The sequence below is a fragment of the Poeciliopsis prolifica genome, unplaced genomic scaffold, assembly GCF_027474105.1.
Source record: "Poeciliopsis prolifica strain line A6 unplaced genomic scaffold, Auburn_PproV2 SCAFFOLD050, whole genome shotgun sequence".
In the NCBI taxonomy this organism is placed as follows: Eukaryota; Metazoa; Chordata; class Actinopteri; order Cyprinodontiformes; family Poeciliidae; genus Poeciliopsis; species Poeciliopsis prolifica.
Window position 1 is genome coordinate 338495 of NW_026562425.1, and position 106968 is coordinate 445462.

The 106968-nt window shown below is 36.7% G+C and overlaps 6 protein-coding genes across 8 annotated transcripts; 1 reads left to right on the top strand and 5 right to left on the bottom strand.

Moving 5' to 3' along the window:
• Positions 1 to 267: 267 nt before the first annotated feature.
• LOC129378046 (vang-like protein 2) lies at positions 268 to 23640 on the bottom strand. Its single transcript, XM_055058297.1, has 8 exons — positions 23506 to 23640; positions 10282 to 10626; positions 8693 to 8816; positions 6985 to 7592; positions 6367 to 6500; positions 6082 to 6217; positions 3650 to 3893; positions 268 to 3125 (listed from the first exon to the last, which is right to left on the bottom strand). The coding sequence occupies exons 2-8, from the start codon at positions 10350 to 10352 to the stop codon at positions 2865 to 2867; spliced, it is 1578 nt and encodes a 525-aa protein (XP_054914272.1). The 5' UTR covers positions 10353 to 10626; positions 23506 to 23640; the 3' UTR covers positions 268 to 2864.
• A 2093-nt stretch (positions 23641 to 25733) lies between these two features.
• ncstn (nicastrin) lies at positions 25734 to 40419 on the bottom strand. 3 transcript variants are annotated; one of them, XM_055058366.1, is made up of 17 exons: positions 40321 to 40419; positions 38788 to 38889; positions 38234 to 38357; positions 36769 to 36890; positions 36211 to 36356; positions 35102 to 35240; positions 34771 to 34883; positions 33863 to 34015; positions 33666 to 33770; positions 32784 to 32861; positions 31651 to 31820; positions 31448 to 31550; positions 31097 to 31195; positions 30517 to 30604; positions 29429 to 29586; positions 28988 to 29200; positions 25734 to 26750 (listed from the first exon to the last, which is right to left on the bottom strand). In XM_055058366.1, the coding sequence occupies exons 1-17, from the start codon at positions 40376 to 40378 to the stop codon at positions 26628 to 26630; spliced, it is 2094 nt and encodes a 697-aa protein (XP_054914341.1). In that variant the 5' UTR covers positions 40379 to 40419; the 3' UTR covers positions 25734 to 26627. The 3 variants fall into 3 exon arrangements, with proteins under 3 accessions (XP_054914341.1, XP_054914340.1, XP_054914338.1); XM_055058365.1 differs by having other exon boundaries at positions 35096 to 35240; XM_055058363.1 differs by having other exon boundaries at positions 35087 to 35240.
• Positions 40420 to 40802: 383 nt separating this feature from the next.
• copa (COPI coat complex subunit alpha) lies at positions 40803 to 58364 on the bottom strand. Its single transcript, XM_055058277.1, has 30 exons — positions 58167 to 58364; positions 56765 to 56878; positions 56617 to 56690; positions 56405 to 56485; positions 55629 to 55705; positions 55378 to 55487; positions 53104 to 53213; positions 52205 to 52304; positions 50885 to 51103; positions 50650 to 50800; positions 50493 to 50559; positions 50333 to 50408; positions 50120 to 50202; positions 49382 to 49607; positions 49156 to 49294; positions 48353 to 48515; positions 47744 to 47890; positions 47469 to 47658; positions 47284 to 47379; positions 46123 to 46211; positions 45870 to 45993; positions 44997 to 45086; positions 44798 to 44901; positions 44096 to 44242; positions 43784 to 43924; positions 43496 to 43678; positions 42340 to 42450; positions 42077 to 42238; positions 41790 to 41984; positions 40803 to 41131 (listed from the first exon to the last, which is right to left on the bottom strand). Exons 1-30 carry the CDS (start codon positions 58204 to 58206, stop codon positions 41072 to 41074), a joined length of 3669 nt encoding a protein of 1222 aa, XP_054914252.1. The 5' UTR covers positions 58207 to 58364; the 3' UTR covers positions 40803 to 41071.
• A 1402-nt stretch (positions 58365 to 59766) lies between these two features.
• On the bottom strand, positions 59767 to 65660 carry pex19 (peroxisomal biogenesis factor 19). The gene is made up of 8 exons (XM_055058395.1): positions 65551 to 65660; positions 64194 to 64282; positions 63676 to 63838; positions 62603 to 62688; positions 62356 to 62529; positions 62102 to 62272; positions 61438 to 61482; positions 59767 to 61055 (listed from the first exon to the last, which is right to left on the bottom strand). The coding sequence occupies exons 1-8, from the start codon at positions 65612 to 65614 to the stop codon at positions 60969 to 60971; spliced, it is 879 nt and encodes a 292-aa protein (XP_054914370.1). The 5' UTR covers positions 65615 to 65660; the 3' UTR covers positions 59767 to 60968.
• Positions 65661 to 67389: 1729 nt separating this feature from the next.
• On the top strand, positions 67390 to 73371 carry LOC129378077 (myeloid-associated differentiation marker homolog). The gene is made up of 2 exons (XM_055058355.1): positions 67390 to 67458; positions 71014 to 73371. Exon 2 carries the CDS (start codon positions 71083 to 71085, stop codon positions 71962 to 71964), a length of 882 nt encoding a protein of 293 aa, XP_054914330.1. The 5' UTR covers positions 67390 to 67458; positions 71014 to 71082; the 3' UTR covers positions 71965 to 73371.
• A 6141-nt stretch (positions 73372 to 79512) lies between these two features.
• nfatc4 (nuclear factor of activated T cells 4) lies at positions 79513 to 94379 on the bottom strand. Its single transcript, XM_055058398.1, has 12 exons — positions 94230 to 94379; positions 92571 to 93098; positions 91362 to 91537; positions 90213 to 90375; positions 89191 to 89291; positions 88192 to 88293; positions 86981 to 87168; positions 86755 to 86895; positions 85988 to 86043; positions 83912 to 84038; positions 80853 to 81509; positions 79513 to 79778 (listed from the first exon to the last, which is right to left on the bottom strand). The coding sequence occupies exons 1-12, from the start codon at positions 94308 to 94310 to the stop codon at positions 79717 to 79719; spliced, it is 2382 nt and encodes a 793-aa protein (XP_054914373.1). The 5' UTR covers positions 94311 to 94379; the 3' UTR covers positions 79513 to 79716.
• Between the last annotated feature and the right edge of the window lie 12589 nt (positions 94380 to 106968).

Here is a 106968-nt window from a genome sequence, read left to right on the forward strand (position 1 = left end):
TTTTAAGTGAAAATAAACCAAAATCAGTTGCATTTTTAAACAAAACGATGATACCTGCATGGAAGCTTTGTTATTTTTTAACGGTTCTTACCCTCAGCCTGCAGTACAGGACAGTCAGAATGATGCCGTACAGGATCAGAACCCCATCCAGGATGTAACACACGTTCATGTCTCCAGCTGCTTCTACACACACAAGCATCACCAGCGAATAAACAAACTCCAGATTCAATAAAGACGGATCAACAGAGGACTGGAACGTACCGGAGAAGGAGGCGAAGGAACCGCTTTGTTCGCTCCCTTCGTCAGAGAAACGTCGACGCGTCTGAAGAGCCTCGACAGAGCGACTGAGAACAGGAAGTGAAGGGCTCTCTGTCCGTTTTGAAGCTACGAAACCACACGCCTACCACATCAGCCATCTTCCCTTCTCAGAAGTTCCTCTTAAAAGTCTTTTTTCAAGAAGCCCTCTGTCTCTCTTTAAGGAGAAATTCCTGTCAGGAAACATTTTCAGCTTCGAAAACAGCTGACAAGACAGGATTTATTAGGAATAGGTGGTTTAATAATAGAAACAATGTCTAAAACACTTTACAAGCTACTGTTACCAAAGGAGAAAACACAAATCTACATTTTTTTTCTTTACAAGTTTTTTTTTCCAATTTAAGTAAAAACATTTAAGAAAATTGCATCATCATAACTTAGGCACCTTAAAATGATACAAAAGTTAATTTTTCAAAATAAAAAAGTGGAGCCTGAAATAACTCTGCGCATGCTTTCCTTAGAGAATAAAAAAAGAAATCAGGACTGTTCATGTGAAACGTCTTGAGTTTATATGAGAGGAGCTGAAAAAGGCAGTCGGGCTGCAGATCCTCCAGGTTCCATTAAAGCGGCACAAGGCGAGGCGGTGGCCAGAGCAGTTACAATCGCTCGTCCGGTTTGGGACACTTATCCGTTTTTACATCAAATACAAAAACCGTGTGGTTGCAGACGTATACAAGCATCTCGAGCAGAACCGGTTTCACCCTAAATAAGAGTCTCCTGTAACCGGTACAAGACACAATGAGTAGTTTACAATTTAAGCTTTTTGCTACCAGGTGAAAAAGTGACAGTTTTGAAAAAGTAAAAAAGCAAAATTATTGTTACCCGTTTAAAATATGCAATTCAAACTGTTAATGTTTGAGTTTATGCATCCTCATCTCGACGGTCATTTAACGCTTTAAAAAAAATGCTAAAAAAAGAACAACATTTTCTTAAAAGCTTGATTTTAGCATATATTAACACTAAAATCTGTCCAATTATGAATTCCTTTAGAAAAGCTGCATGATTCTCAGAAGTAACGCACCTGATTTAGATTTTCCTTTACGTTTAACTCTAAATTCATGTTGAACTGTTGAGAAAAACAGCTTTTTATATTTCATGCAAGGACAGTATGCATGAAATATATGCAGAGCTGCAGGCACAGACATCAAGGCCCCTCCTGGTTCATGCAGGTACTGACCACTAAACCAAACCATTAACGTGAACAAAAAGTATTTAGTTGTTGAATTCTAAACATTTTCTTCGTTTTTTGCGGCTCAGGTTGGAATCAGGGAGTCTGCAGCCAAATATTGTTGCACAGCTGAAGCACAACAGAGAGGAATGCTAATTTTATGCTTATGTTATTTTTAATAATAAAATCAGCTGGAAAACAAACAAGTTCGGTTAATCTTTTTCTAAATCAATCTGTTTTGATTCAAATGGCCCAAAATGAGCTCATAAAGGCTGAAAACAGTCAATTCAATTAATTTAAATTACTTACATTTAGAATGATGTGATTAAAAACGGCAGTGAGTCAAAGGTTTCTGTTTATTTTGGGTGAGTTTCACCTACTGCATCCTACAGCCAGGAATAGTTATGTTTAGTCGTTTAGTTATGTGCTAAACGACTAAACAGCTTTTAGTCGTTTAGCACATTTTGTGCATAGAACGAATGGATTTGGTATTTCCAGTTGATCTTTTGGACCACCGTCAGACTCATGCATCATAATAAGCTGCAAAATTAGGACGAACATTTTTTACACTGCAAAAACACAAAATATCACCGAGTATTTTGGTTTAGTTTCTAGTGCAAATATGTTAATACGCCTGAAATAAGACAAAAATAACATACATGTAACTTTTCGACAAGATTGAGGAGCTTGTTTTAGGTCAATAATTATTTAATATTGATGCAAAAATACGAGATCAACTGGCAGATTATTTCATTGGAAAAATCTATTGTTATGAATAAAATAATATCAATATTAAGAAATTATTTACTTAAAACAAGATTGTAAAAGTTACTTGTACGCCAGTTTTGTCTTATTTTATGTTTACACTGGAAACTAGTCCAAAAATACTTGGTAATATTTTGTGTTTTTGCAGTGCATCATGGGGGAAAAAAAAGCTGCATTATGTATATCTGCTCTTCTTTCCATAAAAACCATCAACTCGCAGCACAAATTGCTACATTCTGCAGGTTAAAACAGTAAAAGCCCCTCTGTCTCATATAAAAGCAGGTCCATGCGCTATCGGAGAAAACATCACCAGAGTGACTGACAGGAAGTGACATAATCTCCTCCTTCCTCTTGCGTTCGTGTGTTGTTCCTCTGTGGTTCAGTGGTTAAAGAGAAATAAACCTTTTAGAGAAAAAACAGCGGCGGCGAAAAGGCCTCTGTTCGTTTTTTTTTAAAACAATCATTGAGCCGATCACAGTTTGATGATAAAGAAGAAAAAGTAAACGCTGCATTCCTCCTTCTGATTGGTTTCTGTCGCAGACAAGGGAGAGAGAAGGCTGACTGCTGATTGGATAATGAAGCGTGTCCGTGTCACGTCCAGGAGGAGCGGCCCCGCTCACACCGACGTCTCCGACTGAAGCCGCATCACGAACTTGTGGCTCTTCGGGTCGATGAACTCCTCACCGAGCCGCAGGAAGGGAAGCGGCGTTACCGTGATGACAAGAGAGAAGTCCAGGCGCCGCAGGGAGAAGACCAGCCCCTGCCGGAGGCCCGAGGTGACGGGCTCCTCGCTCACCAGAGTCCACTGGCGCCCTCTGCCGCTCTGCTGCTGGTACTGCATGGTGGGGCCGGGGGTGAGGTATCGCTCCAAAAAGGCCTGACAAACAAAACGAGACAGAAAAATTAATAAATTAATCCTTTCGCACAAATTTACCTTCCATCATAAAAGTATGAAACACAAACATTCACAGCAGGAAGGATAAAAACAAGAAAAGAGCAAGAAATTAAAATAATGAAGGGAAAAAAGCATGAAAAAATAAGGGAGGAATAAAAATAGGAAGAATACAGAACAACAGAAGGGAAGAAGAAAGAATATGAGGATGGAAAAAGGAAAAATAGAGACATGTGAATCAAAAAAGCAAGCAAGGAAAACAAGAGAAAGGAGGAATAAAAGATGCAGCGAACAAAGTAAAGAAGGGAAAGAGAAGGAAGGAAAAATTGAAAAATAAAGGAAGGAAAGAAAAGAATGAAAAATAAAAAAGAAATGAAGAAAGAAAAGAAAATCAGACCCAAAGAAAGACGGAAGAAACAGAATTTTTTTTCTACTTAGACGTAGAAAATATACCAATATAGTCGGTGAGACACATCCACCCGTTCGCGTTGGAAAGGCCTTGTTCTCACCTTGGGCGTCATGTTGTGAGTGATGCAGAACTGCAGGTGCGTGAGGATGCTCTCCATGCTGTGGAAGGCCTGCTGCCGCGTCGTCCTCAGGTACTTCTGCATGGCGCGCGCCATGGGGGCGAAGATGGCCTGCGCCGCCTCCCGGGGGTCCATCACCTCCCTGGGGTGCTTGGGAGACGCCGCCGCCTCGTCCTCGTGGAGCCGCTTGATGTGCGTGAACGCCTCCTCTACCGCCACGACCAGCCTGGACGGGTAACCATGACAAAGACCGAACACGGGCACAATTAGGCCGGTCGCAATAAATTATTCTAAATTAATAAATCACAATAATTTTGATTAGCATTATTTATCGTTTTTCTCTTTGTATGAAAAACTGGGTCTCAAGTTGCACAAACGTCATAATTCATTCCATTTTGTTCTTTTTTTAAATTTATTTTTAATATTTAAAATGTCTTAAATGTTCATTAGAATGCATTGATCTTTGAGAATAATGTGTTTTTGCATTATTACGACTCATATATCAAAACAATCATATTATTTATTGCAATAACTTCTGGGACAATTTATCTTCCAGCAAAACTTGTTATTATGACCTAGAAATAATTACAGTTAATTGCAGCTGAATGGTTTCTTATGCATGTCAAACTCAAGGTTCATCACAGCTTTTTAAGACACTTGTGTGTTTATGTATTATTGCATCAGTCAAATTAAAGCAATTTTTACCTGTTTACTGCGATATTACATCAATCTGTTTGTTTTTAATTCAGTGGATAATTGTGTTTATTCCAAGTTTCCACAAAAATAGTCACAAATATTGAGCTCAAGTGACTTCTAACTCTCACCTGCAGGTGGCAGTATTTCTTCTAACTTATTTTATCTGAAATTAAGAGTCTATAAATCCATATATATATATATATATATATATATATATATATATATATATATATATATATATATATATATATATATATATATATATATATATATATATATATATATATATATATATATATATGGATTTCTAGGCAAATATTATAAGCTGAAATATTGCATAATTTCTGGCAAATATTAAATTAATACCACAGAATCTGTGAGTTTGATTGGGAAAAAATCATAAAAGGAATCCCAAAATCCTGGAGGGATCCATCAGTGTGGAAAGATGTTTGGTGCTATTTAATCTAAAGAAGTACTTATTGAATGTCATTAAAATCTTAACAGTTTATTGATGGGTTTATCAATACACAATCAGGAAAACGTGTTTGTGACTGGCTCGCCAGAGATAAGATTTTTTTAGAATCCTGTAATTAGAGCTTCAGATGTGTTGGACTTTCTACCAGTTTTGCACATATAGAAACAGTTTTTTTCCCCCTTTGCTATTTGCTGAAAAGCTCGAGCTCAGGATGGAGAGCATCTGTGAACACCAGTCATCAATTATTGCCACAGCTCTGCAGCTGGATTTACGTCTGAACTGTTCATTCGGGTCTAAGACATTCTGCAGTAGCTCTGGCTTCATGTTTACAGTTGCTGCAGGGACTGGAAACAGATTTTTATTGTTATTTTGCCCGTATGTGACCTGTATCTCTGCAGCTCTGCTAGAGTCGCTATGGATCTGTTGGCTGCTTCTCTTGATTGCTGATCACAAATATCCTGTAACAAACCTCTGAGGTGCTCATTGTTACTGAAACTAAATTATTTCCTAGCTGACTTACAAAGGAAATTTGTTGCACTAAAGCTTATATTCCAGCAAAAGGTGCTGAATGCAAACCTACACAACACTTTCTTTTTCTTTCTCTTAGTAATCATCCACTCCTTTGTGTTACTCTAAAACAAAGAATTAAATTAAGCAACCAATCTATAAGGTTTTTGTGACAAAGTGTGAAAAATTCAAGGGTTATAAAGACTTTCTCAAGACACTATGTCTACAAATTAAGCCATTTATATTATTTGTTTTTAGTTGCATTTGTTAGTGTTTCTACACCTTCCAGTGAGATAATTTATATACTAGAAATGAAAGAATCAAGTTATGAAAAGCTACCCAGTTCATCTAAGGTTAGCAAAACTGAAACTATGTTCCTCTGAATGCCTCGGCTCTGAGTAAACAGAATGAACTCGTCATTCTGGACCGTTAGGACAGAAGCCAGCACGGCTTCTCCAAGCGGCAGGCTGCCAGTTAATCAAGCTTTTCTCCAAAAGCAGAGCCTGGCTCGGAAAACTGTCTGATTTTTACAGCAGCCGCAACAACCAGGACATGTGGGAACAGGACAACCATGACTCATTTAAATGAAGGCTTAACTCAGATTGTTGGAGTTTACATGATGGAAAGGCCTTAATGATATCCACAGCAGCCTCGTCACTACATGCCCGTTCACTTTGAACCGGAGCAGATTGCGGTTCTGTTCTCAGGTTTTACGCCGTTTCTTGCCGTGTCTAACCTGGCCTTGCGTTTGCGGATCCTGCGCTCCATCTCGGCCTCCTCGTAGTAATACTCGTTGTGGGAATTGTCCCTCCTCCTGGCAGCCGCTGCGATCATGGCGCGCGATTGGCCCGTCGAGTTATTGGTGGTGCTTTCTGCAAGACGACACACGCAGAGGGAGGGTTTAGAGGTTTGCACGACAGGTTTTCATCTGGTGTTAATACTCAAAGTGAGAACAAAGGGGGAACAATGTCGTGTGTGGGAGAATCACAAGCAGGCTGAGGTGAGAGTGATAATCACTCACCATCCAGGGAGTAAACCTTGAATCCGGTCATCTTCTTAGACAGGATGGACTTGGGAAGGTTGACCACAGCAGGGTTGTAGACGGAGAAGTCGTTGTAATACCGGTCCAGTACCCAGACGGCCGCTCGCTGGATGCTGCAAACAGATCAGAGGACAAAACCACTCAAACATTTACAGAAATGCTTGTGCATCCTTTCATGACAAAGAAAAATACTTTAATTACAGCCCATTCCAAAGAAACATGAAGATAAAACGTCATCATCAGGATCAGAGCGGTGGAGGCTTCTCCTCTGGGGTAGGAAACGGTAGAAAAATAAACCAACTGAGGCTCAAAATACTTCCTGGAACATTAAAATACATTTAGACTAAAACTGTAGTGCAAACTCAAGCTTGATATTCTTGTGAGTTTCAGAGTATGTTTTAAGCTTTTAGTAAAAAAAAAAAAATCTGCTGGGTAGACAAAACTTTTATTTCATAAACAAAAGTCAGGGGGAAAAAAACATCTTCCACGTCTTTCCCAAGATAGTTTATGACACAAAACTGTCTAAGAAAAATCACTCAGCCCTCACTCTTCAGAGCTAGTCGTATAGTGAACGTGTTTCCAGGATCGGTCGCTCACCTGAGATGACCCACGTTGTAAAACTTGCTGGCTCCATCCGTGCTGCGGACCACCTTAAGGCAAAAAGCCGGCTGCAGGTGTCGAACCTCGAGCAGCACCAGAGCCAGGTACTGGATGAAGAGCAGGGCGTCCACCAGCGAGGCGGCGTACTCCACGATGCCCCTGTAGTCCCTCTCTCTGGGCTCCAGCACCCGCACGCCGTAGAAGAGCCAGTAGGACGCCACGAACAGGAACACCAGCACCATCAGCAGGCAGCGGAAGACAAAGAACCGCGGCAGCGTGGCTCTGGGCGGGCGGAGGAACAGCGCCCAGGAGGAGATGAGCAGGACTAGGAGCTTGAAGGCGAGCGAGACGTACAGGCCTTCGCAGGGCGTCCCGCAGGGCTCCAGGGCGTCCCGCCACAGGACCTGAGGGAGGATGAGGAAGGCCAGCGGCGTGATGAGAGCGAAGAAGCTCAGACAGCCTCCGAGCGCCGGGCCAATGAAGCGCTTGCACTCCAGCGGCGTCGACTCCTCCAGATCTTTGGTGACGCGGGTGAGGTCCTCGTTTGAGATGCTGTGCTCGGAGGTTCCAGTGACGACAGTGGTGGTCTCTCCCCAGTTGTCATCCTGCAGGGAACGGGATCAGACATTTTTTAGAGTTATCATGCAGCTAGAAACTGCTGATCAGGCCTGGAATTAGACCTGCACTTTCAAAGACACATAAAGATGGTTACAAAGTCGGCCTTCCATCACCTGAAGAACATTTGCAGGATTAAAAGACTTAGAGAAACTGAATACATATCAAGTGTTGAACCATCTTTCCTCATCTTTTATTTTTAGTTGCATTAATTATTACAGCAGTGTCTTCATAGACTTTAAAATACCTGTGTTAGTTCATAAATCACTGAATACTGGGCACCAAAATACATTAAAGATGCTGTTGTTTCATCAATTTTCCAGACTGGCTCTGCTGTGCATCTACAGAACCAGAACATGGAGAATTATTTCACTTTTTATGCTGTTCTAGAAACTTACAAAACAAAACAAAAACACTGAATTCTTTAAAACAAGACGCCAATGTTGGACACTGTTTTAAAGAGGTCATATCGCGCAAAATCACCTTTTTTGGGAGCATCTAAGAGTGCAGAAAAGTTGAATTGTGTCTTTCTGGTGATGCGTAGATATACATTATTACGTGTTTTGTTTGAAGAACTGCTCAAATAAATTAATATTTAGGGATTCTTCAAGACTTCTTCCTTATTTTTAATCAAAGAGGAAGAAAAAATGAAGCCTCCTTTTATGTCTATCCAGAAACAAACATCCCCCTCCTTCACCTTTAAACTCAAAGTCATTCATCTTCTGCATTTAGAGGCTCTGTTGGGCAAATGTCAACACCTGCTTCTTCCCTGCTGACAGCGACTGAAACCAAATGAGCGACTGCTCCAACAAAACACAATCAGCCGCTGATGGAGTTCAAGATCCCACTCTTGAGGCCCGCTCTGCTGAGGCCCGCTCCACCGAAACCCGTCAACAAGTCTTTGTTATGAAGGCAGACAGCTGTGATCACTGCTTCACTCAGACTGCAGCGTCGCTCTCCGCTCGCCCACAACTGTGTTTACACTCGAATAAACATCTATCCAGGCTGGGAATATATGATTAATCTGCATGGATAACTCCTGAGATTAAACATGTAGAGATTTAAAAACAGAAAGGTCGGTGAGGCTGACCCTGTCTTCTCCCCGGGTCGACTCTGCGTCCAGCAGCGGCTCTCCGGGCGTCTGGATGGTGACTGATTTGTCGCCACGGCTGCTGCTGTCTCTGCTTTTGGAGCGGTGCCGCTCCCTCCGGTCCCTGAAGCCCAAAACACAAACATTGACAGAGAAACTCAGCGCTCAGCAATGTGGCTTCCCCTCTTTTTGTGTCTCAAATGCATCACAATCTCAGAGCCAGAAAAGGAAAACAGACAATGATTTGAAACAGTTGTTACACATAAACATTAAGTTTGAAATTAGATGCCAAACATTTTCTGTTTTTGTTTGATTCGGTGTAAAAATAATCTTCAGCTTTTGTTTTTCATATCTTCTTCTGATGGCTTCAACATCCTTATTTTGATAGCAAATACATCAACTTTATGTAAAAATATCTACTCAACATGCCGTCCATTTATTATTCAGAGGGGTGGAGTTATTTTCCAGGCACATAATTATTCAATTGCCTTGTTCATCATTCATTGGGATACATTTATCATCATAATAACAATTTTGATTTATAGTTATTATTAAAAAAAACTTATAGTCAGGATTGATAGTTTTACTATTGTTTGTTCCATGAAACCATCAATAAATGCCAATAAATATGAAATTACCGTTACTGTGTTCAGTTAAATGATACAAATCGCACGTCTTTATGTGACTGCTGAACTAAAAAAGCCTTTTATAGATGTGTTTTGTTTTTCAAGAGAATTATTTGTGTTTGTGGAAATTTAAAAACTGTGACACAGTCACAGTCGTACATTTACCTAAAAAAAAAAACTACAATAAATAGTTATTATCATCACTTGGTTCATGTCATCCACTCCTAAAACTGAATATACAGCTCTGGAAAAAATTTATAAACCACTGCAAAATGACCAGTTGCTCTGATTTTACTCTTTATAGGTTTATGTTTGAGTAAAATGAACATTGTTCTTTTATTCTATGAACTACTGACAACATGCCTCCGAAATTCCAAGCAGAAATGTTTTTGTTTGCAGAAAATGAGAAATGGTCAAAATAATCAAAATTATTAAAAAAAACGATGCAGAGCTTTCAAACCTCAGGTAATGCAAATAAAACAAGTTCATATTAATTTAGAAACAACACTGATGTTTTAACCCAGGAAGAGTTCAGAGATCAGCATTTAGTGGCATGACCAGGACGTTCTCAGTGGGTTCAGTGAAGTGGGCTCTTAGTTTTTTCCACAGCTGTGTATCCAGTGTTGAACTATCTTCACTCATCTTTAAATTGCAGCATTTTGTGTAAAAAGCTGTTTTTCTGTTTTGTTTTTTGGGGTTTTTTTGTACTGTGAGGCCTTTAAATTTATGTCGTTTTGTAAAAATGAGAATAAAAACATTAGTAAAAAAGTTACTTTGATTTCTGATCCAAATTTATGTAATTGGTGCCAAGCAAATATTTGATTTATATTTGTATCAAAACACCTCAAATACGGATCGTTTTATACGAATTACAAATGAACCAAGTTGCTCATTTTCAGATTATTTTCATAAATTTGACAAGAAACACTCTTTTTGTTTTGACGTTTGAGGCCTTGCGCCCACCTGTGCTTTCGGGAGCTTCGAGAGTGAGACGACTTGTAAGAGTAACCCGAGTACTGCGACTCGTTGTCCATGTCTCGGGTCGGCGGTGAGCGGGCTGTACGAGCCCCGCCTCCTCCCCCCGCGCTGCGCCGCTCGCCGGCGCCTCCCAGCTGGCTCTTGCGCTCGGAGATGGACTTGGTGGAGAGAGCCAGAGGCAGCTTGAGCAGATCAACCTTGCTCCTGAGGGAATCTATCTTGGAGGCTGATGAAGATGGGGGACGAAGAAGAGGGGAGGCGGGAAAAGGGACCGGGAGAGGATGATGGGTAGGAGAATCACAGCGGGGGGAAAGATGATGTGGATCAGATCTGAAAACAAGAAAAATGGATCAAATCTTTTTATTACTTGAATCTTGTGATTTTAAATGAACATTTAACAAAAACCAGATGCAACAAACAAAGAAACGACCACTTTCTAATTTCCACTGAACTTCCTGCCTTCGTTGTAATTTATGCTGACAGTTTGTTTTCTATCGGCTCCACAAAGCCGTTTACAATCATGCTAGATTAAAATCAGTGTTCATGTGAAAAATGAAAAAAATAAAGAGTTTCAAACTGTAACAGCCTACAAAATCCAGAGTCTCAGTTTGCACATTTCAAATTCTTTAGCTTGCAGCACAATTCTGGGATTCTTTTTCCCACAATATTAATACACAAGTAGAAAAAGAAACAGGAGAAAATAGACTTAGGTGGACGCCCTAAGAAACAAAAGAGAAACAAGAAACAGTTAAAACCAAAAAGCATCAAATAATTTTGCTGACCTGTTAAGTATAGGAGTTAAATAAGTAACAGGTTGTAAAACAAATGGAGCATTAAACAGTAACTGTAATTTTCTATTTACTAACTCAAAGCAAACAATGACATATGAGGGGAAAAAAACGCAGCAAATACTGGAGGAAAAATTCTCCCAATAATTATTGCATTAAGTGATAATGTTCATATGAGAATATTTTCAAGTAATATATTGCTTATGGCGTAATGACGCAAGACTAATACATTTGTAAAGCAATCAATCAAGCTTATTTATACAACACCTTTCAGCAGGAAGGCAATTCAAAATCCTTTAAGTTCCAAAAACGCACAAAGTTACAGAAGACACTCCATAGTCAACAACTGAGAAAACTATTAAACATTACAATTTTCCACTCAGAATGCAATGTAAATGTTTAAAATATTCTAAATAAAACACTGTAACACAAAGTAAAAAATAAAACCCCACTTATATCCAAAACCATAAATAAAGTGGATTATGATGCTTCTATAAACAAAACTTCCTTTTAAAAAGTATCATCAGAACAGAAATGTTCAATCTCTTTTCAATTTCTCATGAAATAATAAATTAATTAATTCCATTTAATTCGCAACAGATTTCAAGAAAATGAGTAATTTTAAATATGCATCTGCGGTGAAATGACCCTTGGGTCTGCGTTTTTATACCCGCAGTGGGAATCAGAGGTCTCACCCCGCAGACGGAGCCCTGTGTCCTCCATGGACGCTTACACCCATTAACCCCCTGAACCCAGGTTCTGGTTTCTCCCTTCCCGCTCAGATCGCGTCCTCCAGGCCTCTGCTGAGGTTAATCATTACACCACTGTATCTCCCCTCCAAGACGTCGGCTCCAGCCACTGCTGGCCGCGGCACAATGGCAGCCATATTGGATTACGGTGTTTGCACTAAACTTGTTTGCCCTCACTCCGGCTCGCATTCCCTCCCTCGCGCCCTGGACCCCGGGGAAACGGGGCCTCTCTCCGCTGCCATGGGGATGAAACAGGGTGCGCAGATGAAGACGGTTGCCGTGGAGACCTGACCTCACGCCGGCCTCTGTCCGCCTGTTCTTCACACTGGAGGAAGGTCACCAGAATAAAAGCGGAGGCATGACGGATGTCGGCCTGTCAGACTGTGGTTAATTGAGAAAGCGGAAGGCGTGGCTTTGACTGGCCGACAAACGGATGGATCACACAAGTAGTTCTGGTCCGGTTCTGGTCCGGTTTCTTTGTGCAAATTCCACGGTTTGCACATTTTTGTACCTCCATTTGGGTCTAAAATGTTTCAAAACAAAAGTTAATGTAAAAAAAAAAAAAAAAAAAAAAAAACGTGTTTTAATTTTTGGTGATAAGTTAATATTTTTTTGGTGTCTGGAAAATGAGCTGTTTCAAAAACCTACAGAATGTAATGTCACAAACTTGCAGGCACTGTACGATACTTAGCAACCCCAGCAAAGTTCTACCCATTACTTAGCAACCCAAACCCAGCTCTTGTACTTTTGGTTAACTGGTTTTACCACTGTATGCACTGTACAATGGCTGCTGGAACAGACAAGAGTTTTGTTGTGGCCTTACCATCTAGAAACCACTTGCTGAATTCTTGTTGGTTGTGCAGGGGGCTCTACTTCTGCTTTTCAAAGATGTACAGTTGCAAAATCGCACATCTGTTTGCAGCCTTTTTCGTGTGGGAGTGTAAACGTTGAGTTGGTGGCATTTACACTCCAAATAAAGCAGCAATTTATTGAGATTTGACGTGACAGAGGCCCAAAAACTGCTCGAAATAGGCAGAACTGAGCAGACTAAAATCTGGAATGATTTTGAGCAAAAAAAATGTCATAAAATGTTTAGTACAGATTCTTCCTAACTTGTTCAATGAAGCATAACAGGTCACCCTTAAAATCCAGTTTCTGGCCATCCAAATAACTTACAGATCCATCAGTGGGATTCTTTTAGGTTTCCAAGTCTTCAATTAAAGGGGGCAGATTCCCCAAACTCGTCAAAAAACTACTGATGAAGCACCTACATCATCCAGTCCTACTCTGCATACTCCAGTAAAGGGTTAACTGATTATCAAATTAGTTGGCAATTAATCAGTTAAGCCATATGTATCTCCCACAAGTCTGAACTGAATATTTTAATCCCAATTAATAAATTGATTGGCCTGTGATAATCTGATCCATCTCGCACAACAAATCCTGGTTCTCCTTTCCATCAGTCTTTAAAATCCACTTCTCTGCCAACCAAATGACAAAACCTTCTGTGGGATTCCTTTAGGTTTCCCAGTCTTCCATTAAAGGGGGCAGATTCCCTCATCCGAGACTGGAATCCTTCTCCAGGCCGGAGACGGTTCTGAAACCCTGCAGCTCCAAGCAAAACCTCACCACCATGTTTGTTCCAAACCGCAAAACTCAAATGACTAACAGCCTGCTCCTCGAATGTAATGACCAGCTTTTATCTCCAATAATCGCCGAGGAAGGAGCGGAGTCGTGTTGTGCTTTTAAAGGAGATTAGCGGCAAAGAATGTGAACACAATACATCCTGAACCGCATGAGAGCTGCTCTCTGATCGCCACAATATGAGACGGTGTTCTGACTTTTGGATTACGTCAAATATGACGTAACACACAAAAAAACTTAATAAAAGAAAACAAAGACTCAACACTGCTTTGCTTTGAATCACTGTAGTGCAGTTAAAGATTTCCATCATTGCTAAAACTTGCATTTCAGTTTCACTGAGAAAACATAAATATGTTGATTCTTGGAGAAAACTCAGAGAAACCACATAATTTACACACTTATCAAGTTTTTTTTCCTAGTTTGAAGTGCAAATATCTTATTACACTTGAAATAAAGAAGAACTAACTCATAATTTTTTTATATTGATTTAAAAAAGTACTAGTTTCACTTTTTCCATGTTGTAGGTAAAATAATCTGCTAGTAAAACTAGTATTTGATGAATCAATATTAAGAAATAATTTACTTAAAACAAGCACCTGTATCTTTTTGAAAAGTTACATGAAAGTTACTTTAGTCTTATTTTAGATGTACTAAGATATGTGGACAAAAAGTTGACTAAAAATACTTTTTTAAGTGTTGTAAATTATGTTGTTTCTCAGGGATTAATGGGTTTTCTCCAAGAATCAACATATTTATGTTTTATCTGAGAAATCTTCAATGATCCTACCGTGATTTAAGAAAAGATTATGTGAGAACAAATTAAATGTAAACAGCGTTTTAATTAAAGGGAAGATCAGATGGAAGGTTTTCTTCTAGCGGCTGAAATAGCCTCCATGTCTGGGATCCCTGTTTATCTGGCAGGCTGGTGAAAATAATAATTAGGCAATAACTGCAAAATGTGCAGCTGTGATTCAAAGCAGGTAAATATGAAGATGCAACACCTGTGTTATTCCAGCAGCATATTTACCTGTAAACATCTGAAATTCCTGCATTAAACAGCTAAAGGTAGATAACTCTTGTGTCTAATGGGAAACTATTTCAATGTCAAGACAATATTTTTTATTTGGTTTTGGTTTTTTATGATTGCATCCAAAAAACACGTCATCTTTATTTTCTGGCATCACTGATGCAAGAAAACACATCAGCCAATTACTGATGTTTGATCTGTAAGACACCATAAGATAAAATCTCCAAATCCACATTTGCAACTGGCCTTAATTATATTACGAATACTTATAATTTAGTTACAGATGCCCTGACATTAAGCAGAAACCCAGTTTCATAGAAGAGCTAACGACCTGACATCCAACACAAAGAAGACTTATGAGTCAGCATGGATAAGAAAAATAAATAACCAATCAAATGCAACAGCTCACAATATTCTACAAATAGCATTGAAGCGCATTCATGTCATGATAAACTTCACTGGATGATAAAATGTCCCAGTAATGATTGCAATAAACGATATTATATCACTAGAATAATAAAGGCATAAAAGCAAAAATTTAATAAACTTTAATTTCCAACAAATATTAAAACACTGGAACCAGAAAACACATAAAATATCCTAAATAGTTTTTTTCTAAAAACAAGCAAAACAACAAACAAAATGGATTATGCACTCTTAACAAAACAAAACTGTTCTTCAAAACACATTAGTCATTAGTCTCAGACAGGTAGAAATACCAGTTAAGACTTTAAAAAAAAAAAAATACATACATACAAGTGCAAACTAACCAGCTGCTTTGTGATGGGTGTCAAAAGTTTGCAGCGTTTTTCAAAATGACGGGTTTTGAATGATACAAAAAAGGCTCTTTAAAGATTGTCGTCCAAGTGGAAATTATCACATTCATTTCAATTTACCGTGTGATTAACTGATTCATTATTTATTAAAGCAGAAATGACTGCTTTTTCCATTATAAACAAGATTTTGAAAAACATCCTAATATCTTAATCAACAAGTTCAAACAACAATACTTCTAACCTGAAACCGACAACTTGGCACATTTGTTAGGCTTCGTTAAGAAAGCAGGCCTTTAATGTTCCACTTTGGGGTTTTTTGTTAAATCTGATTTATTATCATTTTTGATGTGGCCGTTCACACTTCCAAACATATCTGTGCTTCCAAATATGCGACTTGTGAACTACAGACGACCTGAACGTGACCCGCATGCGCAGAAGAGGGCGCAGTAACCACATAGCCATAAAAATGAAGAAGAGCTGCTCAGTGTTTGCGGAAGTAGACGTGGACGCTTCACGGTGGAGCATATCTTTCTATTTTGAAGTTATTGTTCAACCGTAGCAGTGGCAGATTTCAAAATGGAAATACAACGTAATATTGATAAGAAAAAAAAATCAATAATAATGAAACAATAACTAAAATAGCAATAAGGGGATTCATATACATCGGTGGGCAATTTCATTAATATTTCAGTTCGGTGTTCATACGATTAAAGGATTTCAAATATGACTGGAATTCAGATAATAAAATGTTAAAAACTGGGGACGATCTCAGCGATCTTTGTTTTTCTTCAATCAGGTCGCAGAATAGTGACGTTTGTCGAGCATCAATGACGTTCAGGTCGGATTACTGCGACCTGGCTGTACAGACTCAGGTCACATTTAAGATTTGCATCAGAATTAGAACCACTCATTCAAGTGGCCTGTGACGCGTTAAAAAAATGACCCGATCTGTGTTGTTCATACTGTCATGAAAAGATCAAACACGAGTCGCATTAAGGCAATAAAAAAACCCTATTTGTGTCGCTTTGGGGTGTAGTGTCATGCATGGAGCTGGTCTGATGTATGTTAGCGCTGTTTTTTTAAGAGAAATAAACTCCACTTCCTGTAAAGGTTGCGTCACAACATCCACATTTGACCCGCTGTTCACTTTAACGAGCCACAGATGCTACAGAAAGCTCAGCAGAGAGGGGTCCGTCTTTGTAACCGGAGCCCGTCTCCAGCTTACACGCTCTCCAAAGTAACAAAGGCAGCACTAAACAAAAGAAACTGGTTTGAAGAAACAAAAAGAGCAAAGCATTACGCTATTTGTGTCGGAAATGTTGAAAGGGCTGTAAATTCGGGCAGCTTAAAGTAAACAGCCACTTGGTCTTAAATAAGCCGAGTTCACCTGTTTATGCTGAGTTCACCTGTCTGCCACCTTTCTGGAAGCCTGTAAGTGAGAATATGACACAGCACTTGATCTACAAAAGGTGTGGTCCACTGCTGGGAAGTATAAGGTTTCCTATTCATCCGTCCTTTGGCCCAGTTAAAGGAACTCACTGGAAATCCTCTATTAGGGTCCATTCACACCAGACCTGTTTAGTCCGCTTTAATAGACTATTAAAGCGGACTATCTTATTAATTTTCCTAATAAAATCGATTAGTTTGGGAAAGGAGTGAATGGATAAAACCCTGATGCAGAACACAACAGGTGGCTTGTCTGATTCCTAATGCAAGTATCTTAGTTTTGTCTTACAATAAGACAAAACTTGCTTGCAAGTAACTTTTCAGCAAGATGTAGGACAATTCTTTCAGGTGAATATTTTCTTAATATTGATAAAAAGTACTGGTTCCACTGGCAGATTATTCAATTCATACAAATAAAAAAATCTGCCAGTGGAAATTGTAGTTTTTAAAAATTGATATTAAGGAATTGTTTACCTAAAACGAACCCATATAACATGTTGAAAAGTTACTTTAAATATATGCATGTCTTATATGTGCAGAGATATTTGCACTAGAAACTAGTTAAAAGTACTTAGTAAGATTTTGAGCCTTCCTATGATAATAGCCGTACTCATTTTTTGTTTTGGCTAAATCATCTTTTGGCAATGAAGATAACTTTTGGCAAAAGAAAAGAAAAAAATGCTTGGGCCGTTATTTTAGGATGGCGACTCTATGGCTCCAAATGGACCATCGCGCAGTGCATTCTGGGTAAATACAGCAAACAAAGTCTAGCAGGAGAAATGTCACAAAACACAAAAAAGATCTACAACCGCTGAAATCTGACACTACTTCATTTTTGTTTATATTTTGTGACGTGTAAACAAAAGTTTTTGCGTCGTTTCCTTCAGTGCTACGGTGAACAGCGCCCCCTCAGGTAAGGAGAAGAACAGGTTTTAAAGGGTTTTGTTCATCTGACACGTGAAAATGTAACAAATGTTGCAATTTTGATCCCCAGTTGAAACAAGTCCACCTGACTATCAGGTGTGAAAACAACTTTACACTTAAAGCTCCAACATCAAGACAAGTTCACACTCTCAGCCCACAGGCTGGTCTGAATGCACCAGTATGTCCAGTGAAACAGAAAACTTCCTTCTGCATGTTCATTTTCCTCTTTCCACACAAAGTTTCCCATCTCTTCACCAAACAGAGGTTTACGTTTGCAGTTCAAATGAGTTTTTCTGCTGTGTGAAAATCCAGAGCGGATTCACTGCAGGGATCTGTGTGTGTGGTCCACAGGCGGCTTCCGGCCTGCTTGGTGACACGGCTGAGAAGCTTTATAGCTCAGACCAAAGGGTTTGCGTACAGTGTAAACAGAGGAGCGCAACGGTCTCTCAAAACAAATCTCAATATAAAAAACACAGAACCTCATCAAAATGTCCCCTTAACTTACATTCCAGTTTCAGTCCGAAAGTAGCAGCCGAGGCACGAAATCTGACAACAAATCCAAACGGTACAGATAGCAGAGGAACAATTAACTGCATCAAAAAAAAAAACATGGGGTAAATACTCACTGCTTCAAACCAGCAATTTACTAATTATAATGTTTCCACAGCTGAATGAAGCCCTAGTAACCACACTGCAAAAACTCACAATCTTACCAAGTATCTTTGGTCCAGTTTCTAGTGAGAATATCTTAGTACACTTCAAATAAGACAAAAATAACTTACAAGTAACTTTTCAGCAAGACAAAGGAGATTATCTTAAGTAAATAATTCCTTAATATTGATTTTTTTAAAGTCCAAGTTCCAGTGGCAGATTAGAAAAATGTTATAAGTGAAATAATTTGACACTGGAACTAGAACTATTTTTAATCAATCTTAATGAAAATATTGACTTAAATCAAGAGAAACTTTCATCTTGCTCTAAAGTTATTTGTTAAGCTGGCCAAAAGAAGTTGCACCAAGGATTTCCTGGTAGGAAAAACAAAACAAAAAAATTTATGTTTTATCGCATCATTTTATGGTACTACCTTGATAACGATCGAGGCGACAATAAGGACTATTGATTAGGTAAATGTTCAGCTGTGACTGCATGACACAAATACAGCTCTTGAAAAACATTCCCATTTGTAATACGTTTCTTTGGGACTAAACTGCAAAGTGTAACTGCACATTCACTTTGATATTGTCGATGAACTCATTGAATGAACGGTTCTGGATCAGCTGCAATTGTCTGATTTTTTTTTTTAGGCAGTGAAATCACTGATGCAATAATCAATGCGACTAAAGCTAAATGCATGCGAGTTTCTCTAGATGTCTCTGTGACATTAGTCTTTTAACCCAGGAAATATTCTGCAGGTGATAGAAGGCCAACTTTGTAACTGTCTTTATGCAACTGAAGGTTCAGGTCTGAGTCCATTAATAAAATAGAAAAGAGTAAAACCAACAATCCCCACAGATTTATCAAGACTATAAATCAAAGGTTTCTAAGAAATTTATCATGATAAATGATCAACTATACGATAAATAATCACCACTAATCAGAAGTAGAGATTTAATGGACATTATTATTACCATGTCTGATGTCAAAAGAGAAAAGCTGCAAGATTTTGAATAAAAACACCCTAGAAAACATTTTAAAAAAACTAAATGCATCACTCAGCACTTGTTGCATTCCATTTAAACAGATGCATTTTTTTACAGCCTCATTTGTCCCCAAAAGCAAGAAGAAATGAACCCGTCATGAAAACGCTGGGAGCTGCTGGCATGGGGACAGCAGCTGTCAGGGAGGAACATCTCTGAAATGACCGGCTCCGCTCGGCAGCCAACTGTGAAAATAAGCGTGTACACACACCCAGGCTCCATCAGAGGAAGAGCTCATCACACACACACACGCACACACACACACACACACACACACACACACACACACACACACACACACACACACACACACACACAGATTATTGACCACCACCCACGCTCGGCTGGGACAACACCAGTGAAAACTGGGCAACTGCTGCTGTCAGCTTTAAAGCTTTTGGATTTAGAAAACTTCAGCAGGTGTTTGCCGGTGACTAAACCCGTCAATAAATCAATAAATCGCATGATAAATTAAAATGACAGCCATCGTTTCCATTAAAGAGTCGCTTGGTTTTAATTTTGTTGAAAAGCTGGAATTTTGAGAAACAGGCATTTGAAATCCAGAACAAAAGGGTTTAGTTTGCACCTCCTGCCCCTTTTGCCCGTTTCCCGCTTTAAGCTGAATGATTATTTTTTGAAATGCGATTTCAAGAGTTGCCAAGACTTCACAATGCATTTTAATTACTATAGTTATGTTTATTTTGGGTATTTAAAATGTTTCCCAGTTCCAGTGTCAGATGTTTTAATGGTGTGAACCAATACTTTGTACGGTACTATTGTGATAATGATAAAAATTATGATAAAATATATATATATTTGCTCTTTTTTAGGTAATTCATGGCATCACACACATAAATGCTGCTCTTGAAAATCGTTCCCATTTAAAATAAGTTTCCTGAAGTCGCCACTTTACTGAAAGAAATGTTATTTATACCATTAATCTGCATGTAGAAACTTCATTTGATCACATTTTCTAATTTACTGATACTGTTGTGGAGAAAACGGTGCAGCAAATAGTAAAAAAAAACAGTTTTTAGGATTAATGGGAATTTATCATGACAACAATAAATCATGTATTATCATATGAAAGCTTTTACTATAAATGATAAACAACACAACAAATTATCACACCTATTAGAAATGAAAGTTGTTTTGATATTTAAGAAAATCTACTTGCATTAATATGTAGTTGAAAATGGTTCCAATATGACAATATTATAATTCATCACAACAATTTCTGGGCCAATTTATCATCCAGCAAAACTCCTGCAGTGAGATTTATTCTGCATTGGTGTCTCGTTTAAAAAGTTCCCCCCATGGATTTATCTACAAGTCCCAGTAATTTGTAGATACAATTACTGGGATTTTACCTATAAAAATTACTGCACAGAGAGAGACAGGAAGTGGCTCAGAGAGACAGGAAGTGGCTCACAGAGAGGAGATGGATGTGGTTCAGGGGAATCTCAAACACCACTGACTGATTGATCTCATCCGATGGACGCATCAGGTTTGCTCCAGATGATGGTGGAAGTGAATTAGAAGTGCAATAAAAAGGATTGATCACTTTAAAACTTTTTTCCAGACAAAACTTTGTATACCGTGTAGTTCATTTGCATTTATTTCCCTTTACTCTGACGCTTCTAAATAAAATCAAGTGCAACCAAATATCTGTGGAAGACACATAATTTAACAGTGTTATTATTTAATCTGAGAATGAATAAAATTCTCAGATTTTATTATAAGTGTGTTTACACGCTTATAATAGCGTGTGTACACGCTATTATAATAATTGTAATTATTAAAATAGACAACAATTATAATAATTGTCTGCATTGTCATGCAGACAATTATTTTAGTAGTCAATTAATCAATTCTGACAATCAATTTGCTCAACAAAATTTCAGTTAACCACTTAAATCTTTTCATACAATATTAGAAATGCATAAAAATACGCAAAAAATAAATTCCTTTTTTTAACAAGAAAATAATCATGTTATTGCGTAAAATGCAAAACCACAGCATTCCTTTTGTAAATGCGTGACTGTTTTTTTGTTTTTTAGATCAAGTGATTAGTAATTGTAAAATGTGCTTTAAAGGGACTTTTTTTTAAGAATTTGAACCAGGTGAAGCTAACAGAGGAGTCCTGGGTTGAACATATTTACAGGTAAAGTTTTTTTGTTGATCCTAAATTCAAAATGTATACCGCTATATTTTTGTACAAGTTTGGTTTAATTGCTGCTCTGACTGTGGTGTTCTTTCAACAAAATGACATTTTTGAGAGCGCATACTTCAGTTAATCTATTACTGAATTAGTTGACTAGTATTTCAATAATCAATTAGTCACGATTAATCTCATTAATCGTTTCAGTAGAGACAGCAAATATGATGAGGAAGACGCTCTCAGACTATAAGATTTTTCATTTTGTTTTTGCAAATATATATAAAGTGAAAATCGCACATTTCCGCTGTGAAACACGTTGGTGGCAGCATTATGCAGTGGGGATCCTTTTCTTCAACTGGGGAAGGTCAGAGGTCAAACTTTCACAACTTTTAATCCGATTTAGACGATTTATGAAGAACAAATAAAAAAGACTTGCAGCTGTTTTCACAGTGACAGACGATTGTAGGAGGTTCTGACTCAGATGGGCTGAATCCAAATGTGAGGCACATTTATTTTTTTCCATTTTTAGTAAAAATGTCAAATAAAAATGTTGACTAAGTGAAGGTCCCACTTCATAGCTACTCAGTGCTGAGCTGACAAATAAAAACCCAGAAGAATACATTGAAGTTCCTAGTTGTAATGTGACAAAATATGTAGAAAATTAAAGGCAAATATCTTTTTAGAAAGGCATTGTACTACAATAATTTACCACATATTTCCTAATTAAGTGAAACATATTTACCTCTGACAATGTAGACTCATAAAAATATATTTGTTGTTGAATACAGGAATAAAATAAGTGCCAGTAATGATGATGAGCTCAATTTTCTGCCTTAAAAAAACAGCTTATCTGTTTTCCGTTAGACAACAAGGTTGCAGATGAATCTCAACAGGATTTGGCTTCAGATCTTCATCTTCCAGAGTAAATCAGGATTCCTTGGATTTTGGAAAACAAATGTAAATATAAATATCTTGTTTTAAAAATGTATTTCAAATCGTAAATTAGTTTATTTTTATTTATGCATGCAACATCTTTATCTTTCAAAAATTCCAAGTTCATATTGCTCAGTTGGAGTTACGGTTCTGTACTGCTATTTTTCTGCACCTCTGCAGGTGCAATAAGCAATTAATCAATTAATCGGATGATAAATAAAAACAAGCTCAATAATCTGTACTTATCGTTTTTTGTAATTCATTTTATTTGTTGTTCTGTTTACGATCCTTTCCACTTGGACAATTTTTTTTACCATTGAAAACGCATCATTTTGAAAAATGCTGCAAACATTTGATATTCAGAAGAAGTTGGTTAGTTTGTTCTTTTACTTATTTAAATTTTTACAAAAGTCCTAATTGGCAGTTTTTTCTGTTTTCCCCTATCTGAGACGAAAGATCCCCAATGTGTTTTTTTTTCCTTCCACTCAACTTTCCATGAATATCTTTGGGTACAGTTCTCAGGTTAAGCTGCAGAAGAAGATGGAATATGTTTGTTTGGCTATTTGTGGCAGGTGGGCAAGAAATTTTTATGTGTTTCGAAGGACAGTTTTGTTTAGTTGCGAGTTCATAATCCATTTTATTTGTTGTTTCGGCTGCTTTGCTTATTTACTTTGGATATTTAAAATATATTCCAGTTCCAGGGTTAAATGTTCATCTGAATTTAAAGCTTATTGATCTTTGATAATGTGTTCTTGCATTGTTACGTCATTACCATCATACTACTTGAAAATGAAATCAAGACAACAACAATATCGTTTATCGCAATGACTTCTGGGGCAATTTATCGTCCAGGCCAATATTCAACCAATACTGATACAGATGATATTTGATCGATTAGCCTTCATTGAAGCTGGGCCTGTCTCTCTTCAGCAGCAAAATCATCTCGTTTCGGTTTGAATTTCAGACCCATGATGACAAAAAAGAGACAAGAGAAGAAGAAGAGGGTTTCTGGAGGTATTTAAGCCGCATCATTCATTCAGCACATGCACAAAGGGAGAACTTACTGGGAACCAGCAGCAGCATTTAGACCAGTATCAAGAGTTGTGGCCGCTATAAATCGCGGGACAATGGGAGGTTCTTTCAGGCCCCTGGATCCAGAAACCTCCGGTCCGTTTCTCTCCGGAGTCCAGGGACGGGACGCCCTCCTGAAATGAATGGGCGCACCGGAGGAAAATTCAAACCCTTCGGCCTACAACCGGAGCGGACGCGCTGGTTCCCTCCAGGCGCATCTTGGTTTCTGATCCCAGGAAACCCGAACTCGCGTCTGCCGGGACCAGAACCAGAACCAGCACCGCGGAGCGAGAGCAACAATCGGGGGGCCGAGGAGGGACCTGAACTTCCCTGCGGTTCGGGAGGAAGAAAAGGGGAAGAAAAGGCGACCATCGCGTCTGCAGACTATTGTTTGTGGGGGTGAAACCGGAGATCCACAATCCTCCCCGATTCTCCCTCCGTGGAAACACCGAACACAACCCCACACCCACGGAACCTCCTCACACATTTTCCACAGCAAAAAAACAAAACAAAACAAAAAAAACACCAACCAAAAAACAAATACTACTTACTTATTCCAGGTCGTCCATTCAGGTATTTTCCCCCCTCACTTTCCACTTTCTCTCTCCCACTCAGCCGAAGCTCCGTGGGGCCCCGCCTCCTCTCCGGATTGGCCCCACCTCTGGTTCCCCCCCAGGGGACAAACTGGGTCCAGGAAACGATGAGGCTCCACCGCGACGCGTTAAATTCCTCATTTGAAAGGAATGCGTAGTGTGACGTCACAAGACACAATTAATATCTGCGTAAATGAGCCACTTTCTTCAACGCAACATATGAAGTTATATTGGCCAGATATTATTTTGTATCCATAAAAATCTTTATTTATCCCAATATTTGTAAAACAAACATTTTAAAAATCGGAAAATAGTGGCTTCAAAGCTTTAGCATCATTTGTGTGTTTTTCTCAACTTTTTTGTAAATTAATTTTTTGTAATAAAAATATTTAGAAAATATTGCAGATTGTTTTAATTTCCTGTATTAGGCATAAAATATTTTTCTTAAGTGAATTTTAATAAAGATTTTTAGCTTAAAAGAAAGACATTTATTTTAACTTCTTTCTAAATTGTATTTTCTATTATTTACTTAAAATCTTCATAAAATATTGAAAATATTTTTTCCAACTTTAAAAAATATATAATTACAACAGGACATTGTGATCCAACTGTAATGAAGCTTTTGTACATCAGCCAGAAAATACATAGTTTTCATTTATTTACATATTCACACTAATCAATTATATGTTTGGTAGTTTCTAAATATAAGAGCAGCTGCATTTATTTATTTATTAGTTTAATAATTTTTATGCAATATGTTCCAGACCCAAGCCTAAGTAAACATGCTGTGCTTTCTTCACTGACCAAAAGAATCTCATTACTGTTTAATATGAATTTTAAAATGTTGACTGGCATTAACAATTTTTTATTTATGTAACGTATTGTTCTTTATATAAGAACAAAGTATTGCAATCATCAGTGAACTGCAACATTTATTTATGCAAGCGGGTCAAACTTGAATTTTGATTTTGACACAAAGTTTCCCGTTAACATGCTGTAATTTAGACACACTGTGTAGTTTAATGTCAGAAATTTTAAATAATCTGACTAGAAGTGGAAATGTGAAGTAGGGAGCCAATCAAGATAAAATATCCTCCACAAAAATGAGTGAAAATCAACAGAAAACCTTCGATCCAGATCAGACCTGACAGTTTGTAACAAAATATTACGACTCTCTGCAGAGGAAAAGGTTTGAAAAAAAAAAAATGTGCAAGGAAGTTGGAAAAACGATGATCCACGCATCAAAAGTGAATTATTGAATCATTAGCCAAGCCGAGCAGCGTTGTGTCGTCATAGCAGAACATCAACACTGCCGCCTTGTTCTCGCAAAATATTAATCCTATTAAAACAAGCAAGCGTCGCCAAAAGCTGCAAACTAACGAGCCGCTTTGGATGTGGCCACGGGAATCCTGTGTCCACATAAAGTTATAAAGGAAGCTGGAAAACTTGCAAGTTGTAATGAAACGACACGGATCCAAACCAGTTTTTATGGGTTATGTGGTAAAACAGAAGCCACAGTATTATTACTGCAGTTTATAAAGCTCTACTATCGGCGTAAAGGATTTGTTTCAAGTAGCTGCGACATATCAGACATTAAAAGCACATGCAAAGCATTGGAATAATAATAATAAAAAAGAAGCAAATGTTTATTTATTTATCTTCAAGATCTCACAATGCATGTTTTATTCCAGCCATTTCCTCTACAAAATGGTCAAGAATCTCCAAAAAGTTATTCTAAGATTGTTGGAAAAAAAAAAAAAAGGAATTCAAGGGAGTGCAGAGCAAAAGTACCAGGAACATTTTCAGTATTAAAACTCAAAATTTTCAGATTTTTTCCAGCTGGATCAAGATCGTCTCCCCTTCAAATGTTAAAAGAAATAAAACACTACACGCACATGTCGTGGCATCAACAGTATAAATGTCCTAACATCATCCTTTCTAGGTCAGTTTAAAGCATAAATTTGATTTTTACTCACCGATCATCGGCTCGAAAAGTGGTTTTTGAATCATTACAGATGATAATTTAACTACATTTACACAAAAGACGGCTGCAGTATTGCACATACCATCGCAATCCCCAAAGTTCACACACAAACTCAAAATTACTCTAAATCAATCAGGCAGCTTCTCACACGCTCACTGTTTAGTGCCGGTCCCGTGACACAGTAAACAAAAACATTTCTCGACATTAAAAAGGTGAAAAGCCCAAAAAAAAAAAAATCCAGAGAAATATAAACATCTTGTCCGCTGACAGGGCGCCGCTGGTGCCTGACCAGTGTTTCCTGTTCCTGAAGAGTCCAGATCCATTCGGTCCACTCCGGTCCTGACGTCAAGCCTCACCTGAGCGAGTCCATGAACACGGAGTCAGAACCGGCGCCCCGCGTTCAGCCGAGGCGAAGCCGTCTGTGTACCTTCGCTTGCTGAGCTTTAAAGTCTGCGTGGGACAGAAGTAGTACTAGCGGTTATTGTAGTAGCAGGAGGAGAAGTGTAGTGGTGGCGGGCCGGAGACGAGTCCCTGCGGATCAGTAGGTGGCGCTGGTGGGCTCCCTCCCCGAGCTGAAGAGGATGTCGGCCTTGGAGCTCATGATGTAGGTCAGCAGGAGGGAGGAGAGCAGCACGCCGATTCCCACGCCGAGCGTCAGCATCTGCAGGAGAAAGAGCTCAAGTTCAAGGGTCAGAATGCATAAGTCTGAACAGGAAGTGATCCACGCCATTTTGGTAGGCAAGAACCATGGCTTTGAGACCAACATAAAGAAAACATATTGACACTCTTCCCCAAAGTGCAAGAGAAAGATATATCAACAAAATGGCTGCTGTCAGGATTAAACCATATGAGACAGAGAATGAAAACATGTCTGACGATGTCAACAATCTGCCATAATGTAGCTCAATGCCTACTGAACAGGAAGAGTGTTTACACCATGGAGGAGCTTCGACTCCATGTTTCATCAGATTTGTAAAGGAACTACGAATCCTTCATGTGAATAACAAGCTTCTGGTGACTGGCAGAGTAAGTACATGTGGTAAAACACACGTAGGCTACACGTCCATCTTTGCTACCACATAATAGCTACATTAGCTAAGCTAATGTTGCTCGTTCTAGAGTAAGTTCTTCAGTGAAAACCACTGTTATTTAGATAACTTGTATAGTTTATGTCATCAAACATTATACAACTGCTTTGGATAAATAAAAGAGGCATATTAAAGTCACTAATAGATTAGAAGAAAGTCTGGCTGCTTGGATGAAAAATATAAGCAATAAAAATTGAAGCTGTTTGGATTCGATCATCCTATTACTGTCATTTTACATAAATATGTCACCGTTCTCTTGCCCTCTGTATGACTTAAATCGACTCAACTCTAATTGTTTTCAGTCGAAGCTAAAGACTAAGGCTAACCATGAGCAGGGTAACCGTTTTCTGCTCTCTGCTCTGAGGGGAAAAAGTTTGGATTCATTAAATTTAACCGACACGTTGTGCAAGGAGTCCCTATTTAAAATTCCTCCTGAAGTGAGGAGGTGATAGCAGATGAGGGGCCCTGATTTAGTTCGACCCGATGCTGCGGTGAGCATGCAGGGACTTGAAACGCCTTCAAGAAATACGATCCGTCTCTGTCACATCTGGACAGATTTATGTTTATTTCATGGAGCTGCGTTATCGCTGGCAGTTCAGGTATGTTCTGCTGCAAAACGTCAAGACTCAGACAGAAAATGTCTGGAGTTTCAGGTGGTTCTGACAGATTCCTGAATGAAAAGACGATATAAAACAGACTCATACATCCAGAATTCCTACAAAAACCTCTACTGCAAAATTTCAGATGTGTATTTCTAGATTTTCTAGAACTTTCAGAGTAGAAAACATTAGATGAGTTTCATCTGTTTGCTCCAGAAAACTATTCTCTATGTTAGGAGTGTTGGACTTAAAAATTAGGCTAAAATTTAAAAACAGAAACATCTCTTTTCTGGATTTCTTGGATAAGTATTGATTTATCTCTGCACAGTAAAGTTCAAGCATTTTCAAGGTAAGTTTTCAAACTTTTCCACTTCCATATTTTGGAGATAAAAACAAAAAAATGAGTTAAAAAAAGAAAGTTTCAAATCACTATTGTATTACATAATTTATTACTGTTATTTATATGTTTGTGGAAGTATTTTACATTCTACAGCAGGGGCAAAAAAAACTAAAATAAAACAAATTTTCAAATATTAGGTTGTGTGTTTCACACAACCTATTAACTCAAAAATGCAACATTAATCAAAAAAAACAACAACAACAACAAAAAACACTTTGCATAAAATATAAGCCGATATTTATTTCTGTTAATTGACAGATCTATTAGGATTGATACATTTTCAAACATAAAATGTTCCCACATTTAGAAAACACAAATAATTTTGATAATTCTAATTGACCTAAAACAAGAAGTTTTTTTATTACTAATATTACTTTTTTATTATCATCACTATTTTTATTTGAAGTAGTACTATTGCTATGTTTCTTATCAGTACTTAACGACTTTCATGCATTTATTTATTTTTCTCAATATTATGTTTTTTTCTTTTTTTCTTCCTTTCTCATTCATAAACCAAACCAACAAAACCAATTGATTGAAATCTTTGGACTCCTAATTATTTACATTTTGTTTGATTTCATTTAGTCAATTACAGTCAATTTCAGATTTTTTGTAAATTTATGTACATTTTTCATCAGCAATGCAATCAAAGACTTTTAATTTTCCCCCTCTTTTTCCAAGCAGTCCATATTATGAATAAATGTCTGCAATGGACTGTTTATGGATTTCTTTCTGCACATTCTTTGTTTTCATCTGATTGGTTTACATCACAATAAATAAGTAAATTTTTAAAAATCAATAACTGATTTACCTCCAGGTCGTGGCTGGCCACCAGGAATATGCGTCCTTTGATTTCCTTCCACCTGGACTCTGTCCATGTCGAATACTCGCTGGTGGTGTAGTTCTCCAGCGCGAAGGCCGGGGATATGGCTCTGGACCATTGCACCGTGGAGCGGACGCAGAATCCGTCCCGCTCCGTACTGTTAGGGGGCGCTGCGCCCTGAACCCAGAAGTAGGTGTACAACTGAGGGAAGAAGAAGAGCAAGAAGAAGTTTGGAGGAGGTAAACAAATGCGCTATTATGCTCATTTAATTGGAAAAAAACCAACAAAATTACATTAAATTGTTATTCCTAAGAACTACACGTTTTTCTTTCTTGTCATTCAAATTTTACTCCAACCTTTAAATTTGATTTCTGCTAAATTATCAGAATTAAGTAAACGTTTGGTCATGAAAGCAACTGCTAATCTCACATGCTTGGTCTCCTTGTTGTCTTCGCTCTCTTTCTTGCAGTTTTCCTGCGTCACGTTGATGGCGGTCCCAGTCAGGTTCGCCAACAGGTACTTGACGAGAATAGTCGGTAAGCTGGCCTGCTGCTCCACACTGATGTAGAAGTTCACCGTGTTGTTGTCTGACAGAAAAGTGTGTTTTAAAGTACTTTTACACAGTGGCTTGGAAAATGACTCATTAACCCCTGAATTTGCACTTTTCCTCACGTTGCAACCCAAAAAGTTAATTATTTACTAATTTGGTGACTTTTAAAGGAAAAGGGCTGCACTGGATTTTATTCAGAATTTATTTGAATCTCATTGTGCACAAATAAAGAACAACAAAATTAAAATCTCAGAGAGTTTGTTAATCTTTTCTTTCCTTTTTCTTAATTTCTTATTAGTCCTCATCTTCATCTGGTTGCAGAGTTGGGCAGCAGCTAGTCACATTTTTACTTTACTTGAGTTATTTCACTAAGAAGTATCTCTGCTCTTACTTGAGTAGAATTTCAGGATTTTCTACCCACTGAATAAAAAACAAAATTTCACCAGACACGGACTGAAAGGGAAACTTTAGTTTTTCTTAAAGTTTTTAAAGTTTTTTTATTGAAAGAAATTTATTTGGAAACATTTTCATTGCCTGACTTTGTCCTCTTGTTACTTATATGAATTATTATCATTTTCATTCTTAAAATACCAACATTTCCACTTAACTGAATATTTTTGGTCCGTCTGATGATGTAATTCTTAAATATTAAATGATTGATAATTTGTTCAGTTACTCAACACTTTTTACTAAACATTATTTTCTCTTATTTGAGTTCATGTGTTCACAAATAAATTGAAACGACTGAATTAACAAATGTGCCATTGTGATTGCTTAATAAAACTGCATATCATCAGGGTTTATGGCTGCAATGTTATTCCATAAAGTTTGCACTACTTTGGTGGTTATGATGAGACAAAATGGGGAAATGATCCCGGGATATGATTTCTTTGTCAGGGACTTTGTTCAAGAAGAGAAAACACATTTATTTTTTGTTTTAGAAAAAACAAAAACAAAGCTAACTTACTGAGGTGAACAATGTCCTTTAGGCTTATGATCTCTTGGGTCCAGGAGTTATTCGACGATATGAGGAAGCTGTACAGCATTCGGCTCACCTGAGACAAAACAAAAACGTTTCTGATAAATGAGAATATCTAATATAAATTTATATCAACAAAACACACAATCAATCAAACAAAAAATAAGTAAATATAAAACAAACATAGAATTTAAAATATGGTGTGCCTTATTTTCATCAGGACTGTAATTCATGATTTGTAGAGTTGAAATGCAAAGCATAGCAATTCTGGCCTTCAATATGTAGAAATAATCACAAAATTAGACTTAGACTTAAAAAAGTTATGTTCAACTTGTTAGAACTAGACAAAATGCATTTAATCCACAATTAATAAGTCAACTTTCAATGGCAACCTAGTTTTTGTTTTAGATGCATCTTGTTCTTATTTTCTGTAATGACGTTAAACTATGAAACTTTTCATGTGGATAAAATAAACAGTAAATGTGGGTATAAACGGTATAAATGAATGAATTTACCTTGTACTACAGTATTGAGTATTTCAAGACATTAACGCAGTTCACAGTCTTACCATGAGTTCGTCCGCATTGATACTGTTGATCTGCGTTTTCTCTCCTCCGGCCTGGAGAAACAAAACTCGAGCCACCATGGTCGCCACTTCAGCCAGAGACTGAGAAGAAACCGAAACTAAGATTACAGACGCAGCTCAGCTGATATGAATGGATGAGCAGTTAGTGGATGGAAAATGAATAAATGATTGAATGAAAAAAAAAAAAAAAACTTTTTGTTTCTGGATGGGAGTTCAGTGAATATCATAAATATTGAATATAGTCTATTAATATTGATCACAGGTTTATCGTTATTGATTTCATGTCCAACTTGAATGTTTTATTTAACTACAGTGAATCATAAATATTCTGACCTTTGCTGTGTCCGTGACGTGGTTCAGCTGCTCCTCTGGCGTCAGGTTTGGGGGGTACAAGACGTTCAAACTGTCTGCGTTGTCAAACATGCTCTGGAAGTACCTGCGCGCAGACACAAATCAGCATCCAACACCTCTAAATCCAGCAGCAGCGACATCCCAATGCGCCAAAAAGAGAGTTCTCTAAATGAAAGTTGCAATACTTGTTGGAGAAACTGGAGTTGTAGTCCTCAATAACGACGCCGGGGAACGGCCGGGCTCGCAGGAACCTCTGGAAGGACGAAGGAGGCAGCGGCTGGGTGACGCCGGGTTCCTTCACAGAGACGTTTAAACCTGCAGCGGCTGACTTCAGGTTGGTGATCAGGTTCTTCACCTGAAGAGGATCAACAAAGAGGAACCCAACTGTGATCTGTACATCTACATATTTGCTTACAGTAACACTTTATTTGAAGAGCAAAGACTGAAAAGACACCTGTTATGAAATGAAGGAATGTTCATAAGTGTTTATAACTGTTGTCATTAAATCCCATTCGGTAAATAATTACTTTTACTGCAAAGTTGTACTAAACGTTGCAATAAAAGTCCATTAAATGTGTCAACTTTGTATTGCTCTGTAAATAATAACACTTTTAATGCAAAGTTCCATTAAAATGTGCATGAAAACTCCATTAAAAGTGTCAGTATTTACCAAATCACACTTCATTACTGCCACAATAAGCATTTATAAAGACTCCTTCATGTTAATAGCAGGTGTTATGTCATGTCAGTCTTATGCAAACTCCTTCAAATAAAGTGTTACCTTCTAAAGCAGGGCTGTCTAAACTTTTTGTCACATGGGCTAAAATCGTTGTTTATTATAAAATATTGTTTATTGTTTTTAGAAAAGATTTGTTATACATATTAGATTCAAAACATAAAAAAGAATTTAGCATTTTAAGAAAGGCATTTAGTTTTTATAATCTTTTAAGGTCAATTTAACACATGTATTATTGGTTATAACAAGAGTGTGAAAATGCAGCATGAAAGTAACCTCTGTGAAACAACAGAGCTGCTGCAGACTGACTCACCGGATGAATCTTAACTCGTCAATAACAATAAATATTAAGTCTCTGAGTTTCCCTTCTGATGTCAGAAAGAATCTCTGGTTCCTATAATGGAGCCAATTAGGAGCCAAGACAAGAAAAACTAAAGAAAATATGAAAATAAAGTCATAATAATACCCAAATAAAGCTGTAATGTAAGTCAACCAAAGCTTTTTTTCTCTTTAAAAAAAAGAAAGAAAATGTGTGTAATTTTATTTGGCGTATGTAAACTTCTGGTTTTATGCAGAACAAACCTCTTCCTGAACACTGCTGTTCCTCATAGAGACCGGATCTGTGTGGAGCCAGAGGTTGGAGCTGGAATGCAATCCCACCTGGAAAACACGATTAAATATAATTAATCACTGCAGATATATTCATTTCACTTTCTTTATATACCATACAAAGAAAAATAAAGCCACTCAAGTGATATAAAATAAAATTGTTCTGTTATTTAGCACAGTGTGCAGAATAGACAGGAGATTATTGCAAGAAAAAAAAAGGATTAATTTTGCTATCAGAATAATACAGTTTGCACAAAAGCATGTGCTGTGATTCTTAAAAATCTAAAACCCTCACAGCTGCATGATAAAACTAAACATATTTCCAATATTTAAAAATTATATCTGAATGCAAATATTTTTATTCTACATAAGTAAAATATTTGGGCCAATATTGGCTGGGATTCTCTTGCAAAAAAGATTTTTAAACTTAATTGGATTTTCTGATGACATAAAGATTAATAATAATACCAATAATAATAATAAATACATTTTGCATTCAAGATAAAAACCTTTGTCTATCAACAGGTTTTAGCCAAAACTCCTCAAGTCTCAGTTCAGATTTACTAAAGGAATGCTCAGTTATTGTATCTTATACAATAAAATTGTCATTTTCTTACTTAAAAAGGAATTAAATTATTTATTTGCATCTTTTAAAGTGTTTCTAAAATTGAATAAAAAGGCTTAAATGGAAAGTTCCATTTTTTTTTCCGATTAATTGATTAATTGTCACAATGACTGAACCATATCACCCGGCACTAACCACCAATATTGATCTTTTGGAGTTCAAACAAAACATGCAAACTTAGAAACTGGTTTAATTTTCTTCACAACTTTTAAAGAAAGACAAAAACGGACCTGTCCAATCTCCAGCACCGAGTGAACGTTGTCCAGGTCTATCGGGAACTGATTTTTCTCCATATCGTAAACCATTTTCGAACTGCCGATGTAGTCAAACGTTTCCTGAGTTTAAAGTAAAAATGACGGTTTAAGTGACCAAACATGCAGAAAATAAACCGGACTTGGTGTTTGTTAAAAACGGGGAGTGAACAAACCCCGTGGAAGAAAGTGTATAAGATGGTTCGGTCCAGCTGAGCGTCCTGCGTGGCGTTTCGTAGAGCGTGAGCAGCCGCCAGCAGGGTGACGAGGCCCGAGGCCGCGCTCTCCGCCCCGGGGCCGATCTCAGAGAAAAAGGACCTGCTGTCGAGCTGCAGACAAGAAAGAAAACAAAAATCAAGTGATTCGTTTTTTTGTTCTCAAACTTTTCAGTTAATATTAGGCTATAAACTCCTTCATGAAATGATCAAAAATGGAGAAAATTTTCTTGATACGAGGAAAACATAAATGCTTCTGTCTTACATAAATGTGTAGTTCACAATTAAGTGACAAAAAAAGTACACACAACATGATTAGATGCTGAAAAAATTATTTTTAAGTATTATCAGTTGCATTCTGGGAAATGTAGGACAAATGTAGAACTTTGACTAGATTGAATCTTAAAAGAATAAATATTTCTTTTAAGAAGATAATTTCTCATCAGTGCAGACAGATATTGCGTCTGGGATACCTCAAGATTCAATCTTATTTGTTTAAATTACCTTTAATTCAATTTTTTATTTCATTTTTTGTTTTGCTACTGCAATGAAATCCTTTTTGTTTAATTGTTTCACATTTTTATCATTTAAAGCACTTTTATTTGTCTTCCTTTTGAAATGCGCTACAGAAATAAATCTACCTTGCCTTTGCTGTAACGCAAGGTTCAGTCACGAATTCCTTCATTTATTCTTTAATTTTCCCTTTTGGAACAAAATAGGAGAAAAATATACAGAAAAGAAGCTGGATCAAGAGTATTTAGTAGCTTAAGCTTGTAGTCATGTGACAGCAGCTGCTTCCTTCACATGACAATCAGCAGGCAGCTTCAGAGAAAGTAAAAGTCTTTGCTTAAACGCTGACAGACACTCACCCTGGCTGATACGATGATCACACTCTCATTTGCCTTGTGCCCGTTTTGTGAGACGTTCAAAGGTTTACTGGGGGCCCAAATATTGTAATCACTTAAAGGATCACACACCATGTCTATCAGGAGAAGCGAGCAAAATAATAGATTAGAAAGTAATAATCACCAATAAAAGCAAGTTTAAGAAATACTTTCACCATATCACAGCATTTAGGATGAACAGATAATCCAGGAAGTTCCCAATAAAGTTCAAAACAACCACATATCGGTACTGGAAGAGTACTCAGGTTATTGTTTTGACTTTGCAATGCTGTGAGATTACCGGGCTGACCATTACTCATGCTAAAGCTGATGCTGTTTCTCCTCATGCAGGTGGGTGTGTTGGTGACGGCGGACATGTGGGAGGAAAGCTGCATGGCGCAGAGAGGGTACTGAGGGTCGCTGCCATTCACAGGACGGTTGTGATCCATGTAGCACTGAGAACGGAGAGAAGCGAGCACATTCACTAAACTGTGGGTTTGTGTCCAAAGAAGTAGACAGAAAAGACCATTTCGTTGTAGTTTCTCACACAGAAGGGAAATACGACACAAATACGACTTTTTCACAGCAATCTGGACGACATTTTTACCCAGAAAAATTTTTTAATCAAGGTACTTCCATATATGGTGCTAAATCTGCAGTCGAAATGGTCACATTTCATCCCACTTTTACATCACTGACGTGAGACATGCGTTATAATTCTGCACCAGAAGAAGCCAGTTTTATAAATCTGGACGGAAACAATGGATGGAAATTATTGTAATCAAAATTGTGAAAGAAGTCTGTGTCGCTGAAGTGCATCAGATTATTATCCCACCACTCCTGATTCAGCATTTAAACAGATTTCTCTACAGAAGCTTTAAAAACATTTAGTTCCTAGTATAAATATACGGTTGAAATAAGACAAAACTAATTTAGAGGTAATTTTTCAGCTTCATTTAAGTAAATAATTCCATAATATTGATGAAAAATGTCTTGTTCCATTGGCAGTTCTTTTCACTTATAACTAATATTTTTTCCATCAATATTAAGGGATTACTGACTTGAAACAAGCTCTAATTTTTGCTGAAAAGTTATTCCTAAGTCATTTTTGTCTTATTTCAAGCATGCTAAAATGTTTGCACAAGAAACTAGATCAAAACTATTTGGATTTTGTTGTTTTTCACAAACAATTTGCTGCTGAGCAACATCTTTGTCTTTCCTTTATGCTAAAAATTGACTTTCTCCCAATTCCTAAAACCAGCCAATAGAAAAACATCTTCACATCAATTTCATGTGTTTCTAAATGTTAATAATCGCTCATGTCACAAAACGGTGAAAAATATTAAAGGTCAAAGTAATTTTTTTCAGCAACATTAGAATAGCTATGAACTGAATAAAAACGAAGCTATTAGTCGGAGTCTTTACCTGCCGTATGAGCTGTGTGTCATTGTCGTCTTTCATAGAGAAGATGGGAAAGTCAAACTCCTCGTAGGATAAACCATTGCCGAAGGGATTCCACTTCGTGGTGTTGCAGTGGGCCAGACCTGGACCGTAGTTCTCTGAGTACACACCTGAGGGGAGAGCGGGAAAAGGGACTAAAAATCATCCAGATTATCCTAAATGTGTCTCCGACTGGTGAGCTTTTGGTTAAAACATGTTTGTTTTCATTCAGTGGGGAGAAAATCCAGAAATTTTATTCAAGTAAGAGTATATATACTTTATAATAAAATTACTCAAATGAAAAGTAAAAAGCACAGCGTGGTAAAAGTACTCCTAAAAGTACAGTAAATATGACTAATTACTACACAACTCTGCAAAAATGTCTTAACCTTAAGTTACATGAAGGAAAGTATTGGAACTCCAACTTTTCTGACCTTTAGCAACAAAAAACAAAATGATCCCAAGACTTCGACCTAAAGTATTCGGTTTTACTCATATTGACGCTTTGCCCTTTCTCTTTCCAGGGCAACAGGTCTGACCCACCCGTGTTCTCGTTGGGGCAGCGAGTGTGAGGGGAGAAGCCACCCGGTGGGTTGGCGCTGGGCTCCACCACTGCGACGCCGGCCACCCTGCTGGAGCCGTTCTTCAGCTTCATCATGACGGGTCTGACGGACGACAATTCACACAATTTAGGAACTAAGTTACATGTACAGGGTGTGTCTCGTTCATTTCGTATTCCTAAAAACATGTTTGGAAATGTTTTTCATTGCAAAGTTGACTAACTAACTTCACTAAAATTTGTTCTGGAGTAGAACTACAGGATGTTTTGGGTGTATTTAGTATAAAACTGAATTAACGCAGCAAACATGGTTGATAAAAGATGAATACTTTGTGTTTTACCATTCACATTTACACTTTTGTTTTTTTTAGTATACGTAAGATTATTTTGGAAACACTTTATTTGAAGGGGTGTGCATAAGACTGACATGACGCTGTCATACACATGAAGGAGTTTTCATGAATGTCTATTAAAGTTATTTGGTAAATAATGACACTTAATTTACTTTTAATGCCAGATTGAATGCTAATGAATGTTTATTCATTGTACAACAGTTTAAAATGTTGGAAACACAGATGCAAAACATAAAACTGTTTAAAATTGATTTACTTGTTTTAATTTCTCCTTTATTGCAATTAATTTTAACCAGAATCTTAAGGTGACACATTTTGGAGTAAATGCCTAACACTAGAAAGTGTTAAAACTGACAAAGTAGTTAATGTTTGTTATTTTATCAGTGTTAACCATTCCATCCCACAGTGTTTATTTAACTCTGTTAAAAGAATTAACTCTGATCCAGTGTTAAAAACTTAACTACTTTGAAAATGTTAATTTAACTGTGAAGAGTGTGGGCTTTATAAACCTTTAAATAGTGTTAACATAATTCTGTGGGAGTTAAATCAACACTGGGCTTTTTGGTGTGTCATGAATATCTAACACTGGAAGACAGTTTAAATATCCAAAATAAATAAATAAATAAAACAGAAACAAAAAAATAAAATGAATTATGGAGTCTTTGTAAACATTATCCTTTAGAAAAAAGGACTAATTGAGACCAAAACACCAAACTGAAGATTTTTATCATCCAGGTTTGTAGAAAAGAGAGAAAAGCAATAAATCTTGCAGATGGAAACTATTGATCTTGTTTTAATTTATTATACAATTAACTGATTTATTTTATCACTTTTAATGTAACTTTGCATTGAAAGTAGTCATGTCACTTCATGACAAAAGTCATAAACATTCATGAAGACTCTTCATGTTTATGACTGTGTCACATCAGTTTCTTTCATAAATGTTTTTAAAGCTTCAACCTTGAGCGGGAAAACAAAGTTTGCACTATTTTGTAATAAATGTAGTTTTAATAATGAATCATTTTCATACACAGACAAATATTCTACATTTTTCGAAAGTTCTGACCTCTGGCGATGGGTCACTGGCTAACCGTACCTGGTAAAGAGTGAAGACTCCATGATGACCATGTAAGGAGGATTGTGTCCACTACGAAGCACAAAGTCCAGGTTTTCTTCTGACTCGAGTACATGGAGCACTCCAACATCGCCTGACAAAGATGCTAAACGGACAGAACTAAATGTTAGTAACAGCAATAAAACAAAAACACAACAATAAATATCCTGAAAACCAACTTTGTCTTCAATTCCATCAAAGAATTTACTATAAAAATTAATAAAATGCATTGATTCTGGGGATGTTTTTGTCACAGAAAGAACAGTGACATTGCAGGAATGAGTGTTTTACTATGACCTTTAACCTTTACAGTGCTCTTTCTATCCACAACACAGTCATTGGTATCAAAGAGCAAAAACCATAAAGAAAATGAAGTAGTAGTGATTACCTCCATAATTGCTGGCACACATCATAAGGATGTGGGCAAAATACTTAAAATAAACTGCAACAACTTTATGTGGTGAAGAAATAAAAAGCTGCATATATTTTGAATGTCAGAAGCAGCTAAAGCCACATATACGTGTCGCTATACTCACACTGACAGCCTATTTGATGGGTTGAATTAAGAAGTCGCACACATGGCACAGTGTAGTTGAGCTTGACGTAAATTTTGTTTTCCACTGAATTACAACTGATACCTGCAAAGAGAAAAATCACAAAGTGACCATCAGAAAGCCCTGAAATTAAGATTCAATTCAGAAATGTATATTATACTATATCTCTATTAATAACAAGGTGCATTCATTCAGCAGACGTAAAACTGCGCAATACTGTCCATACCTCAGATAAAAGTTTAAGCAAAGTAAAAAAAAATTTTAGGAGGCATTAAAATGACTTTTGCACAAAAATTATTATTTTTTAAAATTATTTTACATCTTCTAAATTGAAAATATAACAGTAGTACATTCTGAAAAAAATGAATAAATACCTCGTTCAAAAAGCTATGAAAGTGATGTCTCTATTTTAAAATAAAAACGGGGAAAATACAGTGAGCTTAGCTTGATATCGTGGAAGTGAATCTCAACTCTGCGGAAAATCACGAGCAGTCACGCTAATGCCAAGTCACTACGACGCCGAAGTTGGCTTCTGATTCGGCGCTTCACTAGAGGGTTTTTCTGTCTTTAAACTGTTTATGTTCAATATATATATATCAAACCTAAACTGAATTATTTCAAATTGCATATACCCGTTTAAAAATAATTCCAAATAGTCTTTTTTTTCTAGGAATACCAAGAAGAAAAACCTGCATTTATAATTTAAAAAATATATATGCAAGATTTTGTTTACAATGCAGAAACTTTCTGCGAAAAAAAATCTTTTTAAAATAATTTAATTATAGTCGCAATATCGGATGTTTTTTTTTTTACATTTTCATCTGTTTATGTTAATCATGACAAGAATACATGTTTTAAGTGACATGTATTCAGTACAATTCACATTTTACAAATGAAAGTACTTTATTTAAGATTGAAACTTTACAAACTGTGTTTAAGTGAATGTTTTTGTTCTGTACAGAATAAATATTCAGTGAATAGACTAGCCTCGATTAGGCCCTTTTGAGTTTCCATAAACAGATTAAAAATGTTTCCCAGCTCACAATCAGTACGCCATTCGCTGGAATGTGATTATTTACTGCAGAATTACATAAATCAGGTATAAATCCTGTAGGTAATTTAGGATTTTGAGTTAGAGCCACATGAAAGATGGTTCTGATTTATTAAAAATGGTCCTTGCCGGTGTGCAAAAACAAAAGCGAACTTCAGCGTTGATTCCGATTGATTTAAAAGTCATCTCTGACCTTTGACAAGACAAAATACGGTCATTTTTCAGTCTTATGTGAACGCAAATTTACTAAAATTACCCCCATCCCAGAACGCATTTCCTAAACTTGCATAAAACGAAGATTTAAAAGACAAACATTGCAGCTGTTGCTATGGCTAACTAGCCTAGCGTCCAGCTAGCTACGGCACAAGGAAATCTAGCAAGCTAATCTAATAAAAGACAAACATACTTCGACTAATGCTAGACATAAAACGCCACAATCTCGGCAGTATAAAAATGTAACTTACCAGCGATAAACAGACATAACGCTAAATATACAATCCATTTGTTCGACAACAAATCCATCTTCCTGGTTTGAAAGGCAGAAAAACACAACAGGAAGTGAAAATCTGGGAAACACCCGGGTTCCGGTTTTTTGGTTCCGCTTTCCTTAAACGTCGTTACGTCGCTGCCATCTTGAAGGTGGCACTGGAGTGCGTATTAATGTCTGTAAGGAACCATAGGAAGTACTGCAACGGATTCTTTTATCAGAATTTGTTCCGGAAAACTTAAAAATAAACCGAACAACATCAAATGTATTTATTTACTTGTTTTTTAAAATTTGGAAACTTGGGTTTTATAATCTCTCACAAAAATGAGTAACCCCAGTTCAATTGACATCCTCAATGTTGCTGATGAATCCAGATCTACATTCAGGAAATACAAACCTAAGGTAGAGCTGTTTTATGTACCACGGTTTCACCACAAAAACCAAAACACAACAGAAACATGCCAAACAATGCAGTTTTTATTAGTTTCAGGTATTTTATTATAGTTTCAGATGCAAGGACCAGTGCCACACACTGTGAATTATTAATTTTGTGCTCAGACAAAATTAACAGTGACATTTCTATACGCTTAAAGAGAAGAGAAGACAAGGAAAAGCAGTTTTTATATTCATTTCAAAGTCATGGAGTAAAGATACAAGACTAAAGCGGTTAGCATTTATTCAGCTAGTAGATGGTACGTTGGATTTGTTTCTCTGAACATTTTCTCTTCTTAGCGGAACTGGAGTGGGCTCACACGCAGACCGATCACATCCTTGCCAATCTCCGTCACCTGGAATTTTAAATTATATGTTAGAAGACAAAAGAAAACAGCAAGGAATGCAACTTCCTTCCATGGGTTAATTATTTTTCCTGTACTGCAGATAAAAATTAAGCAACTGTATGGAACCTTGTCAACACTTAAATTCCGTTATATATTTTACTAATTCACATTTAATGAAATGAAAACCAAATTTACTAAAAAAAAATGGAAAAGAGTAACTATTGAGACCCATTTATGTGAAGTTTATACTAATCAATTTGTGGTTTCTTTGACCCAATTTGTGGCTTCTTTGCCATTTTACTTTTGGTCAACAATTGTGATTGCACAACTTTAGTTTCAAATTTTAAATGTTTGCTTTGAAAAATAATACAAGCAGAAGACATTTTGTTTCAAATAGCCATTTTTAAAAGTGGCTTGTGCATTTTACAATCTTGATGTTTCTGCTGATAAAAGAACTATCACAACCTTGCTGATTGGCATTTTCCCACAGGGTTTAACATAAGCTAGGAGACATTAATTAACCCAGACTTTTAGCTTTAAAATTGTTTTAACAATAGAAAACAAAACAGCTGTAATGGTAAAACTTTTGATATTTTTCCATGGCAACTTTGTTTTTCTATAGCTAGTTTGGTTATTTGCCAACAAATATATAATCCTCTCTCTTTACCTCAGTGACCCTGCAGATCTGGCCTTTGTATGGAGGACAGTAGCAGGCTCCAGACAGGGGGCACTTCTCAACGGGACGCCCTCGGTAGAGAGGAACAAAGGAGGCAGCGCACAGATCAAACGGATTGTGAGGGTCGTAGTTCAGCTGGTGGGTGTCAGACAGAGTCTTCTCACAAGCCGCCAGGATTTTACGGGTCTAAATCACAGGAGAGAGAAGTGATCACTGAATGAGTACAAGTTATTTATGAAAACATGATGACCTAAAAAACAGAAAGAATCAGTGACAACCTGCTGTGCAACATCTGGCTTCGGGCCGAGCTCCAGGAGGCGGCGTGCAAATCCTGCGGCTGTTTTAAAGTTGCGGAGTTTAAAGAAGAGATTCAGAGCTGTGCGCAGCACCAGAACCATGTGGACCGGCTGCAGATTGCAGTGGGTAAAATATGCAGCCATCTGCAGGAAAACACAGAAACAGTTAAAAAAAAACAAAAAAAAAACATTTCTGAATATTTAGAAGAAAAAAAAACAATCAGGTATAATCACAACATCCTTACCTCACAAATCCTCTTCTGTTGATCCAAAGTTTCTTTAGGCAACTTCTTCCTCTCGACCTCCATGGTCAGACCCACAATGTACTCTCTGCATATCGTGATGAGCTGCTGAGCCTAAAACACAAAGTCATACATTTTTAAAAATAAATAGATGGAAATGTAACCATGCATTTATTTATAGATGGGGAGAGGTCAGACACTGTAAAATTCAAGGACTTTTCAAGCATTTTCAAGGTAAGTTTTCAAACTTTGCCAGCACCATACTGTAATGGTGAGCGACGTGGACTTAACGTTTGATCACAGTATTTTGTGGAATAATTATAACAACAATAAAAGTGACAAAAAGAAGTAAGTATTAGTCAGCAATATGGCTGCAACTGCGTCACAGCAATTATAGTCCCACAAACACAAATTCTGCTACTTTAGGAAATTAGTATGATTTATATGATTAATTTTAAAATAGTTACTGGATTCAATCATGACTTCAAATTTATTGATATTGTCATTGACAGTGGAGAAAATAGCTTTTTCATATGTCTGTATAATATTTATTGCTATCAATATTTTTGCAGTAATAATCTCCATTCTGCAACAAGGACAAGGTAAAGTAAAATCTAACAAAATCTTATGTTTGAAACGTCTCTTTTATGCACACCTGGTCTCAGTGCTAAACAATAACTGAACAAAAAATAAATAAATCCTCTTATTTCCATAACTTTAACAAATAAAATGTAAGATTATCAATAGGCAACTGAACCATTAGGAATAATAAATATTAATTACTGCTCAAATTAAATGGTGAAACTCAATACACAAATACAGTTACAAATACATTTCTAGAAATATTTGCCAAGTTTTCAAGCATTAAGAAAACAAACAATTTTGATTATTCTAACTGATCTAAAACAAGAAAAGTTTAGTCTGATTTATCTTCAGAGGGTGACAAAGAATATTTGTGTCTTTTTATTTAATTGGAAAAAATCTGGTTTAATTGCAAATATCGTTTTACATCTATAGGCTTTTAATAAAATGTTAAATTGCACTTAACTACAAAACTGCAGATTGAAAATAAAGCCCTTTCCAAACCTTGAAAACACCTAGTTGAAATTCAAGCATGTCCAAGGATTCCCAGCACCCGTATAAGAATTGACTGGCTCACCTCTGCAATCTCCTGCTTGTTATCGACCACCAGCAGAGGAACGGAAAGCAAGATGGCTCTGAAGCGGTCGACGGCGTCCTCGAATCTCCCAGACGTGGTCAGCTGGTAGCACTGCTGGAGGCGAGAGATCAGGTCGGAGAGGCGCAGCCCCACAGCAGGCAGTCCCTGCTTCGCCCCACAGTCCTACAGAAAGACACCTGGGTTAGCAGGAAGAACCGGAATCTACAGCGGAATCTACAGCGGAATCTACAGGGGACTGCTGAAATGTATGATAGCCAGAAGACGCACCTTCCAGTTCCTCTGAGGGTGACCGCGCAGACAAGGTAGAGACGGCAGCCCCAGGTAAGAGGTTCGGCCTCTAGAAAGAGTCTGCATGAACAGCGACTTGTAGGGAGCAAAGTTCACAACTCCAACCTGGTCATGGAGCAGCTGTGAAAAGAAAAGAGAGGCCAATCCAATATTAATATTTCTATCAGTCCCGATATTGAAACCATTTTTTACATCATGACTAGTTTAGCGAGAATTATTGCAAAATAGAGAGTGCATGTTAGGATTTGCTGCACATTAAGCTAGCAGGAGGACAGAAAAATGCAAACGTACTCTCATAGCGGTTTCAAAGGATCCCGCCAGGATGTGGTCGACTGGAAGCTGTGAGTTGTTGCACCACATTTGCGTTGGACTCATGCCCTTGGTTGGCGGCACGAAGAATCCATCTTCTGTAGACCCTCCTGCTCCCAAAGGAACGTCCTGATGGTTGGAAGTGAAATTCAATGTTACTTTTTATTAAAATGGGTCAAAACAGAAACAAAACAGCATCTTTACTGATCAGGCCTGGAACAATTAATCAAATTAATTGTGATTAATCAATTACTGAAGTAACAGTCAAATAACTTAGCAAATTGATTAAACATTAACTGAAGTATACAGAATTTTAAAATGGCCATTTGATGTAAGAACCTCAAACTCAGATCAGCAATTAAGCTAGAAATGTCAAAAAAAATGTCAAAAAAAAAAATAAAAAAATTTTTCATCTAAAGTGGAAAAACTTTCTTTGTCTGTAAAAATGTTCTACTCATTTGAGCTTTTCAAAGATGTGTCTAAATGAAAAATCTGGAGAATGTGCTGATATTTTTCATCAGAATAATTGCTAGAATAACATTACTAAATTAATTGTTAGTTTCAACCCTAGTATTGATAAAAAGACGTAGAATTTCATCTTTGAAAGTTTAGAAAAAAAAACATTTAAAACATTTTATTATTTTTGTCTTGCTTCCAATTATCCAATTATATTTCTTCTCTCACCAGCTCTGGAGGAAGTTCCACTTCTTCATCAATATCCCAGCCTCCTCCTTCCTCTTTCCCCAATCCCTCATCTCCTAATCCATCCTGCGCATCAATGAAGCCATCTGGAAAAAAAAGGGAAAATATACTTTGTAAATATAGAGAAACAACAGACTTAAATCATCTAAAAGAAGCTTTAGAGAAACAGTTTCTGATTTACCTTCATCCATGGTGAGCTCGGCATCGTCTCCCCAGCCCTCGCCTCCAGCTGCCTCCATGTCCAAATCCGCAGCCATCTGAACTGCTTTACCTGCAACAAAAACATCACTGGATTCATATTTGCATGATTAACTGTGAGAGGTTTCATTAATTTACACACTCAATATTAAGAACATCACTGTACTATTTACTTTGGTACAGATTTGTCCAGCAGTTTTATTAAAACGGAGAGGTTTTATAGATTTTAGCTACAAAAAATGAAAATAAAACTTTTTTGTTCTTAATTCAAGAAGAAAAAGAAAAAACGCATGAGTAAAATTTTTTTTTATCTTCTGATTAAGATTTGTATGCAGTGCAGGAACTGCTTATAAAGTGCCTCGACTAATATTTTTAGCTCGATGCATCAGAGTCAGTTCAGAGTTATGTAGACAGTACAACTACCATTGTTGCCCTGGCAGCAAAATCTACCCGAGCTGTTGATTTCTGTAGTTCATCCAAAGTTACCACAGATATATTTTTCTTCTGATACGTTTCCGCCCTTTTAAAATTGATGATTGTTGTGTTTTGGTAGGTTTGGAAGGACTTTCCATTTTAATCTACAGTATTGAACAAGACCTTTCAAAGTTTGAGATTTGGCTTTATAAGCTAATCCTTCTTTAAAACTTCCCCACAACTTCCTCCCTGACCTGTCTGCATAGTCCCTTGATCTTCATGTTGTTGTTTGTTCAATAATATTTCTCTTTGTGTTGATGCATCACATAAAATCTCAGTAAGGGTGTGGTTGTAATGCAACAAAATGTGAAAAAGTCTCAGGGTCACTGATTCTTTTCCTGAACGCAGCGTATCTAGAGAATAAAATCTATGAATAACTCACCCTTTGCTGCAATGGCTCCCTCAAAGAAGCCCTTGGATACGGTGAGCAGGGGCCAGTTGGTGTCCAGGGGGTTGATGGGAGGCGGCGGCTGCAGCAGCTGTGCATTAGGGTCGACCTCTGGCACCTGCATGGCACAAAATCAACCATCAACTTTCTTACTAATCTAGAAATTTTCTCATTTGAAATAAAGTTTTTCAAACAAATAGTGTAAAGTTGAAAGTTTTAAGATAAAGATCATGCTTTGCCAACTCACTGTCTCCTTTTCTGGGTCAAAGGTCTCCTTTAGTGCCTCAGCCTCTTCATCCAGCCCATGAGTGGCGGCAGTGAGGTAAGCCAGAGACTCTGCAAACAGTGATTAAAGAGGCAAAAAACATTACATTTAAAAACTTTTTGTTGTTAAAATTAAAAATAAAGAACTTCAGAAGAAAAGAGTGTGATTTTTTTTTATTCTAAAACCGTCGACCATTTTTATTGGTGCTAATTATCTGCAAGGCAAAAATTAAACTATTGTGCATCTTTAAAATTATGTTGTTTAACATGTTTGCTTTACATCAAAACTAACTATTAAGTTAGTAAACTAAAAGAAATGTATTTTTTTTAGATTTTGAGTGTAACCAACTATAAATGCAAATAAACTATAGTTTTATAGATAAATTGTATTCAACCAATCAAACTGTATCAATGGATATAAAAAATAATATTGTTTTTAAGGAAATAGCAAACTTTTACAAAAGCTTTGAATTAACCATCTGATGTTTAATGTTTTTCTTTGTGTTCCAGACTTTGGAAACTATTTCTTTAAAACATGATAAAATTTTACTTACTAACTGAAAAACATCAGGTTGTAATAAGATGATAAGACATTAATATAAATATTTGGAAAATATATTTACTGCTGTGGTATTTGCAAAATAAAGTTTGAAACCAATCGGTTTAACAGATTATTATTGTAATAAAATATTTTATTATATTACACACCCAAATAAAAATGTTTCCAAAATTTAACAGATTTGACTAATGTTTAGGGAAATACTTATTTTAGGTACAAATTACAAACCAAACTAAAACATTAATCTGTTTTTTATATTTTCGCTGCAAAAAGTGGAACAAAGCACAGCTGCAGTTAACACTACATGCCAGTTAAGTTAATTAAACAGAAAAGTAAAATAGTGAGTTGTCTGTATCTCCATCTAGAAAAACAACACAAGTAGACAAAAACTAATTTATTATAATTAAACCTGACAATTTAGTTTAAATCAAGTATATGTAGGTTAATCTGAGGTTCTTAAAATATGAGTCACTTTCTAGATGAGAATAGAAATAAATTGGAGGAATAACATGTAAAACTATGAGCAAATATTTGCACAAAAGGGCCGAGTTCATGTTTAAAACTCAATGAAAGAAATGAACTCACTCTGTCCGCAGTTCTTTAGGATTCGGACTCTCTCACTGACGTCCCCCAGATACAGGGCCGCCTGGTAGTGACCGCTCATGTCCTTTCTGATCTCAGCTGCACATAAATCAGCAGACATGTTAGAAAATTAATCACATTTTAACAACATTTCTAGGCAGCTGAGCAGCAAACTTCTTAGTACTCACCGATCTTCATCATCTTGCGCAGCTTGGCCAGATTACCAGTGATGAGGTAGAGGAAGGTGAGCTTGTCGAAGTTCTTGGTCCTCTGGTAGCACATCTCAACAACCTGGTGGTGTCCCTGCAGCAGCGCCGCCTCGCCCAGACGCTCCCAGCAGCTGCGCTCATCCAGGGCCTTGGCTGCCTCCAGCGCCACCTGAAATTACACCAGGAGGAAAATGATTTATGCTTCATCTTCTCTAGAAACTCCTGAACTTTTGCCCAATGAAGACTTTTTTCACCTCGATATTTCCGCATTCCAGAGCAAGGCTGAAACGAGTCTTCTCGTCTTTCACAAAGTGGAGCGCCACCTCAGGGTAGCCCTTTTTCTGAAGGTAGGCAATGATCGACTGACCCACCAGTTTGGCGTTTCGCACCATGTGGAGCACCTAAAAGAACAGCAGTAAAGGGAACAGAAGTCAATTCATGGATGTGCCAAAACTTTCACCTGCTGAACAGAAACAAAACTGAAGTTACCATCTTTGGACCTAAAGAGGAACAATCTAGAATCGACACATTGCTTCAGTTATTGCAACTGGAACAAACTTCCAGAAAACAGTCAAAACACAGAGTTCCTTTATAGCTGCTTTTGAACCACAATAATCAGATATGACCAACATATCTGATGTCTATTGATCATTTTAACGATGGCACTTGACAAAATGTAAAGTCTTATTGGTTTTCACAATTGTTGTTGAGCTTATAAGGTCTTATGCTTTCATGATGCAAAGCACTTTGATCTGCTTTGTTGCTGAAAAGTGATATGCAAATGAACCTGATAGAAATAATCAGGGAAAGTAATTAGAAATAAAACAACTCAAAGCAAAACTTTAAACAAAAAAAAGACAAACCTCATCATATTTCCGATTGACCAGAGCCAATTTGAAGCGGTACTCAGTCGGGTCGATGGTGAGAACGCGAGGTCTGCATTCCCTGTCCAGACAGTACACACTGTTGCCTCTGACCCGGGTCACGTAGATGGGCAGGTCCAGGGTCCGGATGATGCCATGATCACTACAAAAACATTAAACCGTAATGTTACCGTCCTGATACATTTGCAGATCAATATATGTTGGTCCTAAAACATTTTTTTTTCTTCATGTCACTTTTCTTTTGAGCTTGCACCTTATACTGTCCAGTATCTTAAGAGTCCAGGAAACGCCTACCTTTTCAAATGTAACTACAAGATTTCACTGTCAATTAATGGCAAATATTTCTCCAAAAGACAGGTTTTAAATTTGAAACCTGAAAGATAACACTGTGTATGAGGAAGTTATTGAAAATAGACCACGATGTCCAGAAATAAAAACATTTCAATCAACTTTTTTTTTTAAAAAACTGCATAGAAACCCTGATATTCTCCCAGAAGAGTTTAAGAAGCTATAATTTACACCTTGGGTTCATTTCACAAATTGTATGCAAATTTAAAATAGATTAAACACCTAAATTACAATTTAATGTGCTTCTGTGTATATCCTTAGCCAATGCAATATAATTAAATTGTAACGGAACAAGCATTTTATCAGCCAAATCTGCCCATGACAGGCAAAAAAAGGAAAACTTTTCAACCTTACTGAATAAAATGTGCTTCCAGAGGTAAAATACTCACTCAACTTTAGAAAACCTAAAAAATAAATTTTAAAAAATCCCTCACCCTGAAGTGAGGGCGTATTTGATGTGGTTGGAGGTGGTATAAATGAAGACGCCGCTCTCATCCCAGGCTCCGCTCTTCACTCTGATGTTCTCATGAATGTTGCAGAGACTCTCCAGCTTACGGTTGCAGATCATAATAGCTAAGAGATTTTCAGAAAATAAAACAAAATGGCTTTGATCTCAGCAATAAAAACTCAGAGGGATTAGAGGATGCTTCAGATATTCACCATGTTTCGCCAGCAGAGCCACGTGGGAAGTGTCAGAGCTCCACACCACATACTTGACCTTGGCGATTTTGACCGTGGCCAGAGATCGCTTCTGCTGCACATCGAACAGCGTGACGCTGTCGGCGTCGCGCAGCAGCAGCGAGCCAGTTCCTGCGTAGAAGATTTCCTCACAGCTTGGCACCTGGACCTTCTTCACTATTTCATTTTTCAGGTTTTTAATCAGAAGCTGCAGGAAAGACACAAATAATCTGATTAAAACAATCACTTAAGACACAAAGATAAGCACTTTTTAAATCAAAAATACATAATTATTTCTTCACTAAAATGGGAAACATAATTTCAAAAACCAAGTATTTTAACTTCGCATAGAGCATTACAAAAACATTTACTACAAGGGTCATAAAACTAGGCTGAATATGAAGTTTATTTCTTAAACATGTATCTGTTTCAGTTATAGCTGTTACAGTAATTTTTTTATGGAAACAGATGTTTAAATTATGCACAACTGCAAGACAGCTAAACTGGAAATGCTAACTAATCAAGATAAAGATTAGGTATTAATAATAAAAGTGTCAATTTCACTATTCAGCAGGATTATACTGCTTATTTATGCAAGTTATAGAACTAAACAAAACACAAAAATAAACATTTGACAAAATTTTTCCAAAACACTGTCTTGAAATTTTGGCAAACTTTTAATTTTGGCTTTATTTTTCTACATTTTTCAACAGGACTCACAGAGTGCATCCGATCAAGGACCGCAAATCGGTTTCTTGCCACCCACACCGCAGTCAGGCCAGATGATCGTTTTCCCTCTGGTGCTGCAAATAAAAATACAAAATGTTCACATTAATTACAAAATTAGAACAAGGAAATGAATGAAAATTATTTCCTTAGAAACATTATTTAGTTTTTGCCACAAGGGGGCATAATATTGAATATTTCCTTTACCATCAGGGTTCTGGGAGTCGCTTTCTTTGGGAATTGAGTAGAGGTCGTATGTACTGTTCTCCAGGTTGGTCGCTCTCTAAAGAAAATGATAATCATGAAGCAAAAATACAAAAAAACAATTGTGCTGACCAAGAAGGCGTTCTCAGAGAGAGATACGTACCGTACAGAGCAGGACGGCGTTCTCAGCAGGATTGTACGACATGCTGAACACCGGAAACTTAGAACCACTGGGAAGAGGAAAAACAAATCTGTTATTTAATATCTGCCTGAACTTCCTTAAAAACTGCACTGGGAAGATTTAAAGTAAAATGGCCGACCTGCGGAGCTGCATGACGGCAGTGTCCTTGCTGCTGTTGAAGTCCAGCTGGCGGAGGAAGCGATCTTTGACGTAGTACAGCATGTTGCCATGCACAGCGTAAGCAGGACGTTCCCGTTCCAGCTTGAAGACGATCATACCGCTGTCATGACCTGAAGTAAATGAGTCACACATTAAAAAGAAAGAAACAACTTTAAATTTAATGAGTCCGGACACAAGTTGCAGTCACTGCCTACCAGCTGCAAACAGGTTAAGGTTTGGGTGGGCTCCCAGCACCCAGAAGCGATCGTGATCACGGCGAAAGGTCTGAACTCCGGTCCTCTTGGACATGTCCCACACCCGGATGCTCTTGTCCTCCGAGTTGGACAGGATGAGCTCCTGGCGCGGATGGAAGACGGCGCAGGAAACGTTGTTGTAGTGGCCGCGGCACGTATCGAGTTCCCACGCCTTGGACTCTGAGCGGAAGACAAAAAAGAGGGAAAGATTTTATTTCTAGGAGTACTCTCAATGTAAACAAAGCTGGATGGTTGGTTGAAAAACTAAAAAACAAACATAAAAAAAGCTATTTTTGCAGATGTTTTTCTGATACTTCATAGTCGAAGTTTTTTTTGTCTATTTGCAGAAGGTTCAGTGTATTACCTTGACAAAACATCTTCCAGGGATGACTGGAAATTGAGGCTGGACGATAAATTAACTTTATCCATTAATCAAATTTTTGGGTTTTGGAGATTTAATTTAATTTTAAATCTGGATTTTTTCTTTTCTCACCAATACTCTTGTTAGGTTTCCATAATTCAGAGTGATATCAGCACTTCCAGGCCGGCCATCTTGTTTAACCAGCCTGTTTTTACAGCTTCTTTTTATTGGACTTTGAATTCAGCTCAACTCCAAGGTGGAATAATAAGAAATGGGGCCAGACTTTGATTTTGTTTCTTTTAACTACAAGAATAAAATTGTACACTAGAATCAAAATACAGGACAATTACGTCATAGTGTTACCAGGATTAAATCATATTAGGAGGATGAAGTTTTGTAAATACCTACGCAAAAACATTTTAAAATAAGGAATGTTGAGCATTTTGTGAGTTTTATAGATAAGAAAATACTTTCTTTTAAAATATTAGCAATGTATTATTACAAGTAGGAACTTGAAATTGTGTAAACAATTGTCTATTTTGAAGAAAGAACTACGTCACATCAGAGCACAATATCAAAAATGTCTCCTTCTGACAAAATTTATTCTGTTATTCTGTTAATATTATGAGTTTAAGCTCATAATTAAAAAACATTTTCATAGCCCATCCCCGATTCTTTGTCCTACAACTCACTGAAGGGATACTGCTTTATGAAAATATTTTCTGTCATTTGTAATTTCTTGGAAAAAAAAGAGAGAAAAAAATGAATTAATTGGATTTGGAATGAAAAAAAAATCTGAGATTTTGTTTTTAAGCCATATCACCCGGTCCTAACATGCACTGATTTTTTTATACTTTCTCACAAATCTCATGCAATTAAGTTTAAGTGGTTGTGTAGCAGACGTTGTATAAATGGCTCACCGTTCATTCTCCAGATCTTGACCTGCCTGTCATCGGCTCCAGACACAATGAGCGGCATGGTGGGATGGAAAGCAGCCCAGTTGACTCCACGGTCGTGTCCCTGCACACAGAAACACAAATCACATTTTCCTCATATAGGAGAATCAGAAAAACACTAAACTGCACAAACTTAAGATATTTCTCTACTTTCAAGGGGTCTGAACTAACACTACACTGACTTAATCCTTTAATGAACAGTTCTTGATCTGATACTCTTTTCTTGTTTGTGAACTTAATTTTAACATTTGTTTCAACACTTTGGACCCCAGAAATGGCTACAAAAATTATCTAGAGGAGTTAAGATAAAACTGACATGTCTTGTTTTTTAACAGAATTGCATTATTTGTGGTTTCTATCTAAGCAACAAAAGCACTAAAATTATTATTTTTTTAAATAGACAAATACACAAGTTGGATTGCGAAAAATTTTATTTTCCTTTGTGACCAATAAAGTTTTTCTGAATTTAATTTGAATAAAAGACAAAAGATGTAATTTAAATACATTTAATTCTGAGTTTTATCTTTTAGACTGTGGAAAAAGAAACAAAATCTGCTACCTTTTTCCTATTCTCTAATACTTCCCTATAAATACAACTACGAGATAAGAAAAAATTAAACTACATACTTTTCATGGCTACAAAGAATAAGAAACTACAAAAATGTTGCACCAGATAACGAAACCAAATTAAACTTTTCAGAAAATCTTAAGAAATTAAGTTACTAAAAGTAAAAAACACTTTTAAAAAGCAGGAGATATTTAGCTCTGTATAGTAAAAGTCATTGCAATACTTAAATTTTACATTTTTCGAATTTGTTACACATTAATCCGACTTTCACCAGTGGGTGAAAGTTGCTGCGTACCTCCAGGACGTGCTTCACAACCGCATCAGAGGCACCAAACAGGTCAACCCCGGTGATACCGCGCACGTCCGTCTCCACGGCGCCCGGAGACAGGTTCTTCTTCCTCAAACCTGGAACCATCATTCAGAGCATCGCGTGCAAAGAAGGAAACGCCATTTTCACGTTAACCACAGCACAATCACAGTACATGGGAGGAAGGGAGACAAACGCGCTAAATGAAAATGATAAAACGACAACAAGATAATAAAAAAGCAAACTGTTGGACTACTGAACACACACACAGGGTTGAAACGCACCAACACAACCATACCACCAACAAAACTACTGATTGGGTTATTAATCTGTGATTTGATTGGACAGCATCACAAAGATTGTATTACTGATTTCAGCCCGTTAACACAACGTGGTGAACAGGTAGCTCAACAGTCTTGATAGAGGAAGGAATGGCAGTAGGAACCAATGTGCAGGTGTGGATGTTTCCTGGGAAGAGCATGGGAGGAGGATGACCGAGTGTGTGCACTAGGCTGAATGAGGTGGTGGGTGGGTGGGCAAGACGTGCTCTGATTGATTTTAATGCCAGAATGGGAGGATGATAGTTGGTCGGGCAGAAAGGCACATGCATGTTTCAGTCTGGGTTTTTCAGCCCCATGCAGGGTTGTTAGATATTGAGATCAAAAACACAAAGTCTTGCAAAGTATTTGTTCTCTATTTTCAAATTCTTGAAATAAGACAAAACTTATAAAGTAACTTTCAGCAATATACAAAAACTTGTTTTAAGTCAATAATCCGTCAACACAGATTTTAAAAAAGTAAACCTAAAATATATATCATGATGAGGATGTGATCAATACCAATAAATAAAATATCTGAAAGAATATTCATGAATATTCACACAGCATTCTGGGAGAAGTAGGCAGAGGAAAGGCTTTATGTGCTCAACCACCAAACTATCTTAGCAGCGAAGATAGTTTGGTGAAATCAACTAATTCACCCGCTCTTTGGTTACCTAGCAACTCCCTTGCTCTTTGGTTACCTAGCAACTCCCTCATTCTTTGGTTACCTAGCAACTCACTCATTCTGTAGTTACCTAGCAACAATCTCCCCAGTAACTGCGGTTTAAGGTTCCATCTTAACTGCTCAAAAATAAAAAACCAACGGCGTGGGGTGGATTAAACAGGATAGGTCACACCACGAGGTTGGTAATATTTCAGATATTTAAAACTAATCAATAATTATCTATGTCAACAATTATTGACAGATTGATATGAAATGCCTATGATAGGTTTTTCAGCCACATTCAATGGCCACTTATAACATGGATTTGTTAAAATTGTAATTATTGACTTAAAACAAGTCCCTATATCTCGCTGAAAAGTCCGTTTACTGATTAAAGTTATCCTCATTTCAGGTGTACTATGATATTTACACCACAAAATAGGCAAAAAAGATTTTGTGTTTTTGTAGTCAAGTTATTGTTATGCATTAGTAGTAATGGTAACATTGTAAAATTATACATTTAGACAAGAAGAGGAGATAATTATGCAAGTTTCTTTGGCATGTAATGGGAATATTTATGTATTATTTAAAGAAATTAGATAGTTTAATAGTAGTCGTAGCTGAAAATGAACTCATAGCGGTTTATGCTGGTGCAACATGAACTATCAGTGAGATGAGTTTGGATGCAAAGTGAATCTTCCTTAAAGCTAAATCTGGCGGCACATTCTGCTTCTGCTGCAACATCATGCAGTTTGTAGCTCAGAAACAAAACACATGAATGCAGTGATGCCAAGTACACACATACATGAAAGAATAAGACTCCAAGGTGTAAGGGTCACAGATTCACATCTTTACATGTTTAGAAATCAAAGATGAGAGTCAAGAGCTTCTTCGGTTAGTGCACACACAGGAAACGAGAACAAAGTTAAACATTAAAAGTCTGAGAAGCATGCAAAGCCACAGAAACACTTCTCGAAACTGATGTTTGTTGAAATTATTTTTACGTCACAAAGTCACTACTTCAAAAGTACTGCACAAATCAAGGTCAAAGACAATCTTTTATTCACAATTTAAAAAAAACAATTTTAGATTGGAATCAAATATAGTTTTCTTTTCTCTGTGCTGAAAGGAGAAGTGTTTCTGTTGAAAGTCCACGAGAAAGAAAGCACTCAGGACTTGACAGTCATCCTGATCCTGCCTTCTTTCTCCTTCATTGAGCCCCACATCCCCGAAACCCGGCCCACTGCCCACTCTGCTCCACTCCTCCCAAACTCTCACCGGAGATATCCCACACTCGCACTGTCTGGTCCAGACTGGCGGACACCACCAAGTCTTCTGATGGGTGGAACTGGGCGCACATCACATAGTGGTTGTGTCCCGTCAGGACGCTGATGGAAACAGAGAGCAGAAAAATCATTACATTTGTTTAGTTTTTATGAAATTGCAAGTTTTCTAAATATTTTAGGTCAAAGTCTAAGTTCTTTTCAGGACCACTGAAACCACATGGGATTGTGTACAAGTTTGCTTACCATACACAGGTCCTCGACTGCCAGTTCCAGATGCGGATGGTCTGATCATCTGAGGCACTCAGAATCCATGGATATTCCTGCGAGTAACGTTCATAATTCGCGCAAAAAGACTATATGAACCTCAAAATCACAAACCCAACAGTTTCATTGTCAAACAGCCTCACTATTTTTTGTTACTACTTTAGGTCTTATAAATGTCTATGTTGTTTTTATGTGACAATCAGGTCTGAGTATTTTAGAAATTTTACTTTTTCTGCTTCAGTGTCATAATTATATGACAAAGTATCAGGGCCAAGCTAATAAACATAAATAATGAAAAAATGTCAATATTGTGAGAAAATAACCACATTAGAATTGAGTTGAAATCATATGAGGAAAAAGGTCATAAGAGAAAATATTTAGAGTAAAACAAAATTAAGTCAACAGGAATGCCATTTTATTGGATTTAGGCAATGAAGTGTTTATTTTCTTAATTAAAAGAGGAATTTCATTGTTTGCATCTTTTAATGCATTTCTAAATTATAATGTTGTACCCACAAGGCTTGGTGATTAAATGACAAATCTACAGAATGTGCCAATTTTTACGTAATCGTTCGTTGCAGACTTAGTATTTTCTTTTGCCCTTAAAGTACAGTCTGTTATTATTACTTTAATTTGTGTGTACATCTACATAATATAACTGTGTCATAACTTAATTTACCCCCCGAGGGACAAATTTTTTTTATTTCTACTCTACGTTAAGAATAAGAATGTGTTAAACATGTGGAACAACTCACATGGTGAAAGAACGTAGTTCTGATGTAGTCCAGATGTCCCAAAAGGGTAAAGAGACAGCGCCTTAGCTTGTAGTTCCACACCTGGTTGAGCAAATATCATGTTAAAGATATCCAGAGATGACAGCACAATAAAAGATTCAAACATTGCTTAAATCATGTGTTTCAGGTTCAAATGTGTATTGCTGCTCATATAAAACAGAAGCAGTGATCACCTTGATTTTGTAGTCATCTCCTCCAGACACAAAAAGAGGCTGCTGCTTGTGGAAATCAATTCCTCTGACAGGACCTGTAGGAAACATAAAATGTGGTATGGAAAACGATGCAAAACTTCAACAAGACATTTAAAAATAGCTAATTTACCATCGTGTTCATCAAATTTGTCGATCAGTGTGCACATCCGATAGTCCCACAGCTGGATGACACCATTGTGCAAACTTGCAAGAACCCATGGCCTTTTTGGATGAAAACTCAGACCTGAAATACAAACACATTTTCAACTATAACCAGGACTCCATGAACAATCTGGATAGTAACATTAGCAGGCACGTGCAGAGAGCGGGGCACAGGGGGCTTGAGCCCCTGCCCCTTTTACCTTTGATGCCCCAAGTGTCCTTTTTGTTTTTCAAAAAACAAAACGTTTTTAATTATTATTATTTTTAATCTGTGCATCAGAAGGCCTGCTTGTGCTCCTCAGCAATAATAATTGCTGAGGAGATATATATATATTTTATTTATTTATTTTTTTATTTTTTTTTTTTAATAAGCAGGACTACAAGCATTTGTAGTCCTGCTTAAATGCTTTTGTGGTGAGCATTTTACTAGCAGGACAAAATTATTCCTGAAATAAAAATGGGTTTATAATTTTTATAGTTCATGTACTGAACAGGGAGCGCACAAAAATCAGACCTCTTGCTACAATGAGCTAATGGTCTGTATTATGAGTGTTTTATAAGCCTGACAGCCAATGATTAATTAAGAAGAACCAAATTCACTGTGAGGTCAGGAAGCCAGAAATATTAAACAATCATTGAAGCTTTACATTTGGAGTACTTTCAATAGGAACAATAACATCAGACATCATAAACACTGTAAAACGGCAAACCCTACGAAGCATTTTGTGTAGTTTCTAGTGTAAACATCTTAGTACCCTTGAAATAAGACAAAACGAATTTACAAGTAGCTTTTCAGCAAGATGTTTTAAGTAAAAATTCTTGAATACTGAAATAAAGCCCTACTTCCATTGGCAGATAAGATACTTTTCCAATGTTATGAGTAAAACAATCTGACATTGGATCTAGAACTTTTTAATCTATATTAATTAGATTAAAACGAGCTCTTGCATGTTTCAGAAAAGTTACTTACAAGTGGGACTGGACATTTATCGTATCAATCATTTATTATGATGAATTTCTCATCAGAATAAGAATTTTGATTTATAGACAGCATGATAAATTCCAATTAATGATGTTTAAAACCCCTCACAGCTGACAGTAAGGTAATACCGATCACTATTCTTTATGTTACTGGTGTCTCAAAGAAGCGTATTGAATGGTATAACATAGATGTGCAAGTCACGTCATTTTAACATTAAACCAGATATTAAATATAAGTCAATGGCAACAATTTCCAACATATACAAAACTAAAACAACAAATACTTTATTTCTTAACCGTTACACATTATGGAATGAATAGTTGGTTCTGTTAGCATCGATGCTAGCTGGAGCTAGCATCGATGCTAACAGCTATTAGCAAACTCTTACCTTTCACACGCGCAGACTTGGTTTCAAATTTTGTTAGCATTGTCGATGCTCAAATCTCCAGGACAAATTATTAAAAACTATCCTTAAATCGTATCAATCCTAACAAAAGGACCCACTCCAATGTTGCAGAAAGGTTTCAGACGGCCTGGTCGCCTTCGCCCATTTAGCCGAGTCCTGTTTTCCTGACACGTAGTCGCTTCTGACTTCCGACGCAAATTTGACGCAGAAAGCTCCACGGCAGAGGCGCATAGACATACAACACATAGAACGGCAATGACAAGCGTCTGTGAGCACAACGGCTAAAATTCAGTCATGACAACTCTGGAAGATCTGTTTCTGTACAGATTTACAGCGACGATCATAATTATAAAACTTTTGGAAAGAACTGCATATGGTTGGCCAGAATAGCTATGTTACTTAAATGAGAGTATCTTTACTTTAATATTACTTGAGCCGAAGTAAAAGTAATAATAAAAAATAAGTCACGTAAAAGTGAAAAATAGGTCTATTTGGTATTAAATGTTTGATGAAGTGGTGGGTAAAAGCATCATATTTGGTGAAAACGATGTAATCAGACAGATAAAAGTATAAAGTTACGTGCAATTTTTCTAAGGAATAAAGTAAAAATTCACAAAAAGAAAAAAAGACATTTCAGAAAACAGGTGGGTTGAATACCCAGAATCTGAACTCAAGTATGAGTAGCACTATTGCAATATACTTTTACTAAAAGTACTTTTTAAAGAACTTTAAAATGTAAAGTACTTTAAAAGTAAAAAGTAGCATGCCTAGAAATATTTCCAGTACAAAAAAACTAATACTTTTGTAGAAGACAATTGAAGTGCTGAGTTACCAATGATGTCAGCAGATGGAGAAAACTATAGTTATGTAGTTTTGGAATTTACAATTATTTACATTTAAAGTATATCAGTTTTAAGTATGTCAAAATAAGGTAAATTAATTACAGTGACAATATGTAGTGCTTATTGTGGCTTTCTTTATTATGTCCAAATGGTTCCACAGAAAACAACATTAGAACATCAGTGTTTAAACAATTCGTGTGGTAAATTTTTTTTATTAGTTTAAAACATATTTTTTCTTCTGCCAATGAACTTACAGTGATTAGTATATTCAGAAATTGTACTTAAATGAGTGTTACTTTAATAACATAATTTCAGTAAAATAAAAATCGCAGTGCAGTAAAACTAACTGTAACTAATCACCTGATATTTTCCTATAAGAATATAGAAAATCTGCAATTTGGTCACATTAAAAACTTTGGTATCTTTCCTTTGCAAAATGTATTTTATTAAACACAATAGAATAAAATTGTTGAGATTTATTACCTATTTCACTTCATATAACTACAAGTTATATGAAAAATAACTTGTAGTTATACCTTGGAAAACTTTTTGAACATTTTATGCCTTTATTTACTCTCAAAAATGGTCAAAAATATGTCTTATGTTTTATATGGAGATGTTTCTTTTTATGTTTTTAAGGCCGCTTTGAGTCTGAATGTAGTAAATGTAACATACAAATTTTGTTTCAGCGACTTCTTATAAGAAGGCAACCAACGGAGTAAAAACAGACTGAAAACATATTTCTATACACATATCAATGTTTTATTACATTTACAAAACACAGTAGTGTCATAATGGGTTGCATTTCGTTTATTTTCAGGGTCAGCCCTGGGAGCTGATTAACGTTAACCCCAAACCATGTGACCAGACCTCCACAGCAGCTTCTCATTCAGCTGCTTCTGATGGACCTCTGATGTCTGTTCAGTGCATAGCTAAATCCTTTGACAGTACCCCTTTATTGTGCAGTTACAGATGGGCCAATGGCCATGTTAATTCTGGATCTCTCTCTATTGTTACCGAGGAAAAGTGTTGTCTACAAAGCAAAGAGTCACTGATGAAAAGTGGCTCGCTGGAATAAACAAACCAAAAAGGGCGTTGATGCGTTACCAAACAGTCCATCTGCACACCAGGTACACATTTATCCCTCTTCATGTGACACAATATGATGCTTCTCTTCTCACCTTTTCTGGAAAGAGACCTTACATGTGATTATCGCTCTAAAATCCCACTGTGGTCGTATTGTTTTTTTTTTCCTGCATGTTAAAAACACAGGGAATCACACAGGAAGCACTTAGTACAGTAATTCAACACTCTAATGATCACTGTAACCACAGCAAAGCCATTCAGGAATCAGGTCCGTCACTTCACATCAAAACCTGGGAGTGGGAATAACTGGAGGGGCGTAGATCTTGTTTAGTTCCTGGCAGGTTAATTACTTTTAAAGTTTTAAACAAGAAAAGAAAATTTTGCTGATCAATACTACCACATCTTTACCTCATTATTAAAACTATGACTGAATTAGCTAACTGAATAGCAGCAAAAGAGCTAAAAACTGAACTCTAGCTGCTTTTGAAAAGGCACCACTCAAACCTGGGAGTTGTCAGGAGAGAATTTACCACGAGGCTAAACAGTCAGTAAATTCAACATGGAGAACAGCTGAGCTCATTTCTTCTCCAGAAAATCCTGTTAAAATTAATCGCAGAGTTTCTGCAACCGCTAACTATCACAAATATCTTTGACGGTGTTAGAGAGTGTTGGGGTTTTCTTTTGGGTGTTTACCTCCAGTTGTTTTTACACACACACCTTTCTACGACGAGAACCTGCATCCTGATCTCATTCCTTCCTGACCCGCATTTCACTCTCTAAAGTCCTCCCTGCTGCTGAAACACACACAGAGGAACCGTTTACTTCAGATCTTCTGACGGACCGCCGCACCACGTCATCACATGACGGAGCACTGCTCCGCTGCCCCGGCCCCACCCACTCCCGGCAGGTTGAGGGAGTCCATGTCAAAGTTAAAGCCGGGAGGCTGCAAAGGAAGCAGAAATAGAAACCTTCATAACTGAATACATCTGACTGAGACGCCTGTCATCACAAAATCTGACTCAAAGTTCATATTTTTGGCTATTTTTATGTATATCGGAATCTTCCTAAAGTAATGGCCCAAGTCATTAAGAAAGGAAGGAAGAAAGGAAGAAAAAAAAGAAATAATCAAACAAACAAGAAAGAACCCTACCCTCACCCTAAATCTAAAAAGAAAGAAAAATAGAAAGATGGAAAGAAACAACAGGAGCAAGAGAGAGAGAGCGAGACAGAGAGAGAGAAAGAAAAATTTATTCAATTTCAAGACATCCTTAAGACCAGATAAATTTATTACACACAGAACAAACAGCTGCTGTAAATCAGTTTACCGTGTCGCCTGCCAACTCCTTAGGTGGCTGGCCAAGATCCTGCAGCTGTAAAATCATATAAATATGATCAGTGTTCATTATTACTCTCTACATCCAGGAAAAAAAAAAACAATCTCACCAACGTTCTTTCAACCAAAAAGCTGACACTTAGCACATGTTTCTTTAGAAAACATGCTAAATCCAGCAGCCTTTCATGTTTTTGAGTTAAATATTTAAAGTTGATGGGAAAGTTGAAAATACCACTCGGTAATTTTGTGGTATTAGATTATCAACAATACAAATAATAGTGTTTAAAATTCAAATATAAAAAAATACAACTAAAATGAATATAATGAATATAATGTTTCATCGTAATTAAGATGAAACATTATTATCCAAAATGTTTGGATCTTTTTTCCATGATTTGTCTCTTTTATTTGCTGAAGTTGTAGCGTGTGGACTGGTAAAGATTATATAAATATGATCAGCAGTGGTTCTGCTGAATAATAAACAAACAATCAATGCTTAACCTGGGGGGCCCACGTAAAGTCTGGAGGCCCGCCAGGCTTACGACTCACTGAGTCCTAACAACAGATCTAATCATTTTAAATACATAGACAAGCTGCTAAATTATCATTTCAGCTCATTTATTTGACATGTGGAACATGAGTAGCAGCTGCATCACCTTTTGCATCAGATCCATGATGCTCTCGAACGTCCGCTCTTTATCCTCTGCCTCCTCTTCGTCATTCTCAAACAGCTTACAGATGTCTCCCATGATCTTCGCCTGCTGCTGATAGCGCTGGTGATCCTCAGCACTGAGCGTTGACTTGTTTGTCTCCAGCCACTCTGGATACTGTTCAGGAAACAACAGACACCATCAATGTAGAACAGCATGATAAAAGATTTTCCTCATCCGTTGTTAGAAATGAGGCAGACCTTGGAGGTGATCTCTTTGAGAGACGGATAGAGGACATCTTTAGAGAGGAGATTCTGCATGATGGACTGCATGATGGGGAGGATGTTTCCATCTTCACCTCCTCCGTCGCCGACTTCTTCAAGCCCCAAACCCTCCAGAGCTTTCACAAGATCATCTCCAGCCAAACCAGATGACTGAAACAAAACACATTGCCTATAAACTACTCATTATTTCCAGAGCTATTATTTATTTTCTCGGACTGCTCACCTGCAGGTTGTCTGCATTCTTGGCCAGGCCACGAAGAGTTTCTTTAAGACAGGAGGTGAACTCTTGCTGGGAGGCAGTATCAGTGCCTGGAGAGAACAAACAGCATAAGCCAAGTAAACCAGTAGAGGCACCGTTTTCAAAATGTTGATTATTTTACATTTTCATACCTTCCAACCTCAATGTCAAGGTATTTTTATGTTTGGATTTTATATGACAGACAAATGCAAAGTACCACATAGTCATGAAATGGATTTTTATTCATAAAAATTTGACCAGTTCTCCTGCGGTTTGTCTCTACCAGCTTTGTACATCAAGTGACTGAAATTTTTACTCTTCTTCTTTGTAAAATCATTGAGTGTAGTGTAGAAAAACTGGATGGAGATCCAGATTCTCAGCCGGATTTAGATTTTCACCATATTTAGGCAGCAGATAAATATGACCGAAATCTGATATTATAAGATCAGAACAGTCTGAACAGACCAATTCTGATCTCAAAAACAATCCAATTTGTGCCACTTCCATATGTGGTACTAAATCAAATACATATCTGATTGTTTTCAAAGTGTCTGCAGTCAGAACAGTCATGTTGCTTTTTATTCTGTGTAACATGCATCATAATTCTGGACCAGAAGAAGCCAGACACTGTACATCCGGACGTAAACAATGGAAGAAAAATGTAATTTTAAAATTATGAAAGAAAACTATGTGAGTGAAGTGCATCACATCCTCAGTCCCGCCACTCTTGGTCCAACTACGTCTCTAGAAAGACTTTTATGACTTCTAATAAAATATTTAAAAGCAGATTTCAGTGAATCGAAGTTTGCAATTCAGTAAAAAGAGAAGAGAATGCAAAAACAAAAGTACCTTTGGTTCTACCTAAGATTCTAGCAAGGTTTTAATTAATCTATAATAATTTTGCTTGAATTAATAAAATATAAAGGCTATCTCCATTAACCATCTGTTCTGGCAGGTCAAATCTGTATCATTCTTGAATTAGAGTTGTGCGCACAAGAGAGATGACATGAACACTGTTCCAAGGAACTGTAAATAAACTCTGTTCAGGGAGCACTTACCAACTTTTCCTGCAGCCTCTGAGAGTTTGTGGAAGTGCTGCAGGAGTTCTGATTCCTCCTCGGCGAGCTCGGACATGGCCTTCTCAAACTCCTCCTTGGCCTGGGCCGCCATGTCCCCCTCAAACAGGGTCTCGAAAAGTTTGCTGTCCTCTAATAGAGGAGGCTGAATAAAAAGAAACATTTAAATAAACATACAGGTTATTTTTACCTGCATTTACACTGCAGGGTATTTATGACAAACTTTGACCTTCTCAAATCAGCTTAGAATCAGTGCTTAAGACTTTAAAGAACTGCAAAAAATGTTTTGTTCAATAAACTGTCAAATGTTAAAAACCTGTAACAAAGCCCAAAAAAAATTGCCTTTAAATTATTCATCTTAATGGTAAAACAGTTCCCTGCAAAAAAGATCCAAACGGGGAAAAAAACTTCTCACAAACCAAGTTGAGCGTAGTCTCTCATTATCAGGAGGAAAAATCAACCTGCTGGAGAAAAATGAGCATGAAGAAGAAAAAACAAACCTTTCCTGCCTTGCTGCTGGCAGAAGATGAAGCAGCTGCAGGTTCAGGTGCTGAAGCAGCAGAGGCTTTATCAAAATCATCCAACGCACCTGAAGAGACAAGATAACACGAGATCAGATTAAGTTAGTCACAAATCTAACGGCTAATCATTTATTTTTAGGAATTAGGAGAAATGACAAAGAAGAAATCTAAGGATATAAGCAAAACTTTAAACCATTACATAAATAAATGTCCGTATGTTGCTAGAAAAATATAACACTACAATATGGTAATTGACTTGCTGTTTAGAATAACAATCATATTGTTGAGGTTTATTTGAAAAGTCATGTTCTTAGGGATGTTTACAAAAATGTAACTTACTGATAAATAATTTTCTGATTATGTTCTGCAGGAGAGAAAAGAACCCTGAAGCATGAGAAGAATATGCACATTCTGGGATTTGAACCCAGGTCTGGGTTGCTGCAAAGCACCAGCTCCAACATCTGCACTACCACACACCGAGCACTAAACAACCGATTCGGTTCAACACAGGCTGTTTAGCTATTAAACTAAGATACTGATTACTTGTCTCAAACGTCCGAAGCTGCTGCTGCATCCAGCTCATTTCACCTTAAAGGTACACGATCCAAAAAATCTCTATTATTATTCCAGGTAAAAACCAATGATGCAAAAATCAAAACATCTACTCAAAAGCCTTGATTTTATGAGTCCAGTTGTAGCTACTGAAAAAATAGAGTTTTTATTACTTTGTTAAATCAGCTTTTTTTACTGGGAAAACGTATGAGCTCAATAACTGTAAAATTGTATCCAGAGTAATTATTTTTGGTTAGGGTTACTCTTTCAATATGTCTCAGTTGCAAATTAGATCGTTGCATATTATAATTGCATTAAACAGTGACATAACAACAAATTAAATATTGAAATACGTATAATTTCTTTGCAGTAGTCCTGGCAGACATTTTAACTATCAGTGTTGAAAGCCTGCTCCCTCCTAAAATGTACGTGAGTTTAAAAAAATGACCCATAATGTAATTAAGTTATGACAAATACACCAGACAACGGTGAGTAAACAGTAAAAGTACAGATTTAGAGTAAATGAAGGCCGGCTTTTGTACGTTAAACAACCAAAACTGCTCACTGTTTTCGGAGTTTAGGAATATAAATGAGTTTTTTTCCACTTTACAAACAGTCGGAAGGCCACTAAAGGCTGATCCAACTGTCAACGGTCATGTTAGCCCCGATCCGCTGAGTCCCGACACGGACACAAAAACAAACCAGGGGTCCCAGTTGGGCTTTCCAGGAGGTTTAACATCCCAGGGAAACAACCCGTCAGGACAAACCTCCTGTCAACACTCACTGTCCAGTAATTCGTCCAATTCTGCATCGCGTCCGCTTGACGGATCTCCTGCTCCTGACGCCATGATGTTCAACAGCCCGCACGCAACCTGCGAACTCTTCCGAATGCTTCCGAACGGCCCCGGGAACTGCAACGTCACAACAGAACCTCTGACGCAGCCATTCAGTTGCTCACTGGTTACATCTTGCAGCGCCACCTAGAGGTTTTCCAGCCAACATATCGGCCCAAACCAGACGACAGATTTTTTTAAAAATTTTTAAATTAAGAAACAGATATACTATTTTTTGCAGCTGTTGCCACTTAATACAAATCGTATTTTTATTTGGACTATGAATATTCAGTGACATTACTGTTGCATATGTGTTAACCTTTTTGTTTGTCTCAGGTCAGTAAGGTCACTACAGAAGAGGATTAGGGCCACCAAGAAAAAAAAATTACTTTAATCTCAGAATTCTGAGATTTAAAAAATCTTTTTTTTTCCGGTGGCCCTAATCCCCTTCCGTAGTAGGGTGACTTCAGCGTAAGGAGTGAATTTTTGCCAAAAAAAACATGGAAATTTATGAGTTTCAACATTAAAAAATGTGTGAGAAAAAAACTCAGAAATTTTTAGAGTTATGCTAGAAATTTACCAGAAAACACTTGGAGTTTCAAACACAAAAAAAGAGACCTTTTGGAAATCTTTCAGTTTCAAAAACCAAACATTAATCTCCTATTTCTCCTTCAAGACAGTTTCAGAACCACACTTACAGGTGGCAACAGAAAAAGGAGACTAGGTGATAGTTACTGGTAACCACCAAATGTCAAGCGCAATAACAGTCAGGAGAAAATATCTTTTTGACTAAAGTGAATTTGAATAATACATAGACCAGTATTGATAAACTTTACATCCATAATAATGTCATAATAAACACATATAAACAAAACAAAAAATATATACTTTATGAAAACAAAGTCAAGACAGAGTAATTGAAGGCATCTACAGTATGATCAATTTTAAAGTGTAATTTATAGTGATATTTCAGAGATACTTCCTATAAAGTTTGACTCCAACCTGTGGATTTTATGATATAAACATTATTTCTTAACATGGATTTCAGCCAAAATGAAATAAATAAAAGGTTGACTTTTTAGACAGATTTCACTGTGAGATAAAGCTAAAAATATGAAACTATTTAAAGGAGTTTTGCACATTTTTATTACATATGACAAAAGTTGTGATGGTTGCTCTAATGTTTTAGAGCAACCATCTAAATCTGACTCATTTCAGACATAATAGTGGGTGATGTCATTCGGCGGAGGCTTTATCTCCCTCATGAAAGTGCACTAAAAAATTTCCCCGTCTTTTTTTTTTTTTAAAGTTAGTCAGGAAACGTAGAAGGCCTTCGGTGAATTTACAATGTAGCCAGGCAACACATACAAATAAACCAAAGCTGCAGCCGTGCAGCATGTTGTGGCAATCTGAAAGTTAAAAATACAATGGTATTACTATTGCATAGCAGAGAATTATGCAAGTTTCACAATAAAAACTTAGAATACTCATAAGTTTCCCTGTATAAACTTTGACTGAATGAGTGAAGTCATATTGTAGTTACAAACAGGAGACTTCAGCAGTCAGCACAATGTAAGTAACCATCGAAACGCAAGAGGCTGAACTTTTGCTCTGTGGGAGTTGAGCAACAGAAGCCCCGGTCATTTGGTCGTCATCGTTGTTGGAGGAGGAGGAGCAGGAGGAGTTCAGACAGATGTGAATAACGGTGCATATGTTCACCGCCAAATTTGGTTTTCTGGGCGTGGAGCCGCCGACCTGGGGGTGGGTTAGAAAATTCAGCCAGAGGGCTGAGGAGTTACAATCTGCATCTTTCTACCTCTGCTTGCTCTGGAGAACAGAGACCAGCATCAGGAAAAAAGGTAAGAAACGTCTTCATTTAACAGGAAAAACAAAATCAAGGGATTTTTGTGAACCCAGCACGATAAGATTTGTCATTTAAATAGTTTTTTTAAATTCTTAAGAATGCCACTTATAAGATTTAAATGTACATAAAATAGGTTATACATGTTGGAGAAAGTGTAAGCTTAAAAAGAGTAGAAAAGGTGAAAGTTAAGTTTATGTTATTTAATGTTCCACATGTTCAACAACTTAATTGCTAAAATTTTTTCTATTTTAGCTGATTTTTGTTATGAATTTCTGTTCCAGTCCAGTGCCACTTTCTGTAGAGACTCATGTGCAGAAGAAGGGTGTGGCAGCCTGAGAGGCACCAACGTTATCGAGTTTTACTTCAACATGAGCCACTAGCAGTCAGATGAGCTATAAATAAAATAACATTTTCTTAAGGCTGGAAATGAAAAACGTTTAACAAATAAAAATCAGTCTGGATGGTGGAAATGCAACAACTTAAAAGTCTTTGTTGTTTTTTTATTGTAATTATGCATATATTTTGCTGCACTGTCACAAATGGCTTAAAGTATTTTTGGTTGTATAAAAAAATCCTCATTATTATTTCTTTTCTAAATGGAGCAACCTGTTTCAACCTCTTGCAATTTCTACACCGCTAAGTCCCATTCAAAAAGCTTTTTAAGCAATTCACCATTACTGTTCATTTTATATTTATTTATTTTCCATTCCTTCCTTCAGTTAAACATAATTGATGAGTCCCAAAGAAAAATTTAGTGTTTTATTGTTTTTCACCTGGAGAAACCTTGTTGACTTTTTTACGACAGTTTTCAAAACATTTCCATTTGGGATAATAAATAAAATCAACTTGTTCAGCCTAAAAGCCGTGGAACTGCAATTTAAGGGGTTTAAAATTTAGAAAACACCAGAATTTTTGTAATGTATAAAGAGAACTGGTGTTGATAATGACATTCATGAAATAAAAATGGAACAAGGAATACAGTGACACAAAACATTTGTTTTAAAATATGACTCTGTGTCTAAATGATAGATTTATTTTGAATCTACAGCTGGGTTTTCAAAGTGGTTCTATAATGCCAGGCACTTCACCTTCTCATGGCAAAGAGAGAAAAATTATTCTAAATTTAGATTGGTAGATATTTTTTCCTTACAGTTTGTCTTGCTTAATTATGCAGCTGTACCAGTGAACCCTGCTGCATGTTGAGGTGCAGGAAGCAGGGCGTGGCAGGCAGCACGCCACCTTGAATGTCAGGGACTGAACTTCACTAAAAGCCTGGAACAGATCCATAACTTTAGATAGAAACTAGCTCCCTTCTAATATTCTGGCTCTAAATTAATTATAGTCTTTTTGATTAAGGAATTTGTTCCAACCTCTTCACTTTAAATTTTTTATGTGCCATGGGTCAGTTTGATTCAAATTATCAGATTTTTTTGCCCTTTCTGACTCACTGTCACAGGGATCGTTTTCCAACAGAGGCCTGTCTTGTGTTTTGACCCATCATGCATTTTGCTGTAAATGGATTACAGGTCAAATTGAGTAAGTGATGTTGTGTCATGACAACGAAACAAACAGCACGCCTTGACCTCTTGGAAAGTTGCTTCCTGAACGCCTCGTTCCTGCATGCTGTCATGTCCTCTTTTTAAAGTGTGAACTTGTAATGTTTTCCGTGCTGCGCTGCAAAAAACAACACTTTTTCCACACTTTTCCTTTTTCTCCTATATGTCATTTCTTTCCTAACTGAATGCAGCAGGCGGGAAAGCAGTGGTGGTGGCAGGAATGGGGCTGGATTTTTCCATGCTGAACCCTCATGTATGTTTTGAATGGTTTACGCAAGCTGGTAGCCACAACTGCAAAAGCTGGAGAGGGGAGGGGAAATAACGCAAAGCCCTTATGGAAACCATGAGGGGAGCTGCTACTAAATAGCAGGGAAGGAGTGCAGATATGAGTCGCCAGTTGTTCAGACAGCAACATCTGGATCACATCAAGCAAGTTGGAAAATCTGACCAGAAATCAAGGAGGAGGTGTAGAGAGTGAGGGAGAGTGGTGAAAGGAACTAGGACCACTGCTGACTCACTCTGCAGCTATTTCAACCATCACTATGTTTACACGCTGAGTCCTTCTGCGGCCGAGCGCAGGGCTTCCCCCGTCTCCCTCCGTCTCCCTCCCACCTCCTCACCCATCCTCAGGGAATTTTAACACATCCACATCTCCATTTCCTTCCCTCTTTGTTAGCTGTTTTGTCTTCTCACCTCCAATTTTAACTGTGCAGCCATGAAACTTTTGTTGGCGCTTAATAGGCCTGACATGAGCAGGAATTTTATCTTTGTTTATAGCTGTCTCCCTGTGTAAACTGAGAACTGGGAATGCACCGCTTGCGGAGCCAAATGGGTGATGAGTGTCACTAAGGGACTAGGAGTGAATGGTCAGTGCAGAATAATCAGACTCCCTCTTAACTGTAAAAATTTCCATTGAGATGGAAATGTAACTTTAAATTAACCAGATTAAATAAGTTTAGGTTTTGCAAACTGGCCGGTAGGTTTTGGTTTTCAGTGTTTCTCTTTTCAACTGAACATAGATCCATGCTAGAAACAAAACAGCACAGAAAAAACACAAAATCTTACCAAGTATTTTGTTTTGTTTATAGTGAAAATAGCTTAATACACTTGAAATAAGACAACAATGACTGACAAGTAACTTTCAAGAAGATATAAGTCAGTAATTTTAGGCAAAAACTGGCAAAAAATAATGTTTTGACATGTTAACGTAATCTTCACTGGGGTTTAAGTTCAAAATTCAAGAGCGCATTAGCTCCTTGGGAAGTACAATGACGTAGTAGGGCCTTTATAGATAGTATATTTTTGCCAAACATATTCAGAAATGTTAAGATTAATCTCAGAAATCTTCCAGCAAAACTATGGAAATTTCTGTCTGTCAAAAGTCGAACATTTTTTACCTTTGAGACTCAGAAACTTACAGTTTTGCTAGAAAATTTCTGAGATTTCTGAGATTAAATTTCTGAGATTAATCTAAAATTAAAGAAATCTAAAGAAATCTAGAAATCTATTTTACTTTTGGAGCTTGGAAATTTTCTTGTTTATTCTAAAAGACTTCTGAGTTTCTGGTGGAAATTGAATGTATTTTTTTCAATATACAATGCCTGCAAAGGGAGCGCATGAGGGAGGCCGTGTTTAGAACATGACGACAGACATGCTGAGGGGGTTGGTGGAGTTTAAAATGTCCATCCATCATGGAGGAGGTGAGCATGGAGGCTCGTCATGAAGGAACGTCAGAGTTCAAGATTCAGTGTTCAGTTCCACAAACACCTAAAGGAAGAAACGTTTCTCATCTGTAAATGTACTGTGACAATTGCATCCACAGTGGAGTCTTTATTTGTGGTTTTGAATTGGGTTTTCATGCTCCGAATTGTTGTGTCTGCCATTCATGAAAACAATAAGAACGTTGTCCGCCAGGGAAAACGGTGTGTAGGATGACTGAGCAGAGCTCACATGGTTTTATGTAAGTACTTGTTTTTCTCTTTTGTTTCTTACAGCTTACCATTTTGCTGAAGGCTGGCAGTGAAAATCTGCTTCAGGAAGAAAACCTTTGGATAAATCTCACCATGCCTGTCGTCCTGAAGTCCAGTCCTCTGCTCTGGACACGTCTGGCTGCGCTGGTCTTCACCTGTGTGGCCTTCTCTGTGGGTTTGCATGGGGCCAGACTCTACCTCCGCACTGGAGACTTTTGCATCTTCTGCTGGGCCTTCAGCTTCGCTGGGACTCTTCTCGTCATCCTAGTGGAGCTTTTCGGCCTGCAGTCCAGAGCCCCCGTTTCCTGGAAGAACTTCCCCATCACCTTTGCGTGCTACGCCGCCCTGCTCTGCCTTTCGGCCTCCATCATCTTTCCCATCTACTTCCTGAGGGGTTCTGGAGACCAAAGCGAGATCCGCGACTTCCGCATCGTGTGCACCGTTTTCTCCTGTCTGGCCACCATCGCCTATATGAGCGAGGTCACCCTCACCAAGGCTCGGCCAGGCGAGGTCGCCGGCTACATGGCCACCGCTCCAGGACTGCTCAAAGTCCTGGAGACCTTCGTGGCCTGCGTCATCTTCGTCTTCATCAGTGAACCTGTGTTGTACGACCGTCACCATTCAGTGAAGTACTGCATGTCGGTGTACTGCATCTGCTTCATCCTGACTGCAGTCATCATCCTGCTCTGCATCGGCGAGTGCACTGGGTTCCTCCCATTTCCATTCGCCCGCTTCCTTTCCGCCTACTCACTGCTAGCAGTCGTCCTCTATATGTCAGCGACCATCATCTGGCCGATCTTCAACTTTGACCCCCATAATGGTGGCCAGAAACAGAGACCATACAACTGCAGCTCTGCAGTTGGCTTGTGCACTTGGGACAAGTGCATGGCGGTGGCTGTGCTCACTGGGGTCAACTTTATTCTCTACCTGGTCGACCTCATCTACTCCACCCGCCTGGTGTTTGTCAGCGCCTGATTGTAGGAGAAGGAAGGGCTGAAAGTTACAATGGTGTATTAGGGCCATGTAGATAGATAATAACAGAGGAGTAAATGTCTGCCAAAATACTCAGAAATTTTTAAGAAAAACTTGGAAATTTCTGAGTTTGAAAAGTTAAAATTTTGCTATGCGAAACTGAAATTTTGAGATTAATCTAAGAAATTCTTCAGAAAAAACATGGAAATTTCTGCCTTTGGAAACTCAAATATTTGCAAGGACACTTCTCAAACTTTGACATTAATATCAAAAAATTTCCAGAAAAAACATGGAAATTTTTAAGTTTCAAAAGTAAAAATTTTTTTCATTTTGTCATTTTTTTGCGATAGAAATTACTGATTTGTGGAACTAATTTAGAAATATTTGCAAAACATTTTGTGAAGTTTGTGGTTATGCATGATGCCAAATGTGCCTTTTTGTTACTGTTCACATCAATCACAGACCATTGTTGTGTTCCGATTACTTAAGAGGTAAAATATTTGTGAGCTCCAAAGACCACAAATTTTAAACTTTTGAGACTTAGAAAAGATTTCTCTAGAAAATTTCTGACGTTAATATAAAAATTTCTGAGTTTTTTTCTTGCAAATTTACTCTTCTTTTCATTCTACAATGCATCAACATGCTGTTGTAGGCAGTGTACTGCAAAGGAAATTGAATTTGGTCTCCTAATTCAGGGCTGTAAAACTGCTGTTGAACATACTGCTGCAAGAAAGCGTCTGTTTCCTATAACTGTACTAGTTCTAATTATAACAAAGAGAAGTGACCCAAAATAACTCTTTGGTTGTTAAACAGGAATGAATTGTTTCAAAAAAGCAGTGGAAGAAAGCGTTTTGAAACGGTATACTAACCTCGAAGTATACCGTTTTAAAGTAGGATTTAAATCTTGTGTTCTTTCAGACTCCACTGCCAAATTTAATTTAGTTGACGTATACTGCAGGAGTGAGGATTTTAGACAAGGAAGCTTTAAAATCAGTGGTCTAGTTTACATCTACAAATACAATTTCTTAAAAAACAAAGGCTTTCTGTAGAGAATATGATTAGGACAACTTGGAAAAACATAATTCTGACTTTAATCTCAAAATTCTGCCTTTTGTTCTCAAAAGTTTCAAGTCAGAATTCTGAGATTAAAATTAGATTTCTTGGAGAAAGTTCAGACTTTTGTTTTGTTTTTTTTAGCGTCCCAAATCCTCCTCTGTATTTCTCTTTATGTTTTGCTCCCACCAACCTGAATTTTAATCAGCAACAGCCAGTTTGCTTATTTGAAAAAACATACAAATAAGCAAAGCTGATTGGTTTAACTTCATGAATGAATTAATTATGTTTTAGCTGCATATAGAAAATAAAACAGAAAATAGTTTTACGTACAGAGAAATATGTTTTTTTTGGGAGGGGGGGTTGTCTTTGTGCCCTGGTTAATGACACTGATTGTAAATGACGTCATACCACTAAATTTAGAACAGAGCACAGCGCGGCCATTTTAGCTTCGATAACCCGGAGGCATAAGCTGTGTTTGAGGAAAAACGTCTGTACCTAAGAACAGCTGATTTTGTTTCTGGTACACTGATTTGGGTTACAAAGATGTAAAATTTTAAGTTCACCAATAGTTGTTTATCAACTGCAATTAACTTACATCGACGCAGAGGAACTTAAATGTCACCTTGTGCTAGCAAGGTGACACTTCCGGTAGTCAGAAAAAAAGGGAACAAACGGCTACCTTTCCAACAATCCTGCCTTTTTTCCCAGTCACTTTGAGTCCTCTGTGTTTCAGCCATCGTTTAAGTTTTTCCACACTATGTTTCTGTATCGAAAAATTTTGAAACTGAGTTCAATTGACGCTGTCCCAACATCCGGGTAACCGTGACGTCATTAGCGATCAGTCCCATTTCCCACAGAAATCTTAAAATCTTAAAACTACCCTAAACAGAAGAATGATTGAGTATGAGTCATTTTAAAAATTACAAACGTAAAGATATTTGTTTGTTTTAAATCTGACAGTGAATGTTTGGAGAAATAATAACAAAAAACTGTAAAATAACATTTAAAAAAATCATAAGATCAGACAAATCCACTGAATCTGTGCAACTCAAAATACAACACAGTTTTCTTACACATGTCGAAAATTTTCCTTAATTTTTGCCTATTTTTAAAAAATGTTTTATGATTTCATTCTGTTTGTAAGACTGCCATGCTTTATGTTTCATCTAATCCAGAAAGGGTTTTTCCATTAAACTGGTTTTCTTTACTTATTATGATATTGTGTACTGTGGGCCTTGTTGAGTTGTATGAATTGATGGATTTCTCTAATGACATGAGAAAATTGTCCAAGTTAAAGTAGTCTGAAAGAAAAGTAATGTTTTTGATTATGCAATCAAAGACATTTGATTGCATAATCAAATGTCTTTATTGCATTTGTTTATGCAATAAGACATAATCCAATGTCTTATCGCATGATGTGTGTTGGTCAAATGTCAAATATTTTATTGTGTAAGCCGCAAATAGACAAAATGATCATTTTTAAATGTCTGTAGTCATTCTTAAAAGCAATTTGAAGTCTTTATGTATACACTATTTGAAGTTTATATTTGTTTTCCAAATATAAAGTTAATGATTTTTCTCACAACCTTGAAAAACCAATATGCTTAGCGATTGTTAATGAAGAGTCAAATGAAAATAATTTTTAACTTTTTAACATAGGTTCAGGGCTGGCTTTTGCTAGTATAGTTGAATAGCAAGCCAGAATATAAAAATCACAACAATTATGTATTCCTTGTAGGTGCTACATATAGATTTATTGTCTGTATGGAAACATGTTTTAATCGGTTATCAATAAATGAATTGTTCATTTGCTCAGCTTAACCTTCATTTAAGCTGAGAAAATGCTTAAATGGAGGTTATAACAGTAGCACTTATTTCCCTATTGGTGGTTTTATATGTTTTTATATTTCACAAGTTTAGGAGTTCAAGTCACATCAGTGTTATAAGAACATCATGTAATCATGACAATAAAATCACAAAATAGAAAGAAAATGTGTTTGGGCTCGCTCTAATGAATGAATGTATAGATAGATGGATAATCAAGTAACTTACACTTCCTTCTACAATTTCAGGTTTTATTGCATTTAATCTTGATATTTTTCTGCTTATTCATCTGTTTATTTGATGTTTGTGAGAAGAGGTTTATTCTGCACAGCGCCACCATGTGGCTATTACATGAATGTGAATTATCCTGCTGAATTAATTATGAATAAATAAGAAATAGAACAATGTGGATACAAAAACAGAGGTCAATAAGTCACCTAAATACTATTAATACTCCTCTGTTTACTTTGCTAAGTCACCTCCTTCTGTTCCTTCCCTATCCCAGAAATAGAACTGGTCCCAGTATAAGTGTTTCTATTTGTAGCGACTTACTGGAGAGCGAGAAAGTCGACACTTAAGTTTACTGTAAACCTGTTGGCAGGAAAGGTGCAGACAATGCCAACATTTTCTCAAACATCACTTTCCACCATGAAATGTGTTGAGAATAAACAGTTGATATCAATAATAAGTACAAGTTCCACAGACAGACATTTTCTCTTTATTAGTTTTTTGAAAATTGCAGATGCAACTCATATTTCATCGGCAAAACTTAATATTCAACAATTATTGACTTATAACAAGATTATTGGGAACGTGACGCCAAAAGACCCCCGCAAAAAAACAAAAAAAACAAACACGCTCACTGATGATGACCACCATTGGTTTTTACGACGGTTCTGGTGAATAAGAATAGGACAAGTAAATGTCAGTCACAAAATTTAGAAAGAGATTAATCTGAAAGATTGTTATCTTAGAAAAAACATGGACATTTCTGAGTTTGAAAAGTCAAAAATTTGCTAGAAAAAACTCATAGTTTGGAATTAAACTGAGATAATAGAAAAAACAGGGAAATTTCTAATTTCAGACACTTAAAAATGAACTATAAAAAAACTCCTACATTTTTAGATTAAATTTTCTAGAATAAACATGGAAATGTCTGGTTTTTGAAAAGTCAAAGATTTCAACTCCAATGTGTCTAATTATCTGGAAACTAGACCAAAAATATTTTGCAGTGCATGTATGGTGGAGGTAGCATCATGCAGTGGGATTGATGCTTGAAGGATTATTTTCCTTTATCTTTGGTGGTGCTACGTTGTTAAAGGACCTTTAACCACATGACTGTGAGATCATTTTCCTTCCCTTTTCTCTGCCTTAAATCAATAATTTAGTGAATGATTTGACAACACAATAACAAGGAATGAACGTCACATTGTCAATCAAAACAAACTGGTCTAGTCAAAGTAAATGTCATGCTTTAGGGTCTGAAGTTAGGAAAAATGTTCACCTTTCTTTGCTCCTTATCTGCCCGTAATCTTTTCAGCCTCTGAGAAATCACAATAATAATTTAAGTTGGGCGCAGCCTTCCCACTCACTCCCAGTAAGCAGATTAATTCAAAACCAGTAACCAGATTCATTTCCAGGTATTAATCTGGTTAATGATAACAGTTAAAACATAAACAAAACATTGCAAAATTACTCAGTACAAGTAAAATTTCAGCAAGATATAAGAGCTTATTTTAAGTAAATAATTCCTTAATATCCATTTTTTTAAAGTTCTTGTTCCTCAGGCAGATTATTTCACTTGTAACCAGACATTTTTCCCATGTTATGAGTGAAATAGCCCAAAATTTATCTTCAATATTTTTGCAAAGTACAAATAAAAGAAGCTTTGCGTGATGTTTGAAGCTATACCGCCCCCTAGTGGAACCTGAAGTTATTTCATGCAAATCTGATAAAAATGCCAGGAATTTTCCCAAAATAAAAATGTAAAACGTCTTATTTGTTTTCATTCAGACAGACATTCTTGTAATCCAGGCTGGTATTTTTTTAGTATGTTTATCAAACACAATTTACAAAGTTTATGCAAAAGTCTGGTTGGTTGGGGGCAAAAGTGATGATAGGTGGTGCTGTGACTCTAATATTGCTGTTTTCTAACTCTAATTATGACACAAAGTATTAAAAAGTTATACACATGTTTGAGCCTTTTACATAGAAAATAGAATGAAAGAACAAATAAATCAATGAGGAAATAATCAGTTGCAGTATAAGATGTATAAAAATATAATTAAAATCAGGATATAAAAAGAGAATCAAAAATAAACATGAGAATACTTCTGTAATATTCTATCATTAAAAAAAACAAAATTCTTCAAATTAATTTATCTATCTCTATCAAGTTTCAGCTCTGCATGTTTTTCTTTGGACATTTTTACATCTTCATTAGATAACAAAGTGCAGAAAATGTACAAGTTGGGTTTTCCATCTCACTTGAGGCAACGCACTGGGTGTGTGGGTAACCTTTGAACCCTCCAGCAGGCGTCACGCCTTACTTATATAGTCATGCTGGATCTGGATTATTTCAGAAACGCATCATCTCTCAACACAATCTGCTGCTAACCTGACACTATTCTACAAAAGTACACTGTAAAACACTAAATTTGACAAAGTGGCAAGTTTCAGCACAATGTAGAAATTTATTTTAAGTCAATAATTTAAAAATATTGATGAGAATGTACTAGGTTATTTAACTTAACTTAGAAAAATGTCTTGTTAGAAGTGAAATAATCTGCCAGTGTGACAAGTACTTTTTCACAAGGAATTATTAACTAAAAAGAAGCTCCAATATTTCACTGAAAAGTTACTTGTAGGGCAGTTGTGCCTTATTTCAAACATACTAAGATGCTTGCACTAGAAACTAGACCAAAAATACATGGTGAGATTTTGTGATTTGCAGTGTAGAAGGGCTCAGACTCATAAAAAGGCAGAGAATCCAATTTCTAGTCCAAGTAATAATCTTAATTTGAACTTAATTTGGTCAGCTGAAGGGAAAAACAGAGTGTCCATGATGTTGCTCAAGTGCAAGGCAACACTTTACTGTACAGTGATGTAAGTTGCTATGACAAGGCATTAATTTTAGTTTATTTGTTTTGCAAAAAATGTTGATCTCAGTTACACTTGGCTCAATAAAGGATAATAAACGTATCACAAATACTGTACTGGTAAGAGATCTATTTTTCTATCCAAATAAAAAAGAGAAACTGCATAAAATGCTTTTTGATGTCAAACAGTCTGAAAACTTCTCTTTACACATAATGGACTCAGAAATCTACAAAAATCCAGTTAAATTAAAAGAAAAAAGATACATTTTAAACATTTTTTGACTTTTGTTGACACCAAATCACATTTTCATGTTTTCTACTGCTTACAAATTTATTTTTCCCCTTTTATCCTTTTTTTTCTTTTAAAGAAACTTGAAAAATGGTAGAAAATGATGTGTATCGAAAGAAAATACAAGACAGGATTTTGTTTTTCCATTATATCTGGTTATCCAAACATTTCAAGCACTCTTTTAAAGCTGAGTAGACTGAAATTTGGTTTGCTTTAATTTAATGTCAGACTGGCCTTGCTTGGGTATTTTTAGAGTGGGAAAGTATGCCTAAAAAGACAAACATGTAAAATTGATGCAAGTAGTCCGGATGTGTTCTTTTACAAACTCCCGGCCCAAAAAACTGCATCATAGTTTATGTTCAAATATAAGGGAGCTTCACATTTTTAACAACATTTTGGGTTAATTTTTATTTTTAATTAGCTTCTTATGCTAAAGTGAAAGCACCATACTGGACAAAGGTTCGAATCGGCAACCCGTTTCTGTAGTTCCAAGATCTTTCAGTGCCTCACAGAAAAATAACTAGAGTTTAAATCCATAATTTAACAATTCACTTTCACAGCGTTGGTCAGGACCCAAGCAGCAGCATTTTGGATGAAAAAAATATGAGCCAAAGTTGGAAAAGTAAGTCAGTGGGTCGTTGAAATTTCAGTATGGTTATGATGAAAAGGTCACTTCTAACTAAATTCAAACTAAATTTCTTTCTAGTTGCTTTTTACAATTCCGATTTTAAACATTTGCATCCATCTTTAATGCAGCAGATGCTTTTTAAATTTTCAAAAGCAGACAGCAGAATATAGGACTTTTAGTTCGACTGCAGAATTGTAAAATTTGGAAAGTAACTACTTTTTTGAAAACCATTTCAGCTTGTTCACTTCAACAGAAACAAGCTATGGTTTTAACATCTTGAAGCACATTTGGACTGATTTAGAGAATCAGTTCATGTTAACTGGTTAGCTTAAAAAAACCTATATATGTATTTATATACATATATGTATATGCTACACAGTTTCAGCAGCTATTAACTGCACAAAAACCTTGTACTGACTGCTATTTGGCGACATTGGGTCTTAAATTGTGCAACTGAGAAAAAGTTTGCGGAATAGTCATCTTTGGTTAATTAAAAGATTTTTGTGCAGTTAATAGTTGCTATAAACTTTGTGGCCCCAATATAATTAATTCATTACATTTTTTTCAACAATAATTATTTCCGCTTTCATTCTTTCAAGTCTGTTTGTTTCAGGCTACAAATAAACATTCAAAAGAGACACCAGACTCACACAGCGTAGTTTCTTATATAATTTATTTTGGCAGATATTTTAAAACATCAGTTTTCTTTTTATAAAACAGTGGTTGGAATAAAATTGCATACATTTCCCACCAGATTCCCCTGTCACTTATGTGCTACTGCAGATATCCCAACTTAATACCAAGTGCAAAGGGAATTTAAAAAGATGCTGAACATCAAGTCGGGTTCATCACCAGCTGGACTAGTTGTTCATGTGCGAGCCTGACTGGTAGGCCTGGATGTCCTCCCCAATGAACTCTGACACTATGGAGGAGACAGAATAAGAGAGGTAAATGACAATCTGAATTGTGTGTAACAAATGTTACAATTTTGGTTCCAAATCAAACCGAGTCTACCCGACTATCAGGCGATAAAACATCCTAAAAGAGGGGTATAAAATTCATTTTCACTTTGGCCCAAAACGAGATGTTCCAAAGGGCGGGTTGAGTCGGCATGTACAGATAAAAACCATTAAAAAACTGTTAAAATAGCAATAAATAGCTCCGTCTGCATCTGACGAATACAATGGTGCATTAGGGTCATTGATGATAGAGAAAAAAAAAAGTACATTTTTGTCAAAAATTTAGGCGGAAATTTTGAGATTAATCTCAGTAATTTTACTTTTGTTTGTTTTCTGTATGTGTTGTCAAAACGTTATGGTACCTTTTTGAGGTTGATTGTTTATATTAATGATTAAAAAAAACTGGTTAGGTATTGTAACCCCAGATTATGTGAGTTCAGGCCAAATAGAACTACGTATATCTAGTATGGAGCCCCCTTGTGGTCATGTGGGATTTTATTTTTTCTTTTGCGTCCTCTCCCAATAATGTACTGATCAGTTCATGCGGCATAACTGAATACTGAAAGACTTTGTTACGCCGTCCACCATATTTTCTGCTATAATAAAAGGTTTTAGTAGGTTTTAAACATTTAAAGAGCTTTAGCTCCTGGGTTTTTTATGGTCAGAAATTATTAGCAGGCTTAAGCTAGAGCTATCTGTATCAGAGCTTTAGCTCTTTAAATGTGAACATATTTGCAATTTTAAATCAACATTTGTGACTGTATACAAAACAGATTAGGGCGTATTAGCCAATTCATTGTGAGGAAACACAAAATAATCTTTCCCCATGTCCACTAGGTGGCGCCATATTCTAGTGACCAAACACATAAATAAATATTTTAGCTCATTTTTCATGTAATACCTATATGTAGCTGAATGGACTACATCGATGTTAGTCGACATGATTGTGATGCTACAGATGCTACTTTCAGCAACAGTAGCCCTTATTCTGGTCAGATCTTCAGAAATGTTCTAGTTGTCTCTTATAATTGCCTCACCTTCTTCGAAGGTAATGTGGTGCATAGAGGCCGAGCTGGTAAACTCCAGTGGACACTCCTGGTTTTTGGCGTCCCCCTCTCCCCCGTGACTCGTACCCAGCATCCTTCCCTGAGGTTCCCAGCCCTCGTAGTGGGAGTACGGCGCTGGACAGACGTCCTGGTAAGGGTTGGACGGAGGCGAGGGACACAGCTCCTGAGGATAGGCGGAGTACTGCGGGAAAGGAGAGGTGGGGATGGGTGGCAGCGGGGAGTTGGCGAGGGGGCTTTCGGTGGGGAACGGGCTGAGAGAGGAGGAGTGGGACGGAGAGGGCGAAGAGGACAGGTAGGGGGAGTCCAGCCATGGGGAAGGAGACGGGGACGGAGGCTGAGGACCGCGGGGATACAGAGGGGGGAGCAGTTCGGTGAAGCCCAGCTCTAGGTTCTCAAAGCTGGGGTTACGCTCGGACAGGGGCGGCCTGGACCCGCCTGGCTCCTCCACGGCGCTGTCGGGTTTGGGGCAGTACTCCTCTTGGTAGGGGTAGGGGGGAAGGTGGAAGCCGAGGCCGCGGTCGTCAGACACGTGGAAGCCTCTGTCCATTCTGAGCGGACCCACAGTTACCCCGTCCAGAGGGGGAACAGAGGGACGGGACAGCAAAGGATCCTCTTCTTTAAACATAACTGAGAGGAAAACAGTTATCTAGTTTACATAATATTTCTAGTTATCCTGGGTTTTTTATGGTCAGAAATTATTAGCAGGCTTAAGCTAGAGCTATCTGTATCAGTCCCCATATTGATAAAAAAATAGATGTGACAATGCGCCCAATCTATTTAGATTCATTCAGCCTAATTCTATACTTTCTGCTCTGATCGAACTGAAGTTTTATTGTTTATTTGACTTTTTCTTACCTTATAAGTCCTAGCTGCACTTTCTGAACAATTTGAAAGAAGGTTTGTTTTATTTTATTTTTTACAGGTTTAACCAAGGTAGTCAACCTATTGCTATTGTCAATTTCAGTTTCTTAACAGCCATGTTACATTGGCCAATTTAATCTCCTAATTTCACTAGCTGAAGAAATTACTGTTGTAAATGGCTGCAAACAGATCCACAACCTTACATCTTTGAGAAGCAGAAGTGGAGCCTCCTGCACAACCAACAGGAATGCAGAAAGTGGTTTCTGGATGGTAAGTCAACAGCAAAACACTTGTCTTTAAGAGCAGCCATTGGACGGCACATAAACCAGTAAAACCAACTGGGCAAACACTCTGGTTGCTAGGTAACAGAGCTGGGCTTAGCTGGGGTTGCTAGGTAACAGCACAGCGCCTGTCAAATGTGACTCAACGCCAGAAAGAAGTCAGGAATAAAATCATTAACTTATTGCCAACAAATGGCTTCATCTTTTTTTAAAGCATTTTTAGAAGCAGCTGAGTAAAAAAACATGGAAAAAGTGAATTTTCCTTTAAAATTTAGTAACATATATGCTGTTATCAACCTGGTTTAAAAGCAAATGTAACATATAAGACATAAAGTTAACACACACTTTATCAGTTTTATTAATCTACATGGCTGCAAATAAATCTCAAATATGTAGAATGAGGTAAAGATTGCAATCATTAAACTTGAAAAACTCAAATTTCTACCGCATAGAAACAGGAGAAGCGAAGCATGATAATTGCCTTGTATGTTGTTAAAAACATACAAATTGTAATGAGAGAAAACAGGAATATAAAAGTTACACATTTAGCTATTTTCTGCAAGAACTGCACAAACATAGGAGATGTTCGATTATGTCCCCAACAAACTGAACCAACAAATAAACCTATTTTCACCCCTCGTTAAAGTGTGTAAAAAGTCAATGTAAGTTCATCTTTTGTTGAAAAATATTACATTTTCTTATTAAATTATCAGTGCTTTGCACTCCTAACCATTCCTGCATCAACTTTTTAATATGTTTTACTATTCCAGGAACTTTTAACAAAGTAAATCAACCATAGAAAAAGACCTAATTTTATCTTGCCAGCACACATTAAGCAGGAGGCAGCGTTCCTACAAATCTCCCATTTTAAAACTCCAGACTTTTCCTGCCAGCATCTGGAAAAATTTAAATCAGGAAACATCTTTAACAATTGGAGAAATCTGGGCTGGTTCATTCTAAATTTAAAACAGATTCTTCTAATCAATTGATGCTTTGACATCTATTTGAACTCAGTTCAAGAACTTTGAGTGCAGCTGATGTAAAAGAATCTGGAGGCCAGAAAGGATGTGACGTGATGTTTGAGTGACTGAAACTCACGAACAAACAAGATCAATAAGATGGAGAAAAAAAAGTTCTGATGAGACTTAAAATAAAGATCATCATGTAAAAACCCGAAAATTAGACTTTTCCATTTTAGGAAACTAAATATGTACACTCAGACTTTTTCCCATACTACATTTTCAGTTTTTCTCACTTATCCAGACTTGAACATAGATCTCTGTACAAAACATGTTCATTTAATTTTTTCCACAAAATAATTCTTAGATCACAAGATTTTCGATTGGTCATTTCTGCCTATTTAGAGCTGTTTAGGGCTTCCTGTCACTTTAAATTCAAATTAGGTGCTGGCCACGCCCACTAACTCAAAATTTACACTCGCATGTGAAAATGGATGCAGACAGATACGCAATTACACAACCATACATCTTTGAAAAGCAGAAGTGGGGCCTTCTGCACAATCAACAAGAATGCAACAAGTGGTTTCTGCATACAACCATTTATCTTTTCCAGCAGCCATTGTACAGTGGTAAAACCAGATGAAAACTCTGATTTGTTCAGTCAGTGTAATTAGGAAATTGAAACTGACAAAAAGAAACTGCAATAAATCTTCTTTCAAATGGTTTAGAAAGTGCAATTAGGAGTCATAACGGTAACAAAAAATAAATATTCCAGCATGACATTGCTCAGAGAAAAAAGCATAGAATTAGATTGGCCGTTGTGGATCAGACACATTGTCACCAATATGAAAATCGGATCAGTACCTCTCTACATGCTACTGCAAACATCAGGAGCATTAATGAAGTAATAAAGACGCGAGTCGCTCACCAGGAAGGAACTTGAAGCAGTGTGTGCTGCTCCGCTTCCTCTTCCCATTGGAGACGTACAGACTGACAGACACGGGCCGACTGACGGAGAGGTCGCTGTAGGCAGGAACCCTCACGCACAGCAAACACTGCAGCAACAAATACACGCATATATAGGTACGCATTATGATAGAATGCATTTACATTTGCTGTTCAAATATATAACTAATACAGAGAATAAATCTTAAATACATTGAATCAAAGTTTTAAAGTGTAAGATTAAAGCCTGAAGACAGTTGAAACCAGATATTTACATTCACTAGATAAAAAGACAGAAACATGTTTTATTCTTGCTGTCTGAAGTTAAATTAAACCAAACTTATTTTTGTTTTAGGTTATTTAGAATTTCCTAAATTATTTGTATTTGCTCATTTAGTGAGAATTTCTGTCAGAGATTTTTCTTGTAAGTTTCCACAAATTCAAAAGTTGACATTTGTACATACATTCGACTTCAGTTTATTCGGTGTATATAAATATTTGATTTCAACTGAGTATCCATGTATATAATTGAAACCAGATATTTACATACACTGAATAAACAGGAGCTACACTGAATAATGCAGGACAACTTTATATATATATATATATATATAATATATATATATATATATATATATATATATATATATATATATATATATATATATATATATATATATATATCAATCTTGAATATCTATCATTAAAAGCTAACAAAATATCATAAAAGTATAAACATTTTTGGGCATATACATCCTTTCTGTCTGCTTGGTATGTTTCCATTAGAGAGAAAAGAATGGACTGAAATGCGAGTGACTAATTTTTCAACAACATTTTGTTAATAGTTTTGCCTTTTTTACCCATTTAGTTCCAACAGATGTGGCGCTTTTAGCAAACAAAAGAACGAGTTTAACAAGCTAAACTGGGCACATTAGACTCCATCTTGGCAGAGTCTCAACCACTGAGGCTGTGCTGTGATTTAGTTTTATGGATCTGATTTAATGCTTTTCTACCTACTGCTTAATAGTTAAACCATTGTGTCAGACACAAATTTGCTGCTAAAAGCCGGTATGGGCACATGAAGAACTGAACCAGTAAAGAATGCATTTACATTCACTATTAAAAGTAACATGTGGTGTGGATTTTCTGCAAAATGTGGGTTAATCGAGAAAGATTATCAATAATATAGATACCAGATAAGTATCAGTATCAGATCAATGATAGTGTCAGTTTCCCTCTTGAAATTTACATTTTTGCATTTTAGTTTCTCAACTCAACCTCAAAAAATATGTTATTTATTAGTTATCAAATTATAGTTTTTGCACTTTACTAGAAAAAAATGCACACAAATTGTGTTAGTGTTTTATTCAAATATTTTGGAGACACTTTTAAACTTTGTCCAAATTCTCTCAAGGTAATTCAAATGAAAAACAACCAAAACACCCAAAAGTCAGAAGTTTGATTATATACCTTACTAACCACAAATAATGGCGTGACAATTTTCATACCAATGATTATTATTTTTAAGGGAATTTTGTTTATAGACACATTATAATCAATCTGGTTTTGGTTGTATTTGGTTTTTATTTTAATTTCATTTATTGTTTTGGTTGTCCATCTTTTATTTTGGATATATAAAATGTCTTCCAGTTCCAGTGTTTTTGTCACAAAACTAAAGATTATTGGTCTGGAACTTGCATGATAATGCCATTATCAACATATTACTTGAAAATGCTCACAAAAAAAACCATTTTATAATTTATTGCAATAATTACTGGATCAATTTATCACTATTTATGCGCTGCAAAGAGGATCAAAGTGGTAGCACTGCTGCCATGGAACAATAAAGTTCTGAGTTCATCACCCAGTCTGCAATTTTTCTGCAAAATGTTGGAAGCTAGCAATCAATCTGACCAACCTATGGGTATCAGATTGTCTTTTATTTACTATATCCACAGTTTTGTTGCTTATATTTAAGTCAATAATGACATAAATATAAAAGTATTCCCTGGGCAGATCATCGACAAACATTTAAACTGAGTGAGAGGCAAAAAAATACCTCATTGCTGTTGTCCCGGTCCACATGGGCCTCCTCCTCCCACTGTAGTTTCCCATCTGATGTGCCAGAGCAAAGAGAAACTTTATATATGGCAAAATACATTTAATTTAAAAAGCTTGACATTGATGAAAAAACAACAAAAATCAGAAACATAAAGTAGCATTGCTACATTATATTGATGTCCAGCTATATTTACCAATTAGATCAAACACCAAGTGTCACATTCAGCAATAATTGCAGAAATTCTAATTATTGAGAACTTTAAATAAATGATTTCAGGGTTTCTGAAGGTTTCATAAATACTTTTAAAGATATTTCTAAGACCACTTTAAGTTTAATCTACCACCAGTTTTACAAAAAAAAATTTAAAGAAAGAAGTAAGCGACAGAAGTGAGCAAATGTCCAGTCAACAGATGATAATTTACACCTAGCAGTGATAGACGCAGAAAAGCTAGCCAACTAGCTAAGGATTAGCAGCTAATTAGCGGTAGCCTCAATAAGCTTGATTCGCAGAACGTAATGAAAATGTTTGGGAGCAACTGAAACTTTTGCCTGACAGTCCGGCAAGAAAATAACATCTACATCGAATATTTGAGATTAAATAGTCCAGCCACGACATAATTTAAGATATGTGATTAGCTTGTTTAAGCTAACGTTAATACTAGCTTAACATTTGACTGTGTACAAAATAGACCAGGGTGTATTTGCTTATTTTATTTAATTGTTTTTGGACTCTACGTGATTTTGGGTTGGTGTCAACCTCATACCGGTGCCCCTCTCCATGAAGAGAACTCTGGAGATCGGCAGGAAGTTGCTCCCGCTCAGCAGCAGCTCCTCGCCTCCCTCCACGGAGCAGGACGTGACGCTAACGGACTCGATGACAGGAAGCTCCTGGGCCGACCGCTGAGCTGAAGCGATAAACGGACAAACGTTGGCCTCTCGTAGAATTACAACGAGGTTTTAAATTCAGTTAAACTTAATGCAGCGTCTTACAGCATTCAATGGGCAAAGAGGCGACCTGCAGAGCCAGGACGCGCCCTGGAGGGCCAACAGGGGGCGCTACAGGGAGGTGAGTACGAAACACCAGACGCACGCGAGTGTTTTTCCTTCCGACGTCCGTTTCGCCTTTTCGCAGCTCGATGTCGGAGTTTCTCAGTTTCAGAATCCCAGCGCAGTCGATGCTGAAAAACAAAATTGTTAAATGAAATTATGTTTTCTGAAGTAGAAGAAACCGCGACAATCTTATTTCATATGTAAGGAAATTCAGACAGAAGAAAAAACATAGGTTTTAAACTTTTACAATCATCTTTCTTCAAATGTGTACATTTGATGTTTTGGAATATCTTTGACTAATATTACAGTCAAAGAAAATATTCTTTGAAATTCTAATTATTTCAAAGAAAATATTCTTTGACTGTAATAGCCTTTCGAGAAAGATATTTTATACGTTTTCTTTTTTAAAACTCACAGAAGCAGCAGATTAAGTTTAAATGTCGAGCAGGAACACAAAAATCAGGCACTAAAATTTAGCTAAATTTGGGCAAATCAAGGCAGACATAAATATAGTTTTTAAGACTGAGAAGCGAAATGCAATTTTAAATGTGAAGTGAGAAGAACAGGCTATGCAAAACAACTTAGCCCTACATGGAAAAATAAGTGCACCCTTATTAAATAATACATAAGCTTTGATTGACCAGATTTTCTCACGTTGTCCACCTGCAGGCATTTATTCTGTATTAAAGATGTAGCAAACACTTTATAATCTACTTATATGCTCTCTAACCGAAGTCCTGCTGCTGTGTTCAGTCAGGCAAAATCAGAAACAATTAGCAAAACTCAAAACAAACTGAAATAAAGAGTGAAAAATCTGTTCCACATAATCACTTTCTGTGCAGAAAGACATGCAATAACAAATTATATCCTGTTTAGGGCAATATACTGTTGTAACAGATGGGGAGTTGGATATTAGCATTAGCTTCTGCTAAATACCATATTGGAATAGCACTTTAGCTTTAGCATAACTAATGCTAATGATTAGTGCTTTTGGGTTAGCGCAACTAGCTTTTCAGTTATCATGTGCACAACTGCTGACAGACATGAAGAATAAAGAAATCTTAAACATAACCTGCCTGACAACATGAAGTAGGCTTAAAGATTTTAAGTAGCAACACAAAACAGATCTGAAGGCTTCAGTTCCTACTCACAGGGCGGTCATGTTGTTCTCGGGGTTGAGGGGGATGTCCAGCAGTTTGGTTCCTGCCTGGACGCTTTCATGGCTGGCGGTGCCGACCATCTTCCCGGTCACCCTACACAAAGAGAAACATTTAAAATTAAGAGTCCACAAATGTTGGGTACATCAGCTTATCCAAGATATTTCAGTTATCTGTTTTCCTTTTAACATTCATTTGACAAATACCATCAAAACAAATGAAAATACTCCTTTTTATATATTTTGTATATGTGTTAGAGGAGAAAAAAAAACTAATTGAGACAAATAAAACAGTCAAGATTCAGTGAGAGGTATTGCTGATCACTGCAAAAACACAAAATCTTACTTGAAATGAAATAAAACTAACTTACAAATAAATTTGAAAACAATTGTAAATGTCTAGTATCACATATTCTTTAAAAAGTAAATTTCTTCATTACATTTGTGTGTTTATTCTGGCTTTCTAAACATTTGTAATCCAGCAAAAAAGTAAGTATAAGTATAAACAAACCGTACTAATTAGATGTTTAAAAAAATCTCAGATGAGCTTGAGTAGTAGCTGTGATGTCCTGAATAAATCCTGATATTATTTATCTGTCTGATTTTTGAATTCAGAGAAAAAATGGGAGGAGATATTTCCTGGAGGCAGAAAACGATTCGTTACACTGCATTTAAAGCCGCAGTTAGATGATGCATCTTGTGAGGAGTTTTAGATTTAATCCATTGAAAAAGAAGCATGGAGATAAATTAGTTCTTTCTGCTCCAGGGTTAAAATAGTTTCGGGTTTTTCATTATAGTTTAGTTTCATTTCATTGTGACTTTTTGTTTGTCCAGTGTGTTTGCTGGTTTTTAGTAGTTGAATATTGTTTAGGTTTAGCTTAGATTTTATTAGTTATAGTTTTTCTCCATCAAACACTGTTTTTGTTTCCTTCAGTTAGTGCCAGTGTGAGTTATTTGTTTGGTTTTAGTTCATTGCATTGACAGTGGTCTGTACCTGTGTATCTGGTAGAAAGGATGAGGTCTGATCGAGCGATCGTCGGCCGTTCCGACAAAAACCTGCAGCGACAGCGGCTTCCTGTCTGCGTAGCCGCACAGCTGGACACAGAAACAAACCACACTGTGACGAAAGCAGCAGGAGACGCAAGTGACTTTCCTTCATCACAAAACACTGAAAAAAATATGACTTCTGCTTAAATCAGGGGTGGCCAAAGTGGAGGCTGGGGCCATTTACGGTCCTGTATGTATTTCTGTGTGGACCACTGGCACAGTTTAAAGCAAATATAAAGGTTTTTTTTTTTTTCATTTCTTTTCATTTAGTTTGACAAATTTTGGATTTATAAGAAGAATGAAATGTTTGGTAATACATAAGCTTCTTATTCATTCTAAGTCTAAAGTTTTAATTCTTTGTTATTTTGTATAATTATAGAATTACAAACTCAGACAATTTTTATAATTTGCATCTTAAAAACCTTTTTGTTTTAGATGCAAAAATTTGATTTGTTGATATTTTGCGGGGCAGGGGGGGGAAATCTGAAAATAGAAAAAAATGAAAAAAAAAAAAAAGATTATAAAAAATAAAAAGTATGCTTTTTAGATAAGAAATAGATTTTTTATCTAAAAATGCCTATTACCCCTACATTTCTAAAAAAAAATATGACTATGTAAAAATATTTTTAAAATTTCTAAAAGATATAAACAAAATTTTAGATGCTAAAAAAGTAGGTTTTTTTAATCAAAATATCTTATTTAATATTCAAATGTATTTTATTTAAAGTAAATAAATTTACATAATAAGATAAATATACTTACACATTTAATAAAGTAAATTTCTGAAATCTACTGCATAAGATTTAATAAAGTGAATTTAATTTAATACATTATATATGAAATGTAAAGTTGATTTAATTATTTACTTTAGTCCCTCAGACAGTTTGGACCCTTTTGGTTTAAATAAAAGAAATTTGGAGTAAAATCCCGGTTAGACGGATTTTCTGCAGTGAAAAACGTCAGTCGCACCTTGACAACAGGATGTCCTGTTGGTGCGGCTTTGACGGCGCCTCTGCTGCCCTCCGTCTCGTAGTGGGCTCGATGGTGTGGCCGCGGTTGCACCTCGATGCGCAGCTCATACTGGTCAAACTGGGACGGGAGCGGCCAGTCAAGTGGAGGCAAAGCATTAGACCTAAAGGACAGGAGATTATTTTATAGCTGAGAAAAACATAGATAACAGCACAACAGACACCCAGTGTGAGACATATAGCAAATAAAACGATTTAAATTAGCACTGGTTGTTTCTGACCAATTTTATACCTCGGCATATTTTTACTCAAGTAAAAGTAAAAAGTAAATGTCCAGGAAATTTTTTGTTTTGGTAAAAAAAATTAATAAATAAATTATTTATACACTACTGGAGTAAATAAAAGTTTACTCAAGTAGTGAGTAACTGAACAAATTATGAGATGATCAGATGGACCAAAATGTAAAGTTAAGTGAAAATTTTGTTATTTTAAGGACAAAAAAATAACAAAATCAGGCAAAATAAAATTTTTGCAAATCAGTTTCTTTCAATAAAAAACTTCAGAAACTTTTAACAGAAACTGCAGGTGTGTGTGTCTGGTGAAGTTTTGGTTAAAACATGTTTGTCTTTCATTAATTGGGTAAAAATTTCAGGTATTTTACTCAAGCAAGAGTAGAAATAATGTTTCCCAAAAGAGAAACATTATTTCTTGCATTTTCTGAAGTAAATGCAAGGGAGTAAATGTAGCTAGTTGCTCAGTAAAAGGTGAGAAGTTTGACGGACAGACCAGCTAATTTAGTCTCATTTCAGACTGAAAAAAAATGCTATTGGCCAAAAAATCTGAATCGGCAAGTGAGGTTTTTTAGAGATCGGGCAGAACTCTGCAGTCGGTTCACCTCTAAAGATTATTGCAGCTTTAAGAGTGGGAACATGATTGTTTGCCCCGCCTGTCTCTTTGTTGCCCTCCGTTGGACTGGCAACCTTTCCAGGATTTATGGTTTTGTCTATTTGAGATCAAATTTCAATAATTCTGGAAACTCTAAAGCGAAGCAGGGTGGATGCACTTCTCAAGTGTCTTTGGTTGTTTTTCAGTTCGACTAGAGGACATCAGAATCCCTCACACCGTTTTTTACCATAAAATATGTTCTTGCCTGAAGAGAGGACTGTGGGCGCTGGCTCTGGTTCTGCCCCAGGCCAGGGCAGGAGGAACAGGGAGGTAGTCCATGCCCAGAGTCGGGGGCTCTCTCCTGGGCTGCTGGTTCTCCGGCAGCGGACAGGGGGAGCTTCGGCCCAGACCCGGCTCCTGGTCCACTTCTCTGGGAGACAACTGCAGCGAAACACGTCTCTGTTTAACAGCTGATTCAAATGCATTTACATTACAAATATGAGCAAATCTTTGCTTATATAAAAACACAATTACAGTGTTTCCCTTAAATGAGAAATTAAATCAAAATCAAACATGATTAAGGTTGTTCACACAATACGTCATTAAAAATAAGGGCAGGATGTAAACAGTTACATGAGATAAATTCATGTTTCAGTCATAGCCACAACAATTTCTGAATATTTTCTTGCAAATTTTTTTACTTTTGAAACTCAGAGTGAGTTTTATTTTATTTTTATTTTTTAAATTGCCATGTTTCCATTTCAATTTGTGCAATTTATGGTTAATGGAAACCCAGTTACTTACTTTGGAGTATTAGGACTGTTGTGGTTAGGAAGAATATAAAAGAAGCAAATTTCTGTCAAAAAACTCTGAAATTTATGGATAAATCTCAGAAAAGTTCTGAAAAAAACAAGTTTCTGAGTTTGAGAAATAAAAAAAAACAAAAAATTTTTTTAGATTAATCTCAGAAAAAAACATGGAAGTCTCTGAATTTAAATAATCAAAAATTTGCTAGAAAAAAATAATAAATTTTTAGATCAACCAGAGTTTTAAAAGTGAAAAAATGTTAACTTTTTATACTCACACAATTTAAATTTTTTTCTCAAAAAATCGGAGATTAATCTGAGTTTTTTCAGAAAATTTTTTGATTTCTCAATCAATTATTTTGATTGAAAAATCAATGATTCTCTGATTAATTGATTTCAGAAAAATGATTCCCTGAGCTTGAAAAAGAATGAAGAAGATTGATCTAAAAGAAAATTTTTATTTATTTGGGCAGAAATTTACTTCTTTTTTTTCTCTTTATCTTTATCTGGAACAAGAAACCTTTTAGTTTAGTAAAAAAAAATGTTATTTCAAAACTGAATTGTTTGCATAAGGCAAATTTGCTTTCATAATTTAAATTTACACATTTTTGTGGCTGATGGAAATGCGGCCACATGTTTTTCTCAAATGAACAAGCCAGGACTTCCACCTGCTCCAGGGACGTCTTCCTGGTTTTCTGCGGGATGTTGAGCTCGCAGCTTCCGGGCAGCGCCTGCGACTGCGAGGCGGACTCTCCGCCCTCCAGGTTGCATCCCTGCAGGTCCTCCGAGTAGCTGCTCCTCCGCGAGATGCAGGGAGACGCCAGAGGAGAGTTCCTGCGCTTCTTTCCTCCTGGGGAAGTGGGCCTGGAGGACGGGGACAGTCCGAAACCAACGTTGGCCTCATTGAGCTCCTCTTCCTCCACCAGCAAGGAGTCGCAGCTGGAGGCGGGGCTGAGCCAGCCGCGGGACGACGGGCTGGAGGCGGGGCTGGGGCTGAGGGAGCCAGGGAACCGGTCGCGGTAGGAGAAAGGGTCCAGAAGGGGGAGGTAGAGGCGCTCCCTGTCCCAGCCGCCGCTGCCGCCGCCGCCGCCGCTGCCCATGTCCCAGTAGCTGGGGACGGGCTGCGCCGGGTCATCCTCCGGGGAGATGGTGGTGATTTGAATGCTGGGGCACTCAACCACACAGGACTCTGACACCTGGAGGAATAGAGAAATAAATGTTTTAGAAATTTAAAAATAAAATTGTAGAAATATAACTTGCATCAGAGTTCAAGATATATGGTTCAGGATATGGCATGAGTAAAAAAACACCCAAAAAAAAATAAAGACAGAAAATATTGTGTGCTAACGAATGAATATTATTAACCGTGTGTGTGAGAGAGTGTGTAAACAATGATGGCGGAGGCATGATGCCATGTACCAGTGCTCATTTTAGAATATTATTTTGCATTGAAAACTGAAATGTGTTCTCCTATAAGCTTCCTTCAATATAATTAAAAAAAAAGTCATAAGAATGAAGCTAGACAGCATTCACAACTCATCAGTTATGCCTATTTTGAGTTGTTTTAGAGCCTCATGTCACTTTAAATCCAAATAAGCTCCTGCTGGCCACCCCCACCCCCCAACTCAACATTTACAATCGCACATGAAAATGGCTGCAAACAGATGTGCAATTACATGTTTGAAAAGCAGAAGTAGAGCCTCCAGCACAACCAACAAGAATGTAAGAAGTGGTTTCTGAATGGCACGTCGATGACAAAACACTCGTCTTTTCCAGCAGCCATTATTCAGCAAAAACAGTAGAAAGACCTGGAACTCTGCTCCGGTTGCTAGGTGACAGGGCTGAAGTTCCGCTTGGGTTGCCAGGTGACCGGGAAGCTTTTGAAACGACTCATTTTCCAAACACCAACAGTCGTCAACTTATTACAAAAAAACCAAAAAGAAGATTTGATGTTTTTTGGGGGGTTTCTTTTAAAGCGCTTGGACTGTTTTTAGAAGCAGTAGAAATCCAAATAGAAATATTAAAACTTGCAAAAAGTAAATAACAGGACCCGTATCATCCAAGGTGGGGCGGAGCCGTACTTTCAAGCTGAGTTCGGTGACATTTGACCCTAAAATCTACTGCAAACCAGGCGACATTTTTCCAATCTGGAACTGGCTATTTTTGAAAAGACTGCAAACATTTTAGCCTTAGTTTTCTATTCTCAGCTATAAATCTCAATAAAAATGAGACAAAATTCTTTAAACAAGGTGTGGAGTAGGAGTCCAACAGAAAGCAAACCAGTTAAAAAGTTTAGTTCAGTGACTCATGAACTGTTTTCGTCTCACCTGAACGGAGCGGGCCGGCAGGCTCTCATAAGTGCCGCTGAACTCTCTGACTGCAGCCCGTCTGGGAGGTGGCGAATGCATCCCTGCCCTCTGATTGGACGAGGGCGGCGGGCTGGGGATGTTGATTGAGTGTCCTGCATGAGCGATGGCTAAGTTGTTGTCTGTACCTGAACGAAACAAAAAAGAAAGTGATCTGTGAGGTTGAATATAAGAAAAAATGTGGTTTGGAAGACCATAAGTGACGAAATTAAATACATGTGATCAGGGCCGGCCAAAGGCTTTCTGGGACCCTGAGCAGATCCTGATTTGGGGGCCACTTCTACCAACATGCCAACATCATATTACTACTATTATTAGTGTCATTTGTAATTAGCTTACAACATATCAGTGTTATTATGGCTATTTATTTTCACCCTGAAGGAAAGACACTAATTAATTAGCATTTTGAAATGCAAAGTGATATTTAAGTGTGGCATATTAATTTAACAATTTAAAAGTTACACTGAATTTACTGTAAAGTTTAATGTTTTTTATTTTTTTTATTTTTAACAAATGTGTCAAATGAATGAAACACTACAAAATAAAATCAAAGATGCTGTTGGGAGCCCCCTAGTGGTGCCGGGGCCTCAACCAGCTGCCTTGGAGCAATATGTGACCGACGGAGTGACTGAAAGAAAATTAACTGTGAGGCTCATATATATGGGTAAAAATATGGTTTGGAGGACAAAAAGTGACGAAAATAAATGTATCCTTAAATAAGTAATTAAATGTTCCATTAAATACATAAATGTCTAATTGAATGTTTAAATCATTTACTTGGAAGACAATTTAATTTTTTTAGTTGTTGATACAAAAAATGGAAACTTTTTGTAAGTGAAGCAGAAAAATAATTAAATACAGATTTAATTATTCTTTGGTTAATTCAAAGGGGCGGGGTTGTGGGCGGGGCTTATTACTATCAGTTAAACGCCACGAGTTTTAGAATCGATTCTTCAACTTCTTTCTGCTACATCGTCTGGAAGACAGTTTCCTGCTCCTATGTTGTTTCTAATTGTAAAACTTTTCCAAAATCTTTTAAAAAATTTTAAAAGATTTTCAAAGAATCAAGCTAAGCTAACCGAGCTGAACAGTGTTAGCCCTGCCCCTCGACTTTAATTATATGTTTGCATTTAGTGATTTATTGACATATTTAATTAATTTATTGTGTATTAAATGTATTAAAAATTTATTTTTTTAATGGTAAATTCAATGATTATTAAACTTTGTCACTAAAGGCCCTCCACATGTTTACAGACATTTTTTGTTTTACTTTTCACTGGGAATAAAACTGAATATTAATTTAGTCTGTGATCTTTTGCGACATGTGTATTTTCTATTTTTTCTCGAAACCTCAGTCTGCATAATTGTTGGTTTACTTTTGTTGTTTTGGTTTGATATTATTTAAAAATGGATGCATTAAATTTCAATTCAACTCTTGTATACAAAATTACTGATGTAATTAAGATTAATTTTTCTACATGAACATGCCTTTATCATTTATTACGCATTAGTTTTCCTCAATTTGCAGTAATTGTTGTCGTATGGAAAACACACCCGCTGGGGCTTTTTAAAGCAAGCCAACAAAAGCAGTGGACCAAACTGTTTAGCCTGTTTTATTACAATTATATCAATCTCATGGGCTGGATTTATTTATTTTTATTAAGATAACACAGCTGATTTTCCTGTGATAACAGGTCAATTAATCCTTTTATAGATTAAGAAAGTTAGCCTGTAACACTCAAGTGGGGTTCATTCCAGTTATTTTTGATTTTACTGCAGTTTTTATTAGAACAACATGATCTTATAAGATATTCAAAGACAGATGAAGGACTACCTAAACCTTTCTAATTGAACCACCATCTGGTGAAATAAACATCAGTATAATGACATAAACCAAACAATTGCCAGGACAAAATGAGTTTTTCAACCTTGTGGTTTATGCTGAGAAGTTATTTTTTTAAAAAGAAAAAAATTAAGCTTTTTAAAATAAACACTGCAATCATATTTTACTTTCAATAAACATTTTTTTAAAGTTTGTAAAGACTTTTTTAGTATTATTTGCACATGAACGGCTGTGTGTGGGTTTCTGAACCCTGACCTATTTGTTTTGTCTACATGCTTTGTGCATTGTTATGGTCTTTCCTTTGCTGGATGCTGAGGAAAAGCAGTGAAACAAACTGCTTCCAAGATGAAATACTGGATATTTAGTCGTGATTGATGCATTTTCTTAACACAAACCTTTTGGTCTCGGGACACAAATGAACTGTTTGGGTTTTGTAAGTGTAAATAAGAAGCTTCTTCTTTCAAAGAAAACATTCTGGCCAGAATAAAAAGTTATTAAACAATGTTTTTTTGGTGAAACCAAATACACAAAAACAACAAAAAGCATCACCAACAAAACATCAAAACTCACAAGAAAGCACGGTGGTGGTGCCATCATGATGTGGGGATGCGTTTCTGTGTTTTTATCGAGGTGAATGAAAATTTGAAAACAGTAACAGAACATGACTATGAATTTACCCCCTTCAACTTTTTCAAATCGAACATTTTGTGCTGCAAATTGTTTTGTTTGTGCTGCTGTACTTTAAAACGTATTAACAAATGTTTCGATGTTTGGAGGCTATCAACGGTCAACTGGCCAGTCCACATTTACAAAACCAAATGAAATATGAGGTCAGTCAATATAAGATAATTTACATCAATTTTGTTTGATTTTCTTAATGTGGGACGGTGTATTTCTGACGCGTAATATTTTTAAAATGATTGCAGCACAAACAAAAAAAGATTTCTGCTCAAACGTTTGACACCAATTTAGTTTAATTTGGAAAATATTACTTCAGCAGTCAAACTTCACACCTTTTTTAATATTCTTTATTGATTTTTTTAGCAGAGTTGTGCAGGGTAAATACTAAAATAAAACTAAACACTTTAGTGAGGATGTGTGCAATTTTATAAGCTACTATAGATTTTGGGGGGATTTAGATAACATAAAGGCCCAAGTTATATTTTCTATTAAAAATAGTATTTTTGAGCATCAACAAAATGGCATCACGACCAAAATGATGACGAACTCATCCGTTCCTCATTAACAGCTGCATACCAAGCTGCTAGTTTTTTATAACCGGCACTAAAAGACACTTTCTTATGCATGAAATCACCAAAGGTTTTTTCAGTTTCATTTCAAACAGCCACCCAAACAAGGCCACAGCCGCTTGGGGCCACATGTAATTTCCATCTTCCACACGGAGCATCGCAGCGGTTTTCCTGTAATGAGCGAGGCTCCATCTGATCATTGTTGTGCAATGATGGTGGTGAGCCATGCAGGCAAATTTTGGGCAACGTGGACACACAACTGAAACCGCCAACAAATTACGAGTTAGGATTTTTTTAAAAAAGAAAAAGAAAGAAATCTCTTCAAATGTTTCCTGGCAAAAGAAATATTTCCAAGTGATTAAAGCTGCTGTACTCAGGCAACGTTTTGTTTTAGATCTGGGCGTATGTGTGTGTGCAGACCAGTAAAGTTTATGAGCCTCGAAAGCTTACCTAACACTTATTGAACACAGTAAAAAAGCTATTCTAAGTACAAAAGATCTTAATAACTGATTTTTTTTAAAGCCGTGTATACCTCCAACCTGAGAGTTACAGCCCCTTTGAGAGATCACAAAGTATGAGATATTTAAAAAAACATCAGGCCAGGATTTGTGCAATGAACCCCTAAAATGCATGAAAACTGTGGCATTGACAAAAATGCAGTGAGGACTTTTCAGAAATCAAGTTTTTAGATGTAAAATATCATAAAAGGAGGAGATAAACAAATGAAAGTTTGACGTTTGAGAAATAAATGATCCAGATGCACCAATCAATCAACTCGAGATCCATCACCTTCCTCACATTTCCATTTGTTTCACTCACACCCACACTGGTATTTATGTGTGGCACCAATCCCTGAACAAGAAAAAGATCAAATAGATACAAAGTACCAAAATAAGGGAACAAAACTGGATGACATCAATTGGTATGGTTTTTGGTGTTAGTACCAAAATACCAAAAAAAGTAGCAAAGAACAAAGAAATGAAGCAATTTTCTGTCTTTAAAATGCATCAGGCATGTATTGGTTACTTTGGTGCACTCTTCTTTCTCTGTTAGATTCAGATTTATACATGTCACTGTTCAATTCAGTCAAATTCAAAACTATTTCCTCTGTCCAAAGAAAATCTGCATCACATTTTAACCATTTTATATGTTATAATCTGTAGCTAAGAAGAAAACAATCAGAATCAGCAACAATTTGAACTTGGTGATGATCAGTGAAACTCCAGCAAATAGAGTAAATATTCTAATAAGATGCATTTTTATGCTTAAGAGCGTCAAAGTCTACCAAAGTACTTTGACTCAGTTTTTTATGTTTATTGAAAGTCACATCAGTGTTTAAGGAATATGATTTGATGCATAATTTAGTACAGAACTGCATAACTTTGTCAGATTGAAAACGACCACCTCTGTTAAAAAACATGTTGCTGTTTTATGTGTAACAGTCCTTAAGAAAAAAGGAATAAATTAACACTTAAAACCAGCAGATAAGAGCTCAAAAAATGAAAATTGTTATTGGACAGGAAAAGGTTCAATAACAAATTTATCTGGTTTTTTTACCTTTGTAGGAGGATGACTACAAATTTCAATACTTGAAATAAAATGTTATTTATAACTGTAGTGTCCAAAAGAGATTTGGTATTTCTCAAAACAATAATCTAATTTCCTCCATATTTATTCATCACAATCCAAATAGGAAATATAAATAATTTCGATTTTGTTTTTGCATATTTACTTTTTGGAATAGGATATTTTGTTTTATGCAGTTTTGCAGAAATTACACCTAAACTTGCATCTGCTGCTCAGTGACATCAAACATTTTCACATGAGCATACCAAAAGGAAATGGTGTAATCTAATAAAATATAATATTAAAATAATAATCTACTATTATAAAGACAGTATAAGCTCCATGTTTTTGCTGTGACTTAAATTGATTGTCATGTTTAATTGTGCAGCAGCTCATTTTTGTTTGAAGTCGGTTTGCATACTGTGTGGTGAGCAGATGCGTAGAGAGGATAAAGTAACGTATCGACCACAAACCTTTCATTCCTGTTTCATTCCCGACATCTAAGAGACTTTGCTCCATATGTGGAATAAATCTTTCTTTGAAGTGTGAATTCACTTGTTAAAATTTATTGGCAGGAGGAATAAACATGCTGAGATCTTGCATTAAAGATTTTTTGTACTTCAGGATCACGTGTTTTCTCGATAGAAAAGTGTTTCACTTCAAGATGTCTGCATCTTTGGTTGCTGATTTGGGGAAATAGCACTGATGGCTAATTTAAAGTTGAGCTGAAGTATGAAAAATGTGGCGTCATTAAATAATGAAATATGAGTTCTTTATGAGAAGTTTAAATATATTTTGCAAGAGTAGAGAAGAATAACGAACTTTAAACTTCTAAAACTTTAAACTTTTTAACTTAAATGAAGATTTTCTCTAATTAAAGTAACTTAAACAGATTAAGTTACTTTCTGGAGGCTATAACAAAGAAAAGAGAAACTTATTTGATAAAGGTATTAAGTTTTACTTCAAGAGAAAAACAAATGAATTAAATAATTATCTGTATTTATTCCTGCAAGATGACAGTGCTAAATACACAACCATGCAGATTCACAGAGTATCTGTCCCTAAATATTATTTGATATTTATATTTAAAAACCTGCATCAACATACACGCTTCAGCATAATGCAGGGATGTCCAAAGTGTGGCCCTGGGGCCATTTGCGGCCCTCTGGATGATTTTGTTTGGCTCCTCGTTCCACAATTGAACAATGGAGTGATTAATCCAAGATTTTTACAGACAAATAAAACATATTTTTTATTTAGCTACAAGATACGACTTTATTTTTCTTTTATTAACAATGTTTCTGATGTTATTTATTACATTTGAGTAAATCTGGCAAGTGCTGCTAAAACTTTGTTGCCAAAAGAAAAACTTTTGGAAGATATTTACTTATTATTTAATGCAGCAACTGTGCCAGACACTATTTGTATAACAATTAGACTATTTTGCTTTTTTAAAAATATCACCTATTTAGCATATTATTGGAGAGATAAAAAAAACAGCAAATGTTTTCAGAAATAAATCTTTTCAGTTTTGATTTTAAAAGAAAGTGCCGCTGTCCAAATGGCAAAAAGTTTGGTCAGCCCTGGTGTAAACCATTTAGAAACAAAAAGTAATTGAAGATTTTGTTTTGATGTATCAAAAAATAATAATAAAAAAATTTTCTTCCTGATCAGAGTAGAAGAGTACACTGTAAAAAAAAGGTGTAGGTTTTACAGGAAAAATCTGGCAGCTGTGGTTAAAAGGATTTCCTGTAAAACTGACATTAAGTATCAAACTCTACTAAAAAATAATATGCAGATTAATTTTCAGTGATTTAAATCACAGCTGATTTACATTACTAAACTTTTAAGTCTACAAAAAATGCATGTTAATTTTACATTATTTATTTTATATTTTCAAATACAAAATAAAACTGTAGTTTTTCTACTGCCAGAATAATTTTCAATTTTTACCATATTTGTAGTTTTAACAAATTTGATTATGCTCATGTCTTATTGCTGTAAAAACAACAAAAACATTTTGTTTCAAAAGTTTCTGTGAAATAAACAAAAACATTTATGTTTTTTACTTTATAATTTTTTTGATTTTACATAGTTTTTGCGTAAATTCCACAGCCATTTTTTACAGTGTACCTTAAAACAAAGCAGGTGACTTCTTGATCTTTGGCCAGTGGATCATTTTCATCATTAATCTTTTGGGATTTGGTTCTGTTTTGGGAAATATTTAACGTTAAAATAATTCACTTGCTCCATTTTCAGCAGATGTAGTTTGAGTTGAAGTAGGAATACAGTGGATTCAATAAATCGAGGTTATGTTTAATTATAATTATTATTTTCTCTTTTTGACAATGTGTCCCACTCCATGCCATAACCTGCTGCTGAACTGCAGGTTATGGCAGTTTGTCACTTCTTTAGTGACAAACTGCTGCATCCTTGGTGGACAAAAGAGCCTAAACAAAGATCCTTTCTCCCAGAAGATGCTAGACTCTGTAACCATCACTTCCACCAACATCCTGCTGATATTTGTACAGTTTTGCTCAAATTTCTGCTGGTGTTTGCTCATCTCTGTTGTTTCATTTTCACATATTGTTAATACTCTGTTTTTGCCATACACAAATATGGCAAAAATAAATAAATTTTTGCCATATTTGTAAAAAAATAAAATAAAATAAATCCTACTCAGTTGCTCAATCCTTGGATTGGAGTATGCCATTTTTCCATAACTTTGCAGTATTTTCTGTTGTAAAATACTGACAGTATCTTAAGCTAAATTGTGTTTCATATTTTTAGACCTTTAGTTTTGTGTATATGCATCGATTGCCTGTCACTTTGCAGCTGTTACACCAACATTTCCCTCACTGTAAGACAATAAATTATATTTCTTCTCTTCCTCTCTTCCAAAGGCCTTCAGGTTAACAATTTGAAAGAATATCTGTAGTTTGTATATTTGCCTTTAAAAGTGAAAAGGCTTTGCATTTTAGAGCAGTCTCCTTTCTTCTGCTTTGTTTTTATAACATGCAAAAACAGTGAAACTTAACCTGCATAAAGGTGTTATACGTAAACATTTATGCATCAAAGTATCCCTCCAACTGAAAATAAAAGGTACAAAAATGTGACTTTTGTGCATAAATGACCCAGAATGTCTCTTAAAATAAAGAAAAGTTTATTCTTTGATAAATGGCAGATTGAAGAACAACAGAAGTAAAAATTGCCTGACTCTGATCTCCTGGCTTGGTGCATCTCTCCTGAACTTCTCCTGCAGTTGCACATTCATGCCTGGGGTTTGGTAATCCAACTAAATGCCAGTGTGGGCGTGAAACAAACGATTGGATACGATGCGTGTTTGTGAGAGTTTTGCGGCTAAAAATGAGAGGGAGATGGAGGCCGAGCGAAAGAAGGGAGGTGCGCTCAGTACACACAGAGGTTGAGGTTCCTTCCCAGATGGCAGCTGTTAACTTTGCTCACACGCACAGCTGATTAGAAACACATTGAGTCTGGGGCCGCACGCACACATGTCCAAACACATGCACACGCGCGCCAATGCGCACAACAAACAGGGAAACGGCGAGATATGCACGCAGATGCATACCATACCGAAAAACAAAGCCGCTGTGAGAATTCACCCAGGGAAACAGGCACGCATGCAGCCTGAAGCACAAACACACACCACATTAGCGGATGCATATGGATGAAGGCCGTCATTAGTGTGGATCATGCAACTACACAAGCGTGCATACGCGTTCCCATGCATTAAGAAGGCTTCCAGTTTTCTTTATCTGCAGCCTGAACTGAATTTATGACTCTAACCGAGTTGCTGGAGTCCAGCCGCAACAGGGCGCCGTCACCTTCCTCTTCCCCGCCGATGGAGCTCTCCGGCTCGGTTGTGCGCGCCGGGGACGGCCTCTGGATCTGCCGCTGAGGCGGGTCCTCCTCAAACACCAGCTTGAACTCGAACTCGCCCTCCTCCCAGCCCGAGCCCGGCGCGGCCCCCATCGTCCTCCGGATCAGGACCCAGAGATCCGATCTCAATCTCCTGCGACTCCTTAAAGGGCGCCACAAAAACAAAAAAACAAAAACAAAAAAACTTTCCCAGAGGTTTTCCAAGAGGTTTTAGCTTTCTCCCATCAGCGCGTCATTGCGCAAAAACTATCCATCCCCCTTCTTTTTCTTTCTCTTCTTCTTCGGGGTTTTGCTTCGGGCCCCCTCCAAAAAAAAAAGTTTCTGCTGCTTCTTCTGGGTTTATTTGCAAGTTTATCCAACCGGGTGCTTCGCGGTTCGCTTTAAACCATCCTTAAAGAAACATCAAGAAAACTCCCAGTAAGCGCTGATCTTTAATTCCAGTTCCATCGAGATCCCACGACTCCTTCCTCTGTCCCGTTTGAGGCAGAGAGAGAAGAAAAAAGTTCATCAAATATTTTTGTCGTCCTTTACCCTTAATTGCCTTTGGGTGGGTTTCCCAGCCCCGGCTGCTCCGTTACTCATTCCCCATAGGACTCTGTATGTGTCAGTCATGAATCCCCCCTGCCCAGCCTCCAGCCTCCCTCCTCTGCCTCCTTCTGGATTCTCTTTCTGTCACATTTACTTCACATTCTCTTCATACAGTCTCGTAATCCAGTTTTTCCCTCATCATCATAGCTGCCTTTTTCCATTTGGCGGCTAAATTTGGCATCAGAATTGAAGTTTTTCCAGGTATTTGGGTTAAAAGCAGAATGATTGTTATTCTAATCAGGACCAGGAGGCATGGGGAGCTGCTTAAAGTCTCTCATACCTCCATTTGTAGACCAGCTGCATGGCCACCAGGGCTGCAGTGTTAACTGTCAGTTAGTGAACATAAGAGGGCCTATTTCCTGTGGCGATGAACGCAACAACCCCCCTTTTTTGGCTGTCACTCTTCCCTCTCCTCCCCATTTTCTTTTTTTTTTTTTTCTTTGTCTTGATTTTTTTTCCCCCTTGACCAAGTCTCTGTCGTCTCTTCTCCCCTCCCTCCTCTTCCTCTCCACCAAAGATCTGTTTCTCATTATCCTCTGTAGTCTGCTCTCTGTCTGAGTCAGGAGAAGAAAAACTTAAATAAACACACTCACTCTCGGTCTCTCCAACATCTCCATGCTCCGACCCCCCTCCGGTTCTCACAACCGTCGGCTGTATGCTGTGCTGGCGTGTAACCGGGGGCTCGCTTCACTCTCTGGGTCATCCTCCGGGGCCTCGGGGTCCTGGATTGGTCTCAAGATGTTACAGTGCGGTTAGGGAGAAGGGGGAAACTGCTACCAAACAAGCAGACACAAGGATTTCCAAACCCCCCGACAAAACCCAACATCACTAAATCAAAAAATGACAGAACAAGACTGAGACATAATCAGAGGAACTTGTATTTAGTGGTTAGAAAATTAACCATAAAGTTGGCTTGTGCTTTTATGGAAACATCTGCTTTTCTACTTTCTACTTGTGGGATAAGAACATAACACGACAGAAATATTTTAATACCATAATATGGGACAGAACAACAGCAAGATCAAGAGTAAAACAACAGAGTAATAATCTAAAGTGGGACAGTTTAGTAAAAATAAAACAATGGACAGTATGGTAGTATTATAAAACAGTAAAGTTAAAGTATAGAAAAAGATAGCATGGTAATACTATAGTATATAACAAAACATTGGAGAGCATATAAGTAGTGTTGTGTAGAACATGATAGTAGTAATATAAAGAAGTAAAGTGCATTAATACTTTAATAATACACAGCATAATAGAATTTTAAGGACAGTATAGTTAAAGTTTTTCTTTTCTATATAAAAATAGTAGAGGATAAAGCACAACATAGTAGTTAGTACTATGCAGTGATGTAGTATTATATATTATAATATATCTTATAATAGTCCTGTGTAGGACAGCAGGAATGCTGTACCTTGAGATTTTCCTTTAATGCTGTTTTTGGTTCATTTTTATTATCTGACTCTCTTTATTATTAAAACATCTTGTACGTTGTGCACGTCTGTGTGAGTCTGTGGGGGTCACATGTCCGTCCTAATGCCATTGTTCAGGTTATTTTTGTTCATTTGGCAGCTTGGTGCTTCTTCTGTAAGCTAAAAATGAATGAGCGGAGTTTGAACCCTTGTCTTTTCATGCGGTTCTGGCAGATTGCGGTTCTGGCAGATTGCGGTTCTGGCAGATTGCCGGTTTCACAAACTGAAGAGCTGACGGATCGACCGGTTGGCCGACCGTGACATCTGCTGCGCTATAATAAAATAATGCAACTATAAACAGTATATAGATAGTGCAGCGTGGAAAAGGATGACAACAATGTATAGTGAAGGATAATATAGTAATATTATAATATAGGACAGTATGGTAACAGTATAATTATGGTATTTTTGTGACCAAATAGTATAAAATACAAGTGGACAAATTAAAGCACAGCATAGAAATAACATAGTATATTAAACAGATTGTCTTTTGCAGTCCTGCTTTTGCAAAGAATAATATCATTACAGTGTAGAATAGTATGGTAATAGTACAGCAAAGTATAGCAGCCATAGTAACTTTGCCTCTTGATCAGTAACTGCTGGAGACAGTCAACAGTGAATAGATTTCCTCAAAGTTCAAGATTTTCTTTACAACTATGATCTCTAAAGCAAAGACAAATGAGATCTGACTTTTATAAAACCTCATCTGTGGTTGAAAGGCCAATAAAAAACAAAGACTGCCACACATTAACCCTCCCCAAAGCCTTATTTCAGTGGCTTACACTCAAAGTTTATGGGACATCTGGTGGAGATGTGCTGCCCTCAAGTGGTGAAAGTTGAGTTTCATCCCTTTAAGGTCAGCAGAAAATCACTTCTTCAACATCCAGAAGAGTCAGGAGAGAAAAACAATCCAGTATAGTGAAGCTAAAGTGTATTTTTCAACTTGATGAAAGGATTTGCTTTTGTTGTTGTTGTTGTTGTTGTATCTGTTTTGGGAGCTTAACTTTACAGTAAAGGTTATACTCAACAAACTTAACATTAAACTAAATAAATGCACAAAATACAAGAAATTCTATAGAATATTATTGTAAAAACAAAGTGGAAACAAATATCATCATTTCTGGCATTTCTCAGCATGAACTACAAATAACACAACTGATCACCAGAGAAATAAATGTAGCTTAAAGCAAAAAAAAAAAAAAATTAAGTAAGTAAGACTCACTTACTTAATTAAAAAAATCTTCTGTTGACGTATTCCGGTTTCGTAAAATCAAAACTCAAAATGTTGACAATCACACTAGTCCTTCGACATTTCTACGACAGCTGACCACGTGGTTCAAGTTTTTTACCATGTAGTTACATCAGTTGGCCAGTAAGTGGCAGTAAATGGCTCTACACTTGAAAGTCCACTGAAGAAGCTGAAGAGAAAGTAAAGCCATATACAAGCACACAAATACCAAAAAGACCAGCGTTATTCTGATCAATACACATGAAAGGACGATTACACTGGAAATGAAGTATGATTTATTTGAGAAAACATGTTATCTGTAGTAACAACACTGCAAATAAACAGAGTTTGAGGGAAAACCTTAGCATATGATGCGAACATAATAACATTTCAATAACCAACAAACTTTAAAGACCATTTAACAGTTTTGCTCTACATGTTAAAAATATTCACATCTCTTTACTTTGTATTTATGTTCCAAGTCAGATTTTCTTGCATTCTCTAAATCACCTTAAGGAATATTTATTTTAGCTCTTTAAATATTGGTATCATTTTAACATTGGCTTCACTTCCTCTTTGCAAAATTTTATCCACTTTGTGCTCAAAGAATGAGGAAACAGGAGCAAACTAAGAAAATTAGGCAGCATTATGCCTGTTGTCTTATCTTTATAGATTCAGCTAAAGAAATAATCTTGTTTGTGTCACACTGCAAAAAGATTCAGTGTATAACAAGTTCTGTTGTTTTCCTTGAGTTATGAAGATGAGGGTCAGAAGCTACATTTCTGCTATTTCCATGAAAAGTAGTAAAAAAACATTTAAAACTGAAGTAGAAAACTCCTTTCTCTTGAAAACG

Bases quoted from the DNA above. Each gene is read 5' to 3' on its own strand.
- LOC129378046 (XM_055058297.1), bottom strand. From the start codon at position 10,352: ATGGACAACGAGTCGCAGTACTCGGGTTACTCTTACAAGTCGTCTCAC. The intron at 3,894-6,081 runs GTTAGACACGGC...TTACCCGTCCAG, and splicing joins ATCCGCAAACGCAAGGCCAG to GCTGGTCGTGGCGGTAGAGG. The intron at 3,126-3,649 runs GTGAGAACAAGG...TTTGTTTGTCAG, and splicing joins CTCACAACATGACGCCCAAG to GCCTTTTTGGAGCGATACCT.
- ncstn (XM_055058363.1), bottom strand. From the start codon at position 40,378: ATGGATTTGTTGTCGAACAAATGGATTGTATATTTAGCGTTATGTCTG. The intron at 35,241-36,210 runs GTAAAGACTCCG...CTCCGTTCTCAG, and splicing joins ACACACAGCTCATACGGCAG to TGCTACATGGATCACAACCG. The intron at 31,196-31,447 runs GTCAGAATATTT...GTTTCTTCTCAG, and splicing joins ACGTCACGGACACAGCAAAG to TCTCTGGCTGAAGTGGCGAC.
- copa (XM_055058277.1), bottom strand. From the start codon at position 58,206: ATGCTAACAAAATTTGAAACCAAGTCTGCGCGTGTGAAAG. The intron at 56,691-56,764 runs GTAAATTAGCTA...TGTTTCCTACAG, and splicing joins CAAATTTGATGAACACGATG to GTCCTGTCAGAGGAATTGAT. The intron at 53,214-55,377 runs GTGAGAGTTTGG...TGATGGTTCCAG, and splicing joins GCGAGTGTGGGATATCTCCG to GTTTGAGGAAGAAGAACCTG.
- pex19 (XM_055058395.1), bottom strand. From the start codon at position 65,614: ATGGCGTCAGGAGCAGGAGATCCGTCAAGCGGACGCGATGCAGAATTG. The intron at 64,283-65,550 runs GTGAGTGTTGAC...TTGTCTCTTCAG, and splicing joins ATTGGACGAATTACTGGACA to GTGCGTTGGATGATTTTGAT. The intron at 61,056-61,437 runs GTAAACTGATTT...CTTCCTTTGCAG, and splicing joins AGGAGTTGGCAGGCGACACG to CCTCCCGGCTTTAACTTTGA.
- LOC129378077 (XM_055058355.1), top strand. From the start codon at position 71,083: ATGCCTGTCGTCCTGAAGTCCAGTCCTCTGCTCTGGACACGTCTGGCT.
- nfatc4 (XM_055058398.1), bottom strand. From the start codon at position 94,310: ATGCATTCGCCACCTCCCAGACGGGCTGCAGTCAGAGAGTTCAGCGGC. The intron at 90,376-91,361 runs GCAAGAACATAT...CCTGTCCTTTAG, and splicing joins GCCCACAGTCCTCTCTTCAG to GTCTAATGCTTTGCCTCCAC. The intron at 89,292-90,212 runs GTGCGACTGACG...TTCTGTGTCCAG, and splicing joins CAGGACATCCTGTTGTCAAG to CTGTGCGGCTACGCAGACAG.